Source organism: Anguilla anguilla, chromosome 9, assembly GCF_013347855.1.
Source record: "Anguilla anguilla isolate fAngAng1 chromosome 9, fAngAng1.pri, whole genome shotgun sequence".
In the NCBI taxonomy this organism is placed as follows: Eukaryota; Metazoa; Chordata; class Actinopteri; order Anguilliformes; family Anguillidae; genus Anguilla; species Anguilla anguilla.
In genome coordinates, this window is record NC_049209.1 from 33576881 (window position 1) to 33712279 (window position 135399).

At 41.9% G+C, this 135399-nt stretch overlaps 1 protein-coding gene and 1 long non-coding RNA gene across 4 annotated transcripts; both read left to right on the top strand.

The window, feature by feature from the left end:
* Positions 1-22427: 22427 nt before the first annotated feature.
* On the top strand, positions 22428-104339 carry LOC118236161 (glutamate receptor 1-like). 3 transcript variants are annotated; one of them, XR_004766998.1, is made up of 16 exons: positions 22428-23270; positions 23502-23636; positions 37357-37596; positions 45914-46098; positions 49079-49132; positions 54400-54558; positions 56498-56665; positions 57543-57647; positions 58398-58508; positions 60283-60489; positions 63172-63689; positions 90033-90231; positions 90886-91133; positions 95083-95197; positions 95923-96037; positions 99525-99659. XR_004766998.1 is itself a non-coding variant. In XM_035434280.1 (16 exons), the coding sequence occupies exons 1-16, from the start codon at positions 23189-23191 to the stop codon at positions 101097-101099; spliced, it is 2829 nt and encodes a 942-aa protein (XP_035290171.1). In that variant the 5' UTR covers positions 22429-23188; the 3' UTR covers positions 101100-104339. The 3 variants fall into 3 exon arrangements, 2 of the variants coding, with proteins under 2 accessions (XP_035290171.1, XP_035290170.1); XM_035434280.1 differs by lacking the exon at positions 95083-95197 and adding an exon at positions 100932-104339 and having other exon boundaries at positions 22429-23270; XM_035434279.1 differs by lacking the exon at positions 95923-96037 and adding an exon at positions 100932-104339 and having other exon boundaries at positions 22431-23270.
* A 25965-nt stretch (positions 104340-130304) lies between these two features.
* LOC118234941 lies at positions 130305-132731 on the top strand. Its single transcript, XR_004766760.1, has 2 exons — positions 130305-130445; positions 132470-132731. It is a non-coding gene; the product is annotated as an uncharacterized LOC118234941 (long non-coding RNA).
* Positions 132732-135399: the final 2668 nt, after the last annotated feature.

The window sequence follows — 135399 nt, forward strand, 5'->3', positions numbered from 1 at the left end:
CCCTGAGGCACGGGGCCTGTGTTTTCAATGACACTTATCAATGGCAGATTTCCCTGGCCAATATGAAATGTGCACGGCTGACAGGGTACAAGGCTCATTGGGAGTAGTATACATTTACACAAAGCCAAAATAAGCTCTCTTTCTCCACCAGAATCCTGTGTGCATTTTGTTTTCTCTGACTCTGACCAATTAGAGTCACAAATGTCACACAAAATTGTAATTGCAATTGTAAAGTCTACAAAGACTTTTAGGAAGGGTTGATAAAGAGCACTGTGTCCCCCGGCCCCCGAACCCCAACCCAAGCATGCCAGCTTTGGAAGAACCCTACGCCCCTGGATCTCAATGCAGGAGACCAGCCAGGTGGATATTGGGATAAGGCTAACGGTTCACCAAGGAACACCATCCTGGAGGAAAGGCATCATGTAAGAAATGGCCACGATTATCACTTTAGAAAGTATGTGGCAATCAAACACAAGAGCACCAAAATGTAAGCTAAGCATGGTCAAGCAGTTCTCTAGATAAGCACAGCTGGCTAATCATCAAGGCATTAACACAAATTATCGTGGCTGAGTGGGCAATACTGTTAAATTGTTCTTTAGATACAATAACAATTTTTTTGTTGATGAGAGTGCTTGATTTTTGTAATTAAAACCATGCAAATCTGGCAGTAATACTTATGAAATGGTAATCGAAAAGTTTGCTGACAAGAGCTGTAGCTATTTATCATCGAAGGGAGTAGAATTGAATAGACCCTGAGAGACAGTCTCATGGATTTTTGGCAGTTTTTATTTTTATCGTTTTATTTCAATTTGAATTTTAAGAGAATATAATAAAACAGCAATTAACTGCAGCATAAAATGTGTACTGATGTAACCAATCAATAACCAATTTGGCATAATTCATTTTTCAAGAGATCTATGCATTAGTTTTATTAGTTAGTTCTGTTATTAAAACAGAGCTATTGCTGCTTATATATGTCAGAGTTCGATGTTTGTTCCAGTCACCTGGATTTGTTAATTAGAACAATTTTTCAGCCAGAAGGTAGAGCTAATTAGTGAAATCAGCTGGCTGAGTTCATGGGTGGAAGAAACACATGACATAACTTTTGCTTTCTGACCCCTGGACTTTCTACCTCTGATGATGTTTCCTTTGATGGAAATATTATCAAACTGTACGGAAAGAATCAAAGAATATGTACTGCTTCCAATATGCAATAAAATCATGCCATCGGAATTCACACGTTACACCAAAGGGACCAGTAACATTGTGATGCCGTTGACACATAACACGCTTGCCAAATGTTGCTACACAATGTTCAGTGGAAAATTGTCCACTTCCTTACACGACCCTTAAAATCCCCAGTGTCACAGCATCACACTGTGACTCTGCCAAAAAATATGCCACCATTGCCATTGCGCATATGATTTTGCAATCTGTGTGATTTGCAGAAAATGACAGATTTGAAATTGACAAGGCAGAGGAGGCTTTCGGGGAGTGTTAAGTAGCAACGCATTCAAAAGTGTCCTGTTGGCTTCAAGATCAATGAAGGTTTGAAAAAGGCAGCTCACATTACAGAAGAGCACAAAAAAAAGCAAATGTGCTATTTTAACCACCCCACTCGCCTCCACATGTTCCTAACAGTCTACACACTGATAAATTCAGTGTCCATCGTCCTCATTGCTGTCTGTGAATTGGTACAATCCTGAATGTAACAATTGACGCACACTGTCTGTTTATGAAGTCAGGGAATCATTGCCTCCTCCGAGTGCTGAAGAATGGCTTCAAAGAGACTGCAGTTCCCATGGAAATGGAAATAAAAGCAATTAAACACTGTACTGGGGAGGAGCTGATCTATCTGTCTCTGCGGCCCTATTTTAAACCCCTGAAAATAAAAATAAGAAGAATGTTTCTCTGCTGCTGCTGCTGCTGCTGCTGCTACTGCTGCCTCTTTCACAGTCGGAGGGAAGACCATTAGATCATATCAGCATTCAGCTTTGCTAATGTGGGAGCCTCCTATCCTGGGTAGATGCTGATATTCCTCCTCTAATCGCATGTGGTGATGACATCTGCCCGTGGGACGTCCTGCATGATTAACGCATGATCAGAGTTGTCACTTAGCTGCCACTAATTTGACCAACGTGGACCCTGACTGACTGACTGATCACTTTGGACACGAAGCTGCACCCTGAGCTGACAAGAGGAGGATGGGTTCCCCACCTTTGAGCCTGGTTCCTTCCGAGGTTTCTTCCCATCTGCTACAGGGAATTTTTCCAGGCCACTCTTGCTTTAGGGTTGCTCCGGTGGGGGTTTAGGCCTGGGCTGCCTGTGAAGCGTATTGTGACAATTGTTTGTGAAATGCGCTATATAAATAAATTTTGATTTGACAAAAAGTGGCTCTTCTGCACATTCACTTTCCTGATGGCCCTTCTTCAGTGGACATAGTGGTAGTACTTCTAGTGAAGTCACCTTCCCCTAAAAAAACATTGCCCCCCATATTCTTCATGCAGAGCTTATTATATGCATATTACTGTATTACAGTACACCTTATATATCATATTTATTTAAAATTACCTAGCCCTATGTATATGAGTTTGCTCAGAAATGCTTTGGGGTTTTTTGAAGTGCACTGTCTTGCTTTTAACCACAAACCCATTGATGTCCCTCCATCAGCCACTGTAAAGCCAGCAAGTAATCAGAAACTCCAGTATATAAAATATTCTTGTGGTGCACAAGCATTACCACGCATAATTGTGTGATTATGCCCTTTGATGGCCCAATTTACAAAGGCGGATCATTATCTCTGTTGTGCGGCCATGAGTGCAGCTCTATAACTGTAAATTTTTATAAAAAATAACTAGTACAGCTTTCAGAGAGAGCGAGAGAGAGAAAGTGTGAGAGAGAGAGAGAGAGGCAGACATGAGTATGAAGACATTTAAAATGTTTACCATAAAAATGGGAAAACGAGCCACAGTATATAATTTTACGATGTGGCCCTCTTGGGAATTTCAGTTCGGCGCTCCTTGACTCCTCTGGAACATCAGCTGCAATTGCTCAGCAGCCTGCGGACATTTTAGATGCTAATTCTTCTGTGCAAAACAAATTTATCGACTGCCCATAAATCCTGCTGAACAAAATCAGTGCAGTAATTTTGAGCATTCCTGTTAGTGCGCAAGCACACCCAATAATCTATGAACATTAATATTCAGGAGAATTAAAGGTTTCAAATTCTGAGAATACATCATTTGATGACGTTCTAGACTATTCTGTGCTTCCCCAACAGTTTGAGGTTCTTTCTTGTTTCAGCATGACAATGCCCCCCAGGCACGTATTGAGGTCCATATAGAAATGTTTTTTTCTTTTTTCTTTTTGAGAACGTGTGGATGAACTTGACTGGCCTGCACACAGCCCTGATCTCAACCCTATCCAACAACTTTGGAATTGGACAACCAACCTCAAGCTATCGCCCAAACAGTGCCCAACCTCACTAATGATCTTCTAGCTGAATGGAAGCAAATCACTGCAGCAATGCTCCAACATCTAGTATAAAGCCTTCTCAGGAGAGTGGAGGTTGCTATAGCAGCAAAGGCTGGATCAACTCCATATTAATGCCCATCATTTTGGATGACATGTCAGGTATCCACATACGTTTGGCTATTTAGTGTACGTTCTGGTGGTGGGAATAGTGATGGTGTCCGTTCAGCACCCCAGATGTTCCAGTAACTTCCACAGCTGTTGCCTAATTACTGGGCCTTATAAAAGGACTGTGCACTCAGGACTAGTGGAGCCCTTTTAGTGAATGGCTGCTGTTGTGTTTGGTGAGTTTTACGGCTCTGGACTTTTTCCCTGATTTGGCTTGTGGAGTATTCTTAATTTCTAATTTTCCTCTTTCACCATTTTATGATAATTTATATAATTTGTGAACTGTTCCTGTCTGTTCCCCATGTGATACAGGTGCCAAACCCAGCACTGCACTGCAGTGTGTACAAACACATACTCTACTGTATTCATAGAGTACTCAAGCATTACTGCACAAAGGCGATGTGTTATCTCAGAAGACAAAGCCCAGCTTCTGTTTTAGCATCGCAGACCTATATTTAACCCTTTCAGGATAATTTGGTTGTCTCTCATCCCATAAGATTTTATTTTTGTGTTTTCTCTACTACTTCCCACTTGAGATCCACTCAGATGAAACTGAACTCCAGAACTTCCTCTCCTCTGTTTTCACCCCTATTGTCACATACAGTATATGGCCCCTACAGTCACAGGTGTGTGGCTCAGCGTTGGCCATGTCATCAGACGGCACAGGATTCGGGTGGGTGTAAATACGCCAGGGTTTCCCAAGCTATCCGTGAGAAATACGCCTCTCCCATGACTAGGGATAGTTCTCTCCTCTAGTACAGTTTTGACTGCAGCATGCAAAATAATCACCAACTCAAAGGCTCGTGCACTCTGCAGAGCTCATGATGTGTGGGTGGCACAGCAGTAACTTGAGTGGCACAGTTTCACATTTGATATTCAGGAGAGAAAAAAAAAATTGACTTTTTTTTGTTGTTGGCGAGTTGGTGAGTTGAACCAAACTTGCTACTGTGGGGGAAAAAATCCTTTGTATTTGCTCTCTTGAGTTGTGGGCAGCGATTCTATATGATTTGCGTGCTTTAAATGTATCCGATATACAGTACAGTATTTGTGGTTTGTGTTGTGCACATATTTGCAGCCAAAACATTAAAAGATTGCCTTGGATAAACATGATCTGGTTGAGTTCTTTCAATAGTTGCTACTTCTTTTTTCCTCTTTTTCAAGTCTAGGAACAGACTGTGTCCTTCAGTTTAAGTTTCTCATATACAAGACCATGAAGATCCTGGCAGCAGGTCAATAAACCTAATTTTAAAAGATTTTAAAGAATACGTAAAAAGGTATTGGTTATGTGTTTATTCCTTCATGGACACAACTGATTTGCGCTGGACTAAAACAGCGTATGTGCTTAGGTGATAATTACTCTACCTGATCTGCGCAAGGAAAATCAATCCCATCTAAGTAGTTTATTTTCTATTATGTCACATTATGGACCATGTTTCACTCTGTCTTACTTATGGTGGCATACAGCTTTGCTGAATCACCATTGGGTAATTTGCTAAAAACATGTTTGCTGAATAACCACTGGCTAATTTGCTTGAAGTATGTTTGCTAATGCACAGTAATCCACTTTACTGACTTGATCATTTAGACAGCACTCAAAGGTACCAAGGGTTGTATTCTTAGCATAATTCCTTTCATAGAAAATGACAGGTAGTTAGCCCTTAAAGTGGATATCCTTTAAAGGGCTAACAACTTGTTGTCAGTAGTTAGCCCTTTACAGGATATTGAGGAAAAATAATGTAGCGTTTGAGAGGCCATTAACTGATTCCCTTCAGAGTTTGTTGCAACTGAGAGAAAGGTAAACCATAGCTGCTGGATGGCTCATCCTATTAAGGCACTGTTCCAGTGCATGGATGAGCCCCACGGTCTGGTATCAAATCTGGGCCGAGCCAGTGCCAGCTATGGCTGGCTGCCCCACAGGGTAATACGCAATTGGCTCTAGCATCACCCAGGAAGGGAGGGTTTCAAAACGGCCAGGACAGCAGGGTCTCGTCACGCACCAGCACCCCCTGCTGGTCGCGTTGGGTGTTCAAAGTTCACCTGTTGAGCTGCACTAGAAACGTCTTCCTCCAAGTATGTGTGAGCCCTGCTTGTCAGTGTGGAAGGAAGTTATTTCAAACATATAGGTCATTTGCACGACATGAAACACTAAGGTCGATCATACCACACAGTAAAACCATAAATTAATGTTTACTCAACTGGTTTGAGGACATCGAGTGCCTTGAACCATATGAGAGGGGAACCTTATTTGCTCAGGCATTCACAGGTCTAAAATATTTGTTTATTGCTATTATTACTTAGTTATAACAACTTTTCCATGTTTTTGAATTGAGACAAACCCAGTTTGTTTCGTAAAATTGGATTTAGGTTTTCTCAAATATATTTCTGATGCATAAATGCATTATTGTAGATGGAAAGTCCACGCTCAGGGGTAAAGCGAAAGAGTTTCGGTGCAAGTGCTTTTCAGGTTAGCCAGCGTTAGCTCTTTCTCTTTCTTTTTGCTCTGGGCACAGGCTTTCAGAGAGCGAGGCGAATCTTTGACACAGAGTAGCTTTGTTCTGTTCCTGCACCTCTGTTCCAGTTGATGGCGCTGGAAGGGATGATGTGCGTCTGAAGTCGGGAGAAGGAGAGATGAAGGAGAAGAGAGATTTTAGATGAGGAGTGGAGACAGGGGCATTGCATGCTGGGAGTCATGTAGGGACAAGAACTCGGTCTGTTAGTTTCCCACAGCTCTCCGTAAAGCCCCAGCCTAAGCTCAGTGCAGCATGTGCGCATACAAGCAAACACACTCACCCTCGCACATACACACACACACACACACACACACAAACACACGCACACGCACTGCCTTCATCATCGCTCTCGCCCGTAATGCTGACGAAGGGGCGCACCAGTCTCTTTAAATCAGCGGACGAATCTGGCATCCTCACGCTCGCATTAGCGTTGCAGCACATAATCATTTTTTCTCAGCTAATAGGTTCCTGACACCAGAAGTGTAGGGGGTCAATACATTCCGGAAGACGGGCTAGCTCAGTGAGCCGAGCGCACTTCTCCCCCTGCTTCTCAGAGGTCAGCATCAAAAGGCCTGTGACCGCGCGCTGCAGTCATCGCGGCCCTTTGATGAAATGCTCTCATCTTTCGGCAGGACCCCCCCTCTCCTCTCCCTGTTTGCAGCCTCTGCGTACCCGTCCCGCGAGCGCGCTTGTTTATAGAGAACGATCGGGACCCCTTTTTCCGAAACATTTTTCGCTATCGCTCTGCGGTTCTGCAGCAAAAAAAATTAAAAAATGGGACAGCCACAATGCTGGCTTTGTTAAATCCAGTTCCCAAACAAGCCTGGAAATAGCTCCTCTTCGCCGAGCGGCCCTTGTTAAGTGCACATTGGAAGCACTCGGGGTACAGAGCTGAAAAGATAAAACGCAAGCTGAGAAAACAGCAAAGAGGTGCGCAGACAAAGGCTTTCCTGTATCTACCTCACAACATATGGTTTCCAGATGCATGTTCCTGCAAACCTTTATGTACACGCACAATCCCAGCTCAGTATCAAACACAGGATCCCATTTCACAGGTAGTGGAACTAGTTTTGTCTAGTACAAACAGAATACTTTTTTTCCCTCTCCTTCTCATTTTGTTGTTTTGCGGTCTGACGTTAGTCTATCTTGACAACATCATTTGCCTGAGGAGGCTTATTTGAGGTGCTATAAATGTTCATGCGGTGACACTGCTTCTCCCAGACAAGTACATCACACATGACAAAAACTGCCAGTTTGCTGGGGCCCGTGATACAGTTGCATTAAAGAGAAATAAAATGAAACTAACCCTCTACCTCACCAACAGGTGATTGATTTATCTTAATCAACCTCTCACACCTGTGCTGCAGGTATGTTACAGTACAGTCCCTAGTTACAAAATGTAAATGTTTTTAATTTAGTGGGGCACACCTTAGTTTGCCACAACCATAAAACATCGCAAGAGTTTGACAGTTGGGCCTTGCCTTGACTATGTAAAGCTGGCCTACTATGTGAGCTGTAGTCCTGTCTTTCTGGGACTTTCTGGAAATAATTATACATGTGTGCTGAATCGTTTCATTAAATGCTTTTTAGCAGAATAAATATCCTTTCAAGATGTAATGTTACAGCATTTTTATTTTTACTTTTACAGTGAATTTCTCTTATCTTTTCATTTTAAAGAAAATGTGTGGTCATTGTGTTTCTGCTGTCATCTAAGCATCTTGTACTGGCTTGAAACATTTGTTTGACAGGGGACGCAGTTGTCTGAACTGTTGTTGTCAGTTTTTTTTTTTTGCACTTGTAATGTGTCATTACATCCCATTTGGCAGATGTTCTTATTGAAAATTACTTTCAAAACTAAGTGCATAAGTGCATGCAATAATTTGAGCAGCACTAACTACATAAAAAAGATAGATAACACTCTTAGCGACATCAGCGCTGCATGCAAGAAGTGCTAAAGTCAACTGCACTGTCAGCATAATCCTCCTCAACAAGTTCAACTGCTGCATCCTGCCAATGTGTCCAGTACCGCGCAAAGTGCAGCGTTTGTGTGCTTATAAAAAAAGGCCGTAAAGTGTCATGTCACAACTGTCCGAACAAAACGTCACACCATTACACCTTTGGCACGGTACCAAACGCGCAGTCGTTACCTTTGATTCTGCTGGACAGCAGTGTGTGTACTCCAGCCTCAGAACGAACCCCTTGCATTTTTAAAATTTTATTTTTAGAACGTGTATGCTGTTGGAAATTGTGTTGTCTAAAAACACCACAGCATTTTCTGTCTGGATGTGATAATAATCGGGGGAATTGTTTCATTGCGTTACATTGAAATGAGCAGGTCTACACTTTGCCGTTTCAGATTGATTCCCTTCACAAGTGTTGGTAACAGGTGCTCCTTTTCTGCCAATGCAATTATCTTGTATTGTGTACACAGGCATAATCACATATGCCTGTATAATGTGTACACAGGTGTCTGTGTGCGTGCGTGTGCGTTTGTGGGTGTTTGCACGACCCTACATATGCTTTTGTGTGTACATGCGTTTTGCATGTGTATGTCTGCATGCTCATGTGTGATTTTGGCGGCACGCATACACAGGAGTGTGTCTGTGTGTGCGTGTGTGTGTTTGGGCTACACAACCAAGTAAGAAATTTAAGAAATTTGCATGTAAATGCATGTTCTTGTGTCATGTGCAAGTGTGTTTATGCTTACTTGTGTCTGCTTGTATGTATGTGTGTGTTTGTGTATGTGTGTTTAGGCGTGTGTGTGTGTGTGTGTGTGTCATCATGTGTCAATCAAACTCAATCAAGGTGTAACCTTCTCCGGCCTCATGCCCCCGCCCCCCCCCCCACCCCACCCCCCTCAGCCTCTTTCTGTTAAATTACAGTGATCTGATCAGACAGCTGAGAAGCTCAAATAATTAGGCCTCTTTATTTAATGAATGGAGAGTGCCAGACATGCACTTTACATAAAGACAGAGGTAAATTGATTTTGGAGGCATTGATTTCCCTAGAGAAAGTTGTGACGGCCCGCTGTCTCGGATACGCAGATGCTCAATACGGCAGGTCAGGCTGCTGCATGCGTCCCGTCGGTAGATTCATAATGTTTAATATGCAGCCAATAAAACATCTGCAAGTGCACGTTTTAATAGGCGTAATTTCATTTGTTCACCTTTTTTTGTTTGGTCCCACGTAACTTATCGAGAGGGACGGGAAAGTTCCCTGAGGGAGTTCCCCAATCAGAGTCAAAGCCAAATGTCTCACACCGCTGCTAATAACAATAATTCCAAAAACCTGACAGGGATGGCAAAATAATTAGCAAAGCACAAAGACATAGGGTTGAACAAATTTTTGCGGATTTGTTAAGCCTAATTGATGCATTCCCCGTGTTTGTGTGTCTAAAAGATTCCGAGATGTTTACGTCAAATTTGTGCAAGTCAATACTGTGAAGGAACTGTAGAAAATGAAATGGGCAATTAAGTATAATTTTGTATCATTCGGGATATGCTGAGTTCATTGCCATCAATATGAAATATAAATGCGGGGTGCACAATGTGTCGAATATTTGAATCCCTCATAGAATTCCACAGACTGTAACCATGGGGATAATTGGACAATTTGACCTCATCTAATGGCAAGCTGAGTGAGGAAAAGACTGCAGTGGCTGACTGCGAATAGAATGCATTAATAAACAGCATTCTGTAATCTGTAACTGTTAAATCTGCTACGCTTTTCGTATAATTGCTCACTTAAAAATAACAAAATTCCAATTGTGCCTCAAACAGTCGCAACTAAGAGCTTTACTTCCTACTTTACACGTTATGTCAACTTTGGGGGCCTGTTACACCCAGCACCCTCGAGAACAATGGGTCATAATAATAATAATAATAATAATAATAATAATAATCATCATCATCATCATCATACTACTACTACTACTACTAATAATAATAATAATAATAATCATCATCATCATAATCTTTATTTTTCTTCTTCTCCTTCTTCTTCTTATTATTATTAGTAGTACTAGTAGTAGTAGTGGTAGTAGTAGCAGTAGCAGCACTAGTAGTAGCAGATGATTAATTGACTGATTGATTGTTTTTTTTTATTTTTATTTTTTACAGAAAATAATTTCTGTAACTATTTTTGTGCATTGTGGTTATGCATGTCATATTGTGTAACATGCTCATTCTGGGTGGGTAATGGAGGGCCCCCAGTACCCCCAGTAGCTCCAGGCCTCTCATTGTCTGTGCATTCACATCTGACTCACAGCCTCCATTTGCAGACCCAGACTGGCCCAGCACCGCCTACACCCTCTACTACAGTAGAGTTATTGCAAGACCCCCTGAAAACCCCTGGCAGTGCATTAGATGACCTCAGTCTCTGTTCTCTCCCATTTCTTGTCCTCTCTCGCGCATTCTTCCAGTACATTTACAGCCCTGCCGTGGTCGAAGGCAGAGGGATGTGAGGACGACTTACAGCCCAGCTGATAAAAAAGGACCCTGAGTCTCCCTGTGGCTGAACAAGATCAAACAAACAAATAAATAAATATATAAATAAATAAGCACCTCAACAGATTGGCGACCTGGCCAGGGTGTACTCCTGCCACTCGCCCAATGCACACTGGGATATGCTCCAGCACCTTGGCCAGGATAAGAGGGTATAGATACTGGATGGATGGCTGGATGGGTGGATGGATAAATTAATTAATAAATAAGCCCTGCGATACATTGGTGACCTGGTCAGGGTGTACTCCTGCCTCTCGCCCAATGCACACTGGGATATGCTCCAGCACCTTGACCAGGATAACCGAGTATAGATGATGGATGGATGGATGGATGGATGGATGGATAAATAAATAAATATAATTAAAAAACAGTCTGGTAATCAAGGTCCTCAAGTGCATCTACAGGCCTGTTGTCATTTTTATGTTCCAGTGAATGACACAAAAAGATGGACAGTGGAATGGCTTTTACATCCTGCTGCTGTACTGGGATGAGAAAAAGCTGATATTAAGAAAGGTGGTCTGACCCATGGGAGGGAGCACTGTCACAAACCTCCCCGCACTTTAAAAACCTGTGTCAGACAAAGGCTACATGCTGACTTCTGATTTATACCATGTGTTTGTACCCCTAGAGAATGTGGAAAAGGTTTGAGATCTTTGGGTGCTCATTCAGTATTCATGATATGTGTTAGATGTAGACATTTAATAAATTTTACTCGGTGCTTGTGTATTAACTATTTAACAATCCGATTATGCAGAATTATGCATGTTATTAGTAAAACACTTTTTGATCATAAAAAGTAGGGGTTGCCAACACTTTCTGCAGAAATATCTCTTACATGGATATGCCTTGTTTTGCCTGTTTATTATATGGCAGGTAATAAGGGGAGAATTCTCTCTGCTCAACACAACGAAGCACTGTCAAAGATCTCACCATAGACCCATTTTCACTCATATAATACACAGCGCTGTCTGAGGTTTACACTGGATACGGCATCTTAATCTAAATTAGAAATCAATCCTGTAATCAGCAGACCTTAAAATGACCAATTAAATTGAATAAACATTCAAACATCAGCAAAACTTTTTTCTCTTTTTTTTCACATTGATTGCAGTGCATGTCCCTGGAACAGATATCGCTTCCCCTTTACAAATAGCACTTTAGGCGACAGACCCAGCAAGTAGCCAAAGACAAAAATATTAAAATATATTAATAGCAATTCCATTAATGATGAGCAATTCATTTTTGCCAGGGTTGTGGTAGAGGAGAACCTAAAAACCCATTATGAATGAATTCTGAGGGCTCTTAATCAATGAATGCAAAAAAATTAGCTGATTTGCAATGCTATGCATATTCCAAGTCATTTCCAAGCAGTATGATCCATACTTTAGGAGAGAACTGTGAGAACTGTGAATCAATGTTGCTAGTGTTTTAAAAACATTTTTTCCTATCAATGGCTGATTAACTTGGCCATAGTATAAAGTGATCCATGTGTCAATGAAGAAGTGTTGAGCTGCCTAAACTTTAAGACAAGCCCTGCAAAACAGTCATTTGCCCTAAGTAATGTGCACAACAAAATAATTAATGTTAATTCAAATTAATGTTTTAAAGGTTAATCTTAACAATGTTAGTTAATTAATGGTTAATGAAGCGAATCTTGATGTAATGCATTGTAATTAAAGGCTTTCGGCAGAGTTTGCCTTTTAGTGCACAGAGGACAAGGAGGAGCAGTTGCCAGATCCTGATGCCGGCAGACTCATTTACAATCTCCTGGCTGCTTAGCCACAGTGTTCGATTGTCTTTCAGAATGTTCCGGAACTGACATTCCCTAAATTGTTTTGATTGTTCTATTGTTCTCTATTAGTGCCCATTGAGCAGTTTTGTTATGAGTGACATGCATCTTTCTCTGTTACCCCATACCATCACTGTGCACCCTCCTTCAGGGACTGCACTTTCAAGCAAGAGGTCTACCTGTCTGACTGACTGTCTGTCTGTCTGTCTGTCTGTCTGCCTGCCTGCCTGCCAGCCAGACTGGTGGTAAGGTCACCATGTGGGAAAAGCACAAGTGTAAAAACTCATAAATGTGAAAAGCACTAGTGTGGAGTTTGAAAAAACCTTTTTGTGACATTCACAAGTGTGAAACTCATTACTACTGGAAGCACAAGTCAAACTCAGCAGTACGAAAGGCACTATTGTGAAACTGACAAGTGTAGGAAGTACAAGTGAAATTCACTCAAATAAAAAGCACTAATGTGAAATGTGCAGTATGACATGGGTGTATGAAACTCACTGGTACAAAACTCAAGGTGTAGATAATGTCTTTGAGACACTAGCTTAGATTCAGCATGTGTCCTTTACGTTTGACAAATACATGTAGATATTTTTTCTTTCTTCACAAGTTCAGCTCAGCAAGTTCATAACTACTATTGACATTACATTACATTACAGGCATTTAGCAGATGCTCTTATCCAGAGCGACTTACCTTGTATCCAATTATACAGCTGGATATATACTGGAGGAATGCAGGTTAGGTACCTTGCTCAAGGGTACAATGACAGTGTCCTACCGGGGAATTGAATGTGTATGGCAATCTGTTTTAGCTTTAATTCATTTCTAGGGGATATCACAAATACAATTCTAACTAGAATTCTTGATATCAAAAATTCAATTGTAACTAGTTATAATTCAAGCGTTTTCCCCATTCATTTCAATGGGACGTTTCATTTTTGATATCAAGAATTAAATTTTAACTAGTTAAAATAGGAATTCCTGATATCAAGAATTGTATTTTAACTAGTTAAAATTGAATTAATGGTATCAGAAATAGGTATTTTAACTAGTTGAAATTATATGGTTGATATCAGTAATCAAATTTCTGATATCAGAAATACACGTTATAACTAGTTACAATTGAATTTCTGATATCAAGAATTTGCATTCTAACTAGTTAGAATTTTTATTTGAGATATCCTCTAGAAATGAATTAAAGCTAAAACAGCTTGCCATAAACCTGCGACCTTTGGGTTATAAGACCAACTCCTTACCCATTATACTACACTACCGCCAACCACCAACTACCAACCCCGACTACCCTGGCATTGACTACCAACCCTGTTCGCTCAAAAAAGTGAAAAGAACTAAAAACTTGAAATGTCGCACTATTGTTTCAAAGTCAAAGTTGTTGAGTTGTTGACTAAAATCAGGCACTTCAGAAATCATTTTTTAATTGCACATTAAATAATTATACATTAATTAAAACCGGTAATATGGCTGTTAAGATAAAATATACTGTGTTCCTTTAATTTTCCTTTTGTAGCAGCCAAATCAATTTGAAATGGCTATTACTGTGGTAATGAACTATAAAACTGAAATAAAAAAACTGAATATATAAATGGTACCTTGCCACGGCTCACAAGTTTAAAGCCAGTTGCTATAAACATACAGAATTGTAAATTTTCAATGCGCTTAATATTTATAAAAATTATGTGGTGTACTTTTTTTGCAAAGTTCTATCAGGTAAGTAAATAAGTAATAAGTAAAACAGATTTTAAATGCAGATTATTATTATTATAATCCAATAAATTGCATCCAAACAGTGACTTTCAGATCTCAATCGATTCACTAAGGATTGTAAAGCCATTTGCAGATAAAAGGGAATGGGTAATGGGATGGGGGGGACAAGGTAGGTGGAAAGCAAGGGGTTCTTTAAATTACCCCTCAACCGTCACCAGCCTAACACCACCACCACCTTTCTGCACCAGAATGGTCACCGCACATCATTTGGGGGGGGGGCAGGTGTGAGGATCAATATTCAATTAACAGCTCAATCCCGATCAGTATCAAACCCGATTTAACTGCAGAGCCACCAGCGCTAACTGAAACCGTCAACCAGCGCAACACAGCAAATGGCCGGGATCATTACGCAAAATCACAGCCTTGCAGCATCCACTTGCACCACCGCCTCCATGCTGCAACGTCCGCTGCACCTGAGAACGACAGCATAACACCCCACCCATTCTGGAAGAAGAGTGTGCGAAAGAGAACCCAGTGGTGGCGGTGACGAGTCACTTCCTGTCCCAAGTCCTGTTTTGGATAAATATTTCTGCTCCCCAGCGGGACTTCATCTAGAGCCGGGAGATCCTAATCAGTTAAATTTGTCTGGCCTTTTTGGCGGTGGCACTCTGAGCCCAAGAGAAGCAGCAGCGGGGGGCGTCGGCTCCATCAATCAGAATTACAGTGGGGTCCCCAACAGTGGAGTGGAAAGGCAATTTTACGGTGAGCGAGATGCCGAACTGCCGAAACACACACGTGAATAGTCAGGTTATAAGAGACTCGGCCGGGCTTTCCGCATCAAGCACACTCAGGCGCCATATTTCATCTCTTTTTATGGGGTTAGGGGAATTATGGGGGACCCGGGAGAACTGTGGCGAACGATCTAACACACAAATGAGTTTTTTTTTTTTTTTTTTGCTTTCCTGTTCCGTTAGTTCAGTTAGCTGTTGCTGCTTCTCAGGCACCATAATCCAACTCAGCCTTCTGGCTACATAATACAATTGCCTAATTACGACCCCACACTGTCGCCTCATTCTATTACGGAGAATAGGCTGCAATGGGCGGTAGGGTTAGGTTTATTGCATTGCAATTAAGCCAATAGCATGTATCAGTAATTTTGCCAGGTGCAGTGTGCAAGCTAATAAGGAAAATGGTTTGGCAAGACTACAGTAACACATTGTAAGTACTGTGTGGGGAAATGTTGATGGGTAGCTCCAATATAACTGAACTCATTGCAAGACATGGATAATTGCCGAACACTTCAGACACAGACAGTTTGACTGTCTAATGAACTCTTTTAAAAAAACAAAAAAAAACAGGGCATGTAACCAAGCCCAACCAACTATATAGCCACATAAAGCTCTGTTACTGTTTAATTTCTTGATGCTGAATAATCTTCTCGCTGCAATAGGAGAGAATGACATTGTAATTGCTTGTAAACTTCCTGGATTCTGTATTCAGGAATTTAACGGGCAGCTGATGTAACGTTGCTCTACAGGTTTGAGTGAAGCACTGAGGCTGAAGACATGGCCTTATAATCAGGTAAAAGGTTGGGGGTTCGAGTCAGAGGTGTCTGTAAGCACCTCTACTTATTGGGTGACATGCCTCCCAGTGAAGCATGCTGACATGAATGTGTAATGGGTGATTGGTAGAAGAGTAAATTGTAGATGGGAAGTAGCTAAGAGCATATTCTGAAAAAATAAATGCCATAATGAAACCCACTTCTTGAAAAGGTTGCATTCAAATCCTAAAAGAAGAGCAAGCATGGATTTTGCTCTCTCTCTCTTTCTCTCTCTCTCTCCCTCTCTCAACAACTCTGCAGATTAAACAGCTGCAGATGTTGCGTGCACAGACAGAATCAGCATGATTCTTAAACCTCATCATCCTCATCTTGAAAAATGTTTGGGGGGGGGGGGTTTCTTGGTTGGCACTTTACAAGACAAACACTGCCTCTCTCGCCCAAAGCAATAACAGCATATAGCTGCTGAGAGGCTGCTGAAAAATCAACATGAAAGGAAAGGGCTGCCTCGTTTTTTTTTTCTCCTTCTCTTTCTCCATACCGCACATTGTTATTATTTTTTTGTAATGATAAGGTCAACTCTTCTGCTGCCTTTTTAGTGAGAAAGCACACCGTTTTCATGCCTCTGAAGATGGCATTTAAAAGTAAAAAGCATTTCATTATGTGGTGCTTGTAGAAACACTACCTATAACCCTTTGAAGAGTAGGTCTTTTGGAATGTTTTTTTTTTTTCTAAGTCAGTGTTCTAAAACGTGTTTGTTACATCAGAATATTCAGGTAAGAACATTCTAATCATACATTTGTGACCTCACACCTTAAAGGGTTAAATGTTGGGGAGTTAGCATGCTCTGTCACTTCTAGCTGTAGGCGAAACGGAAAATAAGACTTTGAGTTATTCACAGCCAATGGCATTGGCCATCGCCAATGCCAGCCAGTGTCAGCAGCTCTGAGGGTTTGTTCTATTATTCATTTATTTCCAACATTTCAGCATTTGGGCCTTGTGGAAACAACATGTCGTGTTTCAGGAGTCGCCAAATAAATGCACTTTAAATTTACATTTTCAGCCCTTAAGCAGATGCTCGTGTCCAGAGAGAATTACACAGCTTTAACATGAAAACCAAACACATTTTTGCTCAAGGCAACCAAGAGAGTGCCCGACCTGGGAATCAAGCCGATAACCACAAATTCGTAAACCTAGTTCCCTAATCGTTAGCCTACATTGCCACTCAATCCGTCCTGAGCCCAATCCAATCACGTATTTTGGCCGGGATAAAAAAAGACGATAATTGTCAAATACAGCGGACCAACACATACTACAGAACTGGCCACAGATTGTCAACATGTGGTTGCTGTGGCCTAAGCCCACCATGGTGACTCACACTACACCAGATAACCCTCTTTTCTCACTGCGGCACGGAGCTGTGGCTAGCCTGAAGCCCTCTTCTAAATCAGCGCCTCAGCCTGTCACTGCTCTACAGTCTGAGGCACAGGTGTCAAACTCCAGTCCTGGAGGGCCGCAGCAGTGTCTGTTGGTTTTTTTTTGGGGTGTTCTCACAAAAAGGAAAACACCTCACAAAAAACCTGCTGACAGAAACTAGGCCTGTGTCTGTACCACAGACGCCACCAGTTTGCAGCAATCTGCGCAGAGGAACTGTGCCTTTCTCCCTTCTGCCTCCTTCTGGTTATGTAGTGTTAACTGACACCCGATAGAACACAGCCTCTGACTCAGGAGTCATGGGACCAGGCTCTCAGCTTGATGATGTCATAGCAGAAATCCCAAACTTCCTGTTGACTGTTCTCAGTCATTCTAGGTGTCAGGGCTAATTTTGCCAAAGTCTCAGGGAGCCACTTTGCACTAATTCTGTTCCAGAGAAGGTTTCGGAGGAGCAACCAACAAAGTCCATCTAAGGGAAATAAAAAACAAAAACAAAACAAAAATAACCCAAATCCACTCAGTGGACAGTGTTTTTAAATTGCTCCCTTGTCTTCCTGGAATAGTTCTCTTTAAATGGTTGCAACAGCTACTCCACTGAAAGACATTGTCTGCTTGAGAATGAGCAATTCCTTCTCCTTCCAAGTGGTCACTGCCAAGGGGCCATTAGAACTGTACATGCAGTACCATTAGCATCATTAGTGACATTAGCATCTCCTTTTATTACACATGCCCTCTAGTGATTCATACCGTGCAGAAAACATTATGGAAATACTCTGGCAACAATAACCGGAGGGTAATCCACCCTCAAATGGACCTCGGTTATTTAATTTTGATGTATTATTAATGATAATACAATTATTTATTCATTTTATGTTCCAGAATCAGCTGCAACAGCTACTATAAGCAAATCCCAAAAGGCATCCTCGCCTGTGCGTGCTTCTCTTCCCTAATCACCATGGGAAACGGCTCAGGCTCAGCACCTCTCAGGCTCTTAATGAGATGTTATTGCTGTCAAGGAGTTACATGCCGCCCCATCCAACACATATACTGGGTGCTGCATAAACACCTGACTTAACAAGGTACTCTTCAGTCAGAGCTCAAAGTCCAAGCAGAGTTTATTTATTAATTTATTTATTCATTCATTTATTAATTTCTTCACATCTCCCGGACGGAGCAATTACAAAACTCCCATCTGTCTTAATTACTTTTAGCAATAGGATGCAGAACTTTGCATTAGGGCAATGATGGGAGGATATTATATACAAAAAAAAAAAACAAAACAAAAAAAACTGTAGGCCTCTAGATAAACAAAAGACCCATTCTGGACTTTCAGGATCAGATAGCAGACACATTTCTCCTGGACATTGTCTGTAGTTATTTATGATATATATACTGTATATGTGTATATCAGTATCGAATCATGACTGTATATTAACATTGTTCAAAGGATTTCCTTAGGGTGCTGGGCGCCCCAGTGAGCTCACAGCTACCCACGTTATGGGTCACAGCAGGGGATCTCTATCCATCACAGGACAATGAAGAAACTCCTTTGTTGCTCACGGTGTGACGGGGAAAAGGCCTCAATTAATCAAGCTCCAGGCTTGGCTCCTATACAGTTGTTCTTTTTGCGCTAAAGTCTACAGTGTCTTTAAAAGGAGGTAGTAAGGTATTCTTGTCTAAATTTTCCATTTCAACAGTCATTTACAAACAAATAAACAGTGCCAAACTTTGTGCGTTGTTTTTATCCTTTGCCATATCTCTTCTCTTTTTGTTTGCCTATAATCAAAGTGGGGAAAAAAATGGGACTGGGCCGCAGTTTTGATAAATAACCGTAGACAATATCGAAAGGGCCAACCAAATATTCCAAATTTTTTCAGTGAAAAAAGCCCACTTTTGGGGTGAAGTCTCTTTTACAGGACCTTAATAACCAAGTAATTCGTTGCTCAGTAATTGGATAGTTCAATACTCAACATATTGCTTTGGCAAATTATATTAAAGTAAAAGGTGCTCATTAGGTATGTATATCTGCGGTGAGTAGCACTTTATTTTACCACTTCGATACCGTTTAATTGTTACTTTGCTCTTTGTTTCCATGGAATGAGCCTCACATTCTGGTGGAAGTGCTTGTAGTTGCGACTAAACTGCAGTTACCACATCATTACTCCATTATTATCATATTTTATCCCGTTATCCCAAGATTACAAATGAAGTCCAAACAACAGTACAAGGTCGCTTTCAGTAAACAATATATATCACTGTAAAGGGCATGAGACTTTCTGTAGTTTCAAAGATTTTCTAACTGACAATATTCATATGCTGAATCTCCAAACTGAATGTATTAACCTCAATTTGGAAATTGGACTGCAAATGTTAGTTTTGATGTTTCATGGTCAGCTATACCTGATCTCCTGCCTTTCACATTATTAGGCTGACATCTGACTATAGTGTTGACCAGGTTGGCTACAGTGTATTTTATTCCTCGATAGAGTTAAACACATCCTCAGCCAGAATAACTGATATGTCTTTTCATGTTACAGGTTACACTTGTCATATGCATTTTGATTTTATTTATTCTGTAGAGTATGTAAGCATGTGTGTATGTATGTATCCACACAGTAAAATGTTCAGTGTTAAATGAACTCTTACAGAATACATATGGTCTGTCGGACCACATGTACTCCGTTAGAGTTGAATTAACACTGGACATTTTACCGTGTATGTATATACTGTATGCAAATATGTATGTATACAGGGGTTGGAAATATAGAGTAAGGCCGCCCTTCACCTTCAGAACAGCTTTCATACAAGTTCTGAATGGTGTGTGGTGTGGATGTTGGACCATTCTTCAAGAAGGAAAGCCACCATTTCTTTGAGGGATTAAGGAGGCAGAAATTCACTTTGCATTCTGCACTACTGAACGTCCCATAATGATTCAATCATATTTAGAACAGGTGATGGTGAAGGCCATGGAAGGTGTCTGTTGCTCATGATGCTTCTTTTTGATTTAGTTTATCAGGGGGAATGGGGGTGTTATCATCTTGGGATATGGATACATCATGAGGGAACAGTGTTTGCCCCCCCCCCCCCCCCCCCCCGTCTCTAAAATGGCTTTATATTCCTTGATTGTCATACAACCATGCAGAGCAATCATTAGACCCAATGAAATGGCTGCCCACACCATTACAGGACCACCACCATGTGGCTGGAAACAGACATTTTGTGAGCTGAAAGCTTCCTTTAATTTATTTAAATGTAAACATGTTCAAATGTAGGAATGAGATGGTCTGATGGCTCATAAGACCATAGTATGGTTTTCCATTGTCCAGGGGTCAAAGTTTTGTGCTCTTTGTCCATTAATCTTGGACACAAGTGGTAATCTGTAGTCATGTTTGAGGCTTTAGTATTGGGCGTTCAGCAGCTTTCCTGTTAAATATCCATCTGGCCCTGTTGGTGAGCTTCGACTTGCGACCTCTGTTTTTCCCCTTTTGCCAAGTACAATTTGATCCTGTTTGGCATATGTTGTCATAATTTGTGATACTATTTCCCTTGCCAGATTAAATAATTTAACGGTTTTTGTGACTGATTCATCAGCAATTTGGTCACCGACTACTTGACCTCTTTAGAACTCTGTTAGCTACCTCATGTTGTTTTGTAAACTCACATATCTAAGGGTTGATTGACAGACCTCTTTAACAGCTGACACTATTAGTCCAAATTGGCATTCAACTTAATACAAGCACCTGTGTCTTTGTAATAGTGTGCTGTTATGCTAGTTAGAAGCACTTTTCATGTGGGGTTTCTGGTATATTTTGTCCAATCCCTGTACAGAGTGATGTGAGGATGTGGTGAGGACTAGACGAGTGTCAGTTTTGTCATAATATACTGTATGAAAGCATGTGTACTTCTTTTTCATAGCACTGTCTGTGTGTGTATGTGTGTGTGTTTGTGTGTGCGCATGAGCCTTTGTGTATTTATTTTTTTTACTAATTTTAGGCCATTTTATCACATCCCCAAGAGAGGGATAATGTAATAATATCCCCTCTTGAGCAGTTCAAAAACAAAAATAGAAAGACAGTTTTACAGAGCTTTGTAAAAAATAAAAAGATATAAAAATATCAATAAATAAAAAAAACCCTACCCCTGAAAATGAGCCTATCCATATTTGTAATGGAATTTCCACTCTATTTAAGCCCCACTCTTCAATGCAGGTGGGCTGTATCTTCAAAGGGGAAATAGCCAGGAGCACACAATGGATATGTAGCCTACACTGCCAACCCCAAAGTCATATGTCAGAAAGAAAAAACAAATTCTTTGCTCAGTTAAAATATGTATTTTGTTTTGTTAACTGAAGTACAAATGTTCAAGTTGTCAGTGCATGTCAGGCAGTGCAAAGAGATTTTTTTATTATTTATTTTATTCATTTTTCAGAAACTCCAATACGAGGTTTTTATATTGTACTTACAAATACTTCAGGCTTTCATGTTGCGCTCTGAGTGGCAACTGTAAAAATCTGAATTTGTCTATAATAAAATGCAGCAACTGGGTTCTTTAACAAAGTGCAATTCTGACTAGACATTTCAGATTTTACTTATTCTGAATGACATGCTAATGTACTGTAGATGTACTGCATGTGCACATAAGTGAATTACATCATGCAACCTACGACTTTCCTCTTTTACTTCTCATACATTGTTTAATACCTTCTGGATCAGTGCTCTGCAGGATGGAGAATAAATAAATAAATAAATAATTAAATAGTTTGGGCTTTCAGAAGTCTTCACAAAACTCTCTAGGCTGTGGTTAGTATCATAAACATTCTGCCGTTCGTTCTCGGTCAACCCGTAAAGTTCTCTTCTCTTATGGCATCTTTGATTATCGTAAGAGATCTAACATATTGCGACAAAAAAAGTGCAGCGAGGGAAGTCAGTGGAACTCATCAACGGTATGACTTCCACCCATGCTTGACAACCCTGTCACCTAGACAGGGTCAGCAGTTTCCGCGCGCTATGTTGATCGATGCCACTGATTTGGAAATGAAAACAATTCCAATTTGAATTTCCAAAACAATTCAAGTGAAAGCGCGCACGATCTGACCTATAATTATAACGATTCCTGCACACCCATCAAAGCTTTCACAGTTTCAAAAGTCAGCTCATCCTAGAAATCAATAAGAAGTCTAAAAAGAGCTGCAGGTTAACAATGGGTTCGTTTTTACGGTTTAACAGCTAATGTGGGCGCTTGGGAGTGTGCTGTTGGTCTTCAGAACTCCTGAAGGTGTTGCTGAATGTATTCTGAACAACCATAGCCTACTGTAGATGAGACGTATTATGTGAGCGGCTGGTAACACTGAAATGTGTGGATTCCTCGACTAGAAGCACAGTGCATTTCAACACTGCCGTATCCAGACTGGCACACGACATTCCAACACAGCGCTCACTATCTATCGTATAACAAGTTATTTTTGTTCATTCCATTATTATTATTATTATTATTATTATTATTATTATTATTATTATTATTATTTTAAGCCAATTGAGAATGGTAAAAAAAATCACGCCATTAGTGTGAATGTTCTGAATGGCAAGTTGTGCTTGGGGGGTTAAAACGAATCTACCGTATTGTCATCCTGTAGGTTAGTCGGCGTTGCACAGTCGGATTGTCTTAACTGAGATGTCACGGGGAAGTCCGGGTCGATGACAGTGTGCTGAGGAGCGGAAAAGCGACTGGATCCCCTGTTCGCGCATAATGCGGGCACCCGCGAGTCTCCGTCTCTCCTGGGAGCGTAGGTAGGGGCTGGCAGTCACGGTTCTTTGGTAGCCAAAGATATTAGCAGCAGCTGCGCGCGGGAGCGAGAAGAGCGGTGTCGCGAGGCGCGTCGGCAATCCAGTTTGTCTTTCCTGTAAACGGTGCGTTTTAAGCGCGCCAAAGGAAGGGAGCAGATAAGAAAGACAGATAAAAAAGAGAGAAACAAATCGCGAGCAAAACCTATGGTTGGAATTTGGGTTCTTTCTTCTTTGCCAATGCAAAAGGAAATATGCAGCGAAGCTTCACCTTGCTCTGCACCAGTTTTCTGGGGCTATGTTTAGGTTCAAGTTTCCCAACTAATATAAATATTGGTGAGTATGCTCAAATTTAAAACACATTACATTTTTTATACCTCTGTCTCTTTTTCAACTGCTAGAGGAGTGGCGTTCTGTGCGTCAATATGTTCAAAAGTATTTTAGATGTATTTTCGAAGAGATTGTTGTCGTCGTTGTTGTTAAATTATACATAATTTGACATTGCATTGTTAAATCTGGTGACTGTAACGGTGCCATTTATATAAATTATGTTTGTCTCGTTCACAGGGGGATTGTTCCCTACCGACTCCCACGAATATGAGGTCTTTAGGTTCGCTCTTTCGCACCATCAGGATATCCCAAAACTGGTGCCCCAAGTGGATATGGTCGAAATCGGGAGCAGCTTTGCAATGACGTATGCTTGTAAGTACATTAAGTATCTTCTTTGATCTATGTCTGGATTTTAGAAGAAAAAATCATAAGTGAGACTAACCCCCAGCATTCATTTGTAAAGCACAGCGCAACATGTACAGCACTGCTCTGTAGCCTACGTAACATGCCAGTGTTTGAATTCACTGTTCACACATTCATTGCTTCAATTTCAGGTGCGATCTTTTGCTTTCTCTTAATTGTGCCGAACGCGTCGGTGCCCACTATTTTGTGTAAGCTGCATCTTAATGCTTAAAGTCTGTGCAGTGTGATGTTTTACAGGCTACTATAATTTGCGTAACCACCTGCTTGCCTCTCTGTTGCAGAACTGCCAAGAGCAGGTTAACACTGAGTAAAGCACGTTCCTTTCGTAACGGCGATGTTTTTCTTTTCCCGATGAACGTTTGAGTCACGCAGTCTGTTCCCGTATTCGCATCTTTATTGTTTTAACTTTACCCCGCCGACTGAGAAACATATGACTGTAAGCTTCGTGGTGATCTTCAAGCGGTAGGTTAATGGGAAACACCTTGGTTGTGTCACCGGATTCTTATGCTCCAGGATACCTGAATCGTGAGATACTTATACCTGTTAAAACAACAACATGGTCATTCCCAATCGTGTTGTCATCCCTCCGTTTCCTTCATTTGATAGTCTTATCTGATGTGCTCACATTGTGATCTGGACCAATTGTGTCGCATTAATCGTGCACCCCGAAGAAACTGAAAAGCTTTATCGACCACAAACTCCAATCACCCTTTAAACCCTACGATTGTGTGGTTACAATATGTTTTGTCTTATGACACATGTCAGGTTCATTTGACAGAACGTGAACGGTGTTACATTTTTTCTGCATTTTGTGCATCCTGAAAACCTGTAGGTCGTTAGTCATTCGATAGCAGCCCTGTTGCATAGCGAAGTGACAGGTAGCGTTTGCTCGCGCTTCTGGAACTGTGTAGTGTGACTGAGCTGCGTTCGACTTCATTTGTCAGAAGCCACAAATAACCTACATTAGCCAACAATATGTCGTTTAAAAATTAAATATATATTTATTTATTGCACCCTAACAAAATAATAATAATAATAATCATTGTAATAATGATAATAATAATAATAATAATAATAATAATAATAAAATAAAAATTATGATTATTATTGTCAGTGTATTATTATTCATATTATTATTAATCATAATACTAATGATGATGATGATAATGATAAATATAGTAATAACAATAACAACAACAATAATAATAATAATAATCATAAGTATTATAATAAATGCATAGCCTTTATATCTTTTCTCTATCTTTCTTTGTTTTAAATGTTTTTCACTTTCTTGGCAAGCATTGTAATTAAGGACCATAGCCACTGTGCGAATATATTTAACCGCAAGGGAATAGTACCGAAATAGTTGTTAACCGATCCTTGTCCGACACAGCAATTCAATTACCGATGCATGTATAACCTACTCTCCTCTCCTGCTTCCTGTCGGCACTGTGATGCCCGATAATTCGACGAGAACAAAGTAAACTGACAGCGCGCGCACTAGTCGCATCTCCATGTAATTGCGTACAGATGTCAGTTTTGACACCTGCAATTGTGTCCTACCAGAGCCGCGGAATGAAAATTTCCCCCGGGGTTGGTAACCTTACCTTGGAATATTATTTATTCAATATTTCAGCTTTAATGACTTAAATCCCCAAAAAATGTGGAGGGGGAAAAATAAGCATATAGGTCTGTCTTGATGTTGCGAACCCGTGATTCGAATGGACGCCGTAACGTGTAGCACTAAGAAAGTGGCATCTCTGTTAACCTCACCCTAAAATATAAATATACAAATAAATAATGTCGTGGATTTAAAGTAATTGATTTAATTGCAGACACGCTTGTACTCCGTAAAACCATTTGTAACAAATTATAGCCTGTGCCGTGGTGCACGGCGATGAAAGATAATTAATGCTTTGTGGTAAGTGCGGACAGCAAAGAATATTTAAAAGATTTCTGATTAAATAAATAACAATGAAACAATCAGAAAATCTATGTTAAAAGTCTGTGCTGCGGTCTTGGCATTTGGATTTAATGACAGCTGGTGATTATAATAGCAGCGTTAGGCCGCTCTAATGGACTGAACAGACGAGAATCTTGGGGGGGGGGAATTATATGTTTTTACGCTGTTCAGTTTAAAAAGCAACCTATCTGCATCCAGAATGCAGCAGGTCCTTGTAACGTTATGCCCAATTTTATGTGCTTCCTATTTTAAAAAAATCATAACGACCGCATCATTTCAAAACAGGACATTTGATTTCATCAGCCTCCTTAAGAACCTGTTGAGCTCTGCCAGTCAGTCAGTCCCTTCCTCTGACACTGTTACCGTCTGTTCTCGCGTGTCAAAATGCCAACCGGCTGATGCATTCACAGGCTCGTACACAAGATTAAAGGGTAGAGTGTGAATTACAACAATAAGGGCCATTTGGTCATCCATTAGGGAAATTAAGGCACTCAAGGGATTTCCATGATGCTTGTCAATGAGCTTTAGGAGATTGACGAGTCTGCCCTTGCCCAGGCAGGAACAGACAGTTACAATAGTCTAATGATACCAGTCTCACACACTGTACCTTCCAGAAATACATTGCGCTGTCACACACATGTACATGCACACATGCACACAGACATACACATGCAAATGGAGATTCCCAAAACAAAAATGTAAACATACGTACATATATACATACATACATACACTCACACATGCTCACACACACTCACGCACATGCACACAGACGTATAGATGCAAATGGAGATTCCCAAAACAAAAATGTAAGATGTAGATGAATGTGTAGTTTATGGTGAGCTTACTGGGTTTGGGTGATGGAGTCAGGATTTAGGCTGATGATTTAGGCTAATGGCATTGGACGTGTGAGATGGGCTGAGCTTGCATCTAAGCTATTGTTACGTGGAATTGAGCAGAAGTTTTTTTTCTAGCGTTATGTGTGAGATAAGGGTTTGGCCTAGGTGTAAGAATTCTGGGGGATTGTGTGGGGGTATTTAGTGGATGAAGCACAGAGAGATATTAAGGTGTTATTGTGAGAGCTGATGAAGGAAGGTGTAAACTACGGTATCCATTTTGAGTAAAGCTATCCAGTCATACCGTGTGACTGTGCTATGCTGTAAGTGGGTAATGTGATGAATCAAACTTCTCTACTGTAGACTCATATTGACGGATTCTTCTGCACGCTAATACTGTAACACCGTAGCTGATGCAGGATTTGGTCAGTGTCATATCTTGACCATTCCTCCATAATCACCAGGCCCATGTCTTAGCTTGTGCCCCAATTTGTAAAAGGGGTGGTGATCTAGGAGTGAGTGATAGGACGGAGTGTAGCACAGTGGGTAAAGAACTGGGCTTGTAACCGAAATGTCGGAGGTTCGATTCCCGGGTAGGACACTGCCGTTGTACCCTTGAGCAAGGTACTTAACCAAAATTGCTTCAGTATATATCCAGCTGTATAAATGGATGCTATGTAAAAGTTGTGTAAGTCGCTCTGGATAAGAGCGTCTGCTAAATGCCTATAATGTAATGTAATGTAATCTAGTTCTGCATGAACAGAGAGGACTCTGGGATTGTGTACACTGCCATTGCAGCATGCCATGGATTATGTGCAGACGTTTATGCAGATGGTTAATGCAGGAGCTTGTTTTTAAATGCTCGGGCATACACATAAACACCATTTGTTGATCTATCATTTTTATGCCTCTGTCTGTTCATTTTATTTTATAGCTTTTATGGGTTGGTTGGTGCTGTAACAATGCTCAGTCATTATCATTCATAATAATTTTGAGCTGTGTGTGAGCTGCACTCTGTCCTCAGTGATTTTGTTATTGCCTACAACCCATTTATGTTAATTAAAAATGTAGTGAAGAACCTTTGATCAACTTCATGTCATTTCTTTATTTACAGTACCCCTCCTTCTTGTAGTCTCATTTGGGTAGTTCCTTTTTTCTTTATCCTCTTCCCTGACATTACCCAAAAGCTCTCACGAATAGTTTGGGAAGTGCTACCGAATAGTATACCTGTCTGACTTACCTCCAATACATGAATAAGATATTAATTTAATATCCGAGAAAATCTGCCTGCGAAACCTCCATAACAGTGAAAATTACAATTCCACCAAAAAAAGCAGAGAAAAACAGTTCTATACACTCCATCCCTTTCAGTTTTTAGTATCTCTGTCCACATAACATATTGTAAAGCAGTCAATGTGCAAACGACTCACATTTCACATAGGCACAAAGAACAACCTCACCAAATGTGATTATAAACCCAGCATTTGTACACACAGAAATATTTCACTGTTGAGCATTGAAAAAAAATCTCAGAATTACTCACTTTGCACAAGGTAGATAAATAAACAGCCACTGTGACAAATGTGAGAAATATAATCTATAATCTGGAACAAATTAATTTTTAAGCACTGGATATTGTTATAATTATGCCATCCTTTAATGTGACAAACAGCTCATTGTGAAATCTTTGAAAATGAAAGAGCAACGTGGAATACAAAAAAAAATATCCTTTAAAATGAACATCAAACCATGTTTCCGTTTCAATAAACACGTCCTATTCTTCGTAATGTGTGAAATGTTTAAAACAGAGAGATTAGAAGTGGTATCTAAATGAGCAGGTTGGCATCATTATATTTGTTTGTCTTTCTTGGCTACGTGTGTGGACTGCCTCAATACTGTATGTGTAGCCAAAAAAAGTGATGAAGGCGGGGGAGGGGGGGGTGGGGGGAGAGAGGAGGGAGCACAATCTATGATTTGCACAGCGCAAACTGGTGAATTCAACAAGTGCACTTATGTGCCTTTCCACATGAGCAGTTCCTGCATGTGAACTGCAATTTGAAAACGAGGTGAAAACAAAACATGTGACTTGTAATAGTATAGGTTTCCTTTTCCCCCCTCTCATCTTGTAAGTGGGATTATTTTTATAGTTCACATGTATTCTTCACATGTTGGGTGCTTACGTGATTTTTGGACACATGTGGGAGTTGAACATGTGATTTTTTTGTAAGGGTGTGCTTATTATATTTCTTAGAGATGGCTTTTACAAACAAACCAACCCCCCTGTAGCTTTCCTGTTGGGTCATAGCATAAATAAATAAATTGATAAATAAATCTTGAGGTTTGATGTTGTATAACCGAAATGGTCACATTAAGGCTGTGGAAAACAGACCATAACTAAATATCATTAATAATTTTGAAGTCCTAAGCAGTGTATCTTCTAATCTTGAGATTCTGAGTTTTGGTAGCATCCAGAAACTTTAAATAATTACTCTCTGGTTTCAGCAAACACGCAAGAAATAGCTTCACCATGAAGCCCCAGGGAGTTAGAATGATTCCAAGGGCCCTGACTGACAGGGGCCCTCAAAAAATATTAGAACATATGATTCATTTGCCAGTTATTGAAACTGACATTAGTAGGATAGTTTATTTACAGTGTACTGATAAAATAAATGGTTTTTTTTTTTCTTGGGGTGGCCTGGGGTGGTGGTGGTGGGGCCCCAATGTGAGATCTTTTTGCGGGGCCCAAAATCCCTGGCAGCGTCCCTACACGCATTAGCACAGCATCCTCACACCGCTGTGCTGAGGTCTGCTCGTAATGAGGGAGGCTCTTTTCAGCCGATATCTCCGTGTTCAGGTTTTGCTCTGGGCACCAGGTGGCCCCGCTGGCCGTTTTGAGCTGGAGACTCTCCTGGTTTCAGTGACGGGGTGAATGAGGCGCTAACTCATCACCGTAGCGGTATCTCGCCGAGCCGGAGAGCGGATGTAGCGGGGCGACGGGTCCATGGTCCAGTTTGCCTCCTGCTCAGGCTGTCATCGGCTCTCTTTATCCTCCTAATACGCCTCTCAGATCAGGTGTTCTGTGGATCTCGGATCAGGTGTTCCGTGGATCTCGGATCAGGTGTTCCGTGGATCTCGGATCAGGTGTTCTGTGGATCTCGGATCAGGCGTTCCATGGATTTCGAATCAGGTGTTCCGTGGATCTCGGATCAGGTGTTCCGTGGATCTCGAATCAGGTGTGCAGGTCCACTCTTCAGAGGTGGCCACTCCTGTCCTGACTTACAGTGCTTCAGAACATCGGAGGGTGAAACTCAGATTTAACTTTAAAATCACTTAGCATGCTCGACGGCAAGCTAGCACGGCTGGGGTTTTATCTTGCCCGCTGCTTTCAACATCATTACAGTCGCTTAGCAGACGTTGTTATCCTGAGCTAAATGCAGAAGTAGAGGGCATCAGTGATAGTCTCAGGAATACAAAAATGCGACATCACCGAGAAGACACATTTATAATCAATAAACGTGATGTTAACCTAACAAACAATTTGTATTGCAACAAAATAAAGTGCCACTGAACCTGTTTACACGATCATTGCATGATCTACTTTCCATCTGTAACCAGCTCATTTCCTTGTGGCAGCTGTTTTGTTCTTTTTTTTTGTCTGAGCAGCAAGCCACACACTCCAGGGGAAGCTTGAGCAATTGCAATGGAACATTGAAATGCTACCACATTCTGTCTGTTATTACCCCTCTGTTCTGTAACAATGAGACGTGAGCCCAGATTTCACCGAGGAGCAGGATACCCATGCTCACAGGGGAAGCCTTAAGCCTGATGTACTCTGTTTCTTCCAGGTAGTTAGAACAGAGATTTTAGTCATCTCTGCATGAAAACATGCACATACACACACAGTCTCTCTCAAACACACACACACACACACACACACAATCACACTCACACAAGCACACATACACGTTCGCACACTCTCAGATACACACACACACAGACACACGCATGCACACACTCTCACACACATACACACACATACACACACTCACACACGCACACACACACACACGTGCATACACACACACACACACACACACACACACACCAATCCCCTGACTGCAGCAGGCAAAAAGAACCAGGTATCTCTGGGTTGTCAATCAGCCCAGCATTCAGCGGCCCACTGAGGCAGCTTAGATTAATCTCAGTGCCGAGAGAGAGAGGGAAATAAACAGCTTCCTTTCCCAGGCCAGGTGCATCGCCTCTGAGCGCTCCACACCGGCTACGGCTGCATCCAAAGCCTCTGAGCCGCAGACGCCAGCTGTAAAATGGGGGGAATAGAAGGAGAATGATAGGCCCGTGCTCAGCGTCTGTCCCTCTCTCCTCTGTGTGAATTCCCCAACCTGCAGTTTCTCTCCTCGCTCAAACCACCCCACCACCACCCCCATCCCCCTCCTCCCAACCCCATAACTTTGCAGGCCGCTCTCTCTACTGCCATCTGCAGGAGTGCGGTGCGTACTGCAGCCGAGCGGGAGATCAGCTGCACTCCCCACAGCGGTGGCTGCTGACGCTGCCTCTGAGACGCGTTTAAGTATCGGCCGCTGTCAGACGCGGGCTCTGTCATCGCGGCGCGGCGGCCTCGCGGGACGCGAGCCGCTTAAGGGGCTGATGATGATATGTGACGGGGATTTCATTAGCACGCAATTATTAGCCACCAGGGGAAAGGGCAGCTTTGGGGGGGTCGGGTGGGTATCAGAGTGTCTGGAAAAGAACAGTGGATCTAACTTTGGAAGATGGGAGGGTGGGGGAGGGGGAAGCTGTTAGGGGTCCGAAATGTTTATATAATTTCTTCATGTCCAAAAGGTTTAATAAAATCAGACCCCCATGGACATCTGGGCTTGATCCTCGAGAGATTTAGGGGCTTGAGGTCTTCTGAAATCACGTATTTTGTGTATGTATATATGTATGTATGTATGTATGAATGTATTGTATGCATGTGCTGTGTATGAACATGATGCAACTCTGATGCAGATTTTGATTTGGAACAATTGATGAGCTTGCTGTACATTTTATGTGGCTACATGCTATGTAATTAATTATCAGCCACAAAATTATGTCTGAATTGATTTTATCATGCATATTTGTACATTTCTAGCTTCCGCTGCAAAAAATAGTTCCAACAGGCAACAAAGGCTTTTAGTATCCTAGCAACCACAAACAAGCAAGTTCACAATGTTTTTATAATGTTGCATACTTCACGCTGTGTAGAGAAATTGAACATTAACATTTATTGTCAAGTGTATCATGCTAAAGGGGGCATTTTTGGGTTGCAGACGGTCAGGTTTGCAGTGATAGCCGTCCCCTTGCCATGACCAGCCTTTTTTTTCCGTGCTTTTCCGCACATTACCTCCTTCACTGGAATGACAGATACTGACATGATGGAGCTCAACCTGACTGGACTGCTTGGTTGTGTAAAGTGTGAAAATGTGGTGTGAGACAATCGCGTATACAGAGTGGACGACGAGTGTTTGGACAGCGACACAATTTTCTGTTGCTTTGGCTCTGTACTCCAGCATTTGAGATGAAGCAGTGAATATGAGGTTGAAGTTCAGACTGTCAGCTCAGTATTTGCATCCGCATCGGGTTATTCGTGTAAGAATTACACCCTTTTTTATATGTAAAAATTTTAGCAAGCGAAACTGCTGGCTTCCTTCGTGTCAGATTAACTGTGAAAATGCTTGGGTCCAAGTCCCAATTTTCTCAAAACAACCCTTTCAGGAGGAGAAAAATGTTTTTCAGTGGGGAGAAAGGTCCTTCATATCAATGCAACAGCACTATAATTACCGACAAATGTGTGCTGTAACATCACATCACTGTAAACCAAACAGGAAGAGTAAAAACCCGCTGTTCTTTTTCCTGAAAATCATTTTATGGCTGATATAACATGTTGACAAAACTCTATGTTGAAATGTTTTGCTGTCTTTATTTTCTCTTGTGGCAAGAAAGCCTAAATGTGGGACAGTTACACAAACCTTTGGGATCCTCGCCCACTCGAAGTCAGGGTTTCTTCCACAAAAGTTCCTACTTCTTAATGGTAAATTGCAAGTGTTTTAATTGAGTCAGTCACGGCAACTGTCAGTCAAGTTTTTACAGATCAGTCAGTGATGAATAATTTAAAACTTTAAGCATAACATACATTATTTGAATACAAGTATGTGGACACCCCTTGGTCTGGGGCTGTTTTTCATAGTTTGGGCAAGGACCCTTTGTTCCAGTGAAGGAAAATCTTAATGCTACAGCAAACAATCACATTCTAGACAATTCTGTGCTTCCCCAACTGTTTGGGGAAGGCCCGTTTCTGTTTCAGGATGACACAAAGCGAAGTCCATGAAGATCAATTGGAAAGTCAACTGCGAGCCAGGCCTAATCAGTGCCTGACCTCACGAAAGCTCTTCTGGCTGAAGGGAAGCAAATCCCTGCAGCAATGCTCCAACATCTAGTATAATTATTTCCAAGAAGAGCTGTTATAGCAGCAAAAGATGGACCAACTCCATATTAATGCCCATAATTTTGTACGAGGTGTTGGATGCCAGGTGTCCACATACTTTTGGCCATGTAGTGTATATCGGATTTTGAGGTCCCTGACACCAAGGCTTATTTTTTCTTAATTGTGACTGAACGTCAACGGGGTGGACATAACTGCTGCACAGTGATTAATATTCACACCAACATCTCATTGACAGTACCCCGTGGCCATCTTGTATCATCTATAAATAAATAGGGTTTGGCTTAGCTCATGGGTGGAAGCCCTGCTGGGAACCCATCGTTGCTGGTGAAAGAGCAGTCGAGGTGCCAGAAGGGGGCGCTCTTCTGCACAGTGACGAGATATTAAAGTGACCTTAGGCTAACACCCTGATTCTTACCATAAATGACAGCAGATACTTAATGTCCACATTGATTCAGAGATTAAAGTGTTAGTTCACTTCCAGTCATATATACACACATGCATACATGCCCACAAACACACACGCACACACGTACTCTTAGTGAGATAAAGTGCGATAGCTATACCCTCTTCAAAATGTGATTACACAACTGCAAATTTTAACTGGTATATTCTTATATATGTGTATATATATATATATATATATATATATATATATATATATATATATATATATATAGTGAATTTAAAATAGAATATTTCCTGTCCTAATGGCTATTGTAAGGCAAGAGCTAATGGACCAATAGATACAATGCTGTTTTAATAGCTCTGCGGCTCATCAAGAATGTTCATGCTGAATGAACAACAGTGCGGTATCTCAGGGGCTGGAAACCAATGAACATAACAACCCCTGATTTCAGACAAAGTATGGATGAGGGTTTTTTTGGCATAACTGCGACATAAATTTTATATTTTATGCGCTATGATGTGTATTTCACTTAAGAAGAGCATCACATCTGGACAAACCTGATGCCTGATGCTAGGTAGCTCAGTATCAGTAAAAGGACTGGTTCCTAAACTTGTTCCAGGCGCTGTGATGTGTATTTCACTTAAGAAGAGCTTCACATCTGGACAAACCTGACGCCTGATGCTAGGTAGCTCAGTATCAGTAAAAGCACTGGTTCCTAAACTTGTTCCAGGAGATCGCCCGTCCTGTGTTTTTTTACAGGGTGAGCCACCCAACACCAACACCGTGCTGCATTTGTATACTATTTTTACTGTTACAGGAAAGGAACATGTGCAGGTCAACCAGTCCAAATTACCTAAACAACCTGTGCCATGCGTTACATCTTTATGGCAGTTTGTCTGCTAATCCGACAGTCCCCACATGGGCATGTTCTGCAATAATTATCACTTGTGCAGCTGGGCACTCGTTGAAAATATCAGGTTATATGCTTGTCCAAAATGATGTGACAGCTGTTCCCTTTCTGAGGCATGAGCCAACAGCTGTCCAGACCCAAACTCTGGAGTCCTAACCGCGAATCCGTCCCGCTGGCCTTGTTACAAAAACCCGCTAATGTGGTGCAACAGGTTGATAAACTTGCTCAGGAAATAAATGCATTTCTCGGTTGGTGGAAGATCGAAGTGAATTATAGCGTTTCATGCTGTGTGCTTTGACCTTTTGTTTAGTGCTTGCTTGGAAATACATTTTTTTAAATAGCTCATAAATAAAGGATGAATAAATACAATTAAACATGTTCCTACTGTGTGTGTGTCTGTGTGTGTGTGGGGGGGGGGGGGGGGGGGGGGCTTGGGAGGGGGGCAGCCCCTCCATAATTTCCTCATAATTGTTCCGGGGTAACTTCAGGCACAGCAGCCTGAGTCAGGCGTGTGGCCACCCAACGCAGCACAGATTCACATACATGCCTGCTTATTGCCATCGGTCCACAGGCCTCTGCTGGAGTTCCTTACCGACATGTGTTTGCAGTTCTAAGCTACAGTTCCAAAATAGTCAGACGCACACACACACACACACGCACATGCGCACAAACGCACACACACACATACACTCACGCACACAAACTCACACACTCTCGCAAGGGAAACATAATCACAAAGGAAACAAATGCATTATGGGAGTTCATTGTCAGCAAGCTGAACTTCAATAGAACAACCCTTTTCATATATATAATATTTATTATATTATTGCATTCATACAATGATAACAATGAAAGACAACAAATTGCTGTATGTATATTGTACCTGAAGGGCTTGTTAATAGGTTTCAATTTGTATAGATTATTAATTGCATCTATTTTTTACAAGTCAGACATATTGTGATCTAAATGTATTCTAAATAGGCTTTTTGTTCCGGAAAATGCTTATTTATCTGATAAATATTTTAATGATCATTACAATGACTCATTTATGGTGCTAACATAAGACTGTTTGCTTAATGAAAAGATGCAAAATGCCAACCGAGAATAGCTTCACAATTACAGATAGCAATTTAAAAAAAGAATAATAGAAGAAGAAAAGAACAGTAATTATATGTTCTAAAAAAACCGATCGTATGTTTTAGCGATCTTCTCTCCATACGGTTCAGACTGGCATTCCTTCGGAACTCTGGCATTGTGGTTGGACGATGGCAGTCCCCGTGCTGGCTGCCCAGTCCGGCCCGCGGTCCACATCGAGAGACCGGACTGTCGTGCTCAAAACGAGCGCTGAAACTGAAGGCCCAAAGCCAGTCGATAGACCTGCAGGGAGGTTAGAGGCGCAGGGGGCCAATGCCGAAAATGGAAAAAAGAAAAAAAGAGAGAGAGAAACAGTGGGTTAAAGGGGCTTGGTGACATTTCAGGATCCGATTGAGGATGGAGCTCTTAGAAAACAGCGTTGTTTAGAAAGAGTGCCTGCTGGCTCTGGTATTTCAACGGGGCCCTCTGGAAGCATTGATTATGCTCTCTCCCTCCTGGAGCTCTTTCAGTTCTTCCCCTGTTCCTGTGGAGCGGCCCGCCCGCGGCCTTGCGCTAGCAGCTCAGCCCCTGCCCCCCCCCGTAACCCCGCTGACCCTCTTCGACACGTGTAGAATTACCCGAGCTCTCGTTTGAGCTCTCGGGCCATTGCTGCCATGTTTATTCATGAGCTTGCCAAAGGCTCGCTTCTTAACGAGGGAATGCTAAATACACATATCCCCCCCCCCGTCAGCGGGGAAGGCTAATCCAGTGCGCTGCGAGTTCGCGCACTCGCTCTCTCTCTCTCCCTCCGTAAAAATGAATAATTTGCGAGAGAGATGCTTGTTTTATTCATGTGACAAATTGAGACAAAAACTCCGAGATGAGCTCGTTTTAAGTTCCGCTGCTGGGCCGTGACCTCGTTAACCGGGTCGCTGGCGCGCGCGGGCTCGCACGCTGTTAGCGAGGGCTGCCGAAAGCCCGCGGTGTCAGCCTCGTTGTCTGAGACTCCGCCCTGATGCTCTCTGATTGTTGTTTCATCTCGTTGTCTGAGACTCCGTCTGATGCTCTGATTTTTGTTACGCCTCGGTGTCTGAGACTCCGTCTGATGCTCTGATTGCTGTTTCGTCTTGTTGTCTGAGACTCCGTCTGATGCTCTCTGATTGCTGTTACGCCTCGTTGTCTGAGACTCCGTCTGATGCTCTCTGATTGCTGTTACGCCTCGTTGTCTGAGACTCCGTCTGATGCTCTGACTGCTATTTCGCCTTGTTGTCTGAGACTCCGTCTGATGCTCCGATTGCTGTTTCGTCTTGTTGTCTGAGACTCCGTCTGATGCTCTCTGATTGCTGTTACGCCTCGTTGTCTGAGACTCCGTCTGATGCTCTCTGATTGCTGTTACGCCTCGTTGTCTGAGACTCCGTCTGATGCTCTCTGATTGCTGTTTCTCCTCAGTGTCTGAGACTCCGTCTGATGCTCTGATTGCTGTTACACCTCGTTGTCTGAGACTCCGTCTGATGCTCTCTGATTGCTGTTACACCTCGTTGTCTGAGACTCCGTCTGATGCTCTGATTGCTGTTACGCCGGTGCCCAAGGTCTGTCTGTCAACAATGTTGGGATCTCTGCGATTTTTTGAGCTGATGCGACAGAGACCTGCTGCAGTCACGCAGCTCAATCTTTCAGTGGAATCTTTCTACTGTGTCCCTACTTTGTGCTTGTATTTTTCCCCGTATGGGAAAGATACAATTATAAAACGAGAGAAAAGAAGCTCTGTTTCGGAGGAGAGCACTGGCCTGTCTGTGCTCTCCCAAATCACCAGGATGCTGCAGCAGTGTGACAGGCTTACAAATAAAACTGGGCATGCCACAAAGGGAGAAAAAAAGTGGGATAAAAATTGTTTTGAAAAAAAATTGTGGTGTCCTTCCCTTCAACTATGAAAAATATTGAAAATTATTTGTCCCTGAACAATTTCTGTTCGCAGTTTGCTCGCAGTTCTCCAAAGGAGTCTACGCCATAATCGGACTGTACGACAAGACGACGGTGAACATGCTGATGTCATTCTGCGGCGCTCTGCACGTCTGCTTCGTCACGCCCAGCTTCCCCATCGAAACGTCCAATCAGTTCGTGATCCAGCTCCGGCCCGACCTGCAGGATGCGCTGGTCAGCGTCATCGAGCACTACAAGTGGACCAAGTTTGTGTACATGTACAGCACTGACTCTGGTAAGATGCGTTTATCTACATGTATTTAACATTGTAGCATAGTGGCTGTGTGTGTGTGTGTGTGTGTGTGCGTGCGTGTGTGTGTTTGTGTGTGTGAGTGTATGCATCTGTGGGTCTGTGTGTGGTACTTTCCTGACTCAGGAGGAGAACAATGTCGAGCGAAAGGTGAGCTGTCTCGCTGTGCCTTCACAGCAATTGAGCTGCAGCCTTCCCATAATGCCACTTTTGACATGCTGTGACAAGCGTGGTGGGTGGTGGAATGTCTCCACCGAGTGACGTGCTTTCTTTCTATGGTGAATGTGCTTTCTGGATGAACACATCGAGCTTGCCTGACGGGTGATGGAGACAGTGGTGAAGACGCACCGTCAGGCTTTTTGTGTCTTGCTGGACCACCTGGTGCGTAGACTGGGATGTGAAAGTTATTAGCTTACCCCCAGGATATACCCATAATCCCCCTGAGACCCAGCAGAATCTTTTTTTTTTTGGCATAACACTAGTATCTTGCATGACAAAAACATGTTTTGGTGAAAATATATTTCAAAAACGTTATGTGTTATTTTTATATCCTCTGCACGAAGCGACAGGTTTCAGCATAGCAGAATACCTGGTTCTTGCAATTAAGACCAGAGACTCATGTCCCCTACAGGTGACAAGAATGAACGGCTGGGTCTTTAAAGGATGTGCCTCTGTAACCGTAATCACAGCTGGGCACGTAATTACAGTCCCTCGGGGGTTATTTTTAACGCTTAGAGAAGCCATTTGTTTTTCAGTGGGTTGGAGGGCTTTCTTGATATCAGCGTTGCGCTTGCGATTAAAATGGCAACAAACACTCTCAGAAAAAAAGGGTTCTTTGGCTTGTCTCCATAGGGGAGCCATTTTTAGTTCTTTATGGAGCCCTAATGGTAGTGTGACAGTTGTGAAAGCTCCCAGATTGGACCATTATGCCTGAGAAAGCACCCTTGAACTAGATAGGGTTCCTCTATGGAGACACAGAGGAGCCTTTTGGAACCCATTCTTCTAAGAGTGTAGTACCTCCGGGTAATATTAGAGAGTTCAGTTCAGTTACATTTATTTGGTTAGCTCAAACACTTAAATGGGAAAATGTATAATTAAATGAATTTATTTTTTTTACACAACTTGCAACCTCTTGCTGGAGACATACTTTAACTGAAGCATTTGATGTCGACCACTTTTATTGCTAAAGGACACGTTAGCAGTAGCGTAGAGAGGATTCAGTCTCATGAAACTTTGGTCCAGAGTCCAGCTCTCTCTCGCTCTCTCTGTCTCTCTCTGTCTCTCTCTGTCTCTCTCTGTCCGCTCCGAATGCAGCAGTGCTCCTAGCTGGGCTCAGACGTGACCGCAAGGAGCCATAGATCAGAGCGGGGACGGGTATAATCTCTGCGCCAGACTCGGGGGAGCGTGTGTTTCGCACATTGGCCCGGTCACTTTGCTCCGCGTTACTCTCTTAAATTGAGTTATTCCTGCACTTTTGTGCTCATGCTGATGATTTGAGGAGCCCGGCGCTTCGTATCTAAGCAGAGGAAAGTGGGGTCATCCTTCACCGATGTCTTTCCCCTGAAATACACACACGAATACAGACACACACGCACGCATGCACGCGCAGGCACACACATGCACACTTTCCATTGGAGCACATAGCGCCTTACGTTACCTTCCCTCTGTGTGTCTGTTTCCACAGATCTTAACTCTTTTGCTTGCACACCTCTTTAATTCAAATGTATTAATCCTGCTTGTTATTTTGACAAGTACACAAAACATTATTACAGCACCATTATTATTATTATTAGTAGCAGTAATGAATTACATCACACCGCCAGGTTTAAATGTGCAGGACTGCGAGTGGACCTTGTAGTGTGTGTGGAATCAAGGTTCTCTGCCTGGACTGTGGGAATAAAATATAATTTAAACAAAGAGTTTTGGACCCTTTAGGTTACAACTTATAAATATATAAAAAGAAAAGGAACAATTACAATAATAGTTAACAATTCTTAACTGTATGTAAGGTAGAATAGAAATAATGCTACTTTTAATGGGACTTACTGTACTAGTGCTCATTCATTGTTTCATTAAGGAAACACACTGTGTGGAGTCGCTGTGGCTACACTATGCTCTCTCTCTTCTCACTGTAACTGTCTTCAGGTGCATTACCGCTGGTAACCAGAGTTAACAACAGTCCTTTGCTCACATGGGACAAGAAGCTCACTGCATGACACACGAGTATTAGGAAGGCGAGGGGGGGGGGGGGGGGGGGGGGGGCTTGGGAGCGTCCTGTTCCCTTGGGTCTCCTGGCATCCTCAAGTGATCTGTATTAGTCATGAGAAAGTCGTGAAGTGAACTGACTGCATTTCTATCACTTAATTCACAGAAATCTGCTCCACAGCACATGTCATAACTGAAGGGGCTCTCTATATATAGCAAACCTTCAGTATACTGAAAAGGTCTCTGTGGATTAAAAATTAAGACCTGGATTCAATCCATAGAAACAGTAACTTTGACTTATTAATAAAACCATGTGTTTTCAGATAAACCCAGTAAAGCAAGTTCAAAAAATACTAAAAAGAAATATAAGACATGCATTTAGTCGTGAGTCTAAGTAAAATGCAAATGATAATTCAATCCAGGCGATGTCAAGAGGAGGAGCGGATCACTCTGACACGTCTCATTGAGGTTACATCGAGAGCCTTCTCCAATCATCAAAATTACAGTACTTTCATTGGCTGCTCTCCTCTACGCCCTTAGCCAATCAGAGCGCCGCTGCCGCCACATTCTGAGGGCCTCTTGTTTATGAAGGTTGTTTGTCTGGAGCGGTCTGCTTGGGGGCAGCAACATGGCGTAAATGGCGAGGGAACTGCAGTTGTGAGTTAGGAGTCGCAGGTCCCAATTCCCAGGTGGGGCCACTGCCATTGTGCCCTCAAGCCAGGTACTAAACCTGAATTGCAACCGTAAAGCATACAGCTGTATAAACAGATTGTGTGTAAAAAAAATAAAAATAAAATGTACGCTGCGTGAGTAGCTATCTATGTTTAAAAGTGTCTCCTGTCTCCTTAATGGTCAAAGTAGCCTCTGTATCTCACTACAGTTCCCCACTCTCTGATTTGTGTCAGCAGCTGTCTTTGCAGAGACTGTAGAGTTGATGAGCACTCTCTAAAACCTTAATTTCTCGGTTGTGGGTCAGCCCTGCAACAGAATTTATGTGGGTTGTGATATTTAGTTTCACATTTAATCTATTTAAATCAAATTAAATACTGCACTTTTAACAACGTTATTAAGGAGTGACCAGTAACTTTAATAAACCACTATTTCAAGCAAGTGACCTTGCCTCACCTTTCCTTTGCGTAATATGGTGAATCTTTCCCTTTAATGCATTAACAATGCCGATTTCTGATTTTGCGTTTAAATGTAATGATTGAAGATACAAAATTATGAGAGCCTCTGTATAACAAACTGCAGTTTCTCTTTCTCTCTCTTCAAGCTGAGCTCCCTCCAAAAACCTTCTGTTTGAATTTCCCAAAATATTCCGAGCGGATGATGCGCATTGTTCCTGTGTCTGATATGTAAATCAGACCAGGGAAAAGATCAACATGTATATTTATAACACTCCATTTCCATTCGGGTTCTAATTGCCATTTTATTTTTCTCCCCCCCCCCCCGCCCCCCTTGGAACGGCGCTTGTACTCCGTTTGGAGGAATGGTGTTGAGGAACCGTGATGTAAGGCTCTGAGTCATCGCCCCAGGACGCGCGCGCTCGCATTCTGTTTGGAAATAAAAATAAGGCTGCGCTCAGCCGCGCTCCGCTAATGCCTCCTAGCGCAGCGGCGCAGGATTTGCGCACCATTCCCTCCTCCGCTTAAATGCACTCTCTAATGAAAATCACAACGGCCTCAAATTATGCGTATTTCATGATGACAATCATTGTAATGAATGCAAAGCACGGATAAATGTTCCGGCGTAAATCACGAACGAGGGAGTGCGGCAATCTCTTAGCGTGATGGCTAACCAATAATTCACGGCAACATAATAACCCCTATGACGAATGGTTAACAAGCTCTGTCACTGAGCCACAAACGCAATACGATGTTATAAGTAATAAGGAGATAATTGTGGACTAATAGGGCAATAACTTCCAGAATCCCTGGAATCGCTCATAAATTCAGGACCTCCTGACTCCCAGCGGCGTCCCGGGTTCGGTGGTGGCGTGCGCGGGTATCGTTCTCGCGGTTTCTCTCTGCGCCACGGTGGCCAGGCTGGGCTGATGGGGCATATCTGCGTGAGGCTTGCACGTTCCTCTGCCCAATGACCCCTGTCCCAGGACGGCTTGCAAGTTGAGGCTTTGTCAGGTAGTTGTAAATCTGAAAGCTTGTTTGTTTGTTCCTGAACAGCCTCGTTTCAAGGACCAATGCGGCCTCTTTGAAGTTCTAGTTTAGATTCGGCTCGTTTACTCTCCTGTTTTTTTTTTGAACCCGGGAGGTAATTTGCTGCTCCCCTGTTTTGTCTGCTGTCAGACATCCCCACTGCCTTTCCAAAGCCTAGGACGCCTTTAGGCCTCGCACCGCGGAGGCCTGAGGAGCAGAGGCTGATGGGTAATTAGCCCGTAATTGCTTGTTGTTCTTGTCAGGAAAGGCGTAGCCTGCTGCTTATTTCTGGAGACGCCTGTTGCACGGAGACGTGCGCCTGCACGAGCCCTGCACTGAGAAGAGGCTCCAGTCTGTACGTGGCTGTTGTGTGAATTTCGCCTTTAGTCAGAACCACATAACAAAGGCTTGTAAGATGAGGGGTGATGCAGCTCCTCTGTAAGCATTGACTGTCAATTTCTATGTGTTTCTAACTGGGACTGGTGGGGGGGAAAAAAAAAACAACAAAAATCTATATTTTGTGATGGTATGCTTGTCAGAATTCACACATTTCCAGTCCTGTTACCCCGGTGCTGCACTCCCCTGCCTGATCAAATAAGAAAAGCCACGATCTCATGCCACGTAAGTGACAATTAAATAGAAATGTAGGTGAAATGTAGAGCTTTGCTGTGCTTGAAATGAGGCTTATCGACCATCTGACAGTGACTGAGAATAGGAGCTGATGTGTAGACGTCTGATAGTTATGTTTTATGGGTTCAGTGAAGAACTTTGGGAAAGGACTGTGGTGAAAAGGCCTTCTCTGAAATGCAGAAATGGATCTTTGCTTCCTTAATATGCCGTTTTATATACATTGTGTGCTGTAGGCACTGTTGTGATTGGTAGTCTTTTTTACTTATGCTTTTCTGACAGCCTAATTTGTTCTGCTTGTAATAATAATGACTGTAAGTTACGTTACATTGCAATCACTTACCAGATGCCCTCATCTAGAGAAACTGTACATCTGTAAAGAACATCAGTGTTACTCTCCAGAATAAAAAATTGCAATATTACTGAGAAAGCACAGAAGGCCCAGTTTGTATTGTAAACAAAAAATACCAACCTAAAACACTACTATCCATAAACACATCCAAAAGAAAGCGATAGGATACCTGAAGAGGTTCAGGTGAGCCAAGGATACAGTCTAAACCTGTGGGTCCTCATTTGGTGTTGAAGGATTGGTAGGGATTCTGCTGTCCTGACTGCTTATTCCACCACCGGAGGGCTGGAACAGGCAGGGAACATGACTAGGATGTGCAGGGTCACAGGGGGGAATGAGCCAGGCACCCAGAGCAGGGGGGAGGGGGGCAGTTCGAGGCCTGGAGGGCCGGTGCGTGTGCAGGTTTTTGTTTCCACCAATTACCCTAGCTAATTACCTGTATACACCAACACTGGTTCTTATATTAGATCACAGTAAAATATTTCATACAAGGACACAACAACTGTCTTCGTCTGTTGTTCGTGTGCTTTTCAAGAAATGCAGCTAAATTGTCAGATGGTGTGAATATAAGGACTAATTAAGTATTTAAGTCTAGAAGTTGGCATGAAAAGCACAACAGAGTGGTCTTGCTGCTGAGGCAACACTCCGGATACAGGAGTTTGAACGCCTGGTCCAGATGTTTTTTTCTTCCCCTCATCAATTTCCTAAAGCATTATTATTTATTTTATTAACAAATAGATTTCATTATTATTATTATTATTATTATTATTATTAGTAGTAGTAGTAGTAGTACATTCCATGTCACTTGTACAGTTTTCTAAATGTGTGTAATATAGATAAAGTTCTGTTCTAAAGTTATTATAACAGTAACATGTCAGAGGATTCGCAATGATGTCATCACACATTATCGGCGCTGTGCTTTCTGCTCTCCCAGTGCGCTCGTTAACGGGCGTACATTTACTGCTCCCAAGCTCTGTTATTATATCTCACGCTATATTATTATATATTACATTTTTAATATGCTTGAAGTGTGCTCCTTTGCCCTTCTTTCAGGAGATCCACACATGGCCTATATTACACTTTCCATCAGCCACACGGCTGTGTGTTTGCCAGAGAGACTCAGGTTAAATGGCCCCCGCTCAAAGGAAGAACTGCTGCGTCAGACCGTGGATTTGAACCAACGACCCGCTAGTTAGAGCTCGAGATCCCAAAACGCCATGGCTGCGCTCTCTCCTGTCTTTCTTCCAGCGCTAAATAATGTGTGTTTAACGCTGCTTGCCAGGAATTTTCTTCAGAATGTGAGGATAAAGCACATCAGAAGAGAAAAATGAGTTTGGAGAACACACCCAGGGGTGTAGGCTGTTGTTTATTTTTCTTTTCTTTTCTTCTTTTTTTTTTGTCAAATCTTTACTGCTTAAAGACTGGCAATGTGTGATGCGGTTTTGAGAAAGAAAGAGGATCAAAGATGAGGGTCTTCTACTTTTGTGGAATTCTCCATAAACTAAACCAGTCCTGATGGACAACAGATATTCAAAACTAACTGTCACCACAAAGCTAACATGATCATCATAAACTTGATACACTTTCATGTTTTGTCATGGTTATTTATTTATTTATTTATTTTTTTGCTGTTTAAGTTGAAACAGTGAATATTCTGTAGAGCGAGGCACACCTTCAAGGAAGGTCCACAAGAAGGTCCACCATCGCTCACTGATCACCTGACAACACTTTCAAGTGTGGAGGTTTTGATGTTTAAGTTTTAAAAGAATGTTAAGGAACGAATAAGGCATTGCAGGAGCCTGCTGCCTTATTTACATTAGAGGGCTCTCTAGCGATTTCCCTTCATGTTCACACATTAGCGTAAAACTTAATAGGATTTTTACGCCTTCAAAACAATTTTCAGATTTCACAACCTGTTATTTTCCCTGCAGTTTGCCTTGTATGTATGATAATTTATAATTTCATTTTTCTTTTAAAGGAAGATATTTGTTTGAATTATCATGGTGATGCCTATCTCATGGGTGGGGCTTTGTGTGTGATCGCTGTTCATCATGCCATTTTGGTAAAGAATAGGCTCAAAATGGTTCCTGTCTGGTCTTACCTACCTGCTCTGGTCTCACCCTCTGTCCACCCACCCCATCATCCACTGTCAGCCCCACAGAGCTGCTCCTGCCTCATCCTGTACTGGAGAACAGATGAACCGCTGTGTGTCTGTGCAGAGCAGGGGTGTCCAATCTTATCCGAAAGTCGCCAGTGTGGGTGCAGGTTTTTGTTCTTGCCGAGCACCATGACACCTGATTCTACTTATAAAGGTCTTGATTGAAGACCATGATCAGTTAATTAGTAGAATCAGGTGTCGTAGTGCTGGGCTGAAACACCTGCACCCACACCGGCCCTTTTCAGATAAGATTGGACACCCCTGATGTAGAGCCATCTATCTGACATTTTAAGCTACATTTATTGACAGCCAGACACATGAACGATGACCAAACACTGTTCTGGTGTCCTTATATGGAAATATTTACTGTGCTCTAATTTACAAGTGAACAAGTGTTGGTGTATCCTGCCGATTAGCTCGTTGAGCCTGGGTAATTGGTGGAAACAAAAACCTGCATACACACCAGCTCAGAATTGCTCACCACTCACTTGGAGTCCGATTTATAGTGTACAGTCTTTAGCCAAAACCACACCCACGCCATCCAAAACTATACATATGGATTTATCCATGATTTATTTCTGTATGGAACCGGAGCAGTGTGCGGACTGGGTTAAAAATGTGCCGTTTTACCCCGTGCTGGGTTAAAAATGTGCCGTTTTACCCCGTGCTGGGTTGAAAATGTGCCGTTTTACCCCGTGCTTTTCACTGTCACGCTAACGCTTTGACCCGAACGGCTCCCCCTTGTCTCGTCGCAATCCGTTTTCAATCTCTCTCCCGTCTCCTCTTTGCCCCCCCCACCCCCCTGTGCAGGACTGACGGTGATGCAGCGGGTTCTGGACGCGGCTGCGGAGAAGAGCTGGCTGGTTACCTCCGTGAACCTGGAGACGTTGACGGAGGTGGCGCTCCTCAAGTTCTTCCAGGAGCTGGACAAGAAGAAGGAGGGAAAAATCATCATCGACTGCGAGCTCGAGAGGCTCACCACCATCCTCAAATCGGTAGATGCAGACCCTAATGTTTGTACTCACACACACACTCTGACACATATGCACACACGCACACACACACTCACACACGCACAAAAATACAGACAAAACACGCATATCACAGTAAGATATTCTGCGTTCTCACGGAGTATATATGGTCCCTTTCGGATTCCTGTGTACTCTGTAAGAGTTGAATTGACACTGAACATTTTACTGTGTATATTTGTATGTTTGGATATGGATCATTATTCAACAGGGAAAACAGTTATTTGAGGGATGATGGAGAGGGGAATCTGCATTGCACTCTGCATGCCAGAACCTCCCAGACAGGTTCAATTATACAGTATTTAGCTCTGGTGATTGTGGAGGTCATGGAAGGTGTTTGACTTCATCCTGGTGTTCATGAAACCACTCTTGGATTCATTTACCAGTGTATATATGAGTGTTATTATCTTTGAATATGGGGATATCATGAGGGAACAATGTTCGCACCGTAGGGTACAGTATATGTAGTTTTGTGAAATGGCTTCATATTACTTGGCCGTTATATGACAATGAAGAGCAATCACTGGACCCAATTACTCCCACGCTGCCCATACCATTACAGAGCCACCACCATTTTAACTGCTGGCAACATATGACGACTCATCTGACTGTATCACCGTTTCCATTGGTCAGAGGTCCAGGTTTGGGCTGCAGGTTGTGTATTTTTTTGCATTAGCTTTGGGTATTAGCGGTTTCCCAGCGGCAGCCCTGCTGTCATTGCAGCATTGGTTCAGTTCTTCGGTAATGTGTGAGATTGTAGTTTTGAGCTGTTTACTGTAGCAACTATCCTGTTAAATGTCCGTCTGTCCCTGGTGATGTGACCGCGGTTCCTGTTCGCTGACGCCGCTTGTTTGTGTGTGGCATATGTTGTCATAATTTTCCACATCTGTTCCCCACGCCACAGTAAATAATTTTGCAGTTTTTGCTGAGGCACCTGAAATTTAGTCGCTGACTATTTTGCCTTTTTGGAACCCTGTTAGCTGCCTAATATTGGAAACTGAAAATCTATTTTCAGGGAGAGAGAGATGATTTTCAGGGAGAGAGAGAATTAAAAATGTGTATTTATACTCCTGGGCATTTACTAAGATAGTGTAAACTGATTTGACCAAAAGGTTACTTGCATGGTAATGGAAAGCCAGCTGTCTGGGGTTGCGGTCATTGTGTCAATTTTCACCAATGAACATCGAACACAGGATGGGGAAATTTTGCAGTGTACAGTAAGTGAAGTCATTAATCACTTAGACCTTGCGATAAACTTTTTTCACATTTTTGTTCAAAAACATTTCGCTCATTTCGTGAAATTAAAGACGATTTTCTGTAAGAATGTAGTGTAAACCACTTGTATCTGCAAACTGTTGTGAAAAGCGCATTAAGAGAATGATTTCAGCAGCAGGCGCAGACAGCACTAAGCACTGTGCGGTCCTCCCTGGGTTGGAAGTCCTTGGATTGGCTGCTCGGTTACACTCCGTTCCCTTTTGCTCTCGTGTTGTTTGTTCTGACCCAGCCTGGGGCTCGCCGTCAGGACGGACCTCTCGTCGGGGTCACTGTTAATAACAGGCGCCCTCGTCCGCCGCCCCGCCCCCAACCGGCGCGTCGCCCCGAGTGTGCGGGAGGAATGTGCCTCGCGCGGGAAATGTCGGCCTCACTCGACCCCCCCCTACCCCCCCCCCCCCCCCTTGTTTCAGAGACATTATGCGATCTGAGCTCTGAGGACTGTTTTTATTCAGAGTCACATTGCGGTCTCTTCGTCCCTCTCTCCCTCCCTCAGCGATCGTGAGGTTTTGTGTGCTCGCTGGAGCTTTCGGAAGGAAACACGGGTCGTCCTTCTATCCTCTCGCTCCCGGGTCACGCCGTGTTACTGTTTTATGTCACAGATGCGCTTCCTGAATATTAAGGGACATTCCCATGAGCAATCCCGTGTTTTTCTGGCTGTTTAAATGCGCACAGTACGTGCCTGAAATTTTCTGTGCCCGTACATACTGCAGATGTGCTCACTTTGTGGTTCTCGTACAGTGCTGCTGTACATGTACATAATAATATGGTTGCACTTCCACTAAGGTTGATCTCCTGATTTAGAAATGCTATTAGCAGTGAATGGGGGAACTCAATACATAAAAAGAAATGTGTAGTGCCCGCATGATTTATGCGTGGCAGGCATTTTGCACCAGAACACACACCACACATCAGCTGAAATGTGGAAGGTGGGAATTATGAAGCCATTTGTATTGGGGGGTGGGGTGCGGAGGCCAGATTGAATGAGCCATTTTCCAAATTTTACCATAACATAGGGATGCACCCTCCCTTCTGCCATTGGATCTGTCATGGTAACACAGAATCAGGACTCCATTTTAACTTCAGGTAATGAGCAACACTCGTTAAATGGAAAATTATGTTCTTTTATGTGATATAATGAGTGCTCAGAGAAACACGTTTTACAAAAGTGTTTAACATTTTTTTCAATAAAGATATGTCACAATTATAATTATATAAGTATAATAGTATAATAATATAGTTATTAAATAATAATTACACATAATAATATAGTAATCCACACACTTTAAGTAGCTGCATGTAGGTATTTGTGATCTACTGTACATTTATACCAATTCAACAATGTTTCTTGAGAGGAAGGAGCAGTGTGTGTTTGTGTTTGTTTATAAAATTACACAGGATAGTGTGTCTGCACAGCTGTGGCAAACTGTGAAGGAAAGAGAGACAAGGAGAGAAATTAATTAGTTCTGCATATCACTCATGAGAAGTGGAATCCCGGCTATACTGGTAACATGGCTTAGCAGTTTGAGAGACGCACTGTCAGTAATGTTTGTGATTAAGTGAGTCAAATTGAGAGAAGTATCAGGCTAGTTTTCTTTCTATAATGAAACGGACCTTTGCAATGATGAGACACGTAAAATGCAATTTAACACCTGTCTTCACTCCTCTTTTCCAGATTGCGTCCCAGGGGAGGAATCTGAAAAGCAATCATTACATACTAGCAAACCTGGTAAGGCGAACGTCCGCTTCTGTTTATGCAATGCTTTCCGAAAGCCACAAGATGCTGTCTCATAGGCTGTGATAGGCTCTGAGAACTCTGCTAGATTTCTCATCTCAATGAGACTAACCTGGTTAAATAAAGGTTAAATAAATACAAAAATAATAATAAAAATGAATTACACATAACAAAAAAAAACAAAAAAACTTTACCATAAAAATGGTACCAAAATTAAATCAGCTGAGGCATTCAAGAAAGCTTAAAGGGGATCAGAAGATGTTTCTCTCATTAGTGACTGGAGATCATTCAGAAGGTCCGGGTTAACAAGACGCACTTTTTTAGGCAGTTATCTTTGGTCTCAGAAGATGTGTAATTAGGGTTGCCACCCATCCTGGTTTTTTTGAGCGACTGTCCCGGAAGAATTTCATAATTTCAAATTAAATCTCATTTGGTTTCCTTCTACTGCTTTTCTGTTTTCTTCCTGGTTATGTTTATACATCCAATCCTGTGTCCGTAAACGGGTAAAAATGGGTAAAACAGCGACGATTGGCCATGTCTATACTTTTATTTGATTGGTAGCAGAAATACGAAAGCTTACCTTATTGCCTAGCAACTGCCCGGGCTGACGGTCTGCCGCGTACATCCACATCCACGATCCCACCGTGGCTTCAGTTGCTAGTTAGAGATAATGTTCGTTTTTAAAAAAAACTTACTATTTATTTTGTCGGTTTGGTGAAATGGGGGGAGAGACGAACGAGGAGAACGACAAAACAAAATCGGACGAGCCACTAGCGTCAAAGAAAAAACGATTTACAACGTACAACTCAGACTGGGCGAAAAGAGAAAACTTTTCTGAATGGGTAAGGCCCACCCAAGGAAACCCGTTCTCCGCTACCTGTGTTTTGTGTCCAGCCAAAAGTTCTGTTAAATATAATGGAAAAACAGCACTGGAAAATCATGCAAAAACAAAGAAGCACCAGAGTTTTGTATTAAGCAAATGCAAAAGTCTAGCCAAAAATCTGTATTTAATGTAGAAAGGGACAGCAGCAGACAAAGGAGTCCAGAGTGAGTGCAACTATGTCAGGGAGTACGTCTGCGTCAGGACACATATAGGTAAGAGAGGCAATAGGGAGTCCTACAACTGTTAACACAGTATATTTGCAAATATGGTTTCATCTCACCCCCCCCCCCCCCCCCCCCCACAAAAAAACTTTTGTCCGAGCGTCCTGGTTTTCAAAATCACAAATCAAAGGTGGCAACCCTATGTGTAATCAAAATAAAACAAGAAAAAAAATGTTCAAGGCTGAAGACTATCAGTTCAACTGTATCCATTAAAATAGATTCATTAGAAAACCACGTCCATATTTAAAATGGAATTAGTGGGTCACAGGCACGTTTTCGTTCATCAGTCACGGTGTCTCTGAGGAGCTCAATCACTTTGGGGCTGATTTTATTTTCCATATGGGTATGCTTTTCTAGTAAAGACATGTAGTAAAGACAATATAATGGAGTGCTTCGGAACCACCGTCTTTTTGATTAATCACTCAGCATGCCCCTGTACCAAAGAGCACCTTCATATTTTTTATGAATATTTCCCCCATTGAATGATCGCATACAGCAACACTGCAATATTCTGACTTTATAAGCATAATCATGTGAATAAACGGGAACTAAACAAACGTCTCCAAGATTTGCTTTGTCAACATAATTTGTCTCTTGATACATCTAGTAGAAAACCATCGCTGAAATGAACGCTGGTGTTTTGCATAAATAAAGCTGAGTAAATAAGCAAACGGAAAGCCCTTGACAGAATTATCTTTAAATATGTTAGCTAAGTAGCCAGCTGGTAAATAATTAAATGGCCATTATCAATGCAAGTAATTAACTAGTTAATAATTCAGCTTACAGGCAAGGTAGCTTCAGTTAATGGCATTCACTGAGAGAGAATGGCATTCAGATATTTCACACATTTCCACATTGTCACTGATCTCAATAGTTTCCCCCCCCCCCCCCCCCCCCCGCCAGACCTCATTTCCCAAACCATATTAAAATGCGGGTAAGACAGACTGCCGCACAATATATTGGTGCCGTGCCAACAGAAAAAAATAGTTCAGTGTGATTAAATGGAGCGAAGTAGTTTGATTTCTGGCCCAATAAGTTGATACATCACAGGCTGCCTTAACCCCATTTAAACTTGGAAGGACAGTGAAGGGGATATTCTTCTTGATTAATGACACAAAGACGCTGTGTCTCTGTGCTCTTGTCGCTGAAGATTTTGCCTGTCTCAGTGCTGAGACTTAGGGAAGCATTAAGAACGTGTTCTGATTTGTCAGACCTTTATGAATATTCATTAAGGGGTGGGGTCTGCGAAATCTCCCTGGTACATAGCAGGCTGCGTGTTCTGTTTCGTGGCTCGTGTTATCGGTTTCCAGCAGTTATTTTCTTAGCGGGAGCCAAAATACTCCATGAGAATCACGGCCGTCCTCGTGTGATCAAAGAAGGATCACTTTTAATACCGCGCCGCTCACCAAACGAAGGCGCGTAACAATGGCGAAGAGCTTTTGCAGATTGTGGCAAACACGGCTGGGTCTGATCCTCTGGCCAGCTTTGCTCGCGCTACCCAATGTACTCGATGACAAACAGCGGTAAAATCTGTGCCGCAGCTCATGCATCACCCGCCATCGCCGCCTTGCTCATAGCCTCAGCACGCAGGAGGCCAGAGACTCAAAAGTTCCTGCTTCTGAACAAAACAGAGAGGGAAAAATTTATTTATTTGTTTTGACAAGCGTTTTTTTTTTTTTTTTTGAAATGCTAATCGGGGATGGTGTCGCTGACCGTCGTTGGGTTGGCCCTGCGGAGACGGGCCCCGTGGCGTTTGACTGGCGGTAGCGATGCGGCTCAGTCAGTTCTGTCTGAGCTTTGCCTTCGTTTTTTCTTTTTCTTTTTTTTGTGCGATTGTGCAAAGCCTGGTTTCCATGGTTACACTCCGAGCATACAGTGTCCCGGTTCGCCAGCGCACAGATCACGGGATTCTGTCTGCTCATCTGAGAAATGTGTACTCTTGATTTAACAGGTACATTAGGGAAAAGAAAAGAGAGAGAAAGAGGGAGAGAGAGAGAGAGAGAGAACAGGACAGGAATGTGAACCTCACCCTCCCCAACTCTGTGGTTGAAAGTGTGGTGATGGGAGCAGAGCTGTTGCGTTAGCACCCCCCCCCATTTATTTAATAAATAAATAAATAAAATTAATTAATTAACTAGAATAAAATATCTGTAGATTTGTAGATAAATGTGCAAGATTCTTTTGATAGTATCTCATAGCATAAACCACAGTACATTTTATTATTATATATTCACCTGCCAATGTGGTATGAACTGTGAGCGAGAGACCAGGCCTGTGCTGTCTGTGGTGCGTAACCAGCCGCAGCACCACCCAAAACTGAAGCCTTTCGTTTGGCAATTGAGAATTATTTTTTTCTTTTTGCTGAGTTCTGCAATCACAGAAAGTTATTCGGCACACTCACGTTGATTGAATGGTTTGATTGAATTGCTTTTCTCCCTTAAACTGGCTAAGTGTGTTTGATTCGGTCTGAGGAATTTCGTCATTCATGTCAATGAGTTCATGACCCGTCTGTGGCATCCTGAGGATGTCCCAGGGAGGTTTCAAGGATGACTGCCTTTCAGGCAAATGCCCCTAAATGCTGATAAGTATCATCAGAAATGAGTGATTTTATTTAATCCATGTCCTTCTGCTTCAGTGTTTTTAATACTTTAAAAGTGAGATTCAGAAGTGATGCTGTGGGCAGTACGGCCCAGTATTTGACTGGAGTGACATGGATGGTTTTTCAAGACCAAATTCACTTGTACAAAAATATACATAAATAAATAAATAAATAAATAAATACATAAAATCAGGCAAGGATATCTTGGCCTATACATAAACTGAAATTAAAATTGATTTTGGTTCCGAAAAATGAAATTGAATTTTGACACGCACTGCAAAAAAAAAAAAAAAACGGGAGAAAAAACGAGTGGTGTAGACTGAAGAAACAGTCTATCGGGACTGTGAAGTAGGAAAACAGTTATTCACTGATTTATTGATGAGTGAAAGGTTGTTTCTACATGAAAAATATTGATTTAGGGTTAAAAATTAAATGAAGAGGCTTTCTCACGGGGTGCCCGTTGAGGGTGGGTCATTTTTGACCATGCGTAACGTGCAGACACGAGGAGGGTTAAAGTTGCATCCTGGCTGTACTGTCCAGTTGTTCCCTTATTAGGTCTGGCAGTATTGTGCTGTGTGCAGTGTGTGTGCAGTGAATGCGTGGGTCTGTGTATTTGACTTCCTTGGGATTGTTTGAGGTCTGAGCTGTCTGGCTGCATGCTACGAGACCCCCCCACCAACCCCTCCATTCTCCCCCCCTGCAGATATTCTCCTCATTTGTGGGTGGAAATAAGAGCAGGTAGCCACTCCTAACTGAAGACTCAAATCACTGCCGCCACTCTCTTGGCGAGATGGCGGAATCCGAGATTTCTCACATGGAGTGGAGACGTGTCGCGTTTCTTTAGTTTTCTTGCTTTTGAACTGGTTTTATCACATCTATAACTCCCTTTCTTGTGACTTTCGAAAGCCCAATTGCATTTGTAGGCCCTTCTCGTCTCCGTAAAAATGTCTGTTCCAGGGAGCTGGACGAAATGCCTTTTCTCTCTGTAGTCGTCCAGCTGAGTCGTGCAGTCAGTGCATCAAAAGGAGTACACTTCTTGCCACAGGCAGATTTCAGGTACTCCACGAACCAGAGCAATTGCTCTGGCACCGTGAGACGGGGCCGCCCTTGCTGATTGATTCCCTCCCTCCTCCATCTGTGAAGAGATAACTGATTATGTGCCATGCTGCTGGGCCGCTAGCCCCAGCCAGCACTTGCGTAATCAGAATTCAATACCAGACCGGGAGGCGGATAACTGTATGGAGACCTGGTGTAATAGCAGGACGAGGCTCCATGGCTGCTGCATATTTCATGTTTTTCTTGTAGATGCCTGATCTCACATTGCTGGGCTTTTCCTTTCTTGGTGACAGTGTCATACTTTCAATTTCATAAGAGTTTTTGGTATTTTTTATTGGTCTGTTTTTTGAATTATTACCCTTTGAAAGTCAAGGAGGATTTTATCTGGCTTAGTGTTTTGGGATAAATACAAATGAATAAAAATACGCCATGTCAAGTACATTTCTGATTGATTAATGACTTTGGTAGTTTGGTTGATTGAATGCATTTATGTGTCTCGTAGGGTTTTTTGGACATCGACCTGACGGAGTTTAAAAAAGGCGGAGCCAACGTGACGGGCTTCCAGCTGATGAACTACTCGGATCCTGCGGTGAGCCGGTCCATACAGGAGTGGCTGGATTTTGACAGCAAAGACCTCAAAATCCCCAAGAAGCGGCTGAAGGTATCTGGTCACACCCATGGGGGGGGGGGGGGGGGGGGGGGGTGGGCATTGGGGCTTGTAACTCAAAGGTTGTTGGACTCTGCTGTTGTACTATTGAGGAAGGTACTTAACCTGCATTGCTTTTGTATATATCAAGCTGTATAAATGCATACTATGTAAACAGGCAAAAAGAAAGTTGTGCTAGTCGATCTCGGTACTTAGAAAGGCATCTGCCAAATAAATGTAATGTAATGCAAAAGAGTGTCTGCTAAATGCCTGTAATGCAATGCAATGCAGGGATTCTGAAACCACGTTCTCATTCCCAACTCGTCAAATATTGCAGCTTGGACAAGGGCCCTTCTCATCAGTATTCAACGCATTGGATAGACTTGGGCATCTTGGGTTGACGAGTGAGGTAGCCCATTGACTACTAGGCTACTGAATAAACTACGTCACCCAGCATGCATTAGCCTAGGTTTATGTTGATGTTTTTAAAATAATTTTCTGTGTAGCCTATAGTATTAAAATTAAATAATTTCTGGTATATTTTGGTATATGTGCATGTGATTTTAAGTAATTAAATTTGAATAGGTCACAATAGTATTGATTGTCTACAAATACAAGCTCCAAATTTGCGCTGAGGTCCAGGCTACCTGTCTGTCCATAGCGTCAAAATCCACCGAAGTGGTAATTCAATTCAATTGGCTACCTGACTCGTCAAACCAAAATGCCCAAGTCTATCCAATGCGTATAGTGATGAGAAGGGCCCTGGCCCAAGCTGCAATATTTGACGAGTTGGGAATGAGAACGTGTTCCAGAAACAGTCAAGCATTCAGAACAGAGCAAAAGGACAACAGCAGCTCAGCTATACTTTGACAAAAAACCATGATATTATTGCACACTATTTATTCTTTTTTTAAAAGCAGTGCCAGAGGGCATAATGACTCTCCTGTCTCTTTTAAAATGAGGGGTAAATAAGCATCCTCTAAGGAGAAGGAGCTTATATGGGGGGGGGTCATTTTTGTCCAGTGCTGAAGAGAATAAGCTTATCTCAGCCCGTAATGTAAAGCTAGCAGATTTAACACACGGGGTCAGTGCCAGGCCGCTACCTTTGCACACTCGAACCAGGCACCTGGCCTGAACTGTTTCAGTACATCCAAGGCCTGTAAATGGATAATATGAAAAAATGTGAGCTCTGTAAATCTCTGTGAATTAAAGAGACTGCTGAAAAATGCATTACTGTGTCCTTAGAGCATTGGAAGCTGGCCAAAAAGCAGAAACCAAAGGGAAAAGCAAGCCTGCGGTTCATTTTTCCATCAAAAGAACAATTCGGGTTTAAACTGATCTGCTGGTTGAGTGCTTGAGGACAGTGACTCAGATAGAGTCATTTGCATGTTGGTAGCAGAACAGAAATAGAAATCCATGAATAACATCTATATGTCTCCACGAATATTGAATAAAACCGCTATGGTTTCCCTCATGTACTTGCATATAGCACGCTTGACATATTGATGTAAAATTTCACAGCACAAAATATTGTAAAAGAGAATTTATGCTACATATATTAGCATTACATGAACCCCAAAAATGTGTGGAGCTACCATTCTGGCAGTATCTCACTGAGCTGAACCAATCATAGTGTTTTATATTGGACAAAACAGCATTTTGATTGCTACAATCAGTGAAAACATTTTGCAAACAGGGGCCAATAGATCCAAAGAAACAAAGTAATCAACACTGGCCAAAGACGCAGACACACTGTAAGCAGTAGTACCCCATAAGCTTGAAATAAATGTGGTAAAAAGCTTATCTCTAAAGGTGAAAGGTCAAAGTATTAAGGTAACATTTATGTTGCCTCTTTTTTGTGGGTGTCTAGCCACCATGGACTTCTAGTGAAAAGCTCAGACTTTCTTTGATATCAAAGTTTAAAAAAAAAATGTTTTTTCTTGTTTTTCTTCAGTACACCGGGGCCCTCACATACGACGGCGTGAGTGTGATGGCGGCCGCCTTTCAGAACCTCCGCAAACAGCGGATCGATATTTCCCGCCGAGGGAACGCCGGCGACTGCCTGGCCAACCCCCCGGCCCCGTGGGGTCAGGGAATCGACATCCAGAGAGCCCTGCAGCAGGTACTGCTCCATTCCGACACATCGCACCGACGACCCGGAGCGAAAAGGGCACGGACGCAGCAGATCCGCTTCTTTTATTATTTAAATGAAGCAACAGTTAATTCTCTTTTTCAACGGGATCCTTGGCATCCTTGAGGCCAGTAAAGTTCTGATATTGCGGGAAGATACCTGATTATAGAAAAATAATTAAAAAATGAGGTCGCATAAAGAAAACTTTTTGGGTCCCAACAACATAGGTTTGCCTTTATTTCAAGAGGGAATGGAAAGGGAATCTTGGGTATTTCACTGTATCAGTGGCTTTCACTAGCTTTAGAGAAGGCTATATCCAGCTGACAGCATGGTTTCATGTTAATGCGAAATAAATCAAGTCCTGTTTTTGTTTTATGGTTCATTTTTAAAGATGAATAGAGAGAGACTTGTGCAGGCTGTTCCATTGTGCCTTTAACTGTGCAAGTTTTCTTGTCACAGGGATTATAGTTCTGCTCAGACAATTAGTTCTGACACTGACAGAAGCTCTGCACGCTGTAAAGAGAAGAGAATCACAAAATAAAAGTTTGAGATGATGTGTGCAGTTTATTCAGAGTTTCTCAGAGAGGGATAAACAAAACGAGCAGCACTGTGCTGTGAGACTGCTGTTCGACTGCCGCTGGCATTCGATGCTGATGTTCAGGTGTTTGGAATTTAGAATGCTGTCTCTCGTGAGGGGGGGTGTAACAGTTTTCCCACATTTAAGGAAAAAAAAACCCAACCCTGGTACTGTAATATATATATCCTTCTGACTATACATGCTGATCTGAAATGAGCAATAATAATAATAATAATAATAATAATAATAATAATAATAATAACAACATGGGTCTGTGGATCTTCTCTCAAGGTTCAGCTGGAGGGCCTGACTGGACACATCCAGTTTGATGAGAAGGGGCGACGGACCAACTACACGGTCTCCGTGATGGAATTAGGGCTGAAGGGACCCAGAAAGGTGATGTACGCCCGTCTGGAAAAGCGGAAGTGCTCATGCTCACATTTTTATGAGAGGTGCAAGGTCCCTTGAACACAGAAAAAAATATTGTAATTTTGGCTTGACTCACTTATGTTCATATCTGTATATTAAAGGCCACTAAACTGTTTTGGTCACATCAAATGGCTCAAAATATTTTTTTACCCAGTATTTTTGCATATTCCAGGAACCATCAACTGGGTGGAAAATTAATGTGTCAATCACTCTGCTACAGATTTTTTTTTCCCTCACGTTTGACTGCCTACAAGTGTATGTAACACCACCACATGAAAAAGAATATTGAAGTAACTAAATCACAATTGCATATCCAACTCTACATCTATTGTATATTACATACATATTTTCACTGCACTATTATACTTCAAACGTGGGGATATTTCCTGTGTGATTCAGATTCAGGGAACAAGAAGGCCGTGAATCCATCAATTATCTAACCCGCTTATTTCTGGTCAGATTCACAAGGAGGGTTGGGGGGGAGGGACCTAACCCAGCATGCACTGGGTGAGAGGCAGGAATAAACCCTGATCTTCCATCCATCACAGGGCACACACACCATTCACTCACACACTCATACCCACGGGCAATTTAGAGTCTCCAGTTAGCCTACCCTGCCTATCTTTGGACCTTCTTGCTGTGAGGCGACAGTGCTACCCGCTGCCCCGCCGTGCAGCTCATGAGCATGTCGTTCTGATGATAACTCTCTGATTGCAGGCAGGCTACTGGAACGAAGCGGAGAAGTTTGTGAGAACCGCGCCGTACCCTCACAGCGCTAACGATACCTTTGGGCTGCAGAACCGAACCTACATAGTCACCACCATTCTGGTAGGTCCCGGACTGTTTGGCTGCGTGGGGCACGACCCAAACCAGAGAAGCATGGATTGAGTAAGCTGGTTATGATGAGCTTAGTGGCAGTGCTCTGAACACCACTGAAAAGCTTTATGTTCACAGGAAATCTCTGTAGCGGTTGACACATATTAAATCCAGCAGGAGAGCAACGTCCATCAGAACCTAAAAAATATAGCTGCAATATTCAGTATAGCAGGGCGAGCCTCAAACTGCATCTCTGCGGCAGTGAATATTGGGGCCCCGCAACGTGAGGAGGAGTGGGGATGATTTTTTAAAAAAAGAACATACGGCTGCGTAAACAAAATCACGTTTGTCACGACGGCCCCACTCACTGCTTGGGCGTGTGGGAGCATAGGATTAATCGCTCTTTGAAGGCTTTCCAAAAAAAAAGAAAAAAAGGCCCCTCTTCTTTCTTTTCGTAACGAATTCCTCCCGGTGACTTGGCAGCGCGGCGGTTTCATTTCGTTCCGCGCTTTCGTCGACGTGCTGGCGTCGAGCTTCTTTCGCGGCCGTTCTGCGGTCCGGCCTCCTGCCACCGTCACTTCCTTTGAAGGCCTCTGCCAGTGGATTTGGCGGGAGGACGCTGAATACATGGATGGTCTTCTGAGATCAGTGTCTGAACAGATCAGAAGGTTCCAGAAAAGGGCCTGGCAGCTCAGCCTTAAAGTGGCCGTTGCGTATTTGTGAGGCCAGCTGTGTGCAGGGCCACAATATGCTCAGTGTAAAAAGCCAAAGAGCGGATGTGTCCATGTACACAAGTATCCCATCACATGATACTCTGCATGAGAGCTAAACTTTCTTTTGAATGCACTCATATTTGTCACACTTCAATCATACGCTATGCAAGGTTCCTGTAGCCTATAATTACTTCCGCACATTGCTACCTTGTGGGTTTATTCTGTATCCTGTTAAAACGTTATGATCGTTCCCTCGACTAGCAGAGAATTATGAGATAGCTCTCTTTTAAAATTATTCTACACTGTGCTTACAATGAGCAGCCTTGTCTACAGTTCTAGCTCAGAAGTACTATCTTAAAGTACCCAGTCAACAGTTATTTGCATAAAGGGAGGGATCTTATTATGTTTAGTTTTTCTCATAACAGATTTCAAAATTGTCTTTCTGCAAATTCAGGGCTATCTGATGGGAATTACTCCGTAGTTTTAAAGAATACTTAAGAATTATTATTGAAGAATATTTGGTTCAATCCCTTGTTGTAAGTATTTACACTGAAAGGAGACATTCACCCCATTTTGTTAAATGAATATAATTTTACTTATGTTTACTGTGGTAGTACTATATGCCGCACATATCTTTGTTTTTGTTAGCTTCAAATTGTGTGATTTTGCAGTTGTTTTATTTGTCATTGTAGTAGTATTCCCATCAACCTTTTCACTCAGAGTTGTCCCGGAGCAAATTTGGCAGGGGACATGTCCCACACAATATTGAGGAATACCCGATTGTTTCCCTCCATAACTCGTATATCATAAGAAGTATATCAATGTGAAAATGGCTATTTTATGACTGTTTTGCATTTTATAAAAGTATTCTTTTGAGGGGACAATATAAAATCATTGCTTCATGATTTGTTAAAGATAGTTCAAACTAGTGGTGGCTCAGCTTGGTGTATAGTCGAACAAACATTTAATATAAGAATTATTACGTGAATAACAATGGAAAATAAGGCTTGTGTGATAATTGTTTTATGACAGAAAACATCAGGTTGCTTTTAATTCCTCATTGCTTTGGTCAGGAATCTCCATACGTGATGCTGAAGAAAAATCACGATCAACTGACTGGAAACGACAAGTATGAGGGCTACTGTGTGGAGCTGGCTGCGGAGATCGCCAAACACGTGGGGTACAACTACACGCTGGAGATTGTGTCCGACGGGAAGTACGGATCCCGGGACACCGAGTCTAAGATGTGGAACGGCATGGTGGGGGAGCTGGTCTATGGTGTAAGTACAGTAGTAATAAAGGATTCATACACGTGTTATTAACACCTCCTTGTTAGCGCTGCTGTTATAAACCCTGCTGCCAAAAGAGAAGGGATGCCAGAATGATTTTTATGGGTTGAAAGGAGCAACCTACCGTGGGGCTGACCATGTCCAATTCCCACCCAAATTTGGAACAACTAATTAGCTGTTTGCAAACGCAGCTGCGTTCGTGCTCGATTCCGGACTTCAGACCTCTGTAGTCCTCCTCCGAAACATGTGATGTCACCAGTCTGCTTTCTTTCACATCGCAGTCCGCAGGTGCCCGATTGACCAGCGGGAGTTGGTAGGGAGCCATTAAGCCCTGACCCCTAAATGACTGAACCGTCCCCTACCCTGTGCACAGACTGTGCAAAGCCCTGTGGGGCTGCCGGCTGCAGTCGGCACTGGCACAGTCCGGATTTGATCAGAGGCCATGAGGCTCATCCATGCACCGCAGTGAATGAGCTGCTCAGCATCTGAAAGGAGCGCTCTTGATGTCATTATTGGGAACATGCATAATAATCATGTTCAGCACATTCAATTTTCACAATAATAATTATGAACAAAAAATTGCGTTGTCTGTTCCTACGTGATACCACATCACCCATGTCTACATTCGGAGCGCTGTTTTTATTTTATTTTCCATGTCACAAAATGGCTGAAATATTTCATCCATTTCAATCCATGTCTATTTTTTTTTTTAATCACCGTAATCTTCTTAAATTCAAATAGTTTGAAAAGCTTTCAGCTGTCGTGATGCATGCAGACACACCACTTGCTCTTTCTCTCACTGTGTGTATATTTACTGCAGGGAAATATGTCCTGACAATTTTCTGCCCCCTTTGACAAAAATCGTTTCTGAAAAGAATAACAGCGCTTTGGCGCGGTGGGTCACGACCCCTGGCGCTGTACGGGAAACGGGGGGGACGTGACCGTCCCATAAAGTCGTTAGCGCCGCGAAGGGCCGCGCTCCTCGGGTTGACACGTCGCGTTGGCTTTTCCGTCGTTTTTCCACCACCGTTTGTCGAGCGGCACATCCGCGCCCTCCATTACGGCTCCTGCGTTTGCAGCGCAGCAGCCATCAGCAGCGGAGCGTGTCAGGGCACGGTCTACTGAGGGGCTGAAACTGAGCTAATATGAGCCGCGTGAAAGCCGCGGTGTGTTTTCGCTCGCTGTTTCTGGAAAGCCTGTCTCGATATTGCTTTCTTTCTGTTTCTATCATTTCCTTTTATTTCCCAGTGCTCCTTTTGACCCACACGAAGTTCAGATGAATTCATTGAAAATAAATAAATACATGAATTTAATACTACATAAGACACTTTGGCGGTTGGTGGGTATTCTAACATTACTGGAAAGAATTGTATTACTGCTCAGTGTGAAATATATATTTTTTGATTTATGCAATATGGTATGCCTTATGAACTACCCGCACGTTATAAGGGAACAGGCTGAATTCATTGCAAAATATACACTGTTCATTTTTATAGAATCTATTTATGTTTTCTGGTGAAGCTTATTTTCAATGAGCTCTGGATTATTAGGATTTATTAGTTAATACATTTTTGACGACTAATAATGATAATAATAGTAATAATGTGTTGTTAATATAATGATAATTATGAGAAGAAGAATCACCATTATCATCATACTACATTTTGAACCTCCATATTTTGGAAAATAAAATTCAAAGTGAAACTAAAAATGAGTTCAAAGCTCATGACTGATCTGTTGAGCCTTGCTTAGCAATGCTAGCCATTTAAAGCTTGACGGGCATTTTGAAGAGGCACAAATCTATTACCCTCAATCTTTCTTTCTGAAAAACCATTCTTTGATAATAGAAAGGAATGTTCCCACTTCACTGCACTTCTCTGGGTAGTAAAAACGTACATCTCTGGATGGAGAGTTATTTGTCACGGGGGAAAGAACACTTTAGTTGTGTTAAACAAATAAGCTGTTGAAGGACTGAGGATGTATTTTATGATGGTTTCCATGTATTTCATATAATGTAATGTGATTTGTGATTACTGCTCTCCATTGTGGCTAACAGCATTCATTTTGTGAGAAATATATTAATTCTTGCTCGGTCCTTTTATATTAGTTCTATTCATCAAATGTAGAATTTTTTTTTTTACTGCTGGACAAATATGACAAAAATATGACAGCAACATTGAACTGAATTAATGGTGGAGAATAAAAGATGTTTTGGTCCTGCGTCTGTTGTCTCTCAGAAATACTACCGATTCCCTACAGTAACCAGATGGTCAATTCTTGTTTTTCCCTTTTGCACTTCAGTTTCTTAAATTAATAGAGGCTCTTCTGATGAATAACACATGTCTCTGGGGCTATTTTACTTTTGTTATGTTTTCTTATTTGTTTATGACTATTAATGATGTAGCATGCTGAAGCATAGACCATCCACCGGTATTGTGACAACCAACTTTGTGCTTTCCCTTTTAGAACTTTCTATTTAAGAGTCTGGAGCTGACCATCTGGTTAGCCTAGATAATCTTTGGTGACCTGTGACAAACATAACTTTCAAAGTTAAGAGAACGGAGTTTACCATCTATTTAGTCAGTGGAGTCATGTGTCTCTGTTGTGATCATTTGTGACATATGACCATGTTTTCTCCACTCCCCCCCCTCCCCCCCCCCCCTCCTTTTGTAGAAGGCAGACGTTGCCGTGGCACCCCTGACCATTACCCTGGTGAGGGAGGAGGTGATCGACTTCTCCAAGCCCTTCATGAGCCTGGGCATCTCCATCATGATCAAGAAGCCCCAGAAGTCCAAGCCGGGCGTGTTCTCCTTCCTGGACCCGCTGGCCTACGAGATCTGGATGTGCATCGTGTTCGCCTACATCGGCGTGAGCGTGGTGCTCTTCCTCGTCAGCCGCTTCAGCCCCTACGAGTGGCAGGGGGAGGACCCAGAGGACGGCCCCGACCAGAACCAGAACCAGAGCCAGAACCAGGGCCAGTCGCAGGGCCAGCAGGGCCAGAACCAGCAGTCCTCCAGCCAGCAGGGCCAGCCTCAGTCCCCGACCCAACAGGACCAGCAGCAGAACTCGGGCCAGAACCAGAACCAGCAGCAGCCGCAGGCCCCGGAGCACACCAACGAGTTTGGGATTTTTAACAGCCTCTGGTTCTCGCTTGGAGCCTTCATGCAGCAAGGGTGCGACATTTCGCCAAGGTAGGAAATCCAGACGCCCTCGATTCACAGCAGGACCATCATCATCACCATCATCATCGTCATCACCATCATCATCATCATCAGTGCTATCTGTATTAGCACCTCTATCATTATTATCTGCAGTCTGCTCTGCCTTTTCACCCAGTTTATTACAGTCCAATACGTGTCCAACATTTTTTATGGCTTGTTTTCTTCAACTTGTTGGTATTTTTATGTACTGAGCACAGGAAGTGTGTGCTTACATACACAGCTACTTCCTAGTAAGCAACACAAGTACTCTTTAAAACTACTTGCAAGAGCAAACTTACCTTTTACTCTTATCGTTCTGTTTGAGGCACATTCTGTACTGTGAGATTAGGAAATGGTTTCTTTGTGATCATTATCAGCAATATTATGCATTCCAGGGGCTCGGTGGGTCATTGGCACATTCTGCGCTCTGAGATTAGGAAATGGTTTTTTTGTGATCATTATCATGCTATATTATATATTCCTGGGGCTTGGTGGGTCATTATAACGCAGGAGTAAAATATTCAGTGATAACTCTAAGTTAACAGGGGTCCAGTGCTTATGTTACTGTGTATCACAACGTTACTTGGAAACCTCGGCCGTTTCTTCATGGCAGTGCTTTGGCCTGAAGTACCTCTGTATGAGTTACAAACGTCAACTTTTTACCACTGTCTCCTTTAATGAAGTGACCTTCTGTTAGACATGGTTTTCCTCTTTGCTTCAGGACAACTCTCCAGAGAGAGAGAGAGAGAGAGATAGAGAGAGACAGAAAGACAGAGAGAGAGATAGAGAAAGAGATTGAGAGAGACAGACAGATAGAGAAAGAGAGAGAGAGAGAGAGAGAGAGAGAGAGAGAGGATATACTTGTTAGAACAGGTTGAGTTTGTTTGTGTGTTACTCAGAGGGTATTTAGGTCAGTATTATTAAGATAGTTGAGTTATTAAGGTAGGGTCAAGCCAAACCAGAAGTGATGCACCAAAATCGAGAAATAGAGATGCTTAATTCTGGATTACCTCAAGTAAGTGGAAACACCACAGACAGTATTAACCCTTTTTAACTCACCCTGAGGGAGAACAGGAAGTGCAGCTCTTCTCTGTCACAAAAGAATCTTTCATGCTTTCATCAGAGATAATGCACAGTTTCCTTCTGCCGCAAAGCAAGCTGGAGGCTGGAGCCACTCACACTTTGTCTGACCTTTACAATGACCCGCTGGTCTGGTGAAAACCCAGCTCTGCCCTGGGGCTGAATTGACACTTGTCTTCTTCGGTCTTCCTCTATGCGCATGCAAGCAGGTCAGGCACGTGGTGACATGGTCACTCTCTGCTTTCATGTGAATAAAGAAAAAAAATATTATATATATAAACCTCCTTCTCCTTTGGCCTTTGGCACATTTCTCTGTTTGTTGATTCGTTAGATTTTTTTTCCAATTTTCTCCCCAATTTAGTCGTTATAACAATTCCCCGTGTGAATCACGGTCCTGGTCGATGCACTATCCTCTGTTGGTCTGGGGAGGGTGTAGACTACCACATGCCTCCTCCGATACATGTGGAGTCGCCAGCCACTTCTTTTCACCTGACAGCGAGTTTCACTGGGAGAGCGTAACGCGTGCGGAGGTTCACGCTATCTCCCCCAGATCCTCTCCGTGCTGATCAGGCGCCCCGCCAACCAGTAGGAGTCGCTAATGCAACGATCAGGACTCATACCCTCACCGGCTTCCCACCCGCGAACACAGCCAATTGTGTTTGTAGGAACGTCTGACCAAGCCGGAAGTACCGTTGCCAGGGATTGAACCCGGATTCGTTAGATTTTAACATGAGAGGAGATGAGATGAGACCCCTGTGAGGAGGGGGGTCAGTGTCACAGTCTCCAATTTAAACTAATTGCACTAATTTTCATGTGAATGGATAATAGACGTGTCCATTTGAAACGCCGTGTTTCAGTGGCCTTGCTTAGTGGGTGTCAGTGATTTAGCTGAATTTCGATGTAATTTCCTTTGCTTTTGCTGGCGGCAGTGGGCGGGGGGGGGGGGGATGGCGGTGTGGCGGATTTGATAGAGGGGCTCCGGAACATTCTGTAAAATGCAGTGTGCTCCATTATGTGAGAACCTGTCACTGACTGAAACCAACAGCTTGCAGCTGCCTTGGTTCCAGCTTCATCATGTTTGAGGAGCTCAAGATTAATCTTTTTTATGTACCTCTTTCAGTTCATTGGCAGTACCTCCAGTAACTCCAGACTCGCGTGTGTTTGTGTGTGTGGGCACGTGTGTGAGAACATTGTATCTGTGTGTGTGTGTGTGTGTTTTGTGTGTGAGCCGATATCTGTGTGTGTGTGTGTGTGTGTGTGTTTGTATGTGTGCATGCATGTGTATGTGTGGGTGGGTGAATGTGTGTGTGCGTTCTTGTGTGCATGCGCTCGCGTGTGTGTCTGTGTGCACTTGCATATGCATATGCATGTACCAGGGGGATGGGAGTCCCATGTTAGAAATCTTTGATCTGAAATCACAGTCTGCACGGGCTGCTCTGTTCTTGTGTCTACAGAGACTCGGGGAATCCCCCACTGTGCCCAGACTCATCCCGGTTTCAGAGTCAAACAAGCCTCTCTGGGACCAATCTCATCCTCCTCTCCATCTCTTCTCCGGCGCGTTGACACACATCAGCGTTTTTTTGCCCCATCGTTAGCTTCCGGGGGGGTTACCGAAAGTGAAGGTCGAATATGCATGAACCCCAGCGATTTCCAGCGGGGCCCTGCCGCGGTCGGCCATGACGGATCAAAGACAGGGCGTGTCCAAATCAGGGTAGCTCTTTTAATTACACCCACACACACACAGGGGGCGTAACGCAGGCTGCCGGCGTTTCTGTGTGTAAAGGTGTGTCTGGCCCGGATGCTTCCGTCCAATGAACAGGTGCAGCGTGTGTCCTTTTTTTCTCTTCCCTTTGTTTGTTCAGCCATTTTGTTTCACCTAGTAGGTAAATTGTTCAGACTGCTTAAAGCTGTTAAAATTCAACTGAGACGTGAATTTGCACCAATTCAGACCCTCAAATTAAGAGTCTAGCCCTCATTCCTACCTTCCTAGTGCTAAAAACACTAAAAATATAACCTTGGCACAAACGCCCTGTTATTGACTTTGACTTGCATTGATCGGCACTGCTAAAAAATAGCTTTGTGCTTGTTCTGGCTCTTTGTTCCATCAAAATGAGGCCCTCACTTAAAAAAAGAAGCTTTAACTTGATGTGTTAATTTAACATCAAGTTTCAATATCGATCAGGGAATTTCAGGATGTCTTCTGAACTATCTCTTGGGGACACTGTATTTTGCCTGAAAAGAACAATTGTAATGCATAAAAAGCTGGTTTGTTATTTTTTCTTTTTTGGCTTGTTTCTTAATCGTAAATAAAAAAGGTGGCATGAGCAAACCCCATGCCCTGATTAATTGGCTGCAATTTCAATTATCAGTTAATAAGATGCATTTTGGCTCATCATAAATTTCCATTCCATTACCTCCTCGTATGAAAGACGAAAGGTAAGCCGAGGGAAAGGTGTAGTAATACCCGCCTGCATACGAGCCCCCCCCCCCCCCCCCCCAAAAAAATCCCCGGGAGTGAAAGAGATCAATCAGGAGCGGAAAATCAAATGCGAGTCATTCCAGACACGCCTCTCCGGCGCTATTTACCGACTCTAAATTCCTCCGCGCGGCGGCGGCGGTGGCGGCGGGGTCTGTCCAAATGCCAGCGCCGCCGCCCGGGGTTCTGTTTGTCGCTCCGCGGCTCCCGGCAGCGGCGCGCGCGCTCAGGTTTATCTCCAAAGACAGGCGGGACGCTGTTTCAGCGCGCCCACATCGCCCCAGTCTGAGCCCTCGCCGCCTCCCTCTCCTCTCCTCTACTGTCCTATTCCCCCTCCTCTTTCTCTCTCTCTAAAGCTCCTTTCTTCTCTTTTCTTCTCCTCTCCCCACGTCTCCTCCCATCTCTCTTTCTTGGCCCTCTTTTCTGTCTTGCTCCCAATCTTTTCTTCATTCCTGTCTTTTGAATTTTGTTTCTCTAGCTGTAGAAATATCAGCTGGTAATTAATTAGGAGGATAGTAAGTGGCCAGGTACGATTAATGTAGCTTGCTGTGGGGAAAAATGTGAGTTTAGCTGTGAATATATTATCCGATTAGTAATGATGGGTATGAATCCAAGCAAATTTCCACTCAGCGCTGCTTAAGCTGAAAAGGCTCAGTATTTCCATCAGAAAACTGTTTTGTGGTTACATGGTCGCTGCCAGACACTGTACTACAAGGAAAAGGGAAAGAAAAGTGATTTATGAAGAACTGCATCACATGCAAATCAAACGATGCACCATGACTTAAAGATTAGATGGTATAAAATATGCATAAATCAAAGGCTGAGGAAAACGAAATCCTATGCAATCCTTGTGTGCACGTGTGTGTGTGTGTGCAGTTGTGCACATACGTGTTCGTGTGCGTGTATGTGCGTGTGCGTGTGCATGCGTGCACACGTGTGTATGTGTTTGTTTTTTTTTAACTGTTATTTGGTATCAGTGCCTCTCTGAGTCTCTGTGTGTATATGAGAGAGAGAGAGATCATGCGTAAGAGATAGAGGGAGACAGAGATATCTATATGTGTATATATACGTCATGTCAATAACACTTATTTGAATTTGAATTTTATATCGTGTGAGAGAGAGGCAGAGATGGAAAGAGGGACAGAGAGAGAAAGATCATGTGTGTGAGAAAGACAGAAAGAGGGAAAGAAGGAGACAGATATTATGTGTGATAGAGAAAGAGGGAGAAAGATAATGTGTGTGTGAGAAAGACAGAGAGAGAGGGAGAAAGGGACAGAGAGAGAGAGGGGGGAGAGGGAGAGAGAAAGGGACAGAAGAAGAGAGGGGGGAGAGGGAGGGAGAAAGAGAGGGACAGAGAGAGAAGGAAAGAGGGAGAATGGGAGAGGGGGGGAAGAGGGAGAAAGGGAGAGAGATGGACAGAGTGAGAGAGAAAGAGGGAGAATGGGAGAGGGAGAGAGGGCTAACGCGTGTCTGAGTGGGTGTATTCTGAGCGACAGGCAGTGTAATGAGCCAGCTGCTGAGGCAGAGAGTGGTGATTACTGCGCTTGTTAAACCAGCCCACACGGGCCCCACACTTAGCCCCAGCGCTGCCCATCTCCAAACATTTACACTCCCCCCTCGCAAACACCGCACATTTTACACTTTACACTTAACCTCGGTCACCTGGCTCGGCGCCAGGCCCTGGAGAAAGGTCAAAATGAAATCACAGCCGAAAATGCCCTGAATTTCCCCCGGATACGGGGGGGGTTTCAGTCAGTGTTCTGTGTCCGTGACCGTGTCCGTGACGACACACGTGCCAACCCCCATGGAATGAGATGGGAATTCAGAGTGATGGAGGATTGCATGCTGCCAAACACAATCCCGAACGCTGCAGCTCGTTAAGGCAATCAACGTAGCAGCTATGTATTACACACTCAGATTCCTGTCTTCGGTTACACTATTGATAAGAGCAGCAGATTATTCCAGCGCTGCGTCTGGCTGCTGCTCTCTCGGAAACTCGGGGATATTGGCTGATTCTCACTTTTTGTGCTGCCCCTTCCATTTAAGCCCTCCCCCCGCCACCCCCGGATTTGTGGATGTGCGACTGCAAGTTTATCTAAAAACCCACCACAAGCTACAAAGCAGTGGCTATTTGCACAACATTTACATTACAATCGGTTAGCGGATGATCTTATCCGGAGTGTCGTACAGTAGTGGAGAACACCAGTGTTCCTCAAAGGAACGCAAAAAAATTGGTATCATCATGAAGGCACAGAGGCCCATTTATAATCACTAAGTGTAATACAAACCTAAGCGACAACAATGTACTTTGTGTTGCAAAAGAAGGTACAACTTGGCACAACATGTCCTTACATGGCTATGCCTGTAAAATTATCCAAAAGCAAAACATACGGAGAAAGACAGAGAAAAAGAACGGGCATCTAAACTGGGTTAAGGGAGCCAGGATGCGGTCTGAGGAGGTGAATCTCAGTCTGCATCGGGAGTTGGGCAGATCGCTAAAGTTGTGTAAGTCGCTCTGGATAAGAGCATCTGCTAAATGCCTGTAATGTTATGTAATGGCAGGGTTCCTACTGCACTGACTGCAGTGAGAAGTCAAACAGAACTGTTTAGGACTAGTACTGTGCATGGACGAATGCAGTGGGTTTTGGATAGACCTGTTGGCAGTTAGCCATGTCCTAGCGATGGGGTTTGTCTGCTGGAGTGTGACCATTGCAGTTCAGCATTTTAATTCTTTTTAGTTAAGCTTCATTTTAATTCACATGCTGTAGACCTGTTATCAGGCTTGTATTTGGGATAATAAAGCATGAAATAAATTACAGTGCTCTTGTGACTGAGGGCCTTTGTCCAGCCGAGTGAAAAATATGACTAAAATTGGTTATTTATGAAATATGCAAATATAAATAATGTATTCATAAAAAAGTCTCTCTGCAGTGCTTGGAGAGGATGCTCAAGTTGCCGTGAGCTCTCAGTCTGTGACTCTGCAGCCGTGCTTGAGGGCTTGATCAGTCGTGACAAATTCCTGAGTGTGGAAATGGTCTCTTTTTTTTATGAATGCCTGTACATTAGCCCACCTGCGCCTGGCTGCCCTCGCTGTCGTTTGTATCGATCGGGGGCCTGTTTATGCGCTAATGCTCGGCTGTTTTATCGCATTAGCGGCGGCCACTCAGCTGCGCGTCCGCAGCAATTACTGTCAAATGTCTCAGCTGTGTGCCGTCCCCTCCGCAAGGGAGAACTCACAAGATGGGTTTACGAGTGCATGCATGATGCATGCTTTGAGAAAGTACAGTATTTACGAGCAATTACTGTATATATGTGCAGATGATATATGCTTATGATATTGTTCATGAGAAAATGCTTATGATCAGGACAGATCCCCTTTTCTTTCCAGCATTTCATAGCTTTGTGAGCCAAACAGGTGACATTATTATTCTGGACTTTTATTCTGGCATTACTCAATAAGAGGTGCTACCTGTATAATGCCAGCAAGGTTGAACTGGCACGTCTGAAAGAAACCATGTATCACCTGGATAGTATAATAAAAAAGAAGAAGAAAAAAGTGACAGTGGCTGCAAAATAACATTGGTACAGTAAAAAAGATAAAACTCCAGAACTTTGCACAAAAAATACAAAACTTTATCTAAATTAATTCACAATGCATTTGATACAGTCCCAAATGAAAAGAAAGAGCGTGATGGAGAGAGAGAGATAGAGAGAGAGAGAGAGAGAGCGGGGGGAGGGAAATTACAGGATAACCGAGAGCAAGGCCTAGGGAATGTCTCCATTGTGTTTGTCTGGAGTGAGACGAGGCAGAGTGGAGAGGTGGATTGTGGGTAGGGGAGTGCAGCCGGAGGCAAAGATGGCAGCTTTGGCCGTACACTCTGCCTCTCCCTTAGGCCTCGCTTGTCACTTCCTCTACTTGCTAACACTCTGCCACTGATGTCCGCGCCCCCCATCCCACCCCCATACCCCCCCAGGGTGGCGTCCTGACCCACAAGGACAGGGGTGACCCTGCCGCCCGCCACGCATGGCCGGCGCACTGGACACTTAATGGGGCGAGTCGGAGAATGGGCTGTGACCGCAAAGCCACTTTCTGTGGGTTAATGGCGGTAACAGAAGGGTCATGATGTATGATCCGAAGGCGGGGGGGACAGTCCGGGGAAATCTGGACCTCAGACACAGAATCTGCTGATCTTCAGGATGCTGACAGCGTGCCACCATGGCAAAATGGGGGGAGTATCCTGCATTACAGTGATGTAGGAACGTGCAGGTCTGCGGGCATTAGGTGCAAATGAGGACATGTTAAACTGTGAGTCATAACCTGCATAATTTGTCATAAATACAAATGTATCCAGTGTTCAAGGATGTCCTGGATGTGTTTTCTTTTGAAATGTGCTTATTTGTTGCTTTAAAATTAGATTTTATGGATGTGTACTGACATTGACATTGAGTAGATATGAAATCTAGGACCTCCATGATATCTGTGTGTGCGTGTGTGTGTGTGTATTTGTGCATGTGCATGTGAGTGTGTGTGCGTGTGCGCGTGTATGCGAGTGTGTGTACATATATGTGTGTGTGTGTGTGTGTGTGTGTGTGTGTGTGTGTGTGTGTGTGTGTGTGTGCGTGTGTGCGTGTATGCGAGTGTGTGTGCATATATGTGTGTGTGTGTGTGTGTGTGTGTGTATGTGTGTGCATGTATGCGAGTGTGTGTGCATATATGTGTGTGTGTGTGTGTGTGTGTGTGTGTGTGTATGTGTGTGCATGTCTGTGTGCTTTGAGTTACAGTGGAGTAAGAGCCAGACAGGAGACAGAAGCCTCTAGGAAGGTCCCTTTATTGGGCAGAGGAGCCCAGCCTGTGAGTTCAGTAAATTAGGGCACACAGCTCCACACGGCACTTGAGCGGAGATGATTGGCGCACAAAAGATCTGACTCAGCTGATGGAGGCTTCTGCCTTTAGGTTGTGTATAGTGAGAGCACACCATCTGTGCTGTCTGAGGAAGAAGTACTGCATTCATCAGCCTTTCCCATGGAGTTGGAAGAAAGCACATTTAGAAATCACATTGGAGGAGTGCACATCTACCAAGAAATATCGCTGTCTTAATCACACATACCGTAGTCTTTATATAAGAAAAAGGTTTGATGGTCTACAGAGACCATCTGTAAAATTTGCTGTGTTCCTTTGCAAAGAAAAAAATATAGTAGTAGTAGAAAAAAAAAAACCTCAATAACCTCACTTTAAATGCAGCAGCATTATCATAAATACAATCATAAACACTCACGCTAGAGAACATTCTGCTTATGAATTCACAGCTTTATTTATTTATTTGCTCTGCTGCATCTCACTTCAGTCTAAAGGCTGTGTCTTCAATGCAGGACTGCCACGGCACACATACACCCTGTGAGTCTGCTCAACCTCCCTGTGCACACACACAATATGGCTGGACTCAAACGTTGGTAGGAAGGCCGTGTCTTTGTGTCTTTGTGGGGAGGAGACAAAGCTCATAGGTCACGGTCTGAGAGAAAGAGCAGTGGGTGGTGAATAACAGGCCACAGTGAGAGAAGGGAGGCTTGCAGTAAGTGGGGTGCCAGTTCTCCCCATAGCTCAGTGGCGACTCCTCTGGTCGATCAGGGGTATGGCGCCTGCCTGCCTGACAGCTGTGCAGTCCTCTGTGCAGAGTAACCATGGGTGATGGTCGCATGTGTTTCAGGTGACGAGCATGTTCACGCACCAGGATGTCGCAGCAAGGGAGCACATTCAGGCATTCCTTGTTGTTAGAGAAAAGTCAATGTAAATTATGTAATTCTGTCTGCAGTCATGTCTCAGGAAATCTGTAAAAATCTCTTTTTACAACCTGTCTCAGTGACAGGGGGTGGTGGTCAGTTAACCTTTTAAGGTGTAAAATCCCACATATGTGAGTAGAATGTTCTTAACTGAACATTCCAATGCTGAAGTAACAATCACTGCTGGTAACTGAAAGCAGTGCAGATCTAGAGCACTGTCTTAGAATTTAGGGAAAAAAAAAAATCCAAAAACCTGAAATCGACTGCAATGATCAAGTGCTAACCAGTGAGCAAAGACAGAGCATCCAATTTGTTTACGACGCTCGCTTTCTCAGAAACGTGGAATGCTTCAAACGCCGCTGTTTTCCCGCCATGCGAGAGCTCGCAGCGGTCGCTGCGCAGCGAGCTATAGTTCAGGTTGATGCTGCGGATAAGCAGGTATCAGTGCAGTGGGACCTGCGTTTGCAAATTCCATTTTCTCACGGCTTTGGAGCTAAGCCTGCTGAAGGTGCACCCGAGCACAGCTCCCTCCGTTTGGCCGGGGGAAGCTTAGCGCTAGCGACTGTGGCGCGCCTTCGCGTGTCCTGACTTGATCCGGGACGCGGCCTGGTGGCGATTAAGAGGACCCTATGCCAGGACGCTCGGCTCGCATCATCATTCTTCGGCGTGGGCGGCGTGGGGGTTTTCGCGAAATACCGCGCGTGGTTGTTTTTGCACCATCGCTCTCGCCGATCCAAGCGCTGCTAGGGCGACCAGAAATGCAAAACAAATAAAAGAAAGGGAAATATTTCTTAATTTAATGCAAGCAATTACCGAGCTTTGCTTAGGGTGTCATTTGTTGCTGACATAATTAGCATAACGACTTTCCTCTTCGTGAACGGAATGCAAATACTGACCTTTGTGTGAATGGTAGACAGTTCTTTGGTTTTCAAGCCTGAACACAATCATAAGAGACCACAACATGTGGCATAAACTAATGGCAATAATAAGAATAAAAAATATAAGAATAATAATAATAATAATAATAATAACAATAATAATCATAATAATAATCATAATAATAATTTAGTTTTATGTGTAGAATGGCCTTTCAAAAATATAGTTTGCCACATCTCTCTGAAGGTACATTATAAATAGATGTAATTAGTCTGGCTCATTTGTGAGTCATACATTCTTCAGACAGTCAATAAGGAGTGCCGTAGTGACTGGAGTGAACTAACGTGTGTGTGTGTGTGTGTGTGTGCGTGTGTGTGTTTGCGTGTGTGTGTTTGCATGTGTGTGTCTGTGTGTGTGTCTGCGTGTGTGTGTGTCTGTGGCTGAGGAAATCATTCTACACTGTGCTATGAGGCACACAGTCCTAATCTGTATTTGATAAAAGAGGTGTGCAGGACCTTTCCACGCACCACATGACTCCCTCTGGGGGACCTCTATAATTTGTTGCATCAAAGAAAGATCAGATATTACTCTAACATCCCAAACCCTTCCATTTAAAAATATTCTGAAAGGCCATTCTACACATAAAACCAAAACTGCAATTATTATTATTATTATTATAGTAGGTGCCAAGGCAATAAAGATTTGGGAGATATATTTTCAGACGTCCCCTCATGTTATTTCCTCAACCTGATGGTTTTTCTCCAGGTCTGAAAAGACACATTATTTTTTCCATTTTCAATTGTTTATTTCTTCTGTCTCTGAGGTCAAACAGGTCACACACCCTCTGGTCAGGAATGATAGTCCCTGCCTATGGGTCACGTGGTATTGCCATCGTTTCGGATTTTGGGATGAATTTGTGTGCGCCTGTAGAATGTAGTTCTATCATCCCAGATGCATTGATTTTTGTCATTGCTTTACAGATTTTGCCGTTAGGACGTGTTGCAGGATTGTTAGAGTGGGCACCTGCCTTTTTACACACATTTAAGGAATGATCTATCTGTGTGTATGTTTGTTGTTTGATTCATCATACATTATGTGAATTTTTGTACCATGGACTGTTGGGGATGGCACACAAATCCGAGTGTACATAAGACAGATATCTTCTCTTGTCAGATCCTGGAGATGGGTGGAACCTGACATTGAAATCACTTTGGTGCTACCTTGATATTTTGGTGTTGGAGAAACAGACAGTGAGGTTGAAAGGATAAGTTTTGTGTCCTCTGGGTCCTAGTCTACTGCACCTTCCTGTTGACTGTCTGTTATTTGCAGTAAGTACTTTGCTTGAAGGCCCCATCTTTTTTTTCACATACCCCCCAGCCCCCACCCTTTTATTATTTTGTCCAATTAATTTCTAAAAGAAATACAGTAGAACATCGGAGGTATAAACCTACAAAAGAATTATTAACTGACCAGAAAACTGAAGAGGGTTTGGACCAGGGGTTAGCAATCCCGGTCCTGTGGGGCCGGTGCGTATGCCGCTTCTTGTTTCCACCAATCACCCTGGCTAAATGAGCTAATTGGCTGTATATACAAACAATAGTTCACTCATATTGTAGATCAGACCACAGTAAAGCTTTTCACATAGGGAAATCCTACCTTGCGGTTTTATTTGTTTGTAGATTTAAATTTATCTGTAATTGGCGCATGCTCAAAGGATTTGTTATGGCATGTCAACATACAGTTTGAAGGCTAGTATTTTTGTCTTCGAGAGTGCAAGGTAGATAGTAGTCTATTTTTTGCTAATAGTTTTAATCTACAGTACGTGTGACTGTGTGACCAAATTAATTACATCACACCCACACTTACATTTTAGAGCATCACACAGTAAATTAGGACTCTACAACTCCACAAGCGTGAATTGTCAGAATCCACGAGTGATCAGGTCGGTGGTGCATTACCTAAATTAGTGGCATATCTTAGCACTGTTACTAAAGATTACAATGTGGGAAAGTCAACAGGGTTCGACATAAAGAAGAGTAATAACAAACTCAAACTGTTGGCAAAAGAAGACAGACAGTGTCTTACTGAAAAGGAGATTTGGGCTATATTTATTCATTCATTTTTTAATTTATTTATGGCTTGGGTAGTGTAAGTAGCCATTTCAATAAAGATTGAAATTAAAATTGGTGTATTTTATTTCATGGTTCAGAAGGATCCTCATTCCTAGAGTGTTTGTATGTTGAGTTCTATTGTAAATACAACAATCCATGCACCCTGAATAACTAAGATATACCCAAAGACACAAACAATAAAATACATTTACCATCATCGTCATCATCATCATCATTGTATTCATCAATATAAACATAGACTGAGTTACGGATAGCAGCCCTCCTCTTTGCAGTAATGTTAACTTAAAGAGTGATCAGATTTGTTTATTTTCCTCTCGTGAACACTCCACCACTGTGGACTTCTGGGAAGTGATTAACTCACTGTAAGCTCATTTTATTCCCTCTATCGCCTCTAGTCCAATGTGCAAAGCACATAAACCAACAAACTGGAGCCATCATAAGTTTAAAACACTCTGAAGAAGTTATCTAACTCTGTTTCAGTCCCTTATTCTTGCTCTCTTTGCGGCAATCATCGAGTTAGCGATCTTGTTTTAATGCCTTGGGTTTCTTTGTTTTTATGGCATACGGGCATGGATGTTTCCCATGGTAACCAAGATATTTGGTCTCTCTGAGACATTTCAGGAAGTGCAGTAACACGAATAGTGATGCTCACATCTTGTCCAAAGTGAAATCCATGCAAGATGAGTAGATGCTTTTAATGCTCAAAAATGGCTGTAGGTGCTTGATACGTACGTGTGTGTTAAATCTGAAAATGTTTTTCATTTACAGTTAAATAAGACTATACCCATTACAAATGCAATCTGCAACCGATCTGAAGCTGATATGGAATGTAAGCTGGCCATGACTTATAGTCACAGTGTCCTTGTTTAGAAAATAAAAGAAAGGGAAAAGAATATTGTCATAGAAACCCAGAAGCAAGCAGGATAATTCAAAGTGATTTGCTCTGAGTGGGTGGAACTGGGGACAACATGTATGTGATGTGTGTGTGTGTGCGCGTGTGTGTGTGTTTTTGTGTGTATGCGAATGGAACTAGGGATAAAGTGTAGACAGTGATGGGGAAATGATTCAAATTTTTAAATGTTTGGTATTAACAGAACCTCAGATTAATATGTGATTATCCATTAACTATACCTGCTTATCCTGGGTCATGGGGGGTGCTGGAGCCTATCACAGCGTGCATTGGGTGAGAGAGGCAGGAATACACCCTGGACAGGCCGCCAATCTATCACAGGGCATACACACATTCGCTCACCATTCACTCACACACTCATACCTATGGGCAATATAGGTACCTATGAGTATAATATGTAACAAATTAATCTGTAAATACTACTTAAGAAAGATGCTTGTGATGTTAAGCATTAACAATGAACCTGAGTAACCTATTCGGGTATTCATGAACACGTTTTTTTTTTCTTCACAAAGATGAGAAAAGGTTTTCGGAAGATTTTTGCTATTTTCCATTTGTCAATAAGTAACAGAAATCTCAAGAATGTTTCACTATTTTGTATTTAACATAAAATAGTGAGCATTAATAAATGCACGTATCAATTCCCCAACAAATGCATTTCAACACATTTTAACCCCTTAGGGCACATGCCAAATCTTGCCCTTAGGGGGTACCCTATTTAAAGCCTTATAAATCCAGATGTGAACACCACAGAGACTTGAAAAATGACTTAAATGAAGCAGGATATTTGTACAATTTACAATACTAAGGCAGATTCGTTTATATTCATAATTCTGGAAGAAATGAAGTGCCACAGATGCAATTGTTTTGACAAAAAATCAAAAATTAATTTGAACTTTTTAAGTTTGCAATGAAATACTGAGAGATTGCATATATACAGCAGGTTAAACTATACATGTGCTAGATCAAAAACGTCTTGACCACAAGTTCATAAAATCTAAAGGTGGATATGTAGAACTACTATAGATTTATGAAGCAAAAACTAAGCAGTGTACCCAGCGTCTCCAAATCTATCCAAAATGTCTAAATTATGCATTGCTGTAAATCACAACATATTCATGTATTTCACTGCAAATCAACTGTTTTATCTCAAGAAACTCACTGTTGCATCATTTTCAAGTGGGAATAACAAGCTTTCCATCAGTACAGTTGTCTAAAATATTTAGGGCTCCGGAAACATATCCAAAATCTCTCCAAAAATGAATAAAATGCTTTTTTTTCCATTATAAATCATATAAATGAGCCCCTTTAAGATGGAACGTTGCTATCGGATTAAAAAATAATGCAAAAATATTGTCACACAATGTGGTGCCTAAATGTGTAATAATTAACTCTTGTACGTATTTCTATACTCTGTACTCTCACATGTTTTCTTGTATGGGGATGGGACAACATGAAAACAATTTTCAACCACCCACCACGTTTTGGCAATGTTCCAACTCACGTCATCACTGTTGCATGCTTCACAAAAACTATTACACTCCTAACTAACGCTTACATTGCAGTGTGAAATATCTAAATTATATAATACCACTAACCAATTTAAAGACACTCACTTTAAAAAATAATGTATATGACCGAAGTATTTTGAGCAGTAATACTTACATAGCAATGATGAAATCTTGTTCTTGATCTATGTTCCGTATATGGAGACAGAGACAGTAAATAAATGATACTGCTCTGTTCGCTTCGGTTTTGCTCCAGAAAACGATGTCGGCTAGGTCTATCAGCAAACATATGGCTTAGCTATGCCCAGAAGTCCTCAATAATAATAGTATTTTCCAAGAAATTACGAAAAATCGTTGACCAAGTTTCGTTAGGAGCAACGTCTTTTACTGCTACCAGAGAGTGAATGCGTAAGTGAATGCGATGATAAGAAAATCTTCAGTTACGCTGACCTAAAAAACGCTATTCCAAAAGCTTATACTCTCACCTACTGAACACATGAATTGTCAATAAAGCCAGACTGTACTAAAAAAACGGAGGCAACGCCGTAAACAACACGTGTGGTATTACGCACAGCTATTTTGGAAGGTACCCAGGCATCACAAATGCACGTATTTTTCACAAACAGATTGTCCAAGACAATGTATGACCACTCAGTCTCAAAAGGGACATCTCTACGCGTAAAACCAACAGTCAGGTTGTATATTTATTCAATATTTAGTCCCAGATATTGACTGTAGAATGACATGGTATCATTTTCGAAAACTTTTTCTCGTTTAGTTCGTTATTCAGTGAGCAGCGTTTTCACTGCTGTATTGGCATATCTTAGGGCTATTGTCGGGTTTATTTTGTTGCTATGACGGAATACGATTTTTTAGTGGTGAAAGAATATTTTTATGAATGCCAAGATAATATTGTCCATTATGTCATGGGTGGGGGGTGTGGTTGTAGATGAGACTGCAGGGAGGGGGGCGTTTTAAATGAACGACCAGAGCGACAATGATGGTGCTGTGAAACTCCATATTCGACATAGTTGTCGGGTATCGTCTACTTATGAAACTAAAACAACGCGTTACTTTTTTAAATCGTATTTTGGTTGCAGTAGCACTGAATGTCTGAGTTTAATAATCTGGCCACGCCAGCGTGCCGACCACTAGGAGGCATGCGCGAAGGGGTTAAGCTGTACAACAATTATCAGTATTTTCTTTTCACCATGCTACGCATTTGGAACTAGCTGATTGTAGATGGATCCAACACTAAGATAAAGAGCAAGCATGTATTTCCAGTTTGATCTGTCCATTTAACACTTCTAGAAGCAGGATCATTTTAGCTGGATTGTCATAAGCCACCTTTATTATCTGCAGACTGGTGTTCACCTTTAAATTTACCCTCAGTGATGTCTCCCTGACAGGTTGATATCATAGCCACACATCCCCTGAAATTTATGAACATAATGTTATATCATAACCAAACAGTGACCTTGCTGGAACATCCATGAATGTCATCTGAACGTCCATGACCATAATATACATTATATTACAGGCATTTAGCAGACATGACATTATAGCTGTATAACTTTATATCTTTTTTTTTTGTTACATACAGTAGCATCCATTTACACAGCTGGATATACTATATACTGAAGCAATGCTGGTTTAGTACCTTGCTCAAAAGCACCTGGGAATTGAACCTGCAACCTATGCCCAGTTCCCTAACCATTATGCTACTCTGCCACCCATAATGTTGTATCATTACTGAACACGGGCATCACTGGAACCTCCCACAAATGTGCCCTAAAAGTTCTGATTAAATGTCCCCTTAACCAAACATTGACATATATAGAACTTTACAAAGGTTGTAAGAATGTTCTAAGGAAGCTCGGAGGAGGACGTTAGGTCATGACCACAGTGCTCAGTGCCTGCTCAGTCAACCTACCCTGTATAAATAAAGATTAATTAATAAATAATGTATAGAGGAGCACATCAATCAATCAAATCAATCAAATTTTATTTATATAGCACATTTCATACAAGTGATGCAGCTCAATGTGCTGTACATAAAAATAAGAAAGAAGTAATTAAAAAGTGTTACAGTGGAGAAAATAGAAAACAGTACAAATAGAGATACCAAAAAACATTATACTGAGAGAGCTAAATAAAACAAAATAAAATTAAATTTAAAAATTTTAAATTCAAAATTTAAAATGTTAAAAATCAGGGGCATATTAGAGCATTCTATGTAAAGGCAATCCTAAAGAAGTATGTTTTTCATTTCCGCTTAAAACCATCTACTGTTTCTGTGTTCCTCAGATCCGCTGGCAGGGTGTTCCAATGGCTGGGGGCATAGAAGCTAAAAGCTGCCTCCCCAGCCTTTTTAGTCCTTACTTTTGGAACAACCAGAAGGCTGGTACCAGAGGATCTAAGGGACCTGGTGCGTTCATACCTCTGAAGCATGTCAGACATGTACTCAGGTGCTGAACCATTTAGGGATTTGTAAACTAATAAAATAAATTTAAAATCAATTATAAAACTGACAGGAAGCCAATGTAAAGATTTACATTGTGTAAGGTGTAATATGTGCTCTCTTCCTGGTCCTGGTCAGAACTCGTGCTGCTGCATTTTGTATGAGTTGCAATCGACAAATAGTGTTTTTGGGGAGACCAGAAAAGAGAGCATTACTATAATCAAGCCTGCTATTAATAAAAGCATGTACTAGTTTCTCTGAATCAGACTGTGAAATAAAACCCCGCACCATAGCAATGTTTTGTTTTTTAAGTGATAAAAAGCTGATTTAGTGACATTTCTAACATGGGCTTCAAAGTTAAGGTCAGCATCCATGATTACTCCCAGGTTTGTAACTTGATGTTTGCTCTTCAGTGACATAGATTCTAGATAGACAGAGATTTTTTATCTTTGAGCCTTTACTCCTATAATAAGTATCTGTTTTTTCTTTGTTTAATTGTAAAAAATTTTGGGACATCCAAAGATTTATATCATTAATACACCTGATCAAGGAGTTCACAGGGCTCATGTCCCCAGGTGATATGGAGATATAAAGTTGTGTGTCATCCGCGGAGCTGTGAAAATGTATGTTATGTTTTCTAATGACATTCTCAAGAGGGAGCATGTACAAGTTGAAGAGGACTGGCCCTAGAATGGACCCCTGAGGAATACCACACAGTATGTCAACTTTCGAGGAATACCACACAGTATGTCAACTTTCTCTGAGGTATGATCACCTAGTGAGGTAAAGAAGTTGCGCCTGGTTAGATATGTCCTAAACCTAAACTGTTCACAAGAGGCCAACCCAATTTTGAAGTCTATCTATTAGAATTTCATAGTCAACAGTATCAAAAGCTGTGCTTAAATCCAAGAGCACTAGTACAGAGAGCTTATTTGAATCTGTATTCAGTCTTAGCTCATTTACCACCTTAACAAGTGTTGTCTCTGTACTATGGTGGGCACGAAAACCAGACTGGAAATTCTATAAAATACAATTTGCATTAAGATAGTCGTTTAGTTACTTAAAAACCATCTTTTCAAGAATTTTGCTGAGGAAAGGAAGGTTTGAAATGGGCCTATAATTGCCTACTTTTGAAGAATCAAGATTACTCTTCTTTAGAAGTGGCTTTACCATAGCAGTTTTAAGTGCATGGGAAGGCATCAGTTTGTAGAGAACAGTTAATAATAGTCTGCACTTCATCTGCTAGGCAGCTAAAAACAGTTTTAAAAAAGTAGTTGGAATGGGGTCAAGGGGGCAGGTCAAAGATTTGATCTGGGATAGTACTTTCCCAAGCAAATCAGAATCAACCATATAAAAATTCTCCATACTGCCCTCACATGGTGTAGAAGGGAATTCGACTTCATCTGACCCAGTCTGAGTGATACCCAGTCTAATGTTAGTTATCTGATCTCTTAAAAAAGCAGCAAACTCCTCACATTTCGATGTAGAGAAAAGGTCACAAGGAATTTTAGAGGGGGGTTTTATCAAGCTATCTATAGTAGAAAAAAGAATTTTTGCATCGTCTTTGTGATTGTTAATAATTTCTGAGAAAAAGAATTGCCTGGCATATTTCGTTTCGCTGTTGTAGCTACTGAGTTTATCTTTATATATATATCTAAGTGTAACTGCAGTTTTGCTTTTCTCCATTGACGCTCTGCCCTGCGACATTCCCTTTTTAGCCGTCTTATTTTTTCACCGTTCCTCCACGGAGCTTTCTGTTTACCAGACACTATCTTCGTTTTCAGTAGGGGAGTAATATCAATAATTTCCCTTAGTTTAGAATTAAAATTGTTCACTAAATCATCACAGGAGAAAGATAAAACAGGGAGAGGTGAGTTTGCTACATAATTCATAAAAGTATCAGCAGCCCCGGAGTTTAGGTAGCGCCTTTGGATTACACGCTTCGTGTTTACAGGGTTACTAACCAATATGACATCAAGGAATACGCAGAAATGGTCAGACATAGCTACGTCAAGGATAGAGGTAATACATATACCCAGGTCCTTGGTAATGACCAAGTCCAGAGTGTGGCCTTGTTTATGAGTAGGTCCAGAGACATGTTGGGTAAAATCAAAGGAATCTAAAAGGTTGCTAATATCTTTAGCTTTTGAGTCAGATGGATTATCTATGTGTAAGTTAAAATCTCCAGAGATAATAGCACAATCAAAATCTGTTGATATTATGGACAGTAATTCTGCAAAGTCCTCCATGAAACCGGAGTTACATTTTGGAGGACGATACACAGTGAGAAGGAGAACAGGAACATCACAATTTAAAATTGCAAGGTGCTCAAAAGTAGAGAAGTCACCAACTGAAATTTGTTTACAATTAATTTTGTCGGAATATAATGTTGCTACACCACCTCCTTTCCTCTCTTGTCTCACAGTATGATAGAAATTAAAATTTGGAGGTGATGCCTCAATAAGTGCAGAAGGACCAGTGTTATCCAGCCAAGTTTCTGTGAGCATTAGAGTCATCAGGAACATTATGTCATTACTGCATTATTGTATACAGAGACCAATCAGAGCAGAGAACAGCTATCACATGGATTTCTTTGTGTTCTTTTAAATATTCGTGTGGAACAGACCAGGAAAAAAGGCGTTTTAAATGCATTTTCCTCTCTCTCCTCTTTCACACAAGAGTGCATTAGACACTTCGGTAGCAAGCTCAGTTAGTCATAGTTTTCTCATTTTTCAAGATTCTTATCAGTGAGCTTGTGTGTGTGTGCGTGTGTGTGTGTATGTGATCAAATTGTAAATTGTGCAGAAGAAACCGAATCCATTTGTGTGCGGCAGTGGGTACTGGTGCACCTGGTCGCTCAAATTCTTTAGTTTTACATTCTGTCCATGTTTCCCTTCCTTCCCTTCCTCTCCACCTGTTAGGAAAAAGTTGCCTTCATGAGAATCGCAATTAACCGATAAAAGCTATGCCTGTCAGGTGACTGTGCCAGTCCAGTGGCTAGGGTGACCCTATGAGGATATCAATTGTAATACAAGCTTTAAATCCCTGTGGGTCATGTTATTAAAAGAAATGATGGCCCTTTTCATAAAACATGATTCATACTCCGTTACAGCGCTTATGAATGCACTCTGCATGCACAGCGAAGTGCTTTGCCATGATAAATGCTGCCAGCGGCCACCGTGTAATCAGTGACACTGATAAACAATGCATAAATGATAATGCCGGTATAATGATGAATGCTTATCAGCAGCGATGGACGTTTGGAGTGATGGCCACCCACACACACGTGCCTTCAAGCAGGACGGCTCTTCTGCTGTATGAATTAATCAGCGAGACCCACCCTGGAGGACCATGAGCACATTGGGCACCACTACTACAGATGTCCCAGTGCAGCACAGTGCAGACATTGGGTACCACTACCATAGATGTCCCAATGCAGCACAGTACAGACACTGGGTACCACAACCATAGATGTCCCAACGCAACACAGTACAGACATTCTGCACTGCGAATAACTCCTACTACACCCACACACACACACACACAACCCCTAAAATAATACATTAAAAGCCTACAGAATCAGGGCTACAAACACAAATTCCCTGTTTCACTTTTGGCAAAGGGCAAGAAATAACAAAAAGGAAAATAAATAAATAATTACTAACTCAGAGATTGCAGAGAAGTGCACAGGGTTGAAATCCCTATCTCTGCGCAAAGCATTAAGTTGCACCACGCCTAATGTTATGCCATTATCTCAACAAATTCTCAGCATATTGCCTTATTAATTTATTTTTTGGAGACAGGGTTAGGGAAGTTGTAGGGGGGATCAGGAGGCAGGGGGGTGGATTTCATCTTGGCAAACCGTCAAAGATTATGGAGGCTGTTGTAGCTTCTGAACATCCGTGCTCACGCTCATCGTCTTCCCCCTCACGTAGCTGAATATTTCTCTCTCTCTGTGGTCCTGCTGATCTCACCACACAGCAGACGAGTATTTCAAAGACCCCGTCTGTGATTCACCACAGTGCGGCTCCATACCAGGAGCTCAACTCATCAGACCCACATATTTTACATTTTCAAGCCTTTTTTTCTGGAGCAACATGACTGCATTATACAAATGCTAGGAGAATGTCAATTAAGTGTTCCAGTAAGTTTTGTGTTTAAGGTTTCTAAATATATAAATAAGTAAAAAAACAATGAATGATATTTTCATAACTTTAGTAATATACATTGAAAAACCTGCAGGTTTTTTCTCTGTCTTTTTTCCTATTTTTGTAAAAACATTTCACTAAATTGGAAGTTCTTTCTCTCAAGTTTTCATCAGAGTTGGTTTACTGTACACCTACTGTATATCAGTATAGTTTAGCTTTTTGCGTACCTGTGTCAAAATGAGTGCACTGTGTACCTGCGGCAGTATGAGTTATTGCACTGTGTACCTGTGTCAGTATGAGTTAGTTTACTGTGTACATGTGGCAGTATGAGTTAATTTACTGTGTACTTGTGTCAGTATGAGTTAGTGTGCTGTGTTCCTGTGTCAGTACGAGTTAGTGCACTGTGTACTTGTGTCAGTATGAGTTTGTTTACTGTGTACCTGTCAGTATGAGTTAGTTTACTGTGTACCTGTGTCAGTATGAGTTTGTTTACTGCTTACCTGTGTCAGTATGAGTTTGTTTACTGTGTACCTGCGTCAGTATGAATTTGTGCACTGTGTACATGTATCAGTATGAGTTAGTTTACTGTATACCTGTGTCAGTATGAGTTTGTGCACTGTGTGCATGTATCAGTATGAGTTTGTTTACTGTATACCTGCGTCAGTATGAGTTTATTTATTGTGCATCTGTGTGCGTCAAAGTGTCTGCTATGTTCCTGTATGACCCAGAGGTCAGTCAGTTCACTGGGTTAGCCCATCTTAGCCATCATTCATTGCTGAGAAAGAAAGGCCTGGCTACATCATTTCTGCCCTCCGGTCAGAAAAGCCCTTTAAATATCGAGCAAGCCCTGTGTATGTAGAGGGGTGTGGAAAAAGTGCACGCATTGAAAACGGCTGACGAGGATCGAAGTTTGAGCCGCGCGGGCAAAAAGGCGGTTGAACGAAAGCGGTGGGAGATGCCACGCACTTGGTGCAGCTGTCACACCTGACAGCTCTGCCCGGAGGGGTGTGGCCATCGTCAGGGGTGTGGCTTTGCCCGTTTCGGCTGAAAAGGCCAATTGAGGCCACCAGCTGCCAAGCGCTGGAGGAGAGTGAGAGATTTGGGGGGTGGAGAGGTTGGTGAGGGGAGTGGGAGACTGGGGGGGGTGGGGGGTTTGGTGGGGAGGGCCGTGAGGCGGAGAGGCAGGGGGGGTTCAGTATTGTGTGGCTTGCCTGCGCCCGCGTTATCACACCCCCATTCAGGCCTTCTCCCCAGGGATTTGTAGCTTCTACCCGCTTCACTTTTTTTTATTTAAAAAAAAAATGTTTTTTTGCGTGATCCGCATTCTACAGGGGGAATGTGCATGATGAAAGGTGGTTAGTAAAAAAAAAAAGAACGAATGCTCTCCTGAACTGATTTGGATGCACCTGTGGTTGAGGATGTTTCTTGTGGTGAATTATGTTTTTACTGTTGTTGTTTTTTTTTTTTTGTGTGTGATCTGCATTCTACTGAGGGGCTTGATGGTTATGAAGGATGGTTAGTCAAAAAAGAAATAATGCTGACACGAAGTCTTGATTTGGATGCACCTGTCGGTGGGGCGGTTTCTCATGGTGAAATGTTATTGCTGTTGCTGTTGTTGTTTTTTTCTGCGGTTAGTCAAAATAAAGAATGCTGTCATGAAACCAGGTTAGTGTGGCATGTTGTTATCTTTTTGTTTTTTTTTGGTTTTCTGCAATCCCTTCACAAGCTGAATGGCCTCTTTTAAATCTTCACATGTATAATCAAAATCCTTCTGTTTCACCTGTCATTCTATCCATATTGTGTTTCATCTCACAATGATAGTAGATGGTTTAATTGTTTCTCTTATATATCCCATTTCTTTTTTTCTGCTTTGACCTGGTGAACATGAATCATCATGCTGATGGAAAATATCCTTCTAAAATCCACAAATCCTTCTTTTTCCTTTTTAGTTTATCTATTTCAGAGCAGTGCGTTTGTCTATGTATTTATGTGTTTGCTTTTTTTTTTTCTTGCTTTGTACATTGCACACATGGAGAAATGCTAGCCCCCAGGGATTATTGTGCTGCATGTATCAAGCCTTTGTTTTTCAAAGTGCTTTTACATGAGCTGCTAACTGCTCATTCCTCCATTAATCCCAGGTTATTAATATGCACATGTTCATCACACATGTTGGCCACTTTGAAAAAAAGGCGGAGATTAATTTGCTGGTTGGGGTTCTCTTTTGTTAACGCTATTTATCATGTTCAAGCACATTTCAGTGAAAATTATTTTTAGAATTATCTGTGTTTAAGCACAGAGGAACGACAAAAAATAATTATATACAGGGAGGATTTTGTTCAAATATGGTAGAATGCATAAAGCAATATATCTATTGAGAAATTGTAGGGTTTATATTTTCTTTTAAAAAGATAACATAGAACAGTAGTTTGCATTACTGCCATTGAGCAGACACAACTTTTCTGTATTTTTCCATAGTATCCATTTATGTAGCTGGATGTATACTGAAGCAATTTAAGTTAAAGTAATAATCTCGAAGATTTTCATTCAAATAAATGTCTATTAAGTCACTATCTATTGCCAAATTAGGTAAAACAATGGTGATTAAGAATATTATTATATTAATTTATATTATTATTATTATTATAATTTATGATTAAAGAACTGGGTGTCTGTGGCGACATTCCCAGGAAAAAATCACAAGCGGCGCATAGTTAGTGACGTGTTTTCCATCACCCATCAGTGGTTAGTCCGCCAGAGAGGGTAGGCGGAGCTAACACAACAGGCTCGCTGTTCAACTCACTTGTGTGTGAGCGGCGTACTGTTTTTTCCCGGTGTCTGCCAGCGTTACAATAACAGAGAAGGGGGGGTTATGGAACCCTAAAAAGTTTTTGTGTAACATGAGAGGTCATATTATTTGTTGATGTAGATTTCATATTACATTTGATGACAATGTAACGTTACTAAATTACATAGCAATTTGCACGGCTAACGCTAGCTACCGGACCATGTCAAGAAAGGCAACATTAGTTTAGACAACGTTGCGCACAGTATCCATCTCTCATATCAGGTAACGTTGAGTTAGCTAGCTAGCTAATGTAAATAACACAATCTAATGTCAGCTAACAATTATAAAAAACGTTAGCCAACGCTACCAACCGGTACCGACCTCGCAAACCGTCTCTCGAATGTAATATGCTACCTTGTTGCAACGTTGCAGTTGCTGAAATTTTCTCTGCAACATTCTAAAACCGTTTTGTCTCGTTGCGAATCATTGATCCGAACTGGCCTTAACGTTACCGCTATTTACATTGCCATCAAGTTTAAAGATTGGAATAAAGCCGGGGTATAGGTGGAGCAGAGCCGGGTCTAAAACTAAAACTAAATAAAAGAATACGGCAGTATGGATTAGCATTGTTATTATTTTATTACGCTTCCTCATATGTTCCTTCAGTCCTGATGCCCTTTTTTGATGAAATCTCCTTTGTTTTTGTTTTATTCTTCTTGTTCTGATTGCCAATTTAACACCCAGCTCAGCTTTATCCTTGAACAGTTTAGCTAGCAAAACCAGAAACACCAAGGGTAACATTTTGCAAGGCAGTTGTTTCAAAAATATCACGCAACAATCATTCACGAAAAAAAATTGATCATCACTAATTCTACCCCAGGTCTGCTACAGCATTTTAACCCGGCTCAGCAGTGTAAAGACAGCTTAAGTTAGGCTAATGTCAGACAATGAATGAGTATGCACATAACGTTACTTTTATAACAACCATTTTTTATTCAGTAAATACTAAGTGTTATAGTTTGCGTGGCCCAGGTGCCAACAGACTGACGTCACACAGGCGACACTGGTTGGATCCGGTTGGATCTCTGGGAAGTGAGGTCCAAAAATACACCTGCAATTACTGCTTTTCGCCATTGGTACCGCCAAAGAGAACGAAACGGAAATCTTCGAGATTGTAACTTTAAGTACAGACTACAAGGTCTTTTAAAAAAAAACTTAAAGCACTCGTTAGGATTCCGTTCCGTACAATTTCCCATGTTATTTTAATAATTTCCCACTGCTGTGCATGAGATCTATTGGTTAATACAGTTAATGTTTTTTTTAAAACGCTCAGTCCATGATTTCTGTCTCTTTTCGGTTTTTGGTGATTTTCAACAATTATGCTGTGACTACTCCTTGACTTTAGGCGATTTTGTCCATGACACATAACCAGCCTTATTCATAACTGCTGTAATTTCATGACACACTGCCTGAACCCACGATAAAAAAAACGACATATTTCCTTTCTTCTCACTTCGCCCCCGTCTCATGTCATTTCCCCCATTTCATTAATTCACTTATTTCAAAGCTGCTCAGTTAACATCTCAGAAACCCTTGTTAAGGCACCCCCTGGGTATTTACGCTTCCTATGCGCCTGGTGGATGACTCGCGTCTTCCTCTCCTCATGTTCATTTGAGAAAGGCTGTGCCTCCATCTCTCAGCAACATGTCATGTGATGGGTGATGTCATAAGTCAAGCCCTTATACACCTGTGGACTCTCCTGCCCCCGGAGGTACGCCATTAAACTCTGTGAGCCCATAGTCTGCGAGTCCAGAGGGGTCTGTTTGAGACTGGGCTGAAATCAAGTTTGCACAAGATTCACAGTGCACAGTTACTTTCTTTTGCCTTAAACCCAATGTTTATTTTTATTTCAAGCTTAAAATGAAAAATGTTGGTCAGATATGGAAATTTTAGATGGTTCCATTTTCCCACACCCAGGACTCTTAAGAGAATTAAAATTCATTAAATCCAACATCTATTTGCAATATTACCAGGAAACGCACAATTATGTATTTAGTCACAGTGGAATAATTTAGATGCAAATAAATTACCTTAAATTACAGGGTTTTTTTTCTCCGTTTTGTAAGTGCTGAATGTTTCCATGGTCAGCCAGAGCTGTTTGTGCTGCTGTGCCTTTGCAGGTCTCTTTCTGGGCGCATCGTGGGAGGGGTTTGGTGGTTCTTCACCCTCATCATCATCTCCTCGTACACGGCCAACCTGGCAGCCTTCCTCACGGTGGAGAGGATGGTGTCGCCCATCGAGAGCGCCGACGACCTGGCCAAGCAGACCGAGATCGCCTACGGGACCCTGGACGGGGGCTCCACCAAGGACTTCTTCAGGGTGAGGGCTCATCGAGAAATGAGCGGGAAATCGATCCCTAAATGGGTGGAGCTTCCCTCTTTTATCGATGAGTGTGGGGTTTTAAGCTAGTAGGAGCCTCACCAATTATGAGTTTAGGAAACCTCCAATCACTTTCAGTGTCATACTACAATTTCTGAGCAAGATCTCTCATTTAGTTTCCACTGATTGAGTTATATTGTCTTGTCCATTGAGCCCACAGGCAAAGCCGTGTGCACCATCATTTATTTATTTATTATTGGCAACCACTACTCAGGATATGTGCTGTTTAAAGGTGTGCAAGAGTCAACAGAACATTGTGGTGACTGCTGTAGGATGGTGGTGGTGGTGAGGATGAATTGAAAAAGTCTCTGGAAGAAACCCGTTCATAAGTATTCAGATTATTAGTTTTGTCATATGCAATAAAAAAAGAAAAATCCTCCCCAGCAAAAAAATTTCCTCTGCCATACATTTAACCAGACTAAACAGGGAAAGTGTATTTGTTGTTCAGAGTTGTTAGCCATTTGTGTTAGTCCAGCAAGGATGAATGATGACGGTGTCAGTGAAGGAGATGTGGAATCACTGAGCTCTGTGACTGTACTTATTCTACCATTCACCTCTCCATTCATTCACAAAGACTTTCGTTTTTTCCCACAGAGGTCAAAGATCGCTGTTTTCGAGAAGATGTGGTCGTACATGAAGTCTGCCGACCCGTCGGTCTTCGTGAAGACGACGGACGAGGGCGTGGCGAGAGTGAGGAGGTCAAAGGGGAAGTACGCCTACCTGCTGGAGTCCACCATGAACGAGTACATCGAGCAGCGGAAACCGTGCGACACCATGAAAGTGGGGGGCAACCTCGACTCCAAGGGCTACGGAGTGGCCACGCCCAAGGGTTCGGCGCTAAGGTATGTGTCACCCCGGCGACCGTCAGCCGTCGTTGTTACGCGGTTAAGGATGTGCATGCTTTTTGAAAAATGGAGCACTGATGAAATGCCCAGTATAATGTTCAGTGTTAAATTAACTCTTACAGAGTACATATGGTCCTCATATTGGACTCATATGTCCTCTGTCAGAGTTGAAGTAACATTGGACATTTTACTGAGTAACTGTGTGGGGGCGATTTCATGGTGACTGAGTCTGCCTAAGACATTCAGTACACTAAAAAAATGTTCCAGTGCAGCTGAAAAACAAAGAAAGTATTTTGGTCGTGAAAGTGAGACACACCGCAGCCTGTCCAGTAAAGGCTAAACAGTGATAATAACGACATAATTCGCTATTGCTAATCGTGCGCATCCTCTTTCACCATTCAAACGCCAGAATGTTGATGACATTGTGATTACGAAGCTGTGACTATGAGGCAGGTTCTATCTGCATGTGCATAAACTGACTTTGAGATGTCTGTGCTCAATGTTAACTTCAGGAAATACCTCTAACTTTCATATGCCCTTCTCTTATATTACTACACAGAACAGAGTGCATTTTCTTTCATTCAGCGTACCACACACACACTAAGCGCATAAGGAGAATTTATAAGAGGTTGAAATCATTTTATTCTGATAGTTTAAAAATGTGGTATATAAAAAGGCAACAAAAATGCTCATTGCAAAAACTTTGACTAAACTAAGTACAATATATTTGCAGAAACGTATGAGCATTTTTATATTTTAACTTTGAATTTTGTATAAAGTAAAATTTGCATTTTCATCACATCTTGTAGAACACGGGGCATATGAAATCAAGAAGGGATCCTAACCAAATGTCTAAAATATCTGCACTGATATGAGGTTGTTAAATATTAATGTAAGTGATGTTCAAGGAAGGAAGAAACTATTCACCCCTTGAAGAGCTTTCATATTTTGTTGCCCCGGAACATGAATCAGGCAATTCATGAAAATTACTCTCTTAAAATAGGACTCCACAATATGAATCCACATCATGAAAGACAAGTAAATTTAGCTTACAGAGATGGATGTGTGAAATTCCATTCCAAAAACCATTATTTTTGCACACAAAGGCCATTCAACTAATTGTGTGGTTTTAATAATGCTTTTTCTGTTCCTGAACGAATTTAGGAGTTCTATAGCAAAGGTGTGTGTGTGAGTGTGTGTCTGTGTGTGTAGGCTCTAGGCTCTGAGGCAAGAACATTTGCAACTTTTAAAAAGGGGTGTGAATAGTTTCTTCGGGCACTGTATACACTGAAAATAAGTGGAGGGGTATTTAAAAAAATCTTAATTGTATGGTAAGAATCCTACAAATTCACATCTCACATTGACATGACCCAGCAGTTAAGTCACTATTTTTATTATTGTTTTTTTAGTTGACCCATCTTGCATATAAAAATGTTTTGGGGAAGGAAGGTAAACTGATAGCTGAAATTCATATATTTGGTGGATGGCTGGGGGACAAGGGTGGCTCGGGGAACTCCTGTGGTCAGCTGAATGAATGAATTTAAGCAAGTATTACATTTATTATTATTATTATTATTATTATTATTATTATTACATTACAGGAATTTAGCAGACACAACTTTTTACATAGCGTTTAAATGGTACCCGTTTGTAGAGCTGGGTTTATACTGAAGCATTACAGGTTAATGAGCTTACTCAAGGGTACAAAAGCAGTGTCCTACGCTGGGGCCGAATCTGTGACTATTAGGTTACAAGACCCGTTGCTTACCCATTATAATATTATTATTATTAGCAGTAGTAGTAGTTGTAGTAGTAGTAGTAGTAATGGTAGTGGAATTGGTTGTAGTAGTGGTAGTGGTCGTATGCCACATTTTTTCTGAAATCTTAATAATTCTTGGTACTGAGCGGGTACTTTCAATTCTGTATTTGGAGGTCTTGTTGTCAGAGTGCCAGTCCCAATCCTAAAATCGGGACTTCCTACAAAAAGCATTTAAATCGTACCCAATTGCCTGTGCCTGCCATTTCAATGGCCCTGTTATTGACAAACATCCTGCCTGGCGGGTGTTTTTACCCATCAGCCACTTCACACTGTAGATACTGAAGCTGAGCCTAGCCTGATGACTCAATAAGCTCTCTGCTGAGCTCACATATGATGCGTAAGACCTGAAAACTGTGATGCTTGCTGAAATTTATTCCTCAGAAACAGGGCAAAACTCCACAGAATCCACCATTATGAATTCAGCAATGTGTTCAACATCATTCTGGGGTCGACAAGAGGGCGTAGCCACCGTAATCAGCATGTTTTTGCAATTTGATTATGATTATTTTTTAAAAGGAGATATGCATTATGAGGGCCATTTGATGAGCTCCTTCAGTAATTTAGCTGAGGAATCGGATGAATAAGGCATTCGGATTCTTAAAATTTATGCATTTGTTGTACCACCTTTTGGGGTAGAACATTTCGCAGTTCAGAAAGATCTCCCAAAATACCCAATACATGAATATCTCAGAGATCCTCCTGTATGTGGCCTGGCCAGCAATGCAGACGGTTCTCTGAATGTGATATTTGATTTTATTACCCCAAAGAGACTGTAGGAATTGGACAAGCCTTCCATCTTTCCTGTTACGCTCAGTGCTTTTCAAATGATCCTCATGGATTTCACTGAAAACGAGCACACCTGATATGTTTGATAGCATCTGACAATGTGAATGTGATGTTACACATGAACCTCGTAGTAAGAATGGGGTTCCTTCCTTTCTGTCTTTAGACATTTTCAGAATTTCCTCACATAATATAATCATCAGTATCATTTTTAGTTGAGAAAGGCCTGGATTCAGTCAACGTTTCTCCTTCCTTTTTTGACTGACAAATAAATGCAAAGAAATTGTCGAAGGATGTTTACACGCCGATTTAATTTTGATTATGTGCTTAGCGCAATGGAGAAATACGAAATGTGTTCATTTGTAAGTCAGAGTTAAGGAAGGCATTGATTGAACCCAGGCTGAAATCATCTCACCAGAACACTGCCGCCTCCAAAAAAAAAAAAAAAAAAAGTAATTCTCATCAGAACCAGTTTCACGAAACCAGATGTGGATTTCTGTCCATCACCCATAAAGAAACTGACTTCTTTCTTTCTGAGTCGCAGAAAAGAAAGAATTCGGGGGGTTTTACTGAGAAAGACGCCTGCTACAGGACACAGTGAACTGTGCGCTACTGCCAGTATTGTTTGCATTCTGGCTGACAATGCAAAGAAACGCTGTCCATAGCAGGTCAGCAACTGGTGAACAGGAAGTTAAGGAAAGGGAGGAAGATACATCTGTAATTGAAAAGCACTTTCCATCTCGTTGCTTGCACCCGAAAAAAATAGACCTGAAACGCTGGCAGCCCAGGAACGAGAGTAAAATCAGATTCTGGTGTCAGCATTGGTGTCCCTCTGTCAATTTCAAATCCATGTTATTAATGCCCAGTCACTCATATTGGCAATGCATCAATATGGAGCTAGGATTGAACGCATAGACCTGTGCTTCCTTCACCCAGGGGAACCTTGTATGCACACTGGGAAACTTCTGAAGGGTTAGTCAGACTTTGAAAGCGGCAATGCCACTCTGCACATTGCTGATATTTGACTTCCTTCCTGAAAATCCTTCTCATATGTCTTGCTTGGTAAAATCTGGTTTAGTATGGCCACTGGGCATAATTTTCCATTAAAGCAGAGACAGATTTTTTTCTTTATTATTATTCATATCACAACTGCTTTCTAATTTGGACTTCTAAGCTGCGGAAGCAGACAGTGCCACGGTATATAACCCAGTATGTTAGACGAAACTTTGCAATGACAAAAAAAAGAGCATTAAAGGGACTGTTGATTCACATATCTCAATCTGTATCTCCCCCATTAACAGCATCTCGATTAATGTTGACCGGTTATTATTTTATCATTTCAAGAAACCCAGTAAACCTGGCAGTGTTAAAACTGAACGAGCAGGGCCTGTTGGACAAATTGAAAAACAAATGGTGGTACGACAAGGGAGAGTGCGGCAGCGGGGGAGGTGACTCCAAGGTCAGCGCCAGAATGAGCCATCCGGCGGTAACCAATCACACGGGGGGTAACCGGCAACCGCGTTTAAGCAAACACGTCGGCCACCGCCCCACCATTCCCCTCCCACCCGCCCGACCTCCGAAGCTCGACCCAACCCTGGGGTGGGAGGAAAAGATTTGACATTTCTTTTCTTTTTCATTTATAGTACCATCTAACATCTTGGAAGACTTTTCTCCGCAGTCCTCAGTCTAATATAACATTTTTTTTTTTAAATGATTGCAGGACAGGTGTCTAAATCACCATCGATTGTAGTCGCAAAGTGATCCGGCAAATTTATAAGGGAATATCTGCAATCGGGTTTCACACCCATACCATTTTTGAGGTTCTTGGATTTTTTCGTTGAGATCTGATGTCCAAGTCCATTTGCCCCTCTGTCCTGGCTGGTCTGCAGGGAATTAAAAAGGACATTTTCATACATAACCGAGTGTTTACTGTTTGCCGGTTACCCAAAGTGATATAGTAATACACATCTCGCAGTAGGGAGAAAGGACTAAATGGCTAGATGGAGTATTAATGCATATCACTTTCACAATGTGCCAGACTATGACTGTGATAATTTCTTGTCTTATTTATATTCACCTAGAATATCTAAATATATTTTCATGGGTGTGTATGTCTACTCTGCTGCCGAATAACATAAAATAACATGAAACAATGTTATTTATGTTATTTCCCCACGACTGAAGAATCCCAGTAAATCTAGCGGTGTTGAAGCTCAATGAGCAAGCCATCTTAGACAAACTGAAAAACAAATGGTGGTACGATAAGGGGGAATGTGGAAGCAAGGACTCCGCAAGAAAGGTCAGTCCAGCGCTCGGTTTTCCGACCCAACACCGAGATCAGTCTCTCCGCCTCTTTGAAGGCCCCCCCCCCCGGCCTCCCCGCTGACTCTCCAACCTGCCATTTACCTGAACAGGTCCCCCACCCCCCCAGCCCCGCCCCACCCCGCCCCGCCCCGCCCCATCCTTTCCCCACCCCTCTATTAACCAGCCTTTGCATTATGGTTTAGGTGAATTGCAACATTTCTGAAAAATGATATCCACAACCAGTCAATCGATAGACAGTGAATTAACCCATCGATCAAACGAAAATAAAAATCAATCCAAATCAATAAAACAATCAGAATGATATATATCTGTGAACAGTTTCTGAAATTTTTTTTGTTTGTTTACACAATGCACAAAATTATAGTTATTGTGGGGTGCAAATAAGAATACAAATTAAACACGACATAAATGCCATATAGACTACAGTATACTCTAAATTTACAACCCTATTTATGAAAGAAATCACTGAACAAAATTAATTGTTACACTAAAATTTTATAATATGCATATATCAAGAAAAAATTCTAATAAAAAAATCCCTCCCTCTGTCCTGTAACAGCAAGATCAACCTGAACAACAGGGACAGTGAACTGTGTCTTCTTAAAGATGACAGATGAAGTTTAAAATGCCTGAAAAAGAGTCTTAACGGATTCTGACAGATCTCTGAATAATCTTTTGAGCACAGCTGAGACAGAGGAAAAGAGCCCTGGGGGGTTCCCAAAAAAAAAAAAAAAGTAATCGAGGCGATTGATGATGCTGAGTCGGCTGGCGCCTTCTCTCACTACCTGTTTGCCCTCGGTGGACCGATAGTCTCTGTGTTACTTTGAGGCGGTCCTGAGAAAAACTAGGTTATCTGTGCTAATGAGAAAAGAGTGGTCCAGTCGCTGTGTTGATTGGACTAATGCTGCCTTCCAATAAATGTAATTGGTGATGCATGACCGTGCTGAAAGGACACATGAGGTAAAGAGAATAAGGTAAAGAGAACACCCCCCTTTTTTACTGGGGGAGGGGGGGGCTTGTCCCTCCTCCTCTCCTCTCTTTCTCTTTTGACATTTGCAGTACGCATCAGAGAGATAATCTTTGCAAGTGCTCAAATCAGTTTATCGTCTTCCATTTTCAGGTAGCTAACAACAAGCACCGTAATGTGAGAAAGTATTTGATTGGTGCATCTCTAGTGCACCCGCACACATCCCATTGGCTCATTTCATGTTTCATTTCGTGAAAATAGGGCTGGTTCTGCATTTCAATCAGCTCATGTATTTTCAGCAGATGGTTATATAAGCTTCAGAATGCAATGGACCCAAGTGGAAACAAGTGATTTCCTGTTTATCGAAAGACAACCATTTTCTTTATATGGACACAACATAAGGCAGCTGCTAAAGTGGACTTGAACTATACTGCGGCATACAACAGTAATGGCAGTATAAAGCTATTAATAGGGGTGTGGCACCATAAAAGGTGATTGAAGTTAAGACACTAGCAGAAAACCAAAGACAGCATATTGTGGTTATGTTATGAATACATGTTCAGAGTGGTGGCCAATGGCAATGTAAAAAAAACAATGTATACTATATACACTTATAATGTTACTTTTGTTAAACTCACCAAATATGCTTGTGGAAGAAAAAAAATGCATTTAATTATGAACCAAAGTTAAAGATAAACTGAATTTACAAACACAATGAAACAGGGTTATGACAACCTTCTGTGTAAACTATCTCTGTGACCCATTTCCTTCATTAATCACAGATCGTTACTGGAAAGGAGACAGAAAACATCATGTCTGCATTCTTAAGCAAACAAACAAATGTACTGTAGGTCCCTTGCTTTCCATCGAACAGAAAGTCCTTTTAGTGGGGACAAGAATAAACTACTTACTCATGCTGCACTTGCTGACCAACAACAATATTGAGAGTTTAGAGGAATTTAAAATAATTAGCAAGTACGGTAATTTATTTGCTGCCCATTTGTCTGAATTATCTGCTTTGCATCTTGAGGAAACAGAAGCCACAATTTCCCCCAAGGATTAAATAAAGAAAATGTGATTAATTCCCATTATACTAATTCATAAGTTCTTATCCATAATGCAAGCAACATCATTCTCCCTGCATCACCCTGACTAAACAAACAAAACATAAAAGTGTAAATGGCAGTTTGGAGAGAAACGCAGTATTTTTTTGATTGTATAGCCCCACCCCCATTGTTTCCCTCTATGTTGGAACATGCATGCTACTGGATGAGAATCTAATGTTCGTACGTGAGCCCTTTGACTCGGTCACCAAACTGCATGTGATTGAGACCTACTGCCCCTCTCTTGTGATGTCATACCTAAAAAAGCCCTGCCCATAATAAAGACCACTCGGAAACACGGTGTCCATTTTAGGTCATATGTGCCTCCAAGTTACAAGGAACTAATTTTTTGTCAAAATTTATGTTAATCTGTTTAGAACAGATGAAGCTGTATCCACTTATTGCTACCAAACAGGAAGTGAAGCAGCCATGCAGATAGATGGAGCTGGTTTGTTCCAGTTTGACAACAATCTACGTATATGTAAGGCAAAAGTGGTTGTTAGCAGTTAATGGTTTAAATAAATAGCCTGCCACCTGACATGTGTGTATATACCATAAATAGAAGTAACTATCGTTGTTTAATTCCTGTTCCATCCTTTGAGAACTCCCACCCTCTCAGTTAGTTTGCTAAAAGGGAGTTTAGAAAGAAACGGGAGGAATCATAAAAGTCCTAAAATGGACACCGTACAGAAGAGGCACCCAGTCCTATCTGTTGTTTGTAGAAACCCTCTGTTTTGGCCTGAACCCCGAAGAAATCTCCTGAAAGACAGCTGATGTTTCATTCCTGCATGGTGTCCACCACTGAAAAGTCAGGACGTCCCACACCCACAGCCCATAATCAATTACTGCTGATAGTGGAGACAGAGATTAAAATAGTGATGTTTATGTTTTTTACTGTAAGTTTCTTTTGTATAAATTAGGTTCGATACTTGCTAGCCAGCTATACTCTGTAGATGACTGCATTTATCCTGAGTGTGTGACCTGTGCATGTTGATGTGCATGTTGATGTTAGTCTTAGTACACTTCTTTATTCTTTATCATTGCCAACAAGAATATTACATGTCTAATGAATTAATTACTTGTTAACAATTGATAGTTAATCAATATTGGTAAATGTTAAGTTATGTGTGTGTATATATATATATATATATATATATATATATATACCAGTTAAAATACAACTGCCTACAGTTCATATCTGTTTAAAATGTAATATTGCATTGCTTCAGCAAAATTAGAAAAAGTGAAATCTAATTTGAAAACATGCAACAATATGTACTTGAAAACGATAATATTATAATATATCGGTGTGGAAATTAGACGAGGTTGAAATGATGAGGCTGTGCTGAAACCTGTGTGTGAGGGTGTTTGACTTCTCTTCCCTGTTGCAGGACAAAACCAGCGCTCTGAGCCTCAGCAATGTGGCCGGAGTCTTCTACATCCTGATTGGAGGGCTGGGCCTGGCCATGCTCGTGGCCCTGGTCGAGTTCTGCTACAAGTCCAGAACCGAGTCCATGAGAATGAAGGTCTCTGTTTGCATAGCTCTGGACCTTTTCACTGGTCAACCGAGTCAGCCCACAGGAGGTGTTCTGGGTCCTTCTACCGTTACAGAGCAGAGGCCTGCTACCACGCTAAACTAGGGATCAAGCTCAAGCCCTGGAGGGCTGCTCTATTTGCTAGTTTTTGATTTGTTTCCGGTGCTTAAGTGTTTCACTGCACTCATGTTTGGCTAAAGAGTCCGCACGAATTATTTCAGAGGCCTAAATTGGCTGCTGATTGAAAGAAAATCACAAAAGCCAGCAGGGAGGCCCTCCAAGACCAGACCCCTGCATTAACTTACCACACTCTTAAGTGTTATGCTTCTATGTTGCGCCGACAAAAATACCTAAATATTCTGCCATTACCACAAACCTCTCTACACAATTGCTTTTTTTTAAACAATGCCGCCATGATATTCCCGCAGCGTTCTTGAAATGCGCCCACTACTGTACAACAAATCATCATAATCGCATTTTGTGAATATTTACCGAGATCAATATGACAGAGAAGTCACATTACCTGAACACTACTTATAGCATCAAAGTGGAAATCATTGTCAGTTAAATAAATGAGTCTGTTTCTGAAGAGCATAATCCTCTGCTTTCGATGCAGCGTGCTGGAATTAAGTAATTGAACGTTCACATCCCCAGAATACAGATCATTAGCCACAGTTTAAAGCCAAGAGGCTTTCATCATAATGATCTAATGCAAGTCAATTTTCGGAAACAACAATGCAGCCATGCTTTGATAATTAGGAGGAGGGTCAGGTCTAACCTTTTACTCTCTGACCTAACTGAATGGCTCTACAGTTTTTGAGAATTATGAAGCACTGGGCCCTGGGTTTAATACAAATTAAACTCCACAAAAAGAGTGAAAGAAACAATGTCAACATGTTAAATAACACATGAAACTTCATTTTATTTATTTGGTATTATTTTACAGGTAAAAGCATCCGTTAACATGATAAAATGAAAGCATATACAGTCTGGTACACCTTTACAGAGGTAGAAACATCCAGGGGTCAGAAAGAAAAAGTCCTTCCACCCATGAACTCATCCAGCTGATTTCACTAATTAGTTCTACCTCCTGGCTGAAAAAAAGAGCTAAATAGTGAATCCAGGTGATTGGAACAAAACACTGGGGAGGACTTTTACCTTCTGAACCTGGATTTTCCACCTCTGGAGCAGCAGACAGGTGGTGAGTTTCGATGTTGGGATTTGATTTTAATGCCCCCTCCCCCCCTCCCCGCTCCATTTCAGCAAATCATCAACGAGGCAATGACGAGCTCCACCCTGAACCGGGCGAGCGGGAACGGGGCCGGGGGGGAGAACGGGCGCGTGGTGGCGCACGACTTCCCCAAAGCGGCGCAGACTCTGCCGTGCATGAGCCACGCGGGCGACATGGGCCTGGGCGCGTCCGGGATGTGACGCGTCCATACGCCGTGACCGCGGCAACCACGCCATACGTCCACGCCAGCGACAGGCGACGCAAAGGACAACAGCGGAAGAAGGGTTGCACTGCGGCTATCTGCACGTCCATCAAGACCTACTGCCAAAATGGACTCTCGGAACTACGACAGACTATGAACTATTGCTACTGATAAATAAATAAAAAAGACAAAAAAAAAACACTTTTTTAAAGAAAAATTGTTTGTTTAAAAATGATCGTCTGCTGCAATAAGGAACCCGTCCCGTCAGAACTTTAAGAAGTGTACATTTTGTGTCAAGAAATGGGAAGACTGCCCCCCCCCCCCCCCCCCCAAAAAATGCGACACTTTCTTCTCTGTGCCTGTTCTTTAGTCCTGTTTACTTTTTCTCCACATGTGATATTTGGATAATTATCAGTGTTGAACTGTTGTTTGCCAATATTCCTTTTTCCTTAATACCGCATCACATGACAAGTGTATTAAAAGCCTGTTTTTTTCCTCCTAATGCCTCCTATCACAGACGTGCTGTTTATGCAGTAAAATGTATGTCTTTGTGTGACAGAAGTGCTGGTGGTGTTGGATGAGCACAGTGCACTGCAGTGGATTATCTATTCCTAAACTCAACTACTCAGTCAATAAGGTTTTTGTGCGATTTTTCCCCCCTCAAATGGAATATGTCCAAGTGTATGTGCACCCTATTGACCAAATGAATCAAAATTTGATTTAGCCTACATAACCATTCCTTGCATTTAATTATGAGTTAATATAAAGTTAAATATAAATTGCAATCGGGGTATAATTTTCTGAGCAGAAAGAAACTATATATATATCATTTTCTCTTTTGGCTGGTGCTGCAGCATTAGGTTTTGTAGGTATTGTGGATGTTGTTTGGAGAGCTGGGCATACTAGATCACCAAGAAAGGGGTGTTCATTTTCCACAAGATTACAGTTAGTCCTTATTCCGCAGTCAGGTTGAACTCAGTCACGGGAAAAGAATTAACCAGCGTAGCTGTTTTCCATATCTTTCAAACACAGCTGGCCGGAAATGTCTTTTATTTCCTTTGTAAGACAACATAAGCTTATACCCAGCTCGAGAGGGACAAGCAGTCTAATGCACTTCAGGAATATTTGCCGTGGCTGCAGAAGTATTCCTGGGCTTGATTTATGGGATTACTTGGAAGTGTGCAGCATTTGTAGAACAGTGACAACGTACTTCTTTGTTTAGTTTCCATGCAAACCAACAAGGCTTGGCTGTGTGTTTGTGCGTATGTACGTATGTATGTATAGACATAAATATTGTAAATAACAAAGTTAGCTGTCATTTCATCCTTTACAAAGATGGAGCCTGTTGATGGTGAAAGAAAGACCTGCCACATTAAATTATGCATAGGAGAGGAGGAGAGATTGGACCAAAAGACAAAAATATTGCGCGACCCAGTGAGCGTTGCTAGAGTGCCCTGAGGAAACACAAAAAATGTACTACAGTGCACTGTGCTGAGATCCACATTCTTACTAAACAATCGCCTCAAAGTACAGAGATTTTAGCATGTTGACCATCAGTTTTATTGTACTTTTTTTTTTTTTTGCTCCGGGTATTATATTTTGACAGTCAAGTCCATTTTTTCATGTTTACAGCAGCCAATCAGTGAGTCGCGTGTCACCATCTTGTTCAGCACTTGTGGGCACAGCATTAACCCTTTAAGGTGTAAGATCACAAATATGTGATTGTAATGTTCTTAGCTGAACATTCTAATGCTGATGTAACAGTCACTACTGGTAATTGAGGGCAATGGAGTTCTAGAACACTCATTTTTAGAAAATTAGAAAAAAAAGATTTTAGAAAAAAAAAGCATTCAAAAAAAAAACCTACACTTCAATGGGTTAACAAGGTTGGGTAGGACAGCTGACTGCATGAGTACCTTGAATACACACTCATGTAACCATGCAAAGCCTTTCAAATAGCACTACTATCACACTCATCCGTGAGAGTTTATTCATTCCCTCTGTATTTAAAAAGAACTGGAAAGATTAATAATGGTTTTAAATATCATTTACTTGTGATTTTGACTATGTGAGTTTAACATATTAATCAGTTTGTTAAGCAACTAATGCTTCGTCGTCAGCTATTTTTAAATAAAATTTAATGTGAAATTTTAAATATTTAATGCAGTTGCTGTTACCTTGAGAAAAAGGAAGTAGAACAAAATCATAAATATCCAAGGACATAACATTTGCAAGCATCTCATTGGTTGCTTCTGGTTGGATAGATACCAGCCCCTCAAGTGGAGTTCAGGTGGACATTTTGGTGCTACGTTAGATTCAGAGAGAAACATTTTTGCATAAGGCAGTGCAACTGGTAACAGCATCACTTGCAAGCAAATGGTCGACAGCCATATTACGCAGCATGTCTCTGGAACACACACACACACAAACAGCTGCATTTTGTGTAGGAAATGATGTGTGCTCTGATATGTTTGATTCAGTTTCCTGATATGTTTGATTCCAAACCAGTAGTTATAATCCAAGGTTTGGTACTGATAAAATTCAACTTTTATTTATTGCATCTTTTGGAAAATACATTTTGCAGCGTGCAGCTAATTACTGCTATTTTCTGACTTCAAGATGTGTGCATTATTTTGCCAATGGAGACGTACACTCTGATACTGATTGGCTAGCAGAGAAGGCTCATGTTCATTGTTATTTATTTGTTTGTTTAGTTCATTTATTTATCGTTTCTATCACCGCATTTTGCGATTGCTATGGCACAGCACAACAAAGATAGCACTTCACAAAGAAAGACATTCTGCTTGAGTTTGAAAGACATTTTTATACATAGTTATATTTGTAAAAAGACATTAAAAATTTGTATTGTATGGAGAACATGTGAATGTTGGTGTTGTACACATGGAACAATTTGGTTAAATGGTGTTGAGTAAGTAGACAGGATTATTGACTTTCCAGTTTAGTTTAACATAAGTTTAGTCTTGTTGATTTTGTGGAATTTCTATGGGAAATTTCAAGAAGAATTATCATTTTTGAGAACTTTCAGTCTAACACTAAGTCACCTGTTTGTTTACATACGAAAAAGGTAAATGACTTATGACCTACCTTGTGTTCATTTCAGCTTCATAATAATGTTCTTTTTTTACCATGACAGCAAGATGTGACTTGAATTATTACCAATGGAAAAGATTATGTTAATAAATATGGTTCATAAATGAATTAAACTTTTTTAACCAAATACAATTTGTTTCGATTTGTATATTCCTTCTTGTGCATTAGTTGGATGGCAGGAAGGTAGAGGAGGAGCAGAGAGGTGGGAATGAAGGGGTATTTTTCTAATGTTCCGACAATTATGAACGTGTTTTAGAGAAAGTGGGTGCTTCCTGTGAGCGCCTGACGTTATTGCATCCGTGAACTCTGGAAGTGGACTGTTTTATGATCGCTTCTGGGCAGGCAAGTCTGTTAATGGCCGAGCGGAGGCCGTTTATTGGCCGACTTATCGAGTGCCTCTAATCTGATCTTATCCACCACTGGGAAAAGGACCTGAGTATGGGCATATACTGTATGTGCACTCATAAACAACAAATAATAATAATTTTTTTATAAAAAAAACACATTTTCATCTGAAACGTTACTGGTTCTATGAATCTACTGAGTGGTGGAAAAACAGAACGGAACTGTTATTTACAAACTGTTACATAGGAACTGTTACCTAGGAACTGCCTCTTAGCTCTGAGACAGAAATGCACACTAAATGCCACCATTTTTCTGCATATTTTCTTTTCTGCTACCTCAGTGTGTGCGCTTTATTAACAAAGAGCCAGTACAGTAATCACTGTCACAGGGAACCAGCAAAGAAAAGATAAATACAGAAGCTGACCTGCAATTACTCCCCTTTTTTCCTCATTGTATTCATAATTACCTCATTAAAACTTCAAAAAGTGCCACTCTGCAGTCAAAAGGGACAATTTGCAATGTGATATTCGGACTATTTATAACAATGAGTTTTTTTTTTCTTTTTAAACTTCTCAGAAAACTCACAAAGGCTTCTCGTCCTGCTTTCCGTCGACGTTTCATTGCTAACTTTCAGTCGACCCACCCACCCAATTATTAAATTCAATTTTGTGAACTTTGGCCGCTTTGAAATCTGAAAACCAGTGAAGCAGGCGGCACTGTGGCAAAAACCCCTTTGTGAATCCACACTCCTGACTGAAAAGCATTATTTAATTCAAACAGGCTGTGGAAGCCTGAATGCATCATGCATCCTATCATCTATCTCACAATGGCCAGAGACACTCACTGAATGTGATGTGCTCTCAAATTCAATACTTTCTCAGGGTAGCACATTGACAAGAGGTGCAGAACAGTCAAAAAAAACCTTGTTGAGAGCAGCAGCATTGAACAGCGATACAAAAAAATTTGAATAGACAGTTGTGGGCTTGGGCAATGAAGACGCCCTCAATTAAATTACGCGAGTCATGTTTCATCATGTTGGCTTGATTGTCCATTTACTTCTGCCCCCCCTTAATTTCATATTCGTTTCCCGGGATGGATCATTTAAGGGGAAAAAAGGAGGGGTAATTATCTGGGAGCAGACAGAGCTGACAGCCTGGCACTGTGGAGTGTCAGAGAGTGACTGGATCTGACTGGACACCGGCAGAATAAAATATCAGCCTTTTTGTGCACGGAGAGGAGAGAGGGGGGGGAGGAGGGAAGAGGAGTCGGGAGGGAAGAGGAAGGGTGGAGAGGGAAAGGAGAAGAGCTGGGGATGAAGCAGTGAAGGAAGGAGGGGAGGAAAAAGAGGAGTGGAATGATAAGAGGACAGGGGAGCGGGGAGGTGGAGATGGAAGGACAGTACGCATGCACTCATTTTGTAGACTTTATGAACAGACCACACACGCTCAGTAAATTAAAGGAATGGCAGACAATAATGCAACGGGAGCAAACTCGCTGACTTAAGCCCACACAGATGTTAAAAAATGTTGGCAGTACCAGTAAGGGAGGCGGCTGGGGCGACAGCTTTCTTCATTACTATTATTTATTTTTTATTTTTTTTGACAGTTGTATATAAGCACATAAAGCGGGTGGCGGTGCGGTGCTACGAGAAGGGAGAGGGGGAAAGAGAGAGGATGTATCTATTTGATATTAACAGCCGGCGATAAAAGAACAAATCCATATCTCCGAGTGGCGAGGAAAAGAGGCGTGTAATTGAGAACAGCCCGGCGCTTTATCATTTTCACGTCCCGCTCTCTCGGCAGACATGGGAGAGGAGCAGTCGGTTAGGCCCTCCATCACAAATCATTACGCTTTCGTTTGGGCTTCTGTGAGTGGAGACGCTCCCTTTTATAACTCCATTATGATGTATCTGAGTGTGGGGAAATTTCTTAGAATCGCGCCGCTGCGATGCAAATCTTTCGCAGAGGAAAGGAAAGCGCACGTGCAGACTTCTACGGCACCTGGAACCCGGGACAAGTCGGCGCCGACCTGCTTGGAATCCTCTCGATCACGGATACTCAAAACTCCGGCCCTCGAATTCAAAATCCGGCCCTGACTTTCTTTCCTCCCGGGTAATTACCTGACCAATTAAGAGCCGCTGATTGGCTAGACGGTCTTCACACCTGACTCCCAGGTAAAGGGAGGGTGGAAAACCGGCAGTTCTTGGCCCTTCGAGGCTCGTGATTGGAGTAACAGTACTCCGGATGAGGCCGTAATCATCCAGGAGGACTCCTGGGGGAAAGACGGTCTCAGTCGGAGGGGTAACCTCCACAGCCAGCACTCACCTTGGTCCCCCCCCCCCCCAATCTGCCTGCTCCATCTGGGCCACGGGCGCAGTCTCCTGGCCGAGGGGGCAGTAGGACCGCAGCTGGTGGGACGTGGTGTGAAAAGAAGCAGCTGGTGGTCGCCCCAGATTGATGGGGGATTTCACATTGCCGGGACAGCCCAGCAGCTGGGACCAAGCGTGCTAAACCAGCGCGTAAAAACTGATGATAAAAATGTCCGTGAATAGTATACATGGAAATGCATTCTTTCATGATTTATACTGATGACATTTTAATGTTCTAATGTGGCCAATGTTTATGTTCAATAAATAGGTGAATAATGTGGTGAATAATATTATGAATTATAAACCCCCAAACACCTGCTCTCTCTTTCTCTCTCTTACACACACACAAACACACACCCATTCTCTCAATTACGATGAGCATGGTCAGATATTGCCAAGGCACACTGTCACTGCACATGCAAGCAGCCAATAAGACACAGATCTATCTGACAATCAGAATCGCATTCTAAGGGAACACACGCACACGCACACACATATACCAACACATACACACACACGCACGCATGCACACATATATACAACACACACACACACACACACACAAACACACTTGCACACGATGCCCGGAATCATGACGGGAATGATATATGCCTCAATATCCGCCACAATGTGTATACGTCTACCCAACGGGCCCCTGAACCTGCCTGACATTAATCTTGCGTGATTCAGAAAAACCTCCCACCAGTAAAACATTTGATTTAAATCTGGGGTGGCACATTTCATTCCTGCCAGATACCCTCTATGAAGTCGGCACAATCCCGAGCGCGAAGGCTAGGTATTTATGGAGAGAGAGAGAGAAAAAAAGCGCGCGCATCAAGGATGATGAACGTCGGGGGCTCGTCGGAGTTCCTCTCACCTTCCCCCCCCGCGCTTTCCCGCGCTCTTGTTTTCCTTTAATGTCACTGTTTGTGTGAGAAATGGCCCCGTGCACAAAAGGGATCAATCACTGCTTACGTGCCTAGGGGAAGTAACATCATTTCTGCGCTGATTTCTCCGAGCACACAAGTCTCCCCTGCATTTTGACAGGCTTCTTGAAAATGTAACAATCGTTGCCTCTTTTTTTTTTTAGCATTTGCCAAAACATATGCAGTCACATTTCAATGTCTGTGTTTTTTTTTTTTTTTTAACGGTAGTATTTTTGTAGCTTGTTTCTTGTGAAATAATGGAAAGTGATCCTCAGTCAGTTTCATTTTCTGAAACCTGATAAACTTACGGAAAGGTCCTTAATTACTTCACCTCTTTGCTAATTATATCATCAAAGGTTGTCCCCTCCATCTTTGGTTTTTGATACATTTCATGTAAATCTTCCCTATGAGTCATAATTAATTAGAATGACTCAAGTTTAGACACTACGAGTGGCTCCACAACTGTGTTTCCAAACAGCCCTTGCTGAAATTGTCAATCACACAGTTTGTTTCCTAGCTCTCGTTTCTTACAAGAAACTGAAACAAGGCTGTGACAATATGTTTATGAGATTAGTTTTGCATAAAATTGCCACACAAAGATTTGTTTCAAGCTCGATGAACACCTAGGGGTTATTTCATGAAACGGGATTAGCCAGCTGATTATTGAGAAATGTTTTTTGGTGTAATATTGGATGAAATCTGATTCCACAAAGCCTGAGCTATTTCAAAATGTTAATAGAGGTTAGCTGACTAAATTGTTAAGCTCGCTTTGCATAATACTATCCTAGCACAGTTCGTACACAGCCATTATGCTTCCAAGCAGAAGCTCAGTTTATTATAATATGTATAAAATGAATATATGAATAATAGACAGCAATAATTGCTGTGGACTGCATTAACAGTTGTTACTTCATCACTTTCTTGAACAGAACAGAATGTGTGTGTGTGTATGTGTATGTGTATGTGTGTTGGCTTGTGCGTGTGAGTGGGTGTGTATGTGTTTGTGCGTATGTGTGGGTGTGTGTGTGCATGTGTGTGGGGGTATTTGTCAGTGTGTGTGTGCGTGTGTGTTTGTGTGTCGAGAGTAAAAGCAGCAAACACACCCTGAATTTCTGCTCGTGTATAAACAGCTTTAGTTTCCCGTGTGAGCGTCATTGATTGAAGGGCATCAGACTCCTGCGTCCCCCGTGGACTCCTCCGCTGGTCTGACAATCAAGAGCGCACCGCCGCTGCCGCCGCCCACCACGAGTGACTCAGACGCCGCTGTTCCGAGACAAAGGGCGGAAATTTCATTTCAGCGACTGCGAACAAAGGCACGCTCGCCGACGGCCGCTACCAGCGCCGAACCGAATTCTGGCTCCCCGCACATCGCAGTGGACACGCTCAATACGCACGCTCCTGCCTCGTCTGATAGCTAATACCAGCGCTGACAGAGGAAAGAGAGACCTCAGCTGGAATATTCCAGACTGAACGGGCAGTAGTGTTTAGATGCGTCATAGGTTTCGTGTAGCCAGGCGATGTCCGAAGGGTGAGCCTAAATGGGCTGCATGGCCTCTTCTTGTGAATTAAACTTTCTGGTGTTTCTCGCTAAAATTGAACAGGCCGTGCAGAGACCAGATATGGCTGGTAATGCCTCGGGGAGAGAAGGAGAGATGGGAAGACGGATAAGTGGATTAAAGGTCCCAATGTGGACGCGTTCGTAAGAAAGAGAGAGAGACGGCGGTGACAGGGTCACGGTGACTTCCTCGTACTCCCGCCTCACACGCGTCCGTCGTTTCTGTCCCTCATTTCGCCAATCACAGAGTGCACTCTCCAATTGGCTCTCTGGCGTGATGCATTTATTCTCCATCTTCACTGTACAAATTAGGGTTGTTTTTTTTTTTTAAACCTGAAAAGAACCACGTAATAACCTTGACGGTACACATCGATCTGGAAGGAGAATTGTCCTTAGTAGACAGAGGGCAGGTACAGAATTAAATTTAGTCACGATCTGTCCTTGTGCATGTGTGCGTGTGTATGTCCAAAAACATTTCCTAGTAGGTTCATTGTTCATGGTGGTTCACTTTTCACCATTTTCTTTTTTACATTAGTCTAATTAATCAGTAGATTACTTAGGTAACTTTACACCCATTAATTGCATATTAATATCAAGATTAGATCATGGAATAATTTAAAGATATTATTAAGATCCCCATCTCATCTCTGGCCACTCATCTTCTCATCTCCTTCCACTGGGAAGTGATATGGGCCTGCATCAAATCCAGAACTTCCTGCCTGAGGATGAAGATTTTCCCTGCTGAAATATATAAAACGTGCTTTTCTGAGCTTTCAATTTCCTGAGGATCACGGTATCTCCTCCGGTAAAAGAAAAGTCAGTTGGATGGTGAAAGCTCTTGAGAGGAGTAAAATATTCTATAGCATATTCACTACCTACGACAGAGCTATGACACACAGATGCTGATTTAATTCTGCAGGGTTTTACCACTCACAAACATAAAACAGCATACGTTTTGATTACAACAGGCCAGCCCATCTAAGTTACTCATTTGCCACCAACAAGAGCAGAGGTACCTGCCCTGCTTCATGGATTTCTGCAGTCACAGCCAAACCAGCATATAGCAAAAAGCTATCAATGTTATATATTGCTCTGGTCTTGAGACTCCCTGTGGAAGAGTAGCTGCAGCTCCCCTGTCAGGTGAAGCCAGCTAAGCAGATGGGAGCCAGACTGGAGAAGAGGATGAAAGCACAGTACACAGTACAGCATGCCATTCCTGAGTGGACAGCTCTAAACAGAATACTGCGAGTACCCGCTGAAGGATAACGTACGAATGCTGGGCTTCAGACGACTGGAAGCAGAGATACTCAGCTAATAGCAATGGCTATCATTAAACTTTTATTTGACTAGGAAGCCACACTGAGATTAAAATCTCTTTTACAAGTGAGACCTAGCCAAGACAGGGCCAAAGCAGAATGGGGAATACAACAACAACAAAAATAATCAATAATAAACAATATATAATTAACATAATAGCTCAAATTTAAAATAGAAAATATGCTACAAAACACGCTGCCTAGCAATCCAGCAGAATTTCAGAACACTACCCCTAAGTTTACCGTAAACTCAGTGCTAGTGCAAGTGTGGTTGCCACTTGCAAATCTGAGTTTGGTGTGACTTCTGAAACTAAAGTATGCTGAAGATGCTTGAATATTCCAAGAGAAGGGGAGATGCCAACTCCTGAAAAATGCTGTTAGATGATCTTTGTTGTTTGACTTGCTATGTTTTATGTGGGATAAAGTAAGCAGTAGGTCTCACAAGTGGCACCGAAATGGGTTTGTTGGGTATTATAGCTGAAACACTGTAGATTCAGGCCTGGGTTGTGTTACTGCACATCTGTTGACAGTGGTCCATAGCAGGAGGACAAAACTGCCTTTGTCGTATGCCTGGGAGGATGTAAGACAAAACCTGGCAACCCAACCATAACAATCATACTTTACAGTTGGGTTGCTGCTGCATTAGTTCCTCCCAACAACATGCAATGTCATTTATGGACAGTGAAACCTTTTACGATGAACACAACCACTCCCGAAAAACAGGGGAAAGGACAGTTTCTGTTTATAGCCACCAGTATGGCACCAATTAATATGTATGTATAAACATATATACCACAAATCAAACTGAAAAAAGAATCTTTAGACAGGTGTTAATATAATTGTACCCTGGTTGTCCTATGAAGACCGGGCATAAAAAACTAATATTAACATAATACAAATGGCCTGGATGACAAAAATATGTTGCAGTGAAAATATTTTCATGAAAATTATTTGCTATAATATTTTATCACAGATCCTTTATAATGCAGGTTTATTCAAAGAGGAATATAGGGTTCTTGAGATTAAAACCAGAGACTACAGGGGACAAAAAACAATTGCTGCATTTTAGGAAGATAGAGAGCTTGGCTTCATTACAGTCTGTGCTCTGTTCTGCAGGGGGGAAAAAACCTTCTGAATGCATTTTTTATTCATTTTTTTAAATGAAACTAGGGGTCCTTCCACAACAAAATGGACTGTTCAGGCTAATATGTTGAGAGATTCAATCATTATGCCTGTTTTTAAAAAAAGAAAAAAGAAAAGCACACAAAAAAAACAAAAAAAAACAAACAAACAAAGAAAATGATTGAACTACATTTCACAAATGCATCTCGCAAAATGCACATATGGAGCTTTCAGGAGAAACCTTCCATTTTAAGATTTCACTGTTTATATTCTCCTCCCTTGCATTGCTTGTGTGCACATGGTTTCTTTGGGAATTACGAGGGATAACATTTCCCTGATAATTTGCCAACTGAAAGTGAAAAGTATTGGCATATGGCATTATGAAACAACCCCTCACCCAAAATAAATAAATAAAAGCAACCGGCCTTTAAAAACACTGTGATGTATTGTACACATTTTCTCCATAGGTCAGTGAATATCATCTCTGAGTGAATAAATAAATAAACCTCAAAAAAAGATGATTAACTCTAGACTGGGAAACTGTAGTAAAATCTAATTACTTCCATCTGTAACTCTGGCATTTATATAATGATTAGAATTTTATATCACACAGTAAATTCTTTCCATATTGAAAGTTTCAAAAGGAAAAGGGGAATTTGAAGTCCGAACTGCCCAGTTATAACGAAGCTCAAAATTATTTTCTTGTTAGTGGGACATGAGGCGTGCCATGATTTTCCATTATGATTTTTTTTTTAAGATGAGGCAATTTTGATGATTATTCTAATCCAACCGAAGACCTTTTAGTATGCACTGCACTCATCCTTATCTCAACAGCACAGTAATTTTCTAAATGCAATCAGAGGCTGTAATAACCGAATGGGAACTTGAATGGTACGGTGAAATGACAGTTGAATGGTGAGGTCTTGTGCTGCCTGACACTGTGAGGTGACATGTCTGAGATTGCTTTCTTATTTCAATTGCGCTTAACTGTTTTATTAGCTCCAATAAAGTCAAATAGTGCAGCAGCTGGAGGTTTATGGGGTAGAAATGACTGAAGAAACAATGTCTGTAGTATCTATCCACGATAGTTCCCCTGACCACTTTCAGACATAATTTTTTTCTTTCTTTGTCTGGATTTCCTTTAGGATAATGTTATACAGGTGTAGCTGTGCAAAGATATGTTATATGTCTAGTGGTACCTTATTTTGTTACTAAACTAGGTAATAAATAGTAGGTTAGCATCACGCTCGTTGATTATAAATGGGTCTCTGTGCCTTCATGTTTTCTCGATAGTAATAATGACATTTTCCACAACTGTGTGTTGCCATGGATAAGAGTACCTGCCAAGTGACTGTAATGTAATGTTTTTTGTTGGTGTTGTGTTTTCCAAAGATGCCATACAGTCAAAACACCTTCTTTTTTGAGAAGGAATGAGAGTGTTCCATTATGAAAGAGTTTTTTCCCCCTCACTCCCTCTTACACACGCTCACTCTGCTTCTTTAGTTTTGGCAGTTCCCAATTAGATTATTTGGAGCTCCCTTCATCTATTTGGCTTCGCAACGCTCCTTTGACAGCCTTTTAGACGTTAACTGGCTCTGCCCCAAACACACAGGGCATCTGTTACAAATTATAAGTAAGAGAGGCACTGTGAAGCAGCACACAATGACAGTGCTATTACAAGTTTGAGCATGCTACTGCGCCGTGGAAAACAATTCTCTTCTTCTTATAATTTTTTGAGGATACAGAGGGACAATTTTCACATGTGAAGAGGATGAAATGACGCTTCTATGGATTGTGCAGCACCTGGTCAGCATTCTTACTTCCTGTCACAAAATAACCTTCTCAAGCACTTCCTGTCTAGCTTCAGGTCTGGTCACTCCACCGGTACTGCTCACCCCTCCATTGCCAAAGTACTTCAGTCAGTTAGAGCATCTTCACTCCCTTCTGTTCTACCCCTTCTGCATCTTCCTGTGACCACATGCTCCTCCTCCCCACCCTGACACTGAGTGCTACATCTCTGGATGGTCCTTTAGGGTTTTCTGGGACAGTGGCATGAGTCATGTCCAAGACCTTTCTAGGGGCGTCCCTCAAGCCTCTGCACTTGAGCCCCTCCTCTTCCTCATTTACATGAAATCCCTTTTGTCTTTCATCTCCTCCCTTGGTTTCGCATACCATTGCTAACACTCAGCCTTTCCCTCTTTCCCTCCATGTGACACTCAGGTCTCCCTCTGCATCTCAGCCGGCCTGGCATGATGGCAGTGTGGTATAATGGTTAGGGAATTGAGCTTACAACTGAAAGGTTGCAGGATTGAGTCCCAACTAGGACACTGCTGTTCTACCTTTGAGCAAGGTACTTAACCTGAATTGTAATGAACTGCTTCAGTATATATCCAGCTGTGTAAATGTATAGTGTATAAAGATAGTCACTCTAAATAAGAGAGTCTTCTAAATGCCGTGATGTAATCTAATGAAGGCCCCCTCATGTTAGATGGCAGACTGTCATTTTAAACACAATCTGATTAAGACTGAGCCACTGTACATTCCATCCCAGTCCTCACTGCTGCTGAACCTCTCCTGTAATATAGATACGACCGGAAAGCTCGCTCAGAGCTCATCCACTGGAAAAAAAAGGCCTGTGAGTAACCCTATATAACCTGCTCTCCTTCGGTCTCCATATTGCAACAGTGAATCAGGCGTGTACAGTCTTTTTATTTTAGCATCTGAAGAATCGGTCCCTTCCTCGCCACCTACTCTACACAGCTCCTAGTCCAGACTCAGCTTCTCTCTCGCGCCTGGGCCATTTAAATTCCCCGTCTGTGCCGCTAAACCCCAGCAGCTAATGCAAAATTCAGCCGCACGACTTGCCCACAATCTTCCCTGGCACGTTCATGTCACACCCCTCCTCATCTCACTTCACGGGATACCTGCTACATCAAGCTCACACAGAATTTAAAACACTGGCCTAGAGGGCAACGAATAGAACAAGTCCACCAGAGCCAAAAAAATGGAAAATATAGGTTCATAAAGTAAAAGTCCCAACCAAGTATTTTATTCCAATCACCTGGATTTGCCAATTAGGACAATTCTTCAGCCAGGAGGTAGAACTAATTAGTGAAACCAGCTGGCCGAGTTCATGGGTGGAAGAAACACATGGCAGGACTTTTACTTCCTGACCCCTGGATTTTCCATCTCTGGCCATACCTCCTATCAATCTCCAAACCGTACACTTGAGACAGATCTCTCTGTTCCACAACCTCAAGGTGACGGGCTCTCTCTGTCCTGTGTGGTCTCTTCTCCCATGCTCAATGCCTGTCTATTCTGGCCCCTGATTGGTGGAACAAACTGGACTCTCAGCAGTGGACAGGATAGTACAATCATTAGCTATCGTGTGAGACCAAAGACCCACCTCTTTAAATTGCATCTCAATTCCCCTCCTTCCTCACCCCATATCACTCTCCCCCTTTTATACCAATTCAAGTCATGGCATTATGGTGTAGTCTATGTAGAATATTTGCTTTGATTCTTGGTTTGCCTATAGTTAACTGAAAATAACTACTGCTTTAGTGATGTTGCATCTTCACCCTGGTCTGGGGGTGTAGTTGGCCAGGTCTTATGTTTCTCCTATATTGTAAATATACTCAATTGTGATCTTGTCTGTCTCAGTGAAGACAAGGATAAAACATGCATCACCATCATACTGCATACTAGCAGGAGGAAAGGAAATTAATATTAATAAATTAGCATAGAAGAGACATATTGATTGTCCTTTTCATTTATCAGTTTTTCATTTGTCAGTGGACCTCAGTGAATGTTTTCCACTGTGAATGCTAACACTGTAGTCGGGCCCAGGACGTCTCTCACAGCATCTAGAGCCCATAAATATTCTCACAGTCTCCAGATCACAGCCTCAGGAAGCATTAGATTCTCACCACACACCAGAGAGGCAGTAAATATAAGCACAGAAGTTGATTCAGCTCACTGCAAAACACTATTTAAAAAAATAAAAAATTTAAAAAAAAAACAGAAAAAAATTGCATCTGCTCTGCTTTATAGCTACAGACCTGTCAAAAATATATAAATAAAAATACAATTTGCTTTTCAGACATTGATGAAAATTGTTTAAATGGTTGAAATGTTAATATTTAAACAAAGCTATCTCCCAAGGGTATGAACACACAATCACTGTCTCCCTTGGGCATGTGTTATCACAAACTCTAACACGTTTTGTTTTTCAGAAAGCAAACTTCTTTCAGTTGGTTTATATGAGTTAGTATTTGGCAACACATGGAAGCTCCACCCACTATAGTGGTTTTTAAGCTGCAACACCCTACCACTGTGGGCAAGCAGAGTCTTTTTCTCCTTAAATTGCATGTAACATAGCACTTATTATGCAGCTAATTCATCCTCAGCCTAACCACCAAACAAGGAAGAAGACCACAAACCAAAAGAGCAGCAATTAAGAGAAAGCAAAAGGAAGACCCCGTTATGCCAGTTTTCAGCAACACAGCTTTTAAAATGCATTTTACATCCATGAACCCTAAAGTTTCCATTTTAAACTTCAACATATATATGCACATATAATGTATATAAACACATGAATGCATACACTCACCGGCCACCTCATTAGGTGACAGGAGTGGCACCCGGTGTGGTCTTCTGCTGCTGTAGCCCATCTGCTTCAAAGTTTGACGTGGTGTGCATTCAGAGATGCTCTTCTGCATACCTCGGTTGTAACGAGTGGTTATTTGAGTTACTGTTGCCTTTCTATCAGCTCGAACCAGTCTGGCCATTCTCCTCTGACCTCTGCCATCAACAAGGCATTTTTGACCAGAGAACTGCCGCTCACTGGATATTTTCTCTTTTTTGGACCATTCTCTCTAAACCCTAGAGAGGTTGTACGTGAAAATCCCAGTAGATCAGCAGTTTCTGAAATACTCAAACCAGCCCGTCTGGCACCGACAACCATGCCACGTTCAAAGTCACTTAAATAACCTTTCTTCCCCATTCTGATGCTTGGTTTGAACTTTGGCAGATCGTCTTGACCATGTCTACATGCCTAAATGCATTGAGTTGCTGCCACATGATTGGCTGATTAGATATTTGCGTTAATGGGTGCAGTTTGCAGTTGAGAAGGTGTACCTAATGAAGTGGCCGGTGAGTGTATATAGACACAATATACCACACAAATACATGTATCATCGAAGGCACCACAAACATGCTTCAGATGATATGGATTTGTTCTCATAATTATTTATGCATGTACGTACTGTGTCTTAATTGTATGCATCGTGCGTGTTGTGCAAATTATTGCATGTTTATGTTATGTTTTTTTGCACATATTGAACATTTTCATTCAGTTCTCTACATAGTGCATCTAATTCAGCAACTTAAAAAGCCGGATTCATAACCTCTTAAGATCAACTGTTATGCTTTACTGGTGAAAGGGAGTGAAAAGAAAACATGCGCTGGTTCTGGCTATTCCATGTATGCATGAAAGCATGTATGCATGTATTGGAAATCCATACAAACCTTGAAAACTTCAACTTCTTGGTTAGAGGTTGTACATCTCGCTCCTTGTACGTGCAGCTAGGATATTTATATAGCATGCATTACTTTTTAAGCATGACATATGTTGTCTGATTTCTGTAAAAGGCCAAGGACATTTCCTCAATGAAGGAAAATTAAGTTTGATTACAGTGAGCTGCTTTAGTTATTATTTAACTTTCATCATCTAAGCATCAAAATATTGAACATTAAAAATATCGTCCAAATATTTGTATTCGACCCTTGCATATTGTAAAAACGTTAAATCCCTACAAATCGATTTTGTGAATGAGGCGATATTTCATAACCATCATAGAATGCAGCCACTGTCCAAATCTCAGATTCATATACAATGAATATGCCAGTGTTCTTTAATTATTCATACAATCTGTCCACGTTGTGGTAAGAGACGGCCTCTACATGTGCACATAGCTGCGAAAAACAACTGCTCTGGGTTCCCGAGTCATCCCCCAGCAATTCTTCCTTAATCCCCCACGCGGGAAGAGTTTGCCTTGATGAGGCTCCTTTCCAACCGGCTATTGGGACCGCATGTAAAATGAGGGTGGTTATGCGTTTGATTAATGGCGTTCTCCCGCAGATTTCCCAGGGTCCCGTGCTTGCGGGCGCTCTGATCCCCCCCTCGCACATGTATCAAAACACCGAGCCCGCTCCTCGGGGGGCCCCCGCCCGGGATATCTCCCGGTGAACAGGCGAGCAAAATTCATTTCTTTTCCGCTGTAGGATAACGGGCACATTTCCTCAGATGTTCTATAGCGTGCATTATTGATACCTTTTCCGAACGCGGTTTCAAAAGCTCAAAAGCTTCTGGCTACATCCTGGCAGTAGATGACTTGTATTTTTTTATTTTTTTGGTGTTGTTTTTGTTTAGTTGTTTTTTTGTTGTTATTATTATTTTTTCCCCCATAAACATCAGGTGAAGAACCTGCAACTAAATATCAACAATGCTTAATACCTGTGGGGCAACATCAGTTGGGGGGGGGGGGGGTCAATGTCCTTATACAAAGTTGTGGATATATTGAGAGCAGTGAGTTGTCCATTAGTGAATGAGCTGAGGACTTAGAAAAGCTAGCTTTGCTTTTCACTTAGAGTTTATACGGACTCATATAAACTCTGTAAGAGTTGATTTAACACTGGACATTTTCCTGTGGATGATTTCATGTGATATTCATCGGCTCATTCTGTGTTTATGGGCCCATATAAACTGAGTTTATATGGACTACACAGAAAATGTCTAGTGTTAATTCAGCCAACATTTTCTGTGTAGCGGGAACCTTTTAATCTAACTGCCATAGCAGCAGTGGAATGTCCAAGGGGTCGGAAAGTAAAAACCACTTATAAAAGCCCTGCCACCCATGAACTCCACCAGCTGATTTCTCTAATTAGTTCTACCTCCGGGCTGGAGAGTTGTGCTAATTAGCAAATCCAGGTGATTGTAACAAAACACTGTTTTGATCCTGGATTTTCCACCTCCGTGCCAAAGTCCTTCAACAAAGTACACACAGTAGACCTCAAAACTGATAATATTCATAAGTTTATGCTACTCGGTAATATGAACAAAAACTCTGCGGCATCCCTTGACTCACCCTCAGTGTTTATTGTTATCTATCTTACCTAATTTGATTGACAGTTACCATTATACAAATTCAAGCTGAGAAACGGGGTTCACAAGGAGGGTACCGATCCATGAGTGGAGACCGATGAGGCGCAATCTCTTCTGGATTTTCAGGCAGCGTATTCAATTTTTGGCATTGAATTTGGCCAAATGGCAGCGAATGAATAGAGAGGTATTATTCGTAAGTAATTTAATTCGTGTGACGTTCACTTGGGCTGCTGGGAGTAAAAAAAAATATGCACTCTTATCATGTCATAGTGACAAGACTTATATATATGCCCAATTATTAGCCAATCAGAATTCAATATTCATCCAAACATGTATGTGTATACATGCAGGCTTGGATGAATACAAAAAATGGGCATATACATTTTGACACTATGCCATGATAAACTATGCATAATATACACTCACCGGCCACTTCATTTGGTACACCTTCTCAACTGCAAACTGCACCCGTTAACGCAAATATCTAATCAGCCAATCACGCGGCAGCAACTCAATGCATTTAGGTATGTAGACATGGTCAAGACGATCTGCTGAAGTTCAAACCAAGCATCAGAATGGGAAAGAAAGGTGATTTAAGTGACTTTGAACGTGGCATGGTTGTCGGTGCCAGACGGGCTGGTTTGAGTATTTCAGAAACTGCTGATCTACTGGGATTTTCACGCACAACCATCTCTAAGGTTTACAGAGAATGGTCCGAAAAAGAGAAAATATCCAGTGAGCGGCAGTTCTCTGGGCGAAAATGCCTTGTTGATGGCAGAGGTCAGAGGAGAATGGCCAGACTGGTTCGAGCTGACAGAAAGGCAAAAGTAACTTGAATAACCACTCGTTACAACCGAGGTATGCAGAAGAGCATCTCTGAACGCACACCACGTCAAACCTTGAAGCAGATGGGCTACAGCAGCAGAAGACCACACCGGGTGCCACCGGCCACTGTCACCTAATGAAGTGGCCGGTGAGTGTATATCTATGTACATGTACGTGTCTCCCTCTAGGTATAAATTCAGACTCACTAAGTTACTCACCCACACAAATTGTTCGGTAGTTTCTCCACCCTTCCTCTTGGCTGTGGATTGCAGACATGGGCTTTAAAACTCATGTACTCATGTGCACAGCCTGCCAGATTCTTCCCTTCACTGCACACACCTGGTCTTCTCTTCCTCTAACATCATTCCACCCACACACTTTGGCTGTCTCAACCCCCCCCCCCCGCTACCACCACCACACATGCACACACGCATGCACACACACACACACACACACACACACACTCGCATGCATCAACACACACACACACACACACACATGCATGCACATACACACACACGCACGTGCGCACACACACATGCACATACACACACATGCATTGCACGCACACACACGCATGCACAAACACACACACACAGACACAGACACACACACCTTTGAATCTCTTCTGATCCAGTCTCAGTCTTATCCCCCTCTTTAACACCGCTCTCTACCCAAGGCTGTTCTCCAGCAACCTTCAACAAGACTGACCTTGTACTGCAGGTTGTTTTATCTGTTCCCTCTTGATAACTGCAACACTGTATTTGATGCCAACACATTCACGCTGAAGGAAATTTTTTTGTCATTCACATGCTTTCTTTGTTTGATATTTACCCCTTTTGCTTTTATGTCAACACAAGACCGTGGATCAATCAACATCTGTCCTCATCGTAAATAAGCATAAATGATAGGACGTTAAAACACTAGCTGTTTGGCAAAATATTCTTATCTGCAGTGACTTACAGAGCTTACATTTTTAAACATAAAATAGAACCCGCGTATACAGCTGGATATTTACTGAAGAACGATAGGCCAAGTGGCTCAGAAGGGCATTGACCCTACAACCTGCACATTCAGTTCACTAACAATTATACTGTGGGAACAGTTGCTGAGGCCACTGTTTGCTGAGTTCAACAATCACTAACAATAATAAACCGTGTTTCTGAAAAAATCAATGCTGTCATTTATTAGTGAGTAATTATTAAGGTCATAGAATTTTTTTTAAATGCTTTTTTTTTTGTCATAATAATGGGGTTTATACCATAGACATGGGGAAACAAATAGCAATGAGAATAGATCAGACCTTGAATCCAAATCCGGCCCTGGTTTTCTTTTTTCCCCAGGTAATTAAACAATTAGTGCAATCGATTGGCCAGCCTGTATTCACACCTGACTCCCAGAAGTTCCTGGACCTCAGTGGCTGTGATTTGAGAAACAGCAAGCTAGAGATCTTTTTGAGCTGCTAATTAGTAGAATCAGGTGTGCCAAATTAGGGTTGAAATGGAAACCTACAGGATGATAAATCTTCAGGAACAAGATTGGGCAGCCCTGGCATATATTATGTAGAGAGTTAAAGACTTATTGGGAAATATACATTTATAATAAGAGAGGTGGTGGTGTAGCCCTTTATGTAAAAGAGAAATTTAATCTCCAGTAGATTTCAATAAGGATTTTTCTTTTTTTAAATCAGACTACTGGGGGACTGTGAGAAGGCCCTCAAATTTGGCAGTGACCTTCGTTCCTGGTCCTGGAGGGTGGTAGGGTCTGCTGGTTTTTGTTTTTGCCTTAATATCAGAAACCAATTCAGACCCATGAAAGCAGGTGAGGTGAGCTAACTGTGCTATTTTAATTTTAATTTGATCAATTAAGGGCCAAGTAACAACTGGTTCACTCACCTACTAGAGCTCAGTAAAACCTTTAGGATATACTTGCAGCCTGCGGCTGTAGCTGGTGCTTCTTCAAATGTAAGATTGAGACTTGATTGAACTAATTAAAATAATTAAGCAGAAGTTGGCAAAAATAATTAAGCAAAAATCCTGAAATGGATTGCCCTTTGTTGTATACCCCTGTTGTAGGGAAGCAGGACCGTTGCTAGTGGGATGAAAGGTGACAATTTGGTGGGTCCACAGCTAAACAAATTAAATTTGTTTAATTAAAAAAGGGGGGCCCAGAGAAATATTCTTTCATGGCGCCCAGAATTCCTACCTATGCCCCTGTACAGAAACATAAAAGAAGCTAATTTAAGTAACATAGACTGGGTACAAATGCTTGAAGGGTTAGTCTCGATGTGCCGCAAGGTTGCTCTCATTGTTTTAAAAAGTACTGAAAAAACCGTCTCAGTGGATGAATAAATCTTTATGGGAGAATAAATAAGTAAAAATAAATAAAAGGCTTGATGGCATTCCTTAGCCAACATTCTTGGTGGAACAGATTTTCAAAGATACCGGAATAAATAAAAACAGCTGCCATTGCACAGGAGATTGACACTGAATTACATTTTTGAGCAGGCTATCACAGCAGTTTGTTAGCCACACGCTAGCTGGGCACAAAGCTAAATGCTCACTCCCAGCACTCTATAAATCATATTTATAGATCTTCCTCACACTGAGCTAGCGCCGGTTAGCAAATGCTAATACATGTGCTTATTTTTTTATGAGTGCGTTTTATAAGCACATTAATCCTCAATCAGAGATTGTGGGCTTCTGCCAGGTTTGTGCAACACCATGTTATTTCTAACCACCTCACCCCCTCCGCCACCTTCCCACCCCCAACTGTTGTTTTGATCATTTTCAGATTGATAATCCTATTATTGACTTCCCTTCCATTATCTATCCCAACATGGTTTCCATGGAAACAGCCATGGCAGAAGGGCACTTTCTTTTGCAGTCACACTGGCATAACATTCTGCTTGATACTGTTGGTGAAAGAACCAGCGTGCGTGTGTGTGTGTGTGTTTGTGTGTGTGTGTGTGGGGAGGAGGGGGCGGGGGTGCACGTCCATGTGTGTATATGTGCATAATATTTAATATTGAAATAATTTTATAATATTTTTCCAATATGTCCAATCGGTTGTGGGCACAGTGCATGCTATACACTACATTATACTTTCCTCTTAAAGACACAGTGAGCTAGTTATCATTCTGCTTAAACCCTCCACATCATCACAAAGATTGACCTCATAACCTGTATATGAGTACATCACTACCACAAGTAAACATCATCACCTGTATATGAGTACATCACTACCACAAGCAAACATCATCACCTGTATATGAGTACATCACTACCACAAGTAAACATCATCACCTGTATATGAGTACATCACTGCCACAAGCAAACATTGGGGTCCGCTTGACCGGGAAGCCCAGAATTAAATCCTAAAGAATTCCGGTTTCCCTCAACTGTTCTGAGAGTTTATGCGGACAAGACACACACATACACATACCATACACAATCTCTCTCTCTCTCTCTCTCTCTCTCTAACACACACACACACACACACAATTATCTTGCTGTTTATTTGCTTGGTGAAAATGATGGACAGAGAGACAGACACTATCACCAGTTTCAGTCAATAATTTTGCTTTGCATTTAGATGTTCCACAGTGACAATGATAACCCCCCCCCCCCCCCCCCCCCCCCCCCCCCCAAATAATAATAATAATAATAACAATAATAACAAATAACATTTCTTTTTGAAAATAGGCCTACAGATACAGCTACACTGTTGAGTTCCTAAGTACAAGCTTGTCTACTCTCTCCTTAGATCTAACATGCAAACAGATATATAATACTCATTTTAATATCCATAAATATAAACTTAAAGCATCTCAGCACATTCAGTACTTTTCAGTACAAAACATTACAAGCATTTCTGTCGCGGGCTACTTTTCCCCCGGTGTAAATGATACTGCCGGAATACGATTAGATCTTCATTGTTCTGACTGAAGTCCTGTTGGGGGTGGCAGAAGCCTGTATCGCCCCTCAATCACGAGGATTGTAATTACCGCAACACACTAGCCCCTTAAAAATAGAAAACGAACTCGGGCTCCTGATGAGCGCGCTATGTATTTAAACTTGTGACACCGCTATCACTAATAGTAGGCTTTCTTCGTTCTAAGTCCAGGGCAGATTGCTGGGTAATAGCCGCATATCACGTATTGCATCCTGCCAGGAATAGTAGCGAAATGAATATAAATGACAGGATTGCGCATGTAAATGAGGATCACGGAGAAGCCGCGACAGCCCATCGTGATTTGTCACTGCCAGGTTCTGTGGAAGCGCAAGACAATGCCTTGCCAACAGCATCATCAGTAAATCAGCCTAACCCCCGGGTTTACATGTCCCGTGTCACTGCTAACTCCAGAACAACACGTGAAGTTCCAGAGGCCGTCGTCGTTATCTCGGTTATTATCATCTCCATAATGAGCATTGTTGGGAATTGAATTTGAAAAGACCTACGCGTACAAGCTAAGTATAACTTTTCCCGGGATAAAGAGTTGCCTCCGCGACTTTCGAAGTACTGGGAGAAAAAAAAAAAAGAAAAAAAAACACGCGGAATTTCCCGCTGCGAGGCGGATTTCACACAATGAATCATGTGCCTCGTTGTCTCCTCTGAGGATACGTTCACACAGCGTTTCTCTAATGAGGGAACACTGAGACCTGGCATTCATCGCGATCGCGCGTGGGAAGCCAAGCTCAGCTCAGACAGAGACTGAGCATCAGCATCTAACGGGTTCTCAACAATGGTGATGTTAAGCAGTATAAAACATACAGTTCATATCAAACACGTTGGAGCACCGTCTTTCTATAGAATTAACAGGCGTAGGCTACGTGTGTAAGTTATCCATCGAAGAATACGAAAATAAAGGACTACACGATAAAACAATCCCTCATATCTATGCAGTGTCCTATTTTGGCAGCATTCAGGGTTAAACTACGAAACTGGACTACTCACTATTATATCAAATGTCCGTATAATAATAATAATAATAATAATAATAATAACAATAATAATAATAATAAAAGATCCCATGGTTTAACAGGCCTAAATTCTTTCATGTTGCATTAATATATCAATATCATTTTTTTATTTGAGACATCTCACCCCAGAACAATGCTTTGCTTTTGGAAGCCCATCGTTTTGATACAAATCATGCTGCATAACTTCTTTAAAAGCATGTATGCTGTCCAAGTCACTCTGGAGAAGAGAGCCAAAGGAATGTAAGTGTGATTCCGATAACAACAAGCCATCAGGCAAATTTGTCTAAGCACAACACATGGCAGGCTGATCAATGCAGTGTTATATCAGCTTTCTTTGGTGATGCAAGGCGACTATTGCAATCGCAGAGAACTGATCTTTGCAGAGTGTGGAAGCATACTGATGGAGCAGTTATCCTGACCTAGAAAAGGGACAAAGGGTGCCTTGGTTGCTTTTAAAGGAGGGTGTTGTTGACCTTTTCACTGCAGAACCAACACACTAAAAAAATTTTTTAAAAAAAATTTAAAAAAACTGCGCCAGCTCGTATGCAAGAGTACATGCTGCCATCTCGTGGGCATACTTCAAATTGCATTTCATGAAGGCCAGTCAGACGTCAGTTCGATTATGCTGTGTTCAGAGAACTACACTTGACGGCTTTCAACCATAGATTGTACGGAAAATATACTCCATTCAATGTGACGTCACCCACTGACTTGGTGAAAAGCGAAGGCCGGGAAGTGTAGTTATGTGCATAATTGCTACAGTTTAGTTCGGATTTTAACACAAAACGATGACGCTGCGAGCAGGGTTCTAACGGACGCGGGGAGACCCCATTGGATTTCAAGCCCAACGCCTTAACCACTCGGCCATCACAACTTGCGCACGTGCGCCCCCGACAGAGTTGAAGAAAAATATATATTAAAAAAATAATACTCATAACATTCAAAAAGCCTTATCAGCTTTATGTCAGCATATGTCCGTGGATTAAAAGGGAAAAAAAGAGTAGCCTAATACCTTCATGACTGCAATAACCATTATACCTCTTAACGTGCAAAATAGAAAAGAAAATCTAATTGACAGGCAGTAGTGATTTAGATCCGCGTAGCCTACTTTTTGGCCAACCATCTAACGTTTCAGGAACATAAATTTAAAAACAAGAAATTAATGGGTATTCTATATTTATTTTAAAAACGGAAATCTAAAAACGAGAATTAATTGGTTATTTGTGTTGCTGACTGATATTAAACATAAAATTAAATAAACTGAACCTGCTCTGAACTTGTTATGGTGTCATGTTCTGATTTCCGTTTTCTCAAGGGAGAAGGGTGCAGCAGCTACGGCCGGAGCATCCCATGGGTCAAATGTAGAAAAAATATTAATGTTGAAAAAATATTAATGTGGAAAACTGAGGGCAGTTGTACACTGTAGGCTACCAGAGACGGTTTGTTCATTATCAACCGTCTCTGACTCCCACGAATTAGACTACGCTAGGGGCCGTCAAAGTCAACCGTAGCAGTTATGTTAAGACAAACGTTTACACTCCACCGCCATAGTTACGATGCAGAGACACTGACGTTGCTTGGAAATAATGAATTAATCGTTTTTTATGAGTGAAAGTAGTTACATTGTAATTAATTAGTAACGTGTAACTCGTAACTTGTAATTATCCATCATGTGTGGTATTGGCGTCAAGCTCGTGAACTCCTCCTTGTCTTCTGGATGTTTCCCCTCTTCTTTCAAGCTGGCCCACGTCACCCCACTGCTAAAAAAGCCCACTCTGGATCCCTCTGTCATCCAGAACTACCGTCCTGTCTCCCTTCTCCCTTTCCTATCCAAAACAATTGAACGAGCTGCTTCTAATCAACTCTCCTCTTTTCTCTCCCTGAACAACCTCCTAGACCCCTACCAGTCTGGCTTCAGACCTGGCCACTCGACAGAGACCGCACTCCTCTCGGTCAATGAGTCGCTTCACGCCGCACAAGCAGCCTCCCATTCATCTGTCCTGATCCTCCTAGACCTTTCTGCTGCCTTTGACACCGTCAACCATCCCATCCTCCTGTCCTCCCTGGCAGCTATGGGGATCTGTGGCACAGCACTAGACTGGATTGAGTCCTACCTCTCCGGTCGCTCCTTCCAAGTCGCCTGGGCTGGTGCAGTATCAGCACCTCGCCCCCTTGCCACAGGAGTTCCCCAGGGCTCTGTCCTTGGTCCCCTCCTATTCTCCCTGTACACCCAATCTCTTGGTCCTGTAATCTCTGCCCATGGGTTGTCCTATCATTGTTATGCCGATGACACCCAACTCTTTCTCTCCTTCCCGCCCTCTGACACTCAGGTCTCTGCTCGCATCTCTGCTTGCCTGAGGGACATCCAGAGCTGGATGGATAACCACCATCTTAAGCTGAACCCAGGCAAGACGGAGATGATCTTCATCCCTGCTCCATCCTCTAACCTTCTTGACTTTTCTATTTCCCTGGGGGACACTGTGGTGTCATCATCACCCACCGCAAAAAACCTTGGAGTGGTGATGGACAACAGACTGTCCCTCTCCCAGAACATCACGGCGGTGAGTCGAACGTGCAGGTTCTTCCTGTACAACATCCGGAGAATCCGCCCCTTCCTCACCACCTACGCAACCCAGCTCCTGGTTCAAGCAATGGTCCTGTCCCGCTTGGACTACTGCAACTCGCTACTGGCTGGTCTGCCAGCATCCGCCATCAGACCTCTGCAGCTCATCCAGAATGCTGCAGCGCGTCTGGTCTACAACCTCCCCAGACATTCCCATGTCACCCCCCTGCTCACTGACCTCCACTGGCTGCCTGTTATGGCTCGCATCAAATTTAAGTCCTTGGTGCTTGCATACCAGGCAGCTAAGGGGTCAGCACCAGGGTACATTCAGAGGATCATCAGACCCTACACACCAGCCAGACCTCTCCGTTCTGCCACCTCTGGACGCTTGGCACCTCCCCCTCTTCGCGTCTGCACTTCCCGCTCCCGTCTGCTGTCTGTCCTGGCCCCTCGCTGGTGGAATGACCTCCCCGTGACGGTCAGAACAGCAGAGAATCTCACCACTTTCAAACGCAGACTGAAGACTCATCTCTTCAGGCTGCACCTCTCCCCACCCCTCCCTAGCCTATAGTTCAGCTCACTGTACCTAGCTAGGATAATTTGATTATGTTAGTGTATCTGGCAGGATTGTTTTTGTATGATTAGGTGTGATTCCAGTGCTAGTTTGTACTTGGTAGGATTCTTGCTTGCTGAACAAGCTTACTCTACAGGGTTGGAGTCCTGATCGATGTGGTCACTTCTGGCACTACGATCCTTACTTCACTCTAGTGTTTTGCGCCTCTACATCATGAAACCTATGCACTTGTTGTACGTCGCTCTGGATAAGAGCGTCTGCTAAATGCCTATAATGTAATGTAATGTAATGTAAAAGCTTCCAGTGTGTTTGTCCACAAAGTTTTATCCACAGCAGACAGGTTTCCAAGTTTGTCTTCGGTTTGGAGAATGGGATAAAAATAACAAACACCATCTAGACATTCAGAATAACGTGTGTATGTTCTACAAGTCCCCCAACGACCTTAACCACATACAAAGAAAGCTTTGTAACATGTAGCTAAAGTTGTTTTCCACTGTCCGCTGCAATGTTGCAGACAGTGTCGGAGCTAGACGTCGGTTTTTAAACAGGGATTGGTGGACTACAGTGGAAATTATAAATTTGCAAACGGTCAATTAGAGTTACGTTACAAATGAATGACCATTTAAGTTTCTGTAATTACATGTTTAAAATCAGTCAGCAACATGAATAAACAGATGATTCTCGTTTTACAATTTCTGTTTTTTACGTGAAATATCTATGCATTAATGTATTGGGTTTTTTTTAAAAATTATTATTATTTTTTGTTCCTGAAACGAAAACGATTGGCCAAAAAGTAGCTACACGGATCATCTAGCCTACCCATTCTATGTTGTTCAAAACCTCCAGTTCAGTAGGCTAACGTTAGCTAATCATAACTGCAATTTTTTCGCGTGTTACATTGGATGAAGCACTGACGCTATAAAATGTACTGCGAAATTAAGTTTCCATGGTTACATAAACCTGTCCTATGTTTCCGTAGTGTAGTGGTTATCACGTTCGCCTCACACGCGAAAGGTCACCGGGCGGAAACACTTTTTTCTTCTTTTTTTGCTTTTAATTATACGCTCTGCATCAGTACTGTAATGCAGCCAGGACTTGGACATCCCACAGAGTCTATGTGCAGAATATATAGATGATTTCAGCACATCATACTATGTGGAATCTCCAGCCCTTCTGCTCAGCACCACAGAGCTTTATCTCATGTTGCAGCTCAGAAAATGGACACATTACAGATGGTCGCATCATCAGTGAATCTGTGCAGAAGTGATACAAATACCATCTAGGAAAAACGTGATCTTCACAAACACTAACATGCTGGGACGTGTAGGGACTAAAGGGGATACTTCCACATGGGCATTTTCCTAAATCAACTTCCTCTAGATGCACTGGAAAATTGCAACAAAAACATTGTCAACAGCAATGTTAGCAGAACTTTTTTCAGTAGCATGCAGTAGTAGTACAAAACTAAAATCAAGCTGGATTTGCCCCATAGCCATCAGATATCAAATTGGAGCAAATCCCTTGAGGAAACCTCAGCGGAAGTTTCTCATTGAAAGTTGAGGACACTAAAAATGCCTGCCTGGATAAAACAGTAAGCTATAAATTTTTACAAAGCGTAAATCATAAAGTCATCTTATGGGTTGAGGCCAGCAGTGCAAATATACATACCAGTGGAGGCTGGTGACTGAAAAAGGGCAGGAAAAGGAGGACAGGAACAAAACCAACCAATCCAACACATGTTATTTTACACTAGTTGGCTACACATCGTTACTTTCTTATGTCCAAAGTATTTATTCAATCCTGTTATTGTTTCCAAATTCACCATACAGGCTTTCGGAAGATAAGAGTATTTATCAAGGGTGAGCTTTAGAGAACTGTGTTCAACAACCTCCGATTTAAAAAGGAAAAAACAAAAACCATGAAAATCTGGAATTAAAAACGTCAAAACAGGATAGCACTCCTTAGAAAGCGAGCTGACACAGACCTTTGCATGATTGCATAACAGTGAAATTGACAAAAGCAATATTTTTTCTTACTCTCATACTCTTAATCTATGTTGTTTTTTATTTCGTTTTGGCGGTTGTAGATTACTTAATAATAATTATGGAAATACTGCCATTGTAGAACCATCTTGTAAGTCATAGAAACTCTCCTTAATAGAGCTCATCCTTGCATGGCCAGGAAATCTGAGCACACCGACATGTCCTTTGAAGGAAAAGTAAGCTACACTTCCCTGATTGCTGGGCATACTGTTTTTATTCTTCTCAAATGCGAAGAACTTCCGTTGAATTTTATGTGAAAGGCGTTATACAAGCGGAAGCGGAAGCCCAATTGTCGGTGTCAATGTGCACTCCCATTAAACTAATTGCTACAGGCAATTTATTCCCTCACGACTAAATCGGTAGCGCTCATAAAGATAATTGTCCGACTGCCTTAAAGGATCGTTCCCTGATTTTCTTGCAATGATGGCTCACGAGAACCTCTTACAAACGGTGCGTTCATTTCAGAGACTGTTCATTTCTGCTGTTTGTGGGTGTGGCTTAGACTATAGGTTCATGTTAGCTATCCAGCTAACTGAAACTTAAACCTGAAACTGAAATCCCGTGTTTACCCCGAAATGTCAACAATTGGGTTAACTCAGAAAACCACTTAGAGCTACGTAAAACTTTCTGATGACCTGATTCAGCATTTTTCATCATGGTTACCTGGGGAGTTGGTCGTCCAGCAGTCTCGATTCTCGGTTTAGCTGCCTAATCGGCGTATTTGTGACAATAAATAATCCACAATATTATCACCATCCCACTAGCTATCTGAGCAGTCCTTCCAAAACCAAAGCTTGTTGTAGCACTAGATAACTAGCTACGGCTGGTTGAAAAAAGACAAATGTAAAACTAGGGAGCAAGCTAACGTGAGTTAGCGGTTGGCTAACTACTAGCTACTGCTCGATGAAAAAAAACTATGAAAATGCCATAACAGCTCAAAGTAAATCTGAAAAAGGAAACATAGGCTCCTTTGTAATATGCCTAAACATTAAAAAAAATTTTTTTAATTATGCGACATGTGCGCGTTTTGTAATTTGCTAAAATCGTTTCACCGTCAGATCGCTACACTAACGTTGAACCCGCGGATGAAACTCGGAAATCAGTAATTGGACCAACTCGATGTCAATATTTTATTCTGTCTGTTGATTGGTAAGAGAGATGCCTTCCCTCGAAGTATTGTTTGCGTATTTTGACCAATCACATATTACCAGTGGGAAAAAAATAAATACATTAGATTGATATAAGAAGACCCGCCCTACCACTCCGCCACGCACCATTGCACTCCCCACCACGCCACCACTTGATTGCCCTTTCCCCTTGTGTCTGCGGGTGTCGCTGTTGAAGCCTTTTAATCAGAATTTCAATATTGGAGAGAAAATAGATTTGTATGACACTGAGATTTTGTAATAGTTTATTTCAACTGTTTACTTTCTTCATATTTTGATCTTCCTCTGCCTATGGACCAGCTTCGTCTGGTATACACAATACATACAAATTACTGTACTATCCATTCTGTTAATGGATGAATGATTTGATGTTTACTTTTAAATTTCTGTATCTGAATATAATGTTTCCTAAAAGGAACAACAAATACATATACATATTATGTATGAGCCTTCTTTTTTTCCTCTTTTTTTTTTGGAAAAATAATTTCTCACACAGGAACAGGCTATGTGTGAACTTCACAAAATATATCAGCCACATGGTGGCACTGTCCACTCAACTTGCAAAATTAGCATGTGTGAAATCAGCAGATTTTATTTGAACTTCAAGTGAAACTGGAGTTATGTTACTGGATTTTAATTTTATTCTAAAGTATATCAAAAAATGTTCTCTTGATAAATGAATGATATCAAATTTTACTCCAACATTTGTGAGGCTTATAATTTGTTTAAAAATACATCATTGTGATTTTGTGTGCAACCATACAATACGACATGGTCAAAATTTCTTGATTGATGTAGTGGGCAACCATAAATGTCAAGACCATGACAAATTATGACATTAAATATAATAATAAATAAATAAATATATGAAATATATTCTTATATGAAATATATTAGCAAATTATTCTGAACCTAAAACTACAATGCATATGATTTATGTGAAAATGTACTTAATCAACAGAATAGCAACCACTTCCCCACTAGATTAGGAAAGTAAAAAATAAGTGTTTTTTTTTCTTTTTTACCATCAGACAGCACTAGTGGTTGATGTAAATACTCTGCAGACCATAGCTGATACCTCATTCCTGTTGCTGCTATGCTTCGAAACTTGCCTGAATTAAAAAAATATATAAATAAAACATTTAAATAAAGAATTCTTTTTTTCTGTGATTATCACTTTAAAAACTCTTGTGGGTTGTAAACGGAGAGTGCATTAAAATATGAAATCTTGTGTAAATCTTGTGTTTCAATTTTTTGTTAGTAGGAATGCTGTGTGGATCAATGTTTTGTGTGTCAACACCACCACAGGCTTGTTTGGGGCAAACACACAACGTACAGGAGAGTGGTGCTGAGGACTCCTGCCTGTTTGGTGCCAGGGTCCTGGACTGAGAATGCAGGCTAAGCAATTGGGTCAGAGATGTCACTGTGCCACCACAACACGGGACCATGATCTCAGTGTTTCCATTGTGATCTGCTTCTTCACATTTCACAGAGAGTGCATTTTATTATTGCTTCTGTATCACTGTAAGACATTGGATATAAGCCAATAAAATATTATTGGGGGCTGCAATTACGTCATTTGAGAATCGTGGAGCTGTGCACTTTACCCTGTGCGTTCAGTAGGTTATCAGTTCATTTCTTTTAATGACTGATATAGACATGAATGTGGCATATGTGTGTGTGTGTGTGTGTGTCTAATCCTCAGTGAGTTTTGTTTTGCTCTTGACTGTTGGCCAGTGTCTGTCCACTCCTTTCTTTTTTAATGGTTTCTGATAATATTTTATTCCAAAGCATCTGTCTATAAATGCATATTTAGTTTCTTTTGTTTATTTCTGTGCGTGAGTTTTCACGTTACACTGTTCACATGTTTAATGTTTTGGATATGCATGCTCATTTAACACAACAACAAAAAAAACTTCTGACTACAAAAATTGTTAGGTGGTCAGAAAATCTACCAATGGGCATAGGAAAAAAAGAAAAATTTCCAAGTAATATTATAGACAGTTCACTAAACTAGGCCATTTACCAGGATGGGAAGTTGTGTGTTAACAGCAGGACAGACATATGAAACACATATGAGTGTAATGTATTGACTCTACAATCAAAGGCAGTCATCTAATACCATTGTATTGTGTTCAACACAGTGGTCCATGTTCTTCAGGATCAGAATAGCCTTGTTCCTCTCTGAACCACAGGTCTTCTCTAAAAGTCTGTCTGGGCCGGGCCCAATCTCAGCTGACCCCTAGGTGCATCGGATGATGTTTACGTTACCTTTTATGGTGGCTCTTAGTTACAAGTGTCTTCGCTGTGTCACTCAGCTTGGGCACTGAAGTGTGCTAATTATCCGACACCTGACACTTTGTTTGTTTGTTGACGGCATAGTTAAGCCGTTATTTCACCCCGCACCCCCTCCACTCCGCACCCCATCCCACCCCACCCCGCCCCACCCCAGTCAAAAAACCTGTTTTAGTTCACTGGAAGTGGAACATCGGCAAACAGAACTGATGCAATGAATCTCAGCAAACAGTTCATTGAACAAACTAACTATAGGGAAGAACTCTGTGCTCTTCTCCTTTTGGTTTCGCTGGATGACACACAAGGGCTTTCAGAATTGGAGGCTGCCATTACTAGTTAATCTTCACTTTATGAATTTGCATTTTCAGTTCTTACTGAACCCATGTGGCTAGTGTGCATGCAAGTGACGTGGGCTGTGTCAGTTTCACTCAACAAAAGTAGAATTCATAATATGAAATACAATAAATAACAATAAACCTTGCATAGGAATGCTTTAGTAGGGTGGTACTTGATAATAAACTGCTTGTAACACGTCAAAAATACATATTACTGAAAAATCATATACAGTGAATGATTAAAACTTCATAAAAATAACAGACTAGATTTAAATGAATGAGTGGATGCAAAATAAATAACAAACTATAATAACCCATCTGATTTAGTCATTACAATTTCTTAACAACAATATGTAATGCACACTTAATTGAAAGAACGATAGCAATAAAATGATCATGACCGTATGCAACAAATAATAGCACAGGGATGTATAAATCAAATAACACAATGCTGATGATAAAAGTTTGGCTTAAGCCAGCGATTCTCAAACTTGGGCCTGGGGACTGTGTATGCTGGGTTTTGTTCCAATTGCTAACCCAGGATTTTAACAAGCTGTTCATTTTTCTTAATTAGAAGCTTTTCATGTTGCCACCTCATGTCATAAATACATAAGTATTCATGCCATAAAAATTCCTTATTGTTTATTGTGCTATTTTGCACTTAATTACATCATAAAATGCAAAAAATGAACTGATAAAACTACAGACTGCAGAGAATCAATAGGTTCCTGACTGGTGAAAATGTGGACACCAGGCCACTAGATTGAATGGATTGAAACAGGAGCCAAACCTGCATTGAGTTAATAAATTTAAGGAGGAAAAATATTATAAGAATATGAACAGGTGTTAAACAACCTTACTTGATCAAGAGATTGACTGTAACAAAACGCAGCATACATAGGGATCCCCCAGAACCGAGACTGAGAACCACTGGCTTAAGCTTTAGAACACAACGTTAAATTTCTGGAAATGGAATGACAGGTCAGTTTTACAAAGCCAGGGACACCATGTGCTGGTACATTAAGTTCAGACTAGTCTGTACACATTAGTAATTCAAAAGGGCCACTATGAAGCACTACAGTGAAGACAGATGGCAAAAAACTCATTGAGGGAAAAGACTTGAGGCTTCCCCTGTGGATAAGCTAAAGGCTACAGTGGTGGAAAAAAACTCAAAATGTTCCTTTTCACTGCTGAACAGATTAAACATATCGCTTTAATACTCCCCAAAAGCTAACTTTTAACTGTACAGAATGTGATCATAGTTTCAGCCCTCCAGGATATTTGTCCAAACAGCTGATGGCCTCATTCTGCAGTAAGTGAAACTGCTGTCTACATCGCAGTACTGCACATACCAACAAATATTTACTCTGCAAGCAGTTCTCATGAAATACCTCCTTGATAGTCAATATTTGACTTTGACCTTTTTTTTTGGTCTTGCACATATCTAATGGAGTACAGTTAGAATATAAAATGATTATATCTGATCAATCCAACCATTGCTCCAAGACACATATTTCTGTCTTTATACTCAGGAGTCATTCATTTAATAATGTAGTTTCTGAAGTTAATGTGTTTGTGTGGGTGCGTCCATGTGTGTGTATGTATGTA

Bases quoted from the DNA above. Each gene is read 5' to 3' on its own strand.
- LOC118236161 (XM_035434280.1), top strand. From the start codon at position 23,189: ATGCAGCGAAGCTTCACCTTGCTCTGCACCAGTTTTCTGGGGCTATGT. The intron at 46,099-49,078 runs GTAGATGCAGAC...CCTCTTTTCCAG, and splicing joins TCACCACCATCCTCAAATCG to ATTGCGTCCCAGGGGAGGAA. The intron at 58,509-60,282 runs GTAGGTCCCGGA...TGCTTTGGTCAG, and splicing joins ACATAGTCACCACCATTCTG to GAATCTCCATACGTGATGCT.